This window comes from Kryptolebias marmoratus, linkage group LG8 (genome assembly GCF_001649575.2).
Source record: "Kryptolebias marmoratus isolate JLee-2015 linkage group LG8, ASM164957v2, whole genome shotgun sequence".
Taxonomy (NCBI): Eukaryota; Metazoa; Chordata; class Actinopteri; order Cyprinodontiformes; family Rivulidae; genus Kryptolebias; species Kryptolebias marmoratus.
In genome coordinates this window covers 16,829,357-16,972,368 of record NC_051437.1, presented here as the reverse complement: position 1 = coordinate 16,972,368, position 143,012 = coordinate 16,829,357, and the positions used below count along the sequence as shown (strand labels likewise).

At 38.8% G+C, this 143,012-nt stretch overlaps 7 protein-coding genes across 16 annotated transcripts; 2 read left to right on the top strand and 5 right to left on the bottom strand.

Moving 5' to 3' along the window:
• Positions 1–35,100: 35,100 nt before the first annotated feature.
• On the bottom strand, positions 35,101–39,746 carry cbx5 (chromobox homolog 5 (HP1 alpha homolog, Drosophila)). Its single transcript, XM_017414983.3, has 5 exons — positions 39,601–39,746; positions 38,903–39,086; positions 38,583–38,820; positions 37,690–37,790; positions 35,101–36,590 (listed from the first exon to the last, which is right to left on the bottom strand). The coding sequence occupies exons 2-5, from the start codon at positions 39,028–39,030 to the stop codon at positions 36,449–36,451; spliced, it is 609 nt and encodes a 202-aa protein (XP_017270472.1). The 5' UTR covers positions 39,031–39,086; positions 39,601–39,746; the 3' UTR covers positions 35,101–36,448.
• A 701-nt stretch (positions 39,747–40,447) lies between these two features.
• On the top strand, positions 40,448–44,107 carry hnrnpa1b (heterogeneous nuclear ribonucleoprotein A1b). 5 transcript variants are annotated; one of them, XR_005233495.1, is made up of 11 exons: positions 40,579–40,590; positions 41,137–41,253; positions 41,346–41,492; positions 41,608–41,818; positions 41,915–42,061; positions 42,145–42,198; positions 42,272–42,400; positions 42,493–42,627; positions 42,705–42,766; positions 42,934–43,922; positions 43,999–44,107. XR_005233495.1 is itself a non-coding variant. In XM_017415186.3 (10 exons), the coding sequence occupies exons 1-9, from the start codon at positions 40,579–40,581 to the stop codon at positions 42,761–42,763; spliced, it is 1,011 nt and encodes a 336-aa protein (XP_017270675.1). In that variant the 5' UTR covers positions 40,448–40,578; the 3' UTR covers positions 42,764–42,766; positions 42,934–43,255. The 5 variants fall into 5 exon arrangements, 3 of the variants coding, with proteins under 3 accessions (XP_017270675.1, XP_017270676.1, XP_037832895.1); XR_003039113.2 differs by having other exon boundaries at positions 43,863–43,922; positions 43,999–44,101; XM_017415186.3 differs by lacking the exon at positions 43,999–44,107 and having other exon boundaries at positions 40,448–40,590; positions 42,934–43,255.
• nfe2 (nuclear factor, erythroid 2) lies at positions 43,108–49,908 on the bottom strand. 3 transcript variants are annotated; one of them, XM_025005718.2, is made up of 5 exons: positions 49,708–49,908; positions 49,068–49,516; positions 47,425–47,501; positions 47,189–47,326; positions 43,108–45,495 (listed from the first exon to the last, which is right to left on the bottom strand). In XM_025005718.2, exons 3-5 carry the CDS (start codon positions 47,470–47,472, stop codon positions 44,242–44,244), a joined length of 1,440 nt encoding a protein of 479 aa, XP_024861486.1. In that variant the 5' UTR covers positions 47,473–47,501; positions 49,068–49,516; positions 49,708–49,908; the 3' UTR covers positions 43,108–44,241. The 3 variants fall into 3 exon arrangements, with proteins under 3 accessions (XP_024861486.1, XP_024861487.1, XP_017270674.1); XM_025005719.2 differs by having other exon boundaries at positions 49,068–49,908; XM_017415185.3 differs by lacking the exons at positions 49,068–49,516; positions 49,708–49,908 and adding an exon at positions 47,593–47,673.
• A 4,352-nt stretch (positions 49,909–54,260) lies between these two features.
• Positions 54,261–59,343, top strand: copz1 (COPI coat complex subunit zeta 1). 2 transcript variants are annotated; one of them, XM_017414981.2, is made up of 9 exons: positions 54,261–54,375; positions 54,830–54,898; positions 55,934–56,015; positions 56,127–56,218; positions 56,924–56,979; positions 57,077–57,154; positions 57,291–57,342; positions 57,432–57,470; positions 58,842–59,343. In XM_017414981.2, exons 1-9 carry the CDS (start codon positions 54,358–54,360, stop codon positions 58,887–58,889), a joined length of 534 nt encoding a protein of 177 aa, XP_017270470.1. In that variant the 5' UTR covers positions 54,261–54,357; the 3' UTR covers positions 58,890–59,343. The 2 variants fall into 2 exon arrangements, with proteins under 2 accessions (XP_017270470.1, XP_017270469.1); XM_017414980.2 differs by lacking the exon at positions 54,261–54,375 and having other exon boundaries at positions 54,788–54,898.
• Positions 59,344–70,171: 10,828 nt separating this feature from the next.
• znf740b (zinc finger protein 740b) lies at positions 70,172–76,026 on the bottom strand. 3 transcript variants are annotated; one of them, XM_017414966.3, is made up of 7 exons: positions 75,893–76,020; positions 74,343–74,497; positions 73,945–74,175; positions 73,551–73,679; positions 73,258–73,384; positions 72,527–72,645; positions 70,172–72,383 (listed from the first exon to the last, which is right to left on the bottom strand). In XM_017414966.3, the coding sequence occupies exons 2-7, from the start codon at positions 74,385–74,387 to the stop codon at positions 72,240–72,242; spliced, it is 795 nt and encodes a 264-aa protein (XP_017270455.1). In that variant the 5' UTR covers positions 74,388–74,497; positions 75,893–76,020; the 3' UTR covers positions 70,172–72,239. The 3 variants fall into 3 exon arrangements, with proteins under 3 accessions (XP_017270455.1, XP_017270457.1, XP_017270456.1); XM_017414968.3 differs by lacking the exon at positions 74,343–74,497 and having other exon boundaries at positions 75,893–76,026; XM_017414967.3 differs by lacking the exon at positions 75,893–76,020 and having other exon boundaries at positions 74,343–74,756.
• Positions 76,027–76,403: 377 nt separating this feature from the next.
• csad (cysteine sulfinic acid decarboxylase) lies at positions 76,404–84,536 on the bottom strand. Its single transcript, XM_017414994.3, has 15 exons — positions 84,277–84,536; positions 81,466–81,546; positions 81,254–81,396; positions 81,049–81,175; positions 80,866–80,956; positions 79,542–79,764; positions 79,313–79,392; positions 79,041–79,095; positions 78,817–78,933; positions 78,646–78,710; positions 78,420–78,501; positions 77,859–78,058; positions 77,332–77,383; positions 77,167–77,256; positions 76,404–77,002 (listed from the first exon to the last, which is right to left on the bottom strand). The coding sequence occupies exons 2-15, from the start codon at positions 81,488–81,490 to the stop codon at positions 76,829–76,831; spliced, it is 1,524 nt and encodes a 507-aa protein (XP_017270483.1). The 5' UTR covers positions 81,491–81,546; positions 84,277–84,536; the 3' UTR covers positions 76,404–76,828.
• Positions 81,559–84,268, bottom strand: zgc:174906 (uncharacterized protein LOC571548 homolog). Its single transcript, XM_037976773.1, has 4 exons — positions 83,669–84,268; positions 83,192–83,503; positions 83,000–83,086; positions 81,559–82,919 (listed from the first exon to the last, which is right to left on the bottom strand). The coding sequence occupies exons 2-4, from the start codon at positions 83,499–83,501 to the stop codon at positions 82,639–82,641; spliced, it is 678 nt and encodes a 225-aa protein (XP_037832701.1). The 5' UTR covers positions 83,502–83,503; positions 83,669–84,268; the 3' UTR covers positions 81,559–82,638.
• Positions 84,537–143,012: the final 58,476 nt, after the last annotated feature.

Sequence of the window (143,012 nt, the reverse complement as noted above, 5' to 3'; positions counted from 1 at the left end):
AACTCGTGAACAGACAATAAAAAATAGATGTCTGTGATGTTTTGCAGATCGTCCAATAAACTGCGTGGCCCCTTCAGTTCCAGCAGCTGCATATATCCTCCTCCCTGATTCACATCTCATTTCAGATAAAGTAAATGATTGTAAACACGCTTCTTAAACACTGTTATGTTCCCCGATATAACAATGTGTTTCTTTCATGTTAATGTCCTTTATAATCCCAAGCTAAGGGCCATCATCCACCTTAGGTTTTTTTTTTCAAGGCCATATTTTTGATTAGCTTTCAGTTACATTCAGTGTTTTTTCTTCTAAACTCAAAAATGATTCACAACAGACCCATCAAATAATTTGAAAAAAACTAGAGTAAAAGTAAATACAAAAAGGTGTGGGTTTAAGTCTTCAGCAAGCACCCCTGGTAGAATTTAAGGTGCAAATGAGGAGATTCTGATGATACTTGGACAGATTCAGCTCTGCAGGGCAAAAGAGTGGACAAGGCCAAGCTAATATATGCAGTTACACCAGAGTTCAACTCTCACCTCCTGACCCTTGTCTTGCCTCGGGACAACGATGACCCGGTCAGTGGTTTCACAGAGAAAGATGCTCCATTGATTCAGGCGACCTCCAAGTCTGAGATTTTTCTTTCATTCATTTTCTCTCTCTTTTTTTTTTCAACAAGCAACTCCCAGCCCTTTTGTTCTGGTGTGCTGCTCTCCCTGTCCACACAACAATATTTCATCCAGCTGAATAGCACAAAGACTGGGCCATACGATAATTGTTCATATTATAATTCCATACCAGGGCAGAGAAAGAGTTTTTTTGTTCCTGCACCCAGAATTAGGTTATTTTTTGACATAGCTCTTATTTTATTAAGCCCAAAAAAATGTGGTTCACTTTATAAACTGGATAAAATAGTCTTTTTATGCAGCAGGTTTTTGAATATAAAACTGGGCTATTTTTAAAAACAAAGTTAAAAAAAAAAACTTGAATTCTAAATATAATTTAATGTCAGAGGCTGCAGAAATGAACAATTCACAGCAGCTATGCTTTCAGCTTTTGTGTTTAACTCATGTTCGCCTGAAAAATGTAATGAACAAACTTTAATCTTCTAAAAATGTTTCGGCAGTAATAAGTAAGAATGAGACAAGAACAACCTAAAGGAAAGGACATAAAACAAATCTTTAATTAATTGGAACGACATGCAAGGAAAGTTTCACTTAATTTATATCCAATTTGCATTTAAGTAAAACACATACTATTAAGACTGACTTTTCTAAGCAAAACAGGACTAAGTGGAATTTTTAACAAATCCAACTAAATTGTCCGTCTTTTAGTTGTTAAGGTCACAAGGAGTACAGCGATGGTGAAGATGACATTAGTAATTTAATGCTAATAATAATAAATTAGTTTCTTAATATGTCCACTGTTTTTACTGAGAAGTATGTGAGGTCCTTATTAGACACACTTTCATTTAAATTCAAACTTACTTTATCATAGTTTTAATTGATTACCTCAGAAATATACAAACATGAAACCTATAAAAACAAGTTATTTCATGAGGTGAGAGGAGACGTTGCTCCACAAAGTGAGAGTGAAAAGATAAGTTGATTTATTTTGGGTGAATTATCACTCTCATTTTGTTTCCCTGGCAGCTTCAACATTTGCGTCTCAGTTGACGAGAGCAGATTGGCATTGTGTGCGCCAACTTGACATTTAGTTCAAAAGCACGAGTCTGATGAATTTCTGATGCCCTCCCAAAGATGTGCGAGACTGACGGCTGTGCTGAACGTAGACTTAGACACACACACACACAAAAAGCACTCAAAAAGTAAAAGTAAAGATCAGAAAAAAATCAGATCAAAAGCAAAGTGGGTAGAAACAAGTTTTTACATTAATAACTTAATTATTCCTCTTTCCCTTTCTTTAAAGCCATACTTTCCAGGGATGAAATCTACTCCAGAAATCTATTTGTTCACCTCATTCTTTTTAATCAACAAGAAGCACATGAATAATTAAATGATTATCATTACTTATAAAAAATAAAGCGGCTGCTGCTTCATCTTGTTTTGATAAAACTCTCCTGAACACTCAACTGAGACATCAAAGTATAGCCGGTGATGTATTAGTGCGTGATGAATGAGTCTATTGACAGCCTCCATTTCTTTCTGTATCTTGTTGCAAGTTAGCTGATGTGGGCAGCTGGTATAATTCTCCAGAGGAGAGCTGTGTGGCATGAGCAATGAGCCAACATATGTGCCTTACAGAATATCCTGCAGTACATTTTAAATGAACACATATAAGTTTCTGAGCTCATTTTAATTAATGCTAAGTTGACCTAAAATTAACTTAATGCATAATATGCATGTAATCTCCTCACCGGAGCTCAGGGGAGTAAAATCAATTGATCACTTGAAGCCGTTTCTAACTTAATATGAAACACTTACAGATCGCTCGGTTGTTGTTCGAACCATAGATCATTTGAATACTCTCCTTTTTTTAGTTTCTCTGCTTGTCTGATTTTACTGTTTTTCTTCATTTGCAAGGACTTTCATGCACTATTAGTCTTTTTGATCGGTCTCTTGCACGTATTTGACTAGCAAACAATTTGTACATCAAGAAAGTTGAAATGAAGTGCACCTGTCTGTGTGAGTGGATGCTCTGTGTACAATTACACAAATATGTGTTTTGTTTCCAAGGTGCTGCTAATAAAGCACTCAAAAGGGATACAAAGCACCTATTTGAATAATTGTGCACACACATGCACATGCACACGTGCGTGCAAGCACACACACAAAGCCCATACATAACACGTTCTGGCAGAGCTGCGTTCAACAACATGCACACCAGTCCGGTCTTTGCCTCCCCTCCAGCTCCACTCCAGGGAGCAGATGTTTGGGGACAGCTTACAGCCTCAGCGAATTTCTGTGTACACAGCAAACAGCAGCACTCAGCACTTCTGGCTGCAAAGGGAAATTTGCTCTCGTGGGGGCGTGTGTGTGTGCGGGGATGTTGGGGTGGGGCTTTTGAGTCAGAGGAAGGTATCATGAGGATGGGAGGAGAGGGAGGGGAAACAGAGTGAGAAGGAGGGTGCACACAGAGGTGAAATTGTGTCAAGGTTGTAAGTGCCTTGTGTTGGGAGGAAATCTGCATTTCCTGAGAGCTCGGTTGCTGTGTGTCGGAATGGCACAGCAGAGCATCATGTGCAGCACATATGGTGTGACATTATGAAGCTTCAGGAAGCTCAAAGGTGGCCCTGCTACATATCTGTGTCTACATGACCTCTGCTGTGTAGCTTTGTCTTCTGACTAGTTGGGATTGACCTTTGAAATGTTGCACACAAGCATAATTTGGATGGAGGAAAAAAAAAGGTGAAACAATGCAACAAGCCCCTTTCTGAGTTTGCTGATATTGCAGCTGAGACAACAGATATAAGACCAAAACTGGGCAAGACCTTAATAGCATTGGCCTTACTGTGCTGCCTGGACCCTCTTTAATTGTGCACACTGTACCGAAAGAAAAATGCATTCACTGTGTATAAAATCGTCCATCTTTTCTCTCCCAGTTAGTTCACAGTGCAGCTTTTGCACATTTGCTCAATAGGATGCCTCACACAGAGTTATGTAAATAGGCTGAAACATACACATACGGTCTTATTTCCAACATGTGTGCAAGAACACACATTTTGACCCCTCGTCAGTGTATTATGAGCCCTAAACAAACCGTCATAAATGAGCCCTGCGATGCTTATTTGTCTGAAAGAAGGCAACCCCCTACTCCTCTGCCCCTGGGGTGAGGTTGCCATAGTGACAGATTCACAGACATATGGAGGGAAAAGGAGAAGGGGAGCTGCTCGGAAGGGGTGGGGCTGAAGGGGTGAGCTGGGGGAGGGAGGTGCAGAGGAGAAGGGTACCGGTATGAAGGCGCGAGTGGTGTATTTTTCAGATGTAACTTTTTGTTTCATCTGTCAATCTACCCATGACAATCAGTGAGGTAACAGTTTATAAACTTTTCTCAGTGACAGGGCACCATCTTGGCTCCATTTCATGAGAAAGAAAATAGACTTTTTAACAGGCTTCACAGCTCAAAAAAATCACACGTCTGCTATATGAATTATTGAGTTACTGTAATTAATAAAGCTGTATAAATATTTTATGGGTTCGTTGTATACACTAATGGTTGATCAGGATTAAGACAACAAGTACCTGGATGTTTTTCTAACTAACTCATTAGATTCACTTATCAACTTGTCAGCCAAACTGAGACAAAACATGCAAAATTGTGAGGAGAAAATAGGCAAAGCAAAACAAAAATAAAAAAATAAAATGAAAGAGGTGAGTTGGATTTACGCAGTTATCAAGGCTGGCCATGTTGTTATAAAACTACTTTTTCCCCGTCAGCCTTTATATGCAAAGACCAGGTGCTCAATCAAACCTCATACCTACTGTTTTATTTTTCATCTTCACCCCTCCCATTGCTTCTCTGCTCAAACCCTCTTGAGCCACCCTTCTCCTCCTTTTCCTCTCTCCCTGTGTCATCAGTCTTCCCCTCTGCCTCTCCGCCTGCTCTCCAACTGATATGAGAATGTGACCCCTGGGCGCGCAGGGGTCAAGTGATACAAGGTCATTGGCGGGTCATCACTGCTGACTGGCCGACCTCAAAAAAGGACTTCTGGAAGTGGCCAATCAGTTCTTGCTTGCCCCCCCACCCTAAGGCGGATCCCCCCTCTCCCCAGTTCATCAGCAGCCTGTGTCACATGACCAGGGTGAGGCGTCAGAGGGAGGATGATTAATGATGCTTTTAGTACCTGTTTAGAATGAAGCTGTCCACACCACACTGTAATTACCCGCTCCCAGGCGGCAGCTGCCCAACGTAATTGCTTTTTGTTTGTTGACCTGGTTTATTGAGGAGAAGATGGCTTTGGTTGGCTAAGGCAGAGCCATGTACAGTATACAGAGGTGAGGCTATACATACATGTCAGGAATTTAGGTGGCAGAGTGGGGTGAAGATTTATAGAACTTACACAAGACATACACTCAAGCGCACTTAAGTGACACAAGAAACCAAGAAAATTCTGACTTTATACTGCAATAGAAAGTGTTGTCAGATCTGATGCAACCCTTCTGCAAAAGGTCAAAGACAGCCACAGATCTCTTGTGCAGGTTGTGCATTATATTAAAGTACACAAGTGTTTGACATGCACAGTCAAAGGCAATATTTTCTGTCATGCACATATGTCAGCACCATGAATGCAGGAGCTCTGTGTTGCTATGAAAATTCAAAACAAAGTTCAGAAGGTCAGCACCTGATATTGCCCCCTCCCTCTCTCCCCTCTTTGGCTACATGCCTAAAGCAAATATGAAAATTTCAGTACCTGTGGCTCAGCGCCACGAGGACAGTGACAATGAAACTCAGATAAACAGCCTCTTGTTTGACCTATGGAGAGCATAAATTTGCTGCCCATAAATTCTTGAGTGTTTCAGCTCTGTTTGGCGCATTCGTCGTGCCTCTCTCCCAAGACTGAGAGGGGCGAGTGTCGGATATCAGTGCTTCTGTATGAGCAGCTTTCATCCTGCTCCTGGTTCTCACATAACTCAGTCCTGCAGCCTTTATCACCGCCTCATAAATAACTAGGCTATCGCCTGATAATGTCCGCTTAATGCTTAGTCAATAAAGCCCACAGTAAGAGAGGCCTTTTTTTAGCCTCTCTCCTGTACATAAATATAAACATTGGAATAGATTGATGTGATGGGCAGCCTCTTTTCACATTGGGACAAAAAGAGCAGCGTGTGGGCCCAGGAGCTGAGGTGGGCTGCAAGGCTGCAGGTGTTTAGACGAGATAGTGGGCCGTAATGACGGGGTTGTGAGAGAAAGCCTGAGTGGATAGCCTTGACTGATCACCTGTGAAAGACACATGCACTCGTATACACACAAATGATAGCACACAGACGCACACGGGCATAATCATTCACACACCAACACACACACTAATGTCATCATTAGTTAACCCATTGGTGTCGATGTCTGGTGCACAAAAGCTCATCCTCCCTATTTGAAGGGCATTAGATCCATGAGATGAAGAGCAAGTGATCTGCTTTTGTATCTTGTTACATATGCAAAACCAGCCGTGTGCTGCTACCACAAAATTAAAAACAGGGTTGTGAGTTTCATTGTCTTTGCAGGGGACAGTTATCGACGATTCGCAGCAGTCATCAGCCCATTCGATTCCTGTGCAGCACTGAGGGGCAGCTGTAGTCACTGTGATGGGATCAGACTGAGCCTGGAGAGACAGAGGAGACTGACAGGGATGTTCCTGGGCTGAACAAGGGGGCTGATTGTGATCCATGGGTTAGTCAGTGGAGATGCACCTGGGTTTTGAGAACAGCTGGGAGAGACAGGCAGCAACACTGAAGGGGTTCAAACTAAGAAGGATGATATCATCAGTTCAGATTGACATGCATGGTGGGATGATGTTGGCAGTTTGGTTGTTACGTGCTGAAACACATTTCTGTTGAGCAAGGCTAGGACACAGTATAAACAAACAAAAGGAAAAACAAATCTAATAATCTACATTATTTTAGCTAATTTTTGAAATTCGGGCTTGTCGTTTAAAAATTTATCTGGTATTTAATAATTGAAAAACTTGTAAAATCATTTTCAAACTTGAAAGTCAAAAAGCACTTTACATTTCCTCTGAATTAACTTTGAAACAGTGACGCCTAACTAAAGTCCAAGATGTCATGAAAGAGGTATAACAACAGCAATTTTGTCTATGTGCACTGAATATGAAATAAATAAATTGCAGGACTGTTTCTATCTTAGAGGTAATCAAATTCACATAAGGTGCTAGGAGTGAATGACAGTTACTTTATACTGTTACTTCAGAGACACAACCTGCACTGTTAGTGTTAGGAAAACACAATTGTTTGCCTTTTTAAAGATCTTTTCACAAAAAGACCTAAGCATTTCTTTAATTCAAGGCCTAGTGTTGTTTGTTTCCATGTCAGAGTTTTAAAGTAATAATATCATATCTTTAAAAAGAGTTTAAGTTTGAGTTTTTTTGGTCAAATCACAAAAAAAAACATGTGCAATTCACAGGAGAAATAATGACAATCCAATTTTAAAGTGATATGTTTGGATCAAAACTTTAGTTATCGAAAAGGTGTTTTTTACAGAAGCAAATGCAAAAAAAACCTAGAAAACAACAATATTAACAGAATTTTAACCCCAAAACTATTATATACATTATTAATACATGACATGTTAGTCTATATAATACAAATAAATGACAGACCAGTCAACCTTGATGCTTCTAGAAGGACACTTACCTAACTATTGAAATGCTGCTTGTTTTTGTTGCTCGTCCTCCTTTAATATGCTTGGGAGTTTCCACCAGCGCAACAGCTATTTTTCAAGAGAATACAAAGAGATGGGATTATTACAAATGAGCTTGCCTGACTCTGAGTAAGTAATACAATAAACTTATTTGATAAAAACGTTGGCTGTACTTAAATGCATTAAAGCCAGTGTGTCTGCAAAAGCATTCTTGTCATCTAGTGCTCATACCGGACCCCATTTATCAATATTTGCTGCACCGCTTAGCACTACAAGTCTTTGTAACAGCAGAACAAGATATCAAATGTGATGTGCAACATTTGTACTCTCAGAAAGTGTTACATATTTATTGTCTGGAGTATAAATATATAAAAGCTTATAGATGCTAATTTAACAGATTGCAAACTATACATCCAAATAGATATGATTAAATGAAACTACACATACTAACTAGTCATCTAATCACTTAAGATTGTTGCATCTGTAATATAAGGGTGGGAATCTTTAGGCAACACAATTCAGTTTGATTATGATTCAGTGGGCTGCAATGCGATCATAAAACAATTACTGATGCACCTCAAGGCATTCATAATCACCATTCAAACTAAATCCAGAGCATAAAATCTTGCAGACCTAAAGAAATAAAATATTTTGCAAAACACTGCAGTATAAAACAGTTTGTTGGTTTTTGTCTGTTGGAAAGTAGTTGGCAACTCAAAATTGTGACAGAATAGGTGAATTTCTTTTTGCACTCTGACGGAATTCCGAGTTGTTGCGACCAAGTGACCAGTGAGCCACACGGACACACAAAATGTTGGCCTTTTTTTGCATTCACAGTTTAAAATTTTAAGCTGTGCACATTATTTGGTTGCCCACCTCTGCTCACATCATACCATGCTGCAACCATTTCATTACATTCTGGAGACTCCCTCAAAAATGCAATTCACCAACTAGTCTACAACAGTTGCAGGCCAGTAGGACGCTACCTTTAGTATCTCACTACCTTTAGAAGTGGCAGCAACAAGTTTTTCTTCTTGTCTGGGTGGAAATGTGCACACAACTTGCATATTGTGTGACTCTTGTCAATGTAAGTTTTCCCTTTAATTACATAAAAACCAAAATACTTCCAAACACGGGCTTTCAATGCAAAAGGTGCCGTTTTGTATGTAACATCTCTGTTGTGTTGATGCCATTAATGTTGAAGACGCTACGCTTCAGAGTTCTGCCTTCTTCGGGGTGTTGCAGGAAGTTAATACCGCTAACTAATTTTTAATATTTATAAATTGATTCACAGTTATTCAGGTCTGCATTGAGATGCATCAAAAAATTAGATTAAACCTCCACCCTTGTTGTAATGTGAGATTTCTGCCAGGTGCCACAGTTGCTATAGGAGATGGCTGGCCCCATGAGGAGGTGAATGGGCCAGATTTTTGAGGAATGTGAACTAGGAAGTGTCCAAAATTCTGGGGAAAGCATTGCTCTGAACACTGTGGCAAATGTATCTCCTGGGTAATGGAGACAGACCTATTGCAAAATTAGGGGAGACATTAACTGGGGTATCAATAAATAAACCTCTAATTAGGAAAAAAGAAGCAGAGCGGAGCAGCAACAGCACAGGGGGAGAATATCAATGGCACACTCACATCTGTATGCACGCAAGGCTCTCTGGCAAGCGGCTGAGTCTCACATGGGGCTTCACCAATGGCACCCGCTCACCCACCCATCCCTGACTCACCCTTGCAACGAGCGTGCCCACTCTTTGACTGTGCAGTGAACCCAGCGCATCCCTCCCTCCCTCCCTCTAAGAGCAGCTCTCGGTTATTTCCACGTTCCTTCTTCTCCTCTCTCTAACCAGCTTATCTGCACAGTGCCCTGAGTGTGCCGCTGTGTACAGTGCCTTCACCGTGATTGATTGTGGTGGGGGTCCTCCACTCCCTCGGTGAGACAGAAAATGGAGGAGGGAAAACAGGGGAGAGTGAGGGGATAATGGGCAAAGCTGAGAAGCCTGGAGAGAGTCTGTGATGGGGAAAGTGAAACGCGTCTGCTCACATATGTACGTGCTTCCCGTGATATCTGCATAACACGTGTAAAAGACGCGCTTATGTTGGCGAATGGTGTCAACATGCAGGCAACTTAGAAGGTGTAACGTATGTATGTAGGTGTGGATGACTGGCAGAGAGATGTGGAGATGCAACCTCAGAGCTGGTGGTGGCAGCTGGAGGGGGGGTGTGGGTGGGGGGTACATGGTGCTGACCGCTCCCTGTCTCTACCCCTCTGTTCCCTGGAGGGTAATAAAGACTGATGACACTGATGCTGTGCCATCCGGCTCCACGGTCTCCACTGCACAACCATTTGCGCCATCATTTATCGCACCTCCCCCCCCTTCCCCTTCTCCCCCTCTCCACCCCACCTCCTCCCCGCTCTAATTCTGCTTTAATAACCGCTAGCTCCATTCATCAGTATATTGACGGGCATGACAGGCGGTGCAGCACACACTAACTCCCTGCCCTTTACTCGCTCACAGCTGGGGTCATCGCGAGGTCACACAGTCAATAATCACAACACACCTCACTGTCACCTTGGAGCGACTGCATGCCCGGCATATCTATTCGCACACAAGCTTCTCATCTACTTTGCAGCTCGGTGCAAAGCATGGTGAGCATTTGTTGCAGCACTAAAAGCTAAATGAGCAGCCGTAAACACTCGGGATTGTAAATGGTCCAGTCCACAAAATTCAGCACATTGCCCTTTAAGATAATTTTTCAGCACTGCCTGTCAGACAGAACATCATAGTTGCTCTCACCAACTTCTGTCTTTTGGGGGGAATGGACTTTTCTTTCCTTTTTTGGGGGTGGGGTGGGGTGGGGTGTGAGTGTACGTGACAGTGGGCACTCATTTGTTACAGGTGCAGAGCCTCCCTCTCTTTCTCCTTGGGCATTCACCTCTTCATATGCAAAGCATGTCCTGCTGTCCTCCAACTCCAGCACAGTTTGCTGGTGTGACACATTTTTTCTTCATTTCAGCTTGACAGTGACATTTATGTTCATTTGCTCCATGCAATTGTGAAGCATCTGGAGAGGCCGTTTTCCTTTTTTTTCTCCCCCATCCTCTCTCAACTCTTTTTATTTTTTTTTCTAACCTGACAAAAATATTAATGCACATTTGCATGCTACGATGACTAAGCCCTTGATGAAGATTTGAATTTTTAGAAACACAGAGAGGAAAAAAAAACACCCTGACAATTACACATTGCACTGAGGAGTGGAATGAAGTGTACTGTTTTTAGACAGATTATACCAGTTTAGGAACTAGCCAGGATCTGTTGCACTGCGAAGCGACCAGTCCATGAATCTCATGATGCTGCTTAGCGTGGTGTTGCTGGGAGCTGTGGCACACAGGGGACACTAAGATGTGGCGTGTGGTGTTCACCCAGGAGCTACTCACCATTCTTCCTCCTTGGTGATGTTAATAATTTCTGTGCTCTCACACAAACTTTGCAGTCCCTTTTCTAACCTCTTCTCCCCAGAGATACACAAAAGACAGACTAACAAGAGATCATGAGCAGATGCAAATAAATTAACAAAATAATTTTTTTTATTTGTAGCATTTGTATTAATCTGAAATAAAAAGTGCACACATCTCTCCACTTCTGGTCCCTCTTCACCTTTTCTGGACCGTCAACGGCAGCAGCAGTTAGGGGTGCGGGTGCTGAGGACTCTAATCTGCAGTGCAGGTCCCACTGGCAAGGATCATTGAGCTAATTAATAATGTGGCACAGAGAGGGATGGCAGTCATTACGGAGCCACAGTAGTGTGTGCTGAGATGCTGTGGGCTTGTGTGTGCGTGTGTGTGTCTGTGTCTGTGTGTCTGTGTATAGGGAGGGGGCACTGCAGACACCGGCATGCAACCTTTTGATTCATAGTTCACAGAGGCTAAGCAAGCAGGAAGACGTAACAAGCACACAGAAATCTACACTACACATGCAGCACCATTGTAAATACCAAAACCCAACATTGACACACATGATATCCTGTGTCTAATTTCCCAACTTTTAAAAAGACTGGAATTTCTTTTATTGTGAGCCAGAATCCAGACTTACAGGGTTTCTTCTTCTCTTCAGTATCCGAGAAGCCAACTCGGCAAGTTAATCCACACTATGAGAAAGACAAAACTAAAGCTGGGGCTCTGCATGAAACATTCTACTGCACCAGCAGAGTGTATCATTTTCAGCCTAGTGCCATATGTTTGGAGTTACTGTATACATTGCCAATATTTACTATAGACAAGGGGACCAGGAGGCTAAGAGCACTTAGCTGTGTGCCGCAGCCCAATAGCTCAGGCTGGGCTAATGAAAGGAAACAACAGGAGCAATTAGCAGTGTAAACAAACTGCTCACTGAGGCCCCAGTCTCCAGCTCCCCACCCCACCCACCCCACCCTGACAGCAAAGGGACTGGCAGCCTGGAGTAGGAGGTAATTGGGGGAGCCAGGAGCCGAGACAAAATCAATGACAAAGCACGCACAGACTGAGCATGATTACTCACCACCCTGCATCTCAACTCCTGGGACAAGATGCTGCAGCAAGTTTGTCCCCGACACGGTACCTGGTAATGCTAAACCTAAGTGGTGTCTCCATGACATTTACAGGTGCAAACAGCTAAACACACACACACAGGAACATACACTGACAGCTGACACAACACAGCATACAAGCGTTGCACTCTGACCACTGGCCATACAGGAGCCTAACAACCTTCCCCTCAGTCTAATTGATCTCATCTTGGTGCCGTTTATGTGTCTGCCTGTACACTAATGTCTCCTACTCACTCACTCACTGGAAAGTATCTGCGTCTACAGTGCGACCATGTGGCAGCAGCCAGCAGACAGTTATGAAGAAGCCATGGCCATCCATGTCTCCTCCCTTTCCCAGAGTGGAGCCACAGGGCAGAGGAGCATCTCTAATGCAGTTGGCTGGCTGGGATTTCAGCTCTGTAGGGCGCATCCTGCAACGAGCTTGGAGCTTCTGCTGTCTGAGTGCTGCCCAAGACAATAATCAGCAAGGCAGACTTTCCTGCAGAGTCTCACAAAAGTTCACATCTATCATGGAATGAGAAGTCCAAGTTTAATCTGAACCAGGACTAGCTGTGATGCTAAAGTTAGCAAACATACTTTCTGGGAAAAATACATAAATAGAAATCTGGTTATAGTATGTAAATGTATTGTGTCAATGTTTTCAGACAGAACTGTTCTTAGTTTATGAAATCAATAAAACAAGATGGGTAAGAACAATAAACTCTGAGCACTCTGCTTAGTTTTACTTTGTTTTGCAGTTAGATTATAAATTAGACTTGAAGTTTGTTAACAGTGAAAAGGCTAATCATATCACTTTTCTGATTAGGAAAGCAGACTCTTAAAATTTATTTAAAAAAATATGTTACTGTGCAAAAGTCTTCTGTCATCTCATATTTCTTTAATTTTTGCTTCCAAGCAGATATACTTTCTTGTAAACTTTTAAAATGGTCTTGATTAATAGTTCTTCAGACTTTCTGAAAGCCATAAGTTCTTTAGATTTGGCTGCTTTTTCACTTATTTTCTGACGAGTATTTGGTCATTTCCGAATATTGTTTTAATGTGTATCAAGGTTGTGTTATGTTGACAGTGATTTATATTTTATATGATGAGATTTGCTGTTTTTTCTTTGGCTTTTTTTATTTTTATTTTTTTTTGTTGGTTTTTGTTTGCATATTTTTTGATAATATTTAAAACAATAAATGCTCTTTGCATTCATACATACACTGGTAATATCTAGTACTGGCTTGTACAAGTCACGATTGTTCTGATACTGCCCTTAATTTTCAGTTAATTAAGCCAAATACAGGTATGTAGCTGTTTCTATGTGGGTTTAACAAGGTTTTGAAAGCAACCAATTGAGTTCTGTTCCACCATTTGTTCTTTTCTTATTATAATCTCAAATATGTCTTGAATATAGTAGTATTTACAACATAAACTACAGTGCATTGTTTGAATGAATGCATATCACTTGCACCCCAAAGTTTTAAAAAAAGATGTCATGTGATCTGTTAGTACTCAGAGTATATGTTGTTGAAGTCTTTCAGCCAGTACCTCCACAAATTTTAGCTCTATATTAATGCTAGAAAGGTATTTCTGATCAGAACTAATCTCTCTTCTTAAAACTGAAGTTGTTCTAAGAGCTGGCTACAACAGATAAGTTTGGTATTTGTCTAGATTCATTCCACATAGACCTACTTCAAACTGTTCTTTCAAACTTTTTGTACAAGTTATCAATTGTCATAATCCTCTTGAGCTTTCTTGATCAAATGTGCAAGCAGAAGCCAAGTAACTTTTTACTAGCTTTTAAATTTTCAGTATAAATTAAGTGTACTTAAGTACAATTTTACAACCCAATATTTAAAAAAAATGGAATTTTGTGTAAAATGTAAATTAAAATAAAATGCAATGATTAGCTAATCCTATAAACCCACATTTTAATCAGATAAGTACACCAAATGTTTAGACCATTTAAATAAAATAAAAATAATAGGATCATTTTAAATTTTATGGCAGCAAACAGTAGACTGGAGGCAGGCCAGTTGGGATATTCAAAGTCATCCCAATTGTCCATTGTGGAATATTATTTTGAAATTGTTCCACTATTTTTATATGCAGTTTTTTGCAGACTAGTGAACCTCCCATCTTTGCTTGTGAAAAATTCAACTTCTCTGAAATGGTTCTTTTATACCTAGTCATCTTTCAATTAACCTAATTAGCTGCAAAATGCTCCTCCAACTGACTTTGTTGCCTTGTCCCAACTTTTTTGAGATGCCATACCATCATATTAAAAGTTCTTGCTTTTTTTTTAGTTCAAACATTTGACATCTTCCATTGTGAATAAAATATGGATTTCTAAAAATTTGCATCCCCCTGCATTCTGTTTTTATTTACGTTTTGCACAATGTCACAGCTTTATCAGATTTTGGGGTTGTTTTACTATATTTTGAAATTTTAAAAGAAAAACAAAATAATGCCCAGATTTTTTAAATGTTCTGATAGCACACTAAATGTTAATATTTCTTTCTGGCTACACTGTATTTATTATTGGTGTTTAATTCTGTCATAATGTTTTCATGTTTTCTCTTGTCTTTTACTGTGAAAATTTAAAAAAAAACTTCTGATATGCCTAGATTTTTATTTCTATTATTTTTATCAGTAATAGTAAGAGGCAGCAGCATCCCACAAATGTGAGAAAAACTGACAGATTTAGGACTCTTTCATGAGGGATTCCACATGGGCATACATTTGAGCTCACATTGAAGCTCAGTCTGGATCGAAGAGACTTGTTTCATCATTTATGATTCCGAAAATTGGAGGGGAACCCTATAGTCATTACCTACTTCAGCCACATTTCTGATTTAGTGGTCAAATGGATGGATATTGGCTCTATTAGTCCTCATTATCACTGTAAATTCGGCAATACTGCCAGGTTGGCTCAGCAGGGATTATAGACCATTATTATGGCAGGGTGGAGACAGAGACAAAGATACCCTCTCTCCAGAGGAGACGGGTAAGAAGTAGAGGGGCAGGAAAGAGGAATGTGATCAGACTCCGCATAATGATAATACAGGAGACAGAGATCTGATTGGGATGCAAAACAGTCCCATTCAGCAACACTTAACAACATCTTCCACAAGAAGAGCTTGTGGTTCAGGCACCTAGATGTCGGGACACCGTATAGTGAACACACACACTTATATACACACTGCCTGCCTTCTGAATACCAGTGCATTACTGCCCTGGCGCTCATTGACAGATCTGCCACTCACCACCAAGATGGATGCTCCTCCTGGGATGATTGCAAACCTTGTTTGTTAACTCATTAATTTTGCTGATCTAACTACTTTTAAAAAACAAAAGTGAGATGAAAGGTCTTAACTAGATGGATTGTCAGTATTTTTGTACTTTGTGTCTAACCAAGAACACAGTTGCAACTTTGTTTCAGCTGTCATGTGATTGTCAAAACATCCTCTAGGGAGGCTGTTTAGCTTTGATAAGTAGAAAGTCTGGGAATAATAATGCTCCTTTCCTACTTGTCGTCCAACTGAACTGTGAGTCATGGTTCCTGCTTGAAACTGTACAGCAGTATAACCTGTTGCTCATTAATGCATGATTACAAGTTCTTTGATTAAAACCATGTAGTTGACTGGATCCCAGCATCTCACTTGAACCCAAAAGGGACTTTAAATTTTGCATTTTCATTTAATTTGGGGAGACTCAAAGATTTTCCAATCCACTGTGCCACTTTCATCCCCTGTCAGTTTTCCAATTGAAGTTTGTGGACTGCACAGATCTCACAGACAGAGAGGCGCATCCATCACACACCCCCAGACTTGTCAATAGCGGCCTCATAATGAATCTGAACAGTTGCACACCTATAGCAAAGTCATTTACTTTATCATTCCGATAAAAGGAAGTGATAAGATAGTGGCTCGCCACTGTAAGACTATCAGCCTCCTATTCATCTCACTGAGATCTGCAAATGGCAAAGCTCATTCCTCACAGCAGCCACACGGAGCCTTTATCTGTAGATTACTTTAAAAATAGCTAAAATCTCATAAGCATGTGCGCTTATGAAAGCCACTGTTTTCATATTGTTATCAACCTGTTCATCTGTCTGTATGCAAAGAGGCTCCTCCAGCCTCTCTGCAACTACTCTGCTACTGGTTCAGAAGCTGCTGGAAAAATACAGGTGCTAATATGATTTGGGCCTATTCCTCTTATGAAGTTGACCCCCTGTAATTGACACAGACATTCTGGGAATTTGATTAGCTCTTCCTGCTGCTTGAGGGCATTTGACCATGGCAACTTTACTGTCTGTTTCATGTATGTAGCTCCACCTACTGATGAAATTAGGGAATAACGAAAAGAGCAAAAAATAAACTTCCCTGACTCAGACTGTGTTTGGAATTAAACCACCAGGCCAAGTAAAACATCTGCAACATCTGAACCACACACTTTATTGGTATAAAAGGAGGATGGATAGATAAAATAACAAAAACTATAAACATAATAATTTAAATGTTTTCCCATTTTTGTTCTAAATTACTAAAAAGTACACATTTATGAATCTTGTTGATTGTTTTTTTGTAATTTTTCAACTGAAAGCATGCACACATGCACATTTAATCATATCTAGGTGCAAACAAACGTGTGCGTGTGACCTACCGTGTGCGTGTCCATGCGTGTTTGTGAGGTTTGCGTGTGTGATTAAGAGTACTTCATCCTGCTATTACAAAGAAAACTGATAAGAGCCTCTTGAAGCACTTGAGATAAACGTGCTGGCTTAAGTGCACTGACACTGTCACCAACCCATACAAGGCGTGGGAATGCAAGTCTTGAAGAATGAGGAAAAACCCACACATACACTCAAACAGAGCATTTATTCAAAGCACTGAACAAGAACAAGCCCAATAGCAAAACAGTGTGACACATGAAGTGAAAATTACTGTACATCGATTCATCAGGAGACGTCGTTAAAGCTGTCAAACATCAAAGGCTCTCAGATCACAGCTCATTCTGCAGAGTGACACCAATAGCCTCATTTATCAGATTTGTTTGAGTAAGAAGAAGGAATAGGATGGAAAAAAAGGAACACGAGAGACCTGAAAGAGCCCTGGAAGAAAAGGATTGGAAAAATAGTCAAGAAAATTGGAGTTTAAAGGATTTAACATTAAAAAAAAAAAACAGAAGCAGTGAGACAAGATTAAAAAAAATATTAACAGACAAAGAAAGAGCATGAATATGTAAAAATAGTTATGTCAAATGAGAATATTTCAAACACAACCAGCATGGGAGACATGTAACACTTTTGTTTGTAGTTGGACTCCCCACCTGGACCAGGCCCCGGCCCCTGAGGCTTTGCGAGCTCTACATGCTGGCTCAGAGCTCCACACACCTGCATGGAGGAAAAATAAAAAGAAATGTGCCCAAAATGCTATCTTCCCTTCCATCAGTATCATTTTTATTATCTGCATATCTCACCTTTGTTTGACCTCGCGAGGCGTTAAACACATCCTTCACTTCGGCCCAGATTTATTATCGTTTATCATTTTATTAACACGGGAAACATTTTGGGGGGAGATTTTATTGCTAATTTCTATCCAAATACTCCTTGTAAGAGGACATCTTTAAAGTTTATGCAGCTCATGATCAAATGCTTTTTATATATCCCCAGGCTCTTGTATTCTCCAAATTGCTCCAATAAATAACTTGTAAGTCTAATTATGCAGCAATTAATTGCAGCCAACATGGAATGCCCATCAATCTTGCATCGTGAAAAAGTGGTTTCCAGCACAACCTGGCAGTCCAAATAAGAAATTTGATTAGATTTTGCAAGCACGTGTGAGATTGTGCTTGTGTGCCAGTTTGTCATTATATGTGCACATGAGTGTGACTGTGTGTGTGTGTGTGTGTGTGTGTGTGTGTGTGTGTGTGTGTGTGTGTGTGAGAACATGTGCATGTGCCCGTGGAGGTTAGGGCCAGATCACAGAGGAGAGAGCTCCATCCCAGCAGCTCTGTGCAGTCTCGTCCAGTTGCTATGGCAGCAGCAGGGAAGGCTGTATCCATGGCCAAAGGAGGAAGCTGGCATCCCCCAGTAACAGACCTCCCACCCCTCCTCTTTTCCTAGTTCTCCACCACCACCACCACCACCACCACCTCCCCCCCCTCTTTGCCTGGCTCCTGACCCGCTGGTGAACCTGCCCGGGGGTCGGGGGTCAATGGCTCAGAGCTGCAGAGTGACAGTGAGGGATGATGAGGGAGAGAATGAGAAAGAGAGGAGTTACACCACACAGATGGGGAGGAGAGATGAGAAAATGAAAAGATGAGACCAAATTTGATTACTATCAAGAGGCGGGGGTGTGCGGGTGGTGGCGATTCTGCATTTCAGAAAATGGCTGCGATTTTGCAGAGAGTCTTTAAAATGGAGGTGGATTCCGCTGACTTCTCTGCGGCTCGTTTTGTTTGTCTTGTGTTTTCTTGTTTGTGTCTGAGGTGAAGGAGTTTTTAGGGAACAGGGGTCAAGGGAAGGAGAGAAAGGAAGGTGTGGACTCTCACTCACTCATTTTTTTTGTTTACTGATTGTGCGGGTGTTCGGGGGGGGGGGTCCTAGGAGAAAGTGTTCCTCTCCTTGAGTGTGTATAACCTGTCTGGAGAAAGTAAAGGTATGTGTGGGGAGAGTTTTCTGTGTAGTAGTAGTCACAGGGGTTGTGTAGTCTTTTTGAGGGGGTCAAGTAAGTTAACCCCTGACCTCCTTGTCCGAGAGGTCAGACGGCCTTAGGTTTGCTCAGACCACAACTTCCTTTACCTTCATTCAGCTTCAGAATGTGTGAGATTTCAAATCTGTGGATTTGGGACCATTTACAGCTTTCTTACACAGCTGACACGATTTTCCATTTTTCCATTCAGCTAAGAATTTTAACTGAGTTTTTAAGTTGAAAAACAAATATTTTAGGATGTTTTTCTAGTTCAGCCTGAAAACATAACATTGTACAAAACATGAACAACAAAAACATAATTTTATTAAAGACGTTTTAATGAGATGTGTTTAGTAGAATGTTTATGTTTATTTGGTTTTAATGCCATATTTTAAAAATTGCTGTTGCCAATTCTGTTTGTTTTTTGTTTGTTGTTTTTTTTTAAAAATGATTTCAGAGCAATTGTGTGAAATGTTTTTAGTTTGTTATTGTTGTTGGTAATTTTTTCAGTATTGTGTAGCATTTATTTGATTAAATACAATAATATGTATTTACTCATTTTTTCCTATTAGGTTTTAATATAAATTGCACATTTTGGGGTTTGTTGTTGTTGTTGTTTTATTTGTCCAATGTTGGAAACTGTGTTTTATTCTTTGGGTTTAAAAATATTGTTTTTATTTTCTAATTGCTGTGGAATTCGAAGAAACACTTTTAGCATTATCTTTGAATATTTGCTGATGTAGTTTTTGCTTAAACTTTGTTCTATAAAATGGTTTTCTGTTCAGCTGTTGTGCATTTTGGTTTACCATTTTGTTGCATTTTCCATTATTAAGGTGTAATAATAGATTTTTGTGTTTATGAAATATTTTGGTTATGGTATAATTTGTGAAATACTGCTCTTTTCAAATTTCTTTCTTTTGTGTGTGTGTGTGTGTGTGTGTGTGTTTTGTTTTAATTGTATTTTGCTCCTCAGCGCCACAGCTTCTACTTGTCGAATCAAAGATGCAATAAAGACTGACCCCGCACCCCACACCACCCACTCAAATGCACCATACCAACAAAACTGCAGTGTTACAGCCTATAATAACACATTATGACCAATATACAGGCAGAAATCACCACCACTGTCTGAGTAAAATCTCAGACTTTGACGAGGTAGCTTTGAAGACTGTGAGGCTAACATTACCCCCTAGTGGTAAATGTTTTCTACTGCACTCTGAAACTCATGGGTGAATGTCATCAGTGAGCAGTACAATCAATCTCCATCTGTAACACTCAAAGGTCCAAAGAGCATCTTTAGAAGAGAGTCTCTTAAACTCTGCATTATTCCTTTTGATGCATGCAAAATGTCAGCAATATCAGCTGTGTCGCTTTTATTCATTATTATTGTATTTTTGGACCGAAGTGGAGTTATAGAATACCACAGTACCACAGCTCTGATACTGTCAACCAGAAACCTGCACAGTAGCTGAGCGGGCAGAGCAGAGTGTGTATGTTGCCTTTCCACACAAATGCTGAAGGTGCTATGCAGACACAGTCTGGTTCTCTGCTGCATTCTTTTTCTTCTGCATGTTCTCCAGATGTCGTGTCCTCTTCGTCACCCCGTTCCTCCGCTCCGCTCCGCTCGGTTCCCTGCCTGGAGACTTGTCACAGCCCCTAACCGCATCAGGAGCACTGCTAGATTGGATATACATGATCTGTCCATCCATCAGTGGGAAGAATGGGGGAGAGAGAAATGGCAGTGTATCTGTGAGGAGTGAGATAGAGACACGAAGAGGAGAAAAATTGGGATGGATCGTCGCTTGAAAGCATGAAACACACATGCCATAGAATAAAACAAATGAAAGGACAGACACAAATGGAAGCATATTAAAAACCTGTCTTATATACCACATGCACTGAGCTTATGTGTTGAGAGCCACATTGGAATAAATAGTACTTTCTATGAAGTGTTTCTTGGAGACATAGTTGTATTATGATTATTCATTGTGTAATTGTATACAGAACATGACAGCTTGGCATATATGTATAGTCAACAAAAAATATATGTGATATTCAATAAAAAAAAGTGTAAGACAGTTTCAGAAATCATCTGTGTGAGTTTGTCCCTCAGCATCTGTGTCTTGGATGCAGATTTGGATGCTGATGCTGAATCACCTCTGTGTGCTCTGAATGAGCCGGAGCACATGCGTTATGGCTCCTGCAGAATGTCTTACAATGTGGGCAGACACAGTGGAAGCCTCTGGGAGCTGAGCAAACACTTGTTTATATCTGCAGGTGTTACAGTGCTATTCCCTGTTGCAGACCTAAATCAAGCACAGTAAGATCCTGCATCCACCAAAGGATGAGCTGATACTGTATGATGCTCTTCTCAGAATTTATCATACTGGTTACAAATATCTTTCACAATATGGTTTAATTAAGCTGTGACATACTGTAAGAGATTTTAGATTTCTATGGCTAAAAAAAAAACAAGAGTGTAAATATCCTAGTCTTTAAAAATGTTATTTTTATATTTTATTAATATCATATAAATATATAATATCATATAATCATATACCATATAAATGAAATGACTGGCAAAACAAAGTATTTGACTAAAGTAAAAACAAAGCACCTTTTCTTTTTAACATGTTTGATTGTTTCCCAAACCTTCATACATGTGCTACCATGTTTGTGCTTGATGTTAAATATTCAGTATATTGAGGGTTCAGACTGAGGTTGCCCCACCACTCCATCGTTCTAAGCTGTGATATCCATCTCATGTCTGCAGCTCTATCTTTTCCATACATTTCCAGATGATCTGGTATCACAGCACATCTGTTCATCTCCTCCCTTTTCCCCTCTGTCTCCATCTCACTTTCCTCATTCTCTCAGTCTCCTTCTCTCTCCTTTTCCTCGCACCTTTACCTCTGTCCTCTCCTATCTTTGCTTCCATTTTCATACTGTCACCCCTCCCACCTACCCACCACATATCTCCTTCCATCCCTTTTTTTTCTCTCTGTCCCCAATCCTCTCTTTCTCTTTCTCTTTCTCTCTCTCTCGCTCTCTCTCTCTCTCTCTCGCTCTCTCTCTCCACTGCGTCCTGATGAATTGCCTTCCCCTCCTGGTGAACTCGACCGATAATCCTGGGGAAGCAGTAAAAGACCATCGATCAGCCCTGCAGACAGGCCCACAAGCCACAGCACTGGAACAACACACTAACAACAAGCTCCTGCACTTGGCTCACAGTTTATGTATATATGTACATGTATGCATGAGTGAGATTTCGCATACATGCATGCATGTACATACAAGTAGAAAATGTATGAAAAAAGCAGCCAATGTGTCAGGTGTCCCCTTCAGTGCAGCATTTTTCTTATCATTTGAGTAGGCTGTTTCTTCACATGTGTAAGCCACATGTATCAATGAGCTGAATAAAGTCCTCTATCATCACTGGTTGTGTTTCATGTGCCCTGTGTAGCTGCATGTGTCATCAGCATGCTCAGCGTACGCTGAAGAGCTCCCTCTGTGCTCATCCTCTGTGCGTCCTCACGTGATCAACCCCCTGCTGTGACTCATCCTTTTGGAATGTCTGGATGCATGTGCTACGTGTGCATCTGTGCGTATTCTGCAGGGTGTTTGTGTGTTTTGTGCACTGCATCCGTATCTGTGCATTTGCTTCCTAAATGTTCATGTTTGCCTGCGTGCTCGTGTGTGAGTATAGTATATTTATAAATGCATGCAGCACACGCAGAGACCATAAATCATCCGGTGTTCTCCTGGCCCATCCTGAAGGAGAAGAGTAGAGAATGCACATGATCCTTAGCAAAGCTTGATGGCTATGAAATTGACCAACTGATTGATTGAAACCATTAATTTGCATCATGCTTTTATGGCTGAGGAGCCAAGTGATCATTAGTTTGCAACAAGCAAGTAAAGACAGCTGTATTGTTTTATAATTTCCACTGATGCATATCTAACAAAGGACGAGATTCTGCTTCGAGCTTTGGATAATATACAAGCTACAGGCTATTGCAATAACTTATATGATGTGATATGATGGTCTGGACTGTGCAAAGCCATGTTTGATGTCTAATCATCTTCATCCACCATGTTGCTCAAAAAAAAAAACATACAAAAAAATAAAAATAAATAAGCCAACCTGAGTGATTCAAACAGAAAGCAGTCAGTGGTCATTATTCTATCCACTTAAACATGATAAATGAATGACTACATCTATTGAATCCCATTCTTTACCATGCCATATTACTACACTCTGTTGTCGCCTGTATGGAGAAGCTTGACCATAAAAGCTTGTTCCTTGGGTAATAAGTCTCTACTTTGACATATGGTGTGCTGCTTTTCATTGAGGAGACTCACCATTCATACTTTATCTCACTTTTTATTTTGGAACTGTTTGTGAGTTGTCCTTCAGTGCCTTTCTTTTTGCTGCCTTTGTTCCTAATGTACTGGCAAGGCTGACTTCATTAAGCTCTGTATGCAGCAGACACATTTATGTCCTATTTTCTTTCCTATTTTTTTTTTTCCTATTTCATTTTGCTGTGATACACCATAGCACTGCCACCAAAGCGGAAAATAAAGCCACCGCAGAGCTTGAAGCCACCAGCTCTTTGTGGATTAGGTGACACCATGTGGTCAAAATAGAGAACTGCAGCAAAGAGTTTAAAATCTTAACAAATAGGACACAGCCTCTGTATGCAGCTGGTTCCCACCAGAGAACTAGCCTGCAGTTATCAGACATTTTTTAACTAAGCGAACGATGCCCGTGCAGAACAAAAACAGGGCACGCACAGACACCTGCAACAAGTATCTGAAGCATTTCCCAAAAACAAGAAGGCGTTCCTGGCCCCAATTCTTCTAATGCTTGTGAAATGAGTTAATGTGAGGGTGTGCATGAAGGTACGTGTGTGCTTTCCTAAGAGTGAAACGCCACCACAGACATTGACAAATCACAGGAGAATGTTCAATTGCAGGTTGTTGCGTCCTGCTGTCATTGGGCCCATCTGTCACAGGCCAAGGCTAGCTGGGAGGCAGGAGGAGGCAGGGAGCGAGGGGCGTCACTCCTCCAGTGGATGATGATCACACCGGAGCTCCTGCCAAGCAGACTGCTGGCCCTGTCTTGCTCCTGTGGTCCCTTTGAATTCTTCTACTTCACAGTCAGCTCAAGAGCAATAATATTACAGTTTTGATAGAATGCACTGCAGACAGCAGAGAGGGATTTTCCCACTTGAATACACTACAGTTCTGTATCCCTATCTTTCCATCTTTTGGCCATCGTGCAGTGCTGACTGCTCCAAATCTTTGCTGAGATTAATTTGGCCGCTTGGGGGGTTATTTTGGCTCAATGTCAAGAAATTTATTGCTACAAATGCCACACACAGATGCTCTGTTTCTGAGATGAGTCAATGCAGAGCCCTGCAGCGACATAACTGATCAGACATGCTGGTGGAGAGCGAGAAGGAACTGCAATAACCTTTCATGCATCTACCTTAACATTACTTCCTCATCCGTTCTTTCTCCTGCGTCAACTTTTCCTGTACGAAAGAAAAATCTCTTGTCATGCTGGCAGAGGGTTTCACATGTGCACCCTCTACAGTCAAGGCCAAGAAGTGCCCTTGTTGTTACATGAAAAAAGATACAAACAAGAATGCCAATAACGGCCTGGCAGTCATCTATCTGTCAAGCATCTGACAGGAACATAGCAAACCCAAATATATGACTGCCCCATAAATCACATCATCTCACTCTAACTATCCTGTCTTGTGTGAGTAATTAGTACTATCATGCAAAAGCATTTTGGCGTCCCGAAATACCATTAGATCATTTTACTTTTGATTTTCCATCACTTTTCTCCAAAACCGACACAGTCAAATAGCCAAATGTTCCTGAATATTATAAGCATAAAACTGATTTAGGAGGCACTCAGCAAATCGATCATGCAACAGAATCGTTTAATGTTTAAGGAAGGGCCTCGTGATTTGTGGATGTTGAAACAGAGTTCATATTCTGCATTTGAAGATTAGAAAAAGGACCTTGTATTTTCACAGTCAGTTCTAACCACCTCGTACCCCCCTTGCAGCAGTTCCTCCCTGAGAGCTCCATTGCTATTGCAGATGCTTTATGATGGGCAATTTAGCTTCAGCTGCTATCTGAGCCATCTCAGGAATGGACGCGCTTAGAATCAAGTGCAATAAAGCAGAGAGAGAAGCACAGGGAGGGAAGAAAAAAAAGACAGAGAAGAGGGAAAATAAAGAGACGACAAGCTTGTCTGGACATCCCCTCTGGACAAAAGGTTTGGGGGGTAGGGTGTCCTGTAGAAACACAAACACAAACAGTGGTTTGACGGTTTGACAAGGAGCAGTCGAATCTGTCTGTTTTCACAGGAGCTTCCAAACAAACCCATGATGAAAACGCTCACATGATGGCTTTTTCTGCATAGGATTGAAATGTTATCTGTGTGTATAAGAAGCCCGTTGTGGTAGTCACTTGTGACTTGGCCCTTATTTTTGAAAGCTCTTTCAAAGGCTTTTCAAAAACTAAGTTAAACTGCTCAGGTTAGGTAAATCAGGATTAAGGTATAGTTTCGAGTTAGGCTTGTGGTTGTGAACGCCAACATGACACAGAATATAATGTCAAGAGAAACATCACGAAGATTAAAGCACAAAAGTGACTGTGTGTATTTGTGTGTAACATTTGGTCCTCCCCACTGGCCAGGCTTTGTTGAGTCTACAGAGCCCCAGGAAATCTCCTGAGACTGGGAGACAGATTTACGCCCCTGAGAGGGCTTTAAAGCCTGAGACCCAGGCAGAGCAAGCAAGGGCCAAGAGCGGCAAGTGAAGAGCAGCGCGATGAGACAGAGAGAGGGAGACAAGAGGAAAAGAAGGGAAATATAAAGGAAGAGAGGATGGATGAAATATGGCAGAGACTGGGATTCTGTTATCAATGGAATGCAACATGGCCGCCACTCTGCTCACTGCCCTTCACCTCTACTCACATTCCCTCTCTGTCTTGTACCTCGTGTCTTCTGCTCTCGACTTATCCCTGCTGCTCCCTTGCACACACACACAAAAGCTAAGGCCATAAATCTGCCAAAGAGCGCTGCTGGGATAGAGACACCTAAAGACAGAGCCTATGCTGTGTTTGGAGAGAATGCAGATGTACCTGCCTCCAGCGCATCATCGTCTGTCCCCTTTCCCTCCCTCTCCTCCTCCTCCTCCTCCTCTGCACTCCTTCTTTTTATCCTCTTGATCTCTCTCTGGAGTTCTCTTGTCTCATGCTCTTAACCCCTTTCAACCTTAACTTGTCTCATATCTCCTCCACTGTTGCCTCAAAACCTCCCTTTTCCCTTTGGTCTTGCTTTAAGAGGTGATGCTCTCCCACTTAGACGGGATAAAATGCCCCAGCCATGTCCCATGCCATTATCTTGCTTTAAAAGAAAGGCCGAGGCAAAGGACAGATAATACAAGAAAGAAAAGCAGATACGTGGTTCACACTGTGAGGGGTGTCTTGTTGGGGGGCAATGGTAACAAAGACCTGGTCTACGCAACCTGTGTGCTGCAGGTCTTTTGTCTGAATGCCAGTATACATCATCCTGTGACAAGTCTAACTACCTGCAGAGTGATAATTAGTAGTAGCTAGATTCACAGCTATCCACCTATACATGATACGTGTAGTACAAAGACAGACAGGGACGCCACCAAAGAAACAGAAGAGGTTTGGGTTGGTTTCATGTTTGCTCATAAAGCAAAACGGTGATGGCAGGTGTAGGTGTTGAGGGGATCTATAAAAGGGATCTTTGTTATTTAGACAGCATAATAACGAAAGATAGTGTTTCGTCCCATCTGTACCGCAGCAGCCATGACGGCCTCCAGACAAATCAAATGTACAAACACATGCACAACAAAGCATTAACACTTATGTCTTGACATTATCACAGTCAGGCCTTGCGTTGTCTTCCAGCCAAAACAAAAACCCAGACACAGGCACACAAGAGTAAACACACACCGTCCAAACAGATGTGGCCCGTATGACCTGATTTACAGCGAAGTAAACGATTTAAGCCGCACATCTCACTCCAACACCTAAACACCTGACAGGGCTCTCATAAATAAGGCTGGCCAGAGACTCCCACATAATTTACACTTTGGTTATCTCCTAAGCTAACATGTAACAGGTCTCTACTCCATATTTCACCACCCACATCTCAGCGTGCACTAGAAAAGACTGAAGTGCAAAAGTACGTCCAGAGAAAAGAGGAGGAGGCAAGAGAACTTCAAAAGCTTCAGTAAAAAGGATTTCATTTTGGGATGTGATGTGGATCTCGGGTTAATGTGGTTGGGTGTGTGTGTGTGTGTACATGAATGACCCCAGCCCAGGGCATAGCCTAGACCAGACTAGCCACAGACCAGCTCAGATCAAGGCCCACAGCCAGGAGTTCCACTTGGTCGTCTCTCATAAATCCTATAGCTTTTGTCTGTTCCCTCTTTCTCCAGCTGAAACTTATCCTCTTCCATTAAGAGTGATGGATCAGCAGCTCTAAGAGCGTGAGAGACCCGGAGGTTACAGGCCCTAGCAAATATTGTACTTTACACTGAAGATGTGACAGAAATACATGTAAAAGCAGCCACATATTTTAAAATCTAATCAAATCCCAGATGTCTTAAAATATAGTAATAGTATCATTTGTCATAGAGATTGTAATTATCCAGGTAAAGCAATTGTGGGTTTTCTTTCAATATTTCAGTTGCAGCATGGCATGTTTTTATTTTTAACCAAGCTCTTTTCAATTTGACAGCATCTGTGCTCCCTCTGCTGGATGTTTCCTGCAATAATCACACAATATGTTCACCTGGCCACATTGTCTTGTACAAATGGTGTCTTAACAAATTTAACTTCTACACTGAACATTTACAATATCATTTTTGCAATTAAAACCACATAAAAGCGGATAATTTGTGTCTATTATTTTCCAAATTGAAGTAAAATCAAGGGCAGAAGTAAAAATAATACATCAACACACACAAATCAAGTTTTTCTTTACGAGAATGAACTAGCTGTAGGCATGTGAGTGCTTTCCCCACAGCATGAGAATAACAAAAGTTTGGCAAGTAATATTACAAAACTTCTCCACCTGTTGGAACAGCGACCTCACATCAGCAGCTGCGCAACGCATCTATGGGTGGGTCTGTTTACTTTACAACTGTGTAGTAATAACACGTAAAATGTGTTTTCCTGTGTTTGTGGGCTAGGTGGAAAGATTAAGTGCTTATATATCATTCCACAATTTTGAACAATGTCAAAATCAATCATAAAAATTGCACTATTCTGGCATCAAAACAAAGCAGACCAGAAGGAAAAAAATGGAATCTCTTTTGTTGCAACAAAGCTCCAATAACCTCAAAATTTAAATGCTGCAATCCTCAGATCACAGATTATTTCTATAAACAAGATAATACATATTCCAACACATGATACTGTTTAATGAATGTGAGCTGCTGCATCAGGCTGCAGCTTCGGGCCAGTTGAGGGATGTTGCCCTCAGGTGGTAAATGTGAAACACAGCAGCAGTGAATGTGAAGTCCATCAGATGGCTGAAAGATTCACTACTAAGGCTTTCATCCGCTCGCTTGTTTAGCACCCTATTTATGTTCAAATGAATTGCATTTTTTGATTTAGATTGTGTTTGTGTGTGTGTGTGTGGTGGTGGTGGTGGGGGAGTGTTTGTGTGTGGTGCCTTGTGTTGGGAGAGTCTGTGTGATGCTCATGCGCAGTCCTCGGGTGAGAGCTGGCCTTTGTTTGGGAATGCTGCTCTCGTGCGCCTGCGCGTTCCTTTGCTGGACAGAGGAGGCACATAAAGCCTGGTAAATTGCACCAGGGCAATAAAATGGCAATAAAATGACAACAACAGTGCATTAATCCATCACCAGAGAGCGCTGGAGGTACTGTAAAGACCTCCGGCTGGAGTATAGGATGATTTCTAGGTTTATCAGCTAAGAGATGCAGCACCCACTCAGTTTGTCAGGGGGCAGTGAGGAGCCCGAGTGGGCTCTCATTCCCTGTGGATCAGACAAATATTAATAACTAGCAGCAAGTAAACAGCAATAAAATGATTCCTCAACTTTATATTGAATGGTTAGGTTTATTTTAATTAGAGGACAGAAATAATAAAATGGCACTTTGAACTAGCAGGGGACTGAGAGAGATTCTCAGCTCTCTACCTTTGTATGCAGCAGTATATGTTTTTATACACACGCTCACATAAAGGAAGAGCTTCTCTGTTTTGGTGCAGCCCCCCTGTAGCATGTCGCCTTCCCTCCCGGCTCCATGTGGCTGCTGCAGAAAGAGAGCTTTATTTAGGAGCACCTGGATTTATGTGCAGGAACCAGAAGCAGCAGGTGATGGAAACTGCTGGCGCAGTAGGTTGGCTGTGGCCAGGGGGGTTCTGGCAAGGTTGTAAGTGGACCCAGTGGGTCACACAGTCATTTCCTGTTTCCCTACATCTTAGCTCTCTTTTTTACAGTTGTTCTATTCCAGCCTGCCTTCATCTACTGCTCCTGCTTTCCTGCCAGCATTACTTCCTCCAATAGGAAACAGATGAGCAGCTCAGAGTCTGAGGTGGCCGTGATTTGCCCTTCCCATCATCAAGGCAACACATCTGACATAGATTTTCACATAGTTGGGTCTAAAACATCCCTTTAAAGATGTCATTTTGAAATGATGCAGCCTTGATTAACAAACGTTGTTTTTCTTTACCTTTTAAAATCTACAAAATGTGTTTTTTTTACAACATAGTTAATGTTTAAGTGCCATGGTGCTGATGTACTCATTAGGCTGCTGATTTTGCACTAACTGCAACATAATTGCATCTTTCCATTGACGTCAGGACGAATTTCTGACAGAATGTGCAAACTAATTTTGGAGAAAGACGCTGCAGAGTAAAGCAATTGCGATGAAACCAACAACCGTCAGCTGTTTGACACAAACAGGATCCTAAACTGAGCCAGGTGTGTACATGCCAGAGCAAAAAGGTCAAAAGTGGAAACACATGATCCACTCTTTCTTTTTCTTCCTGCTCTTCTCCCTCTAATGGTTTTGACTTGGTCAAAAGAATAAAAACTTTCTGTTGAAATGGACCAATAAACATTCCAGTAATGCTTATGTAACCTGCAGTTGGGTGCATGGCAAACAGATTTCAAACCAGGCAACACAAGTGTGGTGAAATTCAAAGGCAGAGAATGGCATGGGTACCTGAAGGGAAAAAAGAAGAAGAAAAAAAAAAACAGTTAAGCAAAATGTTGGACAAACCAGGAAAAAAACAGGAGATAAAGTAGAGCGGTAAAGAGGTGTCTGTGTTGTGGAGAGACATGTGTTTGGTCTGCTCAGATTCCTTTACATCTACTGTACCCCCTCTCTCCTCCATCACACTGCTGCGTCTGGGTTTATTCCCGGCCAGTGGGTGAAATGAATGGCTCAGTGTTTAGACGTGAGCTGTTTGGATAAATTGGGCCACATGTGTCACAGATCCCCTGAGTAAAAGCGCCCTCAGAAGTACAACATCTAAGGCACATTATATTTCACCAAGACTCACTCGTGAATTAGCGTGCAGACCATCCACCTAAGTTTTATTATGAATGTGTTTACTGCTAATCAGTGTAATGGACTAGACTAATAGAGCTTGAATGTGTGTTTAACTTATATATTCTGTGGGCCTTGAGAAATGACAGTGCTCTTACAAGGATGGGGGTAGTAATATTGAATTATAAAACCTATTCAAGAACCTGCCAGGAGCCCCCTTATCATGTGCAGTGTAACATCTATGCCTTTTTTATGTGTTAGATTTGTTATGCAGCATGGCTTTATAAAGTATTTATCACAGCTTTATAAGACACTAAAATCCTAATCAGGAGCCTGCTCTATCAGCAGAGCAGCTCATATCGTATTATTAAGATTTTTTTTTCTTTTTCTGAGGCCTGGGTATAAGCCTAGCAGCATTTCAAGTTCTGCCAGAACTCGCTCTTGCGGATCAGTTGATACGAACCTCAACATCTCCTCTTGAAATAAATACCACAACAGAAAATCAGAGGGATTTCATGGCCTCTCTGAACTCTAATCCTGGATAGAAATAGAAACGACTGAAACTTAATGTCCATTTGGCATTATGTAACTGCAGAGTTCCTCAGCACACAGATGTGATTTTTCACAGCTGGACTTTACTTACTTGGTTTTAAGTCTTGCATATACTACCTCGTACATATAATACTTCACGTTAATATACAGTGTAACATTAGATAGTTTACAGCCCGTCTCTGTGTCAAGGTTGGCTGGGGCTAGGGGCACATGCAGGCGGGGAGAATGTGGTGGTCAGCTTTGGGTCAAAAAGACAGTCGAAGCTCAGGGCTGGCAGGAAGCCAGCATCTGTACGTGTCTGCTCTGAATGTTAATGGATTAACGCTTGCCACACATACAGCCAGGCTGGGGGAAACTCAAGATGACTTTTAACGGTAAAGGCCGCCAATAAGTCGCCATCATAAATTCAGGGACACATGCTGTCTGTACCAGCACGGCAGCCGGGTGTGTTTCCTCCAGGCTAAGGGGCTATGTGATGGGGGGAGCAGGTGGGCTGACCTTGCCTCCCCCCAGCCTCTCAAGATATGATCAGAGTATGCTGGCTGCTATGGCCTTGCTGAATAAGAGAGCAGGGTTATGCATGCAGTTTCCCTTTTCTAGTCTTGCTGATTTTGTTTGTACACAGTGTTTAAACCTAGACCCTGCAGATTTAGCATTGTCTAACACAAGAGAAGGCCATTTTCTGACAAAATGTTTCTCTTAATAGCTTTAAGCAACCAACTTAAGCTTGTCTAATGTGAGTTTCCACATGGCAAAGTGAGCTGTCAGAGTAATACTTAGACACTGTGCAGCGACAGCCCCAATTGCTATGTGTAATTTAACAGCAGGGGGACAATGAGCTAATCTTGCAGGAGAACTTATACTACCAATTTAAAATCAATAAAGATGCATTGTTTTTTTAAGGACTTCCACTTGAGCCGTGCTGTAAATAAGAGCTTGGTTTGAAGCACATTTCATTGGGGGTCATTTTAAACCCATTGATAGATTCTACTGCAAAGTTTCACATACATTTTGACACTAATGTACCCAATTTTTCTTAATCATTTTGTTGTTGCACTGCGGGCAATTAGGTATATTCATGTCAATGGATGATTTCTAGCCATGTATTGATGAAGTGAACTGCAAGAAATCATTAGCTGCGTGTTTTGAAATAGTTGAAAGCAAAACAAGTGACACAGGCCTGGGAAAAAAAGTTATGGTGTTGGAATTTGTAATCCAATTATCTTATTCTAGTAAATAAAACACTGTGCTGTGTTTTCCTATGATTTTCTGTCTCTATCCACCACAGACTTTGCTTAATGTCTTCAATCTTTTTTTGCTCTCTCTTCTGTGCAAATTAATTTATGGTCTAATTACAAGACAAGCCTGCAGATATGAAGGAACACAAATCACTGGTCCTTACCAGATGGCAGAAAAACGGCACAGGATAATTGAAAATCTAGAAGTGGATCAATATTTAGAAGCCCAAGGTTACACGAAGTGTGACACTACTATTAACATGGAAATATGATGCATTACATCCACAGGCAAATTGGCTGCTGTTTTTTGATGTTAAATGAGTGAAAAGCATCTTGTCCTGGTTTCCCAATAATGGTAATTTTAAGCAGGCACTTTTCTTCCTCTCACAGCCCCAATCAACCAGAAACGTACTGGCTTTGTTTCATGTGCATACCTGCAGCCACGTTCACACTCGCTCGCTCTGCTGGTCAGTAGTAGGTCTCGGGGTCTCCTTTATAACACAATGTACCGTGAAAGCTGGAAGCCACACCGTGTCACAGACCATCTCTGGCCCACCCAACCCCTCTCTACAGCATTTACCTCTGGCCTGTTAAAAATGATATCAGTGCATGGAGGGCAAGCATTAGCATTTGCATTTTATTGGAAGCACAGAGATTTAGAGCAGAGGATATATCAGCTCTGAGCAGACAGAATTAGTTAACAATGCATTACCTGCCTTTTATGGCAGCTATAACTCTTACCCCCTGGTGGGGAGAGGAGATGAAGGGAGGAGTGTGGAGGAGGAGGAGGAAGAGGGGCGATGGTGAAGGGGAAACACAGCCAGCAGAAGGTTGGTGGTTAGAGCTGTGGCGCAGAAGAAAAGAGGGGGGCATTTAGAACGTAAAGGTTTTGTCTATGGTGCTTCGCTGCACATTAAGTGTGATGGCCACGCAAATTAGAGCATCACTTTGCAATCACCTTCATACAGCTCAACACTCAGTGCAGAGGGAAGATAAGCCAGTTGTCATACATTTTTATCTAAATGCAACAAGGAAAAGGAGACACAGCTGTTGGGCAGCTGTGCTCACATGATCCCAGAAAAAAAAAAAAATCCCACTTCATGTTGTCAATCTTCAGTTTCTTTATGTTTTTTTGTTGTTGTTGTTGTTTTTCTCAGTCCACTGTGTCATGAGTTGGGGTCATCACTATGAAAGCACATTTATATGTTTGTTGTTTTAGTGGTATCCTTGAGCAAACTGTAACTTTGATTAGACCCACTGCGTCAGTCCCTTTCCCTCACCACAGCTGCACAGTAGCTCCTACGGCACTCATTTATTGTAATGTGCTGCAAGACGACCCACCTCTGCTGTGGGCTATACCCCGTGGAACTCATTTGCACCAGAAGTTAGTGGCGGAGGGAGTGTGTTTGAAGTGCAAAAAGCCTGTTGCGAATAAATAAAAGAATTTACAGCAACACATAATCGCCACCGAGACATGAAATACAACACTTCGCAAGACACGGACGGACAAAAAAAAATAAATAAAACAACATGCTGGATTTCCAGACATGTGTTAAGAATATCAAGAGGTAGAGAAGAGCAATGTCCAAAACTGATGAAATGTCTCCTGACATGCCAAAACCTCTCAGTTAAGCACACACAGCTTTCAGTTCTTCCTCACGTAAACACATTCATTTGCAGCACAAGATCCGATTTTTCTATTACCTTCATTGATGTTTTATTTTGTTCTCTCCTGTAGCTTGCACGCTACGGGGTTTCTACATCTATGTTTACCATGCATGTCAGTGGCAGGAATCCAGTGAGCACCACAGAGGTTTCCCCCACCAAACCTATTGGCCCGGGTTTGTCAGCAGACAGCTCCAGGCTCCATAAAACAGCCTGCTGCTCTCTGCCTTTGCCCAGCTTAATGGTCCCAGGGGCTGGATATTTACTAGTGACCTTTGCATTCCATTTGGAGAGTAAAAGCCTTTTTTGCGAGAAAAATTCCATCACTTTCGACATAGTCACTGAGTCGATGTGCCTGCGTGTGCATATCAGAGAAAGATGCCATAAAAGAAAGAAAAAAAGAATAAATAAATAAAAAATAGTCACTATCTGCCATTCTCTGTGATATTGTATTTGGTTCTCATTGCAAAGGCATAAATGACATTTGATGTTTAAAAAATGAATTTGGATGTAACTATCTGCTCTGTGTTGGCATGGTAAATCCATTTGGGGTGTATATATCACAGAGTCTAGGTTCTGAAAAATATGAATATAATGAAAAATAAATTAACTTTTGCATTTCTTTTCTTAGATGAGAAAACACTTTAATCACCATATTACAGATTTACATGCTTTTAACGCACTGAGTTTTTTAATAAAGCTGTGTTGCTTTCACTCACAGGTATTTTTGCAGCGTTTCATTATTGCCTCACTGCTCTGGAACTGATCATGCACGAACCAAAACAACCCACTGGTTCACATCCAACCTTAGCTGTGAGTCTCACCATTTTTATCCACTTAGATTTGAGCATTAAGGGCAACTCAAATAAATAAATAATCTTAACGTTTTCCATGTGAGTTCTGAAGTCAGACTGTTAAAAGTTTAATCTAATCTGTGTCGGTTTTAACACTGAGCTTGTGAAGCTCCACATGACTTCAGTAGATGTTAATCAGAGCGTAAGATGAATCTTTGGCCTTTGAAAAAAAGAAAAGAAAAATCCTATCACACAAACAACAAACCGAGTTGGTTTAGAGATAAACTTTAGGCGTTTGAACCTAAACTAGGCCTATAGGTTTTTACAAAAAATAGGTTTTACGGCGATATTAATCAACAGCGCCATCTGCTGGGTAATGACAACTAGCGCTCTTCAAAACTATTTGGTTAAAATATCTTAAAAGGCTACAAATACACTTTGCTTCAGTACTTGTGGCTTTATAGGTTTTAATTTGTTCAGAAAACTATTATCAGTTATCAGCATTAATGTAATACTTTTGATCCATTTTCTTTCTTTCATCTCATACTTTATGTATATATATATATATATATGAATATATATATATATATATATAAATAAATAAAATATAAATAAACAAACACACACACACTTCCTTATTCATATGAGCTACTGAAAGAACAGAAACCAGACAGGAACATAAACATTGAAAATGTTTATTAAAAGGGTGCTACAGTACATGTAACATTTCTTTGACGCAAGAAAACAACTTTTAAAAAAATTCGGCTGGAGTTCAGCAGAAGGTTTTCACTACAGAAAGGAAACACAAAAAATGCCAACTAAGCAATACCGAGGAACTCGACATGTGGGTTAGACGCATCAACTGGGAAATGAATGTTTGTTCAGAAAGCCACAAAAAGAAAGTCAGTCTGTTTTTACTAAATGTTTGTCCAAAAATGGTACGCTTGAGCACACAAGACTTTTTTTTTCTAAAATGGAAAACACTTTTTTTCTTCATAAAAACTAAAGATACTGACTGAGCCATTAAAAAAACAAATTAAAATATTTAGGTCTGTAGTTACAGTTGGTCACAAAGTCGAGATGATTTTATTTCTTTAACCACAAGGTGGCAAAGACCAGTCGTATCTGTGAATATTGGTTTGGTTTCTTGTGGACGGTGACGATTGTCTAACCAGGTAAATTTATAGAACCAAAAATAACACTTTGCTCAATGAAAAATGCACAGAGCTGAGTAAAATGTTTTATTGTTTTCCTTTAACCGGTGATACTGTAAAGAAATTAAAAAATAATCACATTCATATAAAGAAAAAACCTGGGACGTAAGAAAAAAACAAAGTATATATATATTTATATAAAAAAAATGTAATGATACTAAGAAAAGACAAGATTTTAAATGTAGTAGTTATATTCTAGTAGAAATAATGGAAGTGGGGAAAAAAAAAAAATCTACAAGACAGTAGTTTAAAAAAAAAAAAAGAAAAGAAGGAACGATTACACAGACAGGAAAGTGTTGTGATGATTGCTTCCTGGACTTCAATACTACAGTTTTAACTTTTTTGTTGCATTTTTATAAAAACATGATGTCTTAAAATCAACATTGGAACAAATTCCAGGCATTAAAAAAAAAAGTTTGTACCATGAATCCTATGTTAACACTTTCCTTACTGAGATAATCATATCCCTTGAGCACTAAAACATGTCAAAATATATATTTAAAAAAAAAAAAAAAAAAAAAAAAAAAAAAAGTCACAAATACAAGACAATACAGTAGCAACTTTCCCCAGTAGCATATCACCCTCATCCACTACAGCTTCTACTCCTACGTGATGGATCCCTCTCAGCAGCCTGGGCCATTATGTTCCAGTGGGACATGGATGGAGGAAAATGCACAATAACCGTGTCTGCCGCCTTTGTGTCGTCATCGAACATGGTATAAAAGGCGAGGGATGGGAGTTTCAGGTGTGGGAAAAAAAATATCTGACTTAAGGTAGTCCCTGCAGTGGAGGTTTCTTCCGGAGGTGATACACTCACGCACTGACGGCATCCTTCTCCTTCTTGTCACTGTCTTCGTGCCAGGTGAGGCGCTCCTCGTAGAAGGCTATGACAATCTGCGGGCACTTATGATTGGCCTCCTTGGCAAGCACGAGATCCGCCTCGTCAGAGTCTTTCCTGCAAGACACGGTGTAAAGCGTTGGTGCTGCACAACATCGTTACGCGCCATGTCACGGGCCCGAATAATAAATTTGACCAATTTAAGGACAAGAAAGAATACACATATCGTAGAGGATCGTGTTAGTGTTCAAGTTATTAGCTTTACATTTTTCTTTTTAAAGTTGGAAGAAATAAAAACGTGTCACCTAACATTTTTCACTTTTACATTCCTACTGAATTTACCACACATTATGTTAAAATATTTATGAAACCTGAGCCGTGTTACAACCATCACCTCAGCAATGGACTTTAAACAGGCACAAGTGATGATGTACTACATGTATAAATTTAGATAATATGAAATTACATAAAGTTTTATGATGTGGCTCACTGTTTATATGGCTGGACAGCTATTAGTGCTGCTAATAAGTAATTTGCCAGCAGAAATGACACAGTAAAGTGCCATTTTTAAGAGTCATGGCATCCCATCTCAAACGCAGTCAGAGAACAGATTCCAAAGGGTAACACTGCAAAAATGGAGAAGGCAACAGTGACACACCAGAAAAACAATGCGTAACACCTTACTCAAAACATGTAAGAGCCAGCAACTATTATTATTATTATCATCATCATCGACATCTTAGACTCCATCCCTTTCTTTTACAAACAGTAGCAGTCCTCTAGCCATCAAAGTGGCAAACAACACTACTCCTCAATCTTCAAAAGACAGGGGGCGCTATATTCCTGCAAACTGTAACATTTGGCCAAGAGGGGGAATTGGATCTTAGATTTATCTAAACAACTAACTTTTCTTGGGAATGTCCAAAAATAGAAAAGCTGCAGTCCAAATGACATTTATGGTGCAGTAAACTAAAAGTCGGATACAAATTAATTCCAGTGCCGTCTCACATAAACAATACGTCAAAAAGAGGCCGTGTCCTCATGTAAACACAAGCGTCTCAGACGAATCTTTTTTTTTTGTGAAAAAAAAAGAGTTTAAATATGATTATAATGTCATTAAGTGCATTCATTCAGAGATTAATAGGGTTTAAAAGGTTTCATTTAAAAACAGGTGGTAATAACTACCACAGTCACAATTGTCATAAACAAAACTTACCACTTCATGAGGAACATTAGGTCCCCACATGAGTCAGTCGCTCCAATAATCTTCTCTGGCTCAAGGCCCCTCTCAAAGCCACGTGCAACTAGAATTTCATCCTGAAATAGACAAAAATGCTGAACTTAGTAAAACGAGAGAGGGAAAAAAAATTGCACACATATTTAAAGTAGCGATGCAGACTGTCTTGTTTTAGTTAAATGTTTGTTCACATGCTGACCTCAGAGGTATTCAGACTGCTGATTTAGGTTGTTGCTGCTGGGTGAACATGGATTTTATTTTGTTTTTTAAAGAGTTTTTAAACATTCACAAGATTCCCCACAACAGGCTTTTCAGCTTTAGTCCTCTTTAAGGCAGCAACAATCCAGATTTACAGACAACTGAAGGGTTGTTGGCTGGATCAAATCAACTTAAATCCAGTTACCAGAACTGAAAGGGCAAAACAAATATCCAGCACATCCAACTATCAAGCCTCATCTTCAGAAGCGCAGATGAGCAACACTTTATAATCATCTACGCAATATTAGTATAGAAAAGAAGCGATTAGACTGCAATAAATCGTAGTCCGTCTATATTTCAAGTACAATGAATTCATGTTCTTTCTGCTGATAATATAGCTGGTCAGTCCAACAGAATTGCTGGCCTTGATGTCCACACTTGGTTTAGATAATAGTGTTGACATAAGAGAAAGTAAAAAAATGCAATATTAACCGATAATGACGTTCATCGCAAGTTTCTCCTAATATCGCACAGCCCTAATTTAAACTCAGTCCTTGATTTAAGAAATGGGACACAGTTTTGCCTTTCCAGAGTGAAACATACAAAAACTCCCACGCAGGCGATCAGTGCCATTTTAAGTTTGAACTATAAACACAGCCGCTATGTGTTTTTACCTCCTTCTTCTTCTTGGGCTTACTAGCACCCTCCTCATCTTCCTCCTCCTCCTCCTCCGAACCTTTCTTCTTTGAGATGCTGGAATCTTTGGAGCGTCCAGAGGAGCCTGTGCTTGGTTTGCTGCCCCCACTGCTCGGCGTGGCACTCCCACCGCTGCCTTTCTTGTAGGTCTTCATGAACTCTGAAATAAGCTCGGGGCAGTCCAGGTTCTTCTCTGGCTCCCACGTGTTGTGCTTGCTGGGGAGGATCACAGGACAGGTTGGTACAGTAAATAAACAAACGTTCACCGTCAGACCAAACGGTGCGGCTTTTGACTTACTCGGAGTATCCTTTCCACTTGAGGAAGAACTCAACCCTGCCCTTTACCACCCTCCTGTCCAGCACCTTCTCCACGACATATTCCTCCTCGTCAGATGAGGACTCCTCGTCGCGAGACTTTTTGCCCATTGCAAAGTTTGGTGCTTAACAAAGAGCTGTTACAGTAACAGGCCGATGGCACTTCCCTGTTCGAGTAACATATACACAGGCATATGTTAACAACACTGGACCCACAATTCTCACGAATATCCATTAAACACAACATATACGGCCACGTATTTCTTCTAAACAGATCTGCATTCGAAGCAGGCACTAGCTGCATTCCTGTGTGTCTAAAGGTTAACTTTAACAACGTGGTTAGACGTGTATCAGTAAAGGCAATCGCTGCATCGTCTTCAATTTAGTCTGCAGCAGGCTCAACATAGCATGGCAAATGTCAATTAAGAATAAAAGCTCCGTGCTCGTTTGCCGTCATTTGTCGAAGCTGGCAAAACGGTGCACCGTCAAACTGCTTCGACATAAAGTGCACAAAACGAACACTGAAACGACGAATATGATGTCGTCCTGAGCTAACCCTGACTTGCTAACGCAGGTAGCCGAGAAGCTAATGCGTGACTGACCGTGCCGCCGTCAAATATCAAACTACAAGTCGATACTCGCGAAACCATAAATCACAATCATAGGCGAACTGTTACTTACCCCGTGGACGTACAAACCAGAGAGTTTAAAGCGCTAACCGCTGCGACGTGCCTCGTCTGTCGTGGATCAGCGGCGAGGCCGAGGCTGGGTTAGCATGTAGCCTGTAACAGATAAAGGGGCTGTGCGCAAAAAGCGCGCGTTAAAAGGCGCACAATGAACGTGCCCGCCCCCCGAGAGCTGAGACCGACCGTGTTTGTTTAGAAAACACAAGCTGTGGTTTCAATTTGTCTGCAAGGTTTTAAAGCAAGATTTGTGTTCCCACTGAGCGTAATCTGTATGTATATGAATCATAAATTAAACATGGAGAAGTTAGGATCTTAAAAGACAGACCCTAAGAACCAATTGCCAAACAGCACAAAAAAGCAGAAATCCTGCAAATACAGTATGTGGACATTTTTTATATTTAATTGTTTAATTTGCGTTTTCTACTTAAATATATATTTGTCTACATTTACAGTTTCATCTCTTGTGGTCAAACCTTTGTTCGTTTTTACCATTAAAAAATAAAATCAGGTTTTTGAGTGTCTGGTATGTTTTTCTGCACACGAGTCAAAAGGCATTAAGGAAAAATAAAGCAATTGTTTGCAAGTGTTACAATCAACATTTTGTCAAGCGTTTTTTTTTTTTGTTTGTATGTTTGTTTGTTTTTGTAACTCCTTGGTATTAAACCCGTATTATGTCCACTATTCTGATTTTTTCCTTTTCCTACATACATATTATGAGCCTTTTTTGTAACACGACAAAGCGTACCTGCCGCCTTGTGATTGGTCGATCCTAGTGACGGACAGGAGTTTCAACCAATCAAAGTGCAATAAACGCTGACGACAGAGCGCAGCGCGAACTGTTGACCAATTGCTCGGTGGAAAAGGCGTATCGTTTCCTACTTATTGTAGCGCTAAGTGCCACACTGATCTCGTCTGGCGCAGAAAGTAGCTCTGCGAACGGTGTGCAAGGATTCTTCAAGAATAAAGCGTCAACATGTCAAAAGACGTACGTATTGTATACACTTATGAGTGTTTCGCGGCATCAGTGCAATATTTCGATGCTTTTAGAGGCTTGCGTTTTAAGTCTGCGTTTCACTCGTTCTTTACGGACCGCGTGTTTCTGCTGCAGCAGCTTTCCGACATTGTATAGCCGCCATTTTAAGAAGCTAGGCCTTGTGGCCTTTTGTTCATCCGGCCAGCATTTTACGGCGCTTATGAGTTTCCCTAAAGGCTTGCTATCAATTATTACCAACTAAATGTGCTGACAAACATGGACGTGTGGCTATCGTGTGTCGGCGTTGGTGGTAATTTGTGGTATTTGGCAGAATCCAGAATCCGTCCGTCACGTTAATGGCGGCGATGTCTGCCTCCTCCTCCACCCATTACTGTGTTTATATGTATACGTATTATTGTTGTGCGACGCAAAGTGGAATTAGTTAGCCGCGGTCCTTACTAAGGAATAATAGCTCGGACTGTGGTTAACATCACGTTATTGCTGCAAATGGGTCTTTTGCAGACGCGTAAATGTACATGTCTTTTGTTTATTGTGCAGGTCCCACGTGAGCCGGAGCAGCTCCGTAAGCTGTTCATCGGAGGCCTGAGCTTCGAGACGACAGACGAAAGCCTGCGGGCTCATTTTGAACAATGGGGCTCTCTAACAGATTGCGTGGTACGTGTCATGTGTTTTGATGTAAATGTGAGTTTTGTCACGATTTTAGATTTTGCCTTGAATCGGTTTAAAATCTACATTTCTGGTTTCAGGTGATGAGGGACCCCAACAGCAAGAGATCCAGGGGCTTTGGCTTTGTAACATATTCATCAGTACAGGAAGTTGATGCTGCCATGTCTGCCCGTCCTCATAAGGTAGATGGAAGAGTGGTCGAGCCCAAACGAGCAGTTTCCAGAGAGGTATGTCATTGTTGTTTAATACTTATTACATACGAGTGCTAATGGCAGACCTGGTTCTGTTGTATCAGTTCGTGATATACATTCAGTCACTGTCTTTTTTTTTTTTAAATCTCAGGATTCAAACCGCCCAGGTGCTCACATAACTGTGAAGAAGATCTTTGTTGGAGGCATTAAAGAAGACACAGAAGAATCCCATTTGAGGGATTATTTCCAGCAGTTTGGTAAAATCGAGGTCATTGATATCATGACCGACCGCAACACTGGAAAGAAGAGGGGCTTTGCTTTTGTCACCTTTGATGACCATGACGCCGTTGATAGGATTGTCAGTGAGTATAGGTGTATTTTCCCTGTTGCAGGTTTGCTAAACGGTATGTAAATGCTGTGCTCACTTTAACGTGCTACTCCCTCCCCCGCTTTTATAGTCCAGAAGTACCACACAATCAACTCTCACAACTGTGAAGTGAGAAAGGCCCTTACCAAACAGGAAATGCAGAGTGTAGGAATGGGAATGAGAGGAGGCCGGAGCAGCGGGGGAAGGCCGTATGATTACGACAGAGGCTTTAATCAAGGTAAGACGTTTTGATTAACTCTGTAAATAAATTGATTAAAGTGTGTAAAGAGTCGTCTTTGATTGCATGATTCTTGTTTGTAGGTGGCAGAGGAAGATATGGAGATGGTCCCTACAATTGCAATGGTGGTGATGGTGGTAAGTAGTTTTTTAGCTTCTTTGGTTATCCTTTATGTAGTTGGACTGTTCTAAGACTGTTTTTATATTACAGGTTATGGGGGTGGTCCCGGTGGTCCTGGAGGCTACAACCAAGGCGGCAACCGTGGTTATAACCAGGGTTACAACCAGGGTGGTGGAGGTGGCGGCTATGGAGGAAACGGTTACGACAGCAATGGTTACGGTAAGGATTCTAGAAAATGTCCAAGTGTGACAAGTTTGTTTTGTTGACACAAAGTATGGTGAATATTTCCTTAATTTTCTTTTTCTTTTAAGGCAACTGCGGCGGAGGTGGTGGTAACAACTACAACAATATGGGCCATTATGACCCCCAGGCTTCTAACTTCGGTCCAATGAAGAATAACTTTGGTGGCGGCGGCGGCGGCGGCAGCAGTGGTGGCAGGAACTTTGGTAAGTAGACGGACGGCGCAATTATGTTAACTAGCTGTTTGTTTGATCAGAGGAGACTGATTTATTGCTTCCTTTAGGTGGCTACGGAGGAGGCTCAAACAATCCTGGTGGCTATGGCCGTCCAGGACGTTTTTAAATGGTAAGCATGAATAAGTGTCCCTCTGCTGACATTTTAGTGTTGTAAAGCCAGAGTTTGTCATTTTAGGGAATCACTGAGTACGGATAACTTTCAACAAAATCACTCTGGATGTCAGGTCTTACAAAGTCAGTGCACAGTTAACAATGTTGTTCCATATTGTTCAACAGGACTGAGTACTTAGGAGAGGAGAGCAAGGAGAGGAGAGCAAGCGAAGTGACAGGGCAGCTGCAGGTTTACCTCCTAAATCTGCTCAGCCAAACAGTTGTGGCAGGTTACAGCTGCTACGAGAAGAGATGTACAGTAGATAAATCATGGAGGGCCTTCATTTAAATTGTCTTTTGTTTTTTGTTTTTTTTTTTTCTTTGATCAAATGTGTTTCTGGAACGCAAGCATTCCAATGGAGGGTTTTATGTTTATCTTTGAGTCTGGTTTTTATTTGTAACTGCATCAAATCAATCTGAAATAAACCACCTTTCAGTTTTTTAAAAACCTTGTTAGACTCTGTAGTGATTTGGGTAAGGGAGGGTTCATTGTTAGATTCTTACCTGTTTAAAACAAAGAAGGAAAAGGAGGGGAAAAACGTATTTCCCAAAGACTACAATACTTGAGGAGAGCGAAGTGGTGCGCAAATGCTATCATCATAAAGAACCCGTCACTTGGTTCAGACGCTACAAAGATCTTCTGGAGGATGCTAGCTTACACGCAAAGTCTGAGGCTAGCCATGGAAGCAAGCTGAGGGAGAGAAGTAGCAAAACCATCGCCAGGATCATTGAAGCAGGGGAGAGTGAGAACAGAGGCCTGAGGCTAGCAAACAGCAGCTACCAAAAGGCTAAAATGCTGTCTGTAGGTAAGACCAGACTTCTCAACTACTGATAGTAAATCTTACTTTTGTGTTGTAGCTGGTAGTGAGTTGTTAAGCCAGTAATGATGTAAATGTAAAAGAAAACAAACAGCAGTTTGTACTTGCACTTGTGTTGGTGATTTAAAAAAATGGCCTCTAATTGTGCAAGGAGGTCAAACTTGTGTTGCATGCAGTGAATACATATTCCTACTATTGACGAGTGCTTTGTAGTTATGTTGTGCTTCTGCTTTCCAGGTAACTTGACTCCATGTGAGGTCCCAAATCTGACTTCATTTCAGAGACGATGGCTGTCAGGTACAAAAGAAGAATCTACTTTCACATTTTCACCTTGTTTTATTGAACCTAATACCCCCCCCCCTCTTCCCCACAGGTTAACAGGACTTTTATATATGCTGAAGCATATTGTTTTTTTACACAATTGCTGCTGTGCAGTGATTTTTTTTTTTTTTACTTTTTTAAATAAAGTATTTTAAATAAAATGGGTGGTGTGAATTAATTGTAAGAGCATGTTGTATGGCAAGTTTAAACAAGGGGTAAGCCATAACCACATTACCTGAACTTTTAAAACAACAAAACATTGGCACAACAAAGGTGTACACTTTCTGAAGTACTCTCATTGATCTCGCTTTTCCATTGAGTGGGGTACCAAATAAATACTTCCATCGGGTGTCTGTTGTAGAGAATATTCATCTATCGAGTAAGGCTGTCCGTCTTCATCTCTTAAGTGAGAAAATACTTCCTTGTAAAGGTCTGTGAGTCGGCATTTAATAAAAGCCAAGTTGCACTGAAACTCCAGCCGTTCCTGTACCAGGTGGTCTCTTTGGACCTGCAGGTGGTTCAGTTCTCTTTCAAGGTGAGTTATGCTCTCCAGCTTCCTCTTCCTGCAGTTCTGAGCAGCCACCTTGTTCTTCCCTCTCCGTCTGATATCTCGAACCAGCGCAAGTTGATTGTCCGTCAAAGTGTACTGCGTCAGCAGCTCGTTGAAGTCGTCCACGGGTAGATTGATGATCTTCTCCATGGGGAAGGGGATCTTCAAAGCCATGGCCCTCCGCTCGTCCCTGCTCAGTGGCGCCCGAGCAGAAATGCTTGCTTGTGGTTTGGAGAACATGTTGCGCTGTGAGCTCCCTCTGCTTGTCATATCGTTGTATAAGGGGGTAACTGCAAGACCTGGCTGTTTGGCTGACCTCGGGGTCATACCACAAGGTTGTGAGAGCGATAAACTTGACTGAGGTGAATAATAAGATGAATGTCCACCTGAGTGTAAATATGAGTGAGCCTGGCTCTGATAGTCCATCGGGTAATTGACGTGGGCTCTTCTGGTGTGCTCAGACATGCTGTCTGGTTCACAATCGCCATACGGTGTGCCTACGTCTAAGTTGTGGTAACCTGGCGCACCTCCGACTGGGTTGTCAGGGGAAGCCAAAGGTGGACTGGATCCCAGTGAGAGACCGGAGTCCGACTCGAGATCATCAGCTGAGCGAACGGGAGCACTCTGTCCGAGCGTAGTCCACGGCATGTGGCGGCCTAGACCCCGAGAGAGGCAGGCGTTGGGCCTCCGGTGCCCCAGGTTGGTGCTTGACATGTTTATGAGGGACGACTGAGTGTGAGGGGAGATGGGGAACATTCTTTGACCCAGCTGAGGCTCAGAGCTTCCGTACGTCGCTTCTGCGTTGCTGCCCAAACGATGGCAGGCAGGCATCTCTTCAGAGTAACATCCCTCATAAGTGTTAGCAGCACTCAGTTCACAGGCAGCGTGGACAGGTTCGTGATGAGGCTGAACCATCCCATACTCTCCAGCAGGGGCCATCGGCTGCATGTTTTGGTACTGAGCTGATTCATAGGAGCCATCACTTGGGACGCCAAACTCCTGTAACAAAATAACTCAATGACTGACAGGCAGATTTGTGTTCATACTAATAGGTGAGAAATAATAAAATGGATCTGCTTTAACTCAGAGTTAATCTAGAAACCTTTTTTTTTTTTCAATCTTTGTCCTTACTTGGGTTTCATTTTGCAACAGATGATAAATGTATTCTTTAAGCAAATACATTTTTTTCTGCAAGCATTATAAACACTGCCAATTTTAAAAAAGAAAAATATCCTTAAAACACCTAATAATCCTTTAATTTCCCTACCTTCGTTTGATTTTATTTCAGCAGCAGCCTCGGTTTGTGAATTCTCTTTCGCATTTTTTTTTTTCCTACAATAACTGTTATTTTCACTGACGCTGTCAGCCAAACAACCTCAAAACATAACATTTCCACCCAAACTGTAAATTACTGTCTTGGTCATCAATGCTGCTCTAACTCTAAACATACTTTGTGTGACTGTGGCCTAAAAAGTCACTTTTACTTCATCTGTCACTAGAAACAGTTTGAAACACCCCTGGCTTCACAACTTGATGCTTTTCATGCTTCAAACTAAGATTTGTAAGAGTGTTTGAGGTCATGGTTTTCTGCCTGATAACATTTCATATTTAAATTTTTTTTAGTGTTTTTAAAAACTTAATAAACTGTAAAATAAGCCACTTCTGTAAATGATGCAGCTTCTCCACAATGACATGGCCGTTTTACTCAGAAGACATCAGTTCATCAGAATCTTTATGTAATTGGAGGCTTTTTCCTGTGAAGTTTATGACATCTGTAACCGCTTGTCTGCTTTTTCAAGTAAGCATTTCTTTAAAAATAAATACATTGTAAATTAAAACACCTAACCGTTTTTTATTTGTTATCATTCTTAATTACACATATACATGTATACATACTTATTTACAGTGTAATATAAAAGTTACTTTAGACAAATTTGTCAATAAAATTGCCCATAGTGGAAACTAAATTGTTGGTGTTCTGTTTATTTATTTATTCATTTATATATTTTACATAGCTTGTTGCCCTTCATGACACCTAAGCGCTGTCTTTTCAGGTTTTGAACAGGAGCTGGAAACTTAATTTCTAATGTGGTGTTTTCAAGGTTCATAATCTGCTTTTAACTATAACAGTAATAATTTTTGTGACCAAAAATTGCTAACCTATTTCTTCTTGTGAATGTATTATTTAATGAGGATAAATGATAATATTTTTTCTTAATTTGTTGAAGACCAATAAGCCAGTTTTACTTTACTGATTTAAAATTTCTTGTGTTTTGCAAAAACTAAAGTGTTTAAAAGGCTTTTAAGTTTGAATTTGCAACAAAAAAAAGTTTTTTCTCTGTTTAGCTTTCAGTGATTTGAATCCTTTTCTTTTAACTTTAAAATGGCAAAACTACTTAAATGTTTGCATGCGACGGTGTGACATGGACCACCGAGAAAAACGCAAAAAAAATAATAATAATTGTAAAATGCCTGTGCCTAAAACCATAAAATATCCATCTCCACATAAATGCACAATTGGTGACACTGAAATGCGCATTTTGCAAAAGTAATGTAACATTTTAGTTTCTGATTTTATGAATAATTTTCATATTAATTGTAATTTAACTGTAGAATAAACCCACGACATCTTCTAAGTATAGCCCTTCGCCTAAGAGAGATGAATAAATCTTAAAAATGTTTATTCGGTTACTTGCAGCTCGGTGATGGCCATCAGCTCCTGCCACGCCGCGTCCATCTCTGTGTCCTGCGGAGCTCCATGAGGCCTGACTCCAGGAAAGTTACCTTGGACGGACACTCCTCCACACAGCCTGCCAGGAGTTGCCACTACCTTGTAGTGGGAAAAACAACAACAACAAAGAATTTCAAACCTAAAATCAGAGAAACATATAAATTATAGACTTCTGTTTTCCCTCCTCGTGGACCTACCTCACAGGTTCTCCTCAAAGGGAGAACACAGTTGGCTGTTGAACACATTCAGGAGCTGTTTGCTTCAGAAAGTCAACCTGGTGGAGACACAGAAGGACCTGTTACTTTAACACGCCGTGTTCCAACATGCAGCACACTCACTTGTGCTTGGGCAAAGTGTTGGAATACCTTCACACGCATCTCTACAAGATGACATATCTTTTGAGTGGCTGGTGCTAAATAAGTGACTGTTTGGGTGTTGCAAAGGTTCTTTTGGAACTAAGAAAAAGGTCCACTTCGGTTGAGCTGACTCCTCCCATCAGCTGTTCCAGGGTGCAGCCATGCCAAGCCCTGATAAGACAATCTGCGGGAAAACAGCGTGCTCTAAAAGACACACTGAGGACACATGACTGTTTGGGAAATTTGTATCCAATAATTGCTTCTTTCCTTCTTCCTTTTCTTTTTTTTACTCAGCCAGGTTTCATCCTATTTAGCTTGTTCTTCACCCTCTTTTTTGTATTAGTTCAGTTGTTGGAAATGTATACCCACTGAAGCATGCAGAAAAAACACTCTGTATCATTTGTGCTGCTGAATTTAAAACTCTAAACTGTTTTACAGCTACACTTACATACACCTGTTTCACTCCTCCTGTTGTGGTCATTTTTTATTCATTAAACTATTTATAGAAGAAAGAAATAGCCTGACTGTTCTTGTGTGAATTCAGTATTTATTAAACCTGACCTGAATGTACAGGCAACACCTCCAAGGAAACAGTCAAACATGTGCTCTATTTATGTATTTATAAGCAGCACCTGGAATTGTTGGACACTTCTGGTTGAGATATTTTAAAATTAAAAGGTTACAGGTGGTTTTCTTCTTGGCTTTCAGGATGAGAGACAGGTTAAATTTTCAGAGTGATACCTTTTGAGGAGGCCTGGGCTTAGTGTAGAATAAAAATGTGAAAATCTGATTTTATTTTCTATTTTATTTTATTATTATATATTTTTTAAATTTGGTTTATTGCTTAACAGGACATCTGCTTTGTCCGCTAATCCTTTAAAACTGGGCAGTTTAGCTTTATATGACTATGCTTATTTCTGATCAAATGTGTAACTTTTAGTATTTTTTTAAAGAGTTTAATGATTTGTGGCTTAATTTGCCAAATTACTTTAACCTACTAGCCTCTAAAGAGATAAACAGAAGTTAAAACTCGGCCCTGAGTTGACTGCACGTCACCATCAATCATCAATTAATCTAATGAAATTTAAAAAAACTACAAACAAGCATTTAGTTTTGAAACACAAAAAAATGTTGGATTATGGTTCATCACTTCCATGGGACCGGTCACAATGGGGCCATTTACCAGGATTAGATCCTACTTATTTTTGATTTTGTTGATTCCCTAAAACAGAAGATATTTAAATTAATTGATTTTTAAAGATTAGCAGCCAATGTTTTGTTTGAAGTATTTTCCATACGCCTTATAAAAGTTTTAAGTCAAATCTCATTGTTAATCAGTATATGTTTTATTTAGAGTTGTTAAACCACTTCTTTTAGTAAAAATTACTACAATGAAGTTTTCAAGAAGAAACCTCACAATGTAACTTTTAATTAAAGCGCAAGATATCATAAAACAGTTGAAAAATATTTGTTAAAAAACCTACCTGAGTAACATATTCATCATCTTCAAGAGGTGGTGAGGAAAAGCAAAAAAATGAATTAAAAAAAAATAGATGTGAAGCACAGTCCTGGAAGTGAGCAAAACAATAAAAAATACTCAAAGCTGTTCACAGATCACAAGAGGTGTAACACATGAAGCCTCCTGATGTGTCTCTTATTCAGCTGCAGGTCTCTCACTGTAAGACACAACATTCAGCCACCAGAATAAATGGGATGGCTCTGTGCAGACAAACGTAACCTTCCTGTAAAGCACCCACACCAACTTTTTTTTTTGTTTGTTTCTTCTTTGCACTCTTGTATCCTTAATAGCAAACTTGCACCCCCAACCTCCAAATTTCCCTTTTGCCCTCACGACAAACCACAAACCAACAGTCTGGCATAAACCACAGCAATCATCCTGTCAGTCCATGGTAAAGGTCGATGTGTACAGATCCTTAAAAAAAAAGAAAAAGGCAATTTTGACTCTTGATTCTGAAACATACATCTAAAAAACAACAAACAAACAAAGAACAACAACAAAATAAATGTCTAAACCAGCAGCCACATGGTCAGGTTTTTCCAAGCCAAACATTGTCCTTTCAAATCGTCCAAACAAAAAGGTATGAGGAGTGTGATGTGGAGCACCTGGAGTCAGAGCCAGCTTTGCAGTGAGGGCCCTGCTGGAGGCTTTGGAGGCAGGATTGAGACGTGGTTTAGCAGAGTTGGAATGTACACCCTCCAACAGGTAAGAAAGACTACATTGTTCCTGTATCTGGCAGAGCAACCACCAAAGTGAGATAGAGGAGCAGGGGGAAGAATGAAGGGGAGCGTGTCTTACATAGCAAGTGACCATTAAAATCCCCCACATAAAAATCCCCCTCGTTGCCTCAAACTGAAACACTGTGAAAAGTTACCTCCCAAAGGCTGTGTGATTTGTTAAACTGGTTTGCTGTGCCATAAATGTCTAAAAAAAGACTATGGTTATTAATTACTTTATAAAATACATAATGTATTTTTGATTTGCAGAATGAAAGATATTAGCGACAGCTTCTCTTGCGGCAATAATGAGATTTTTGGAACACCATTTAGAGCAAATTAAACATTTAACACCTTTGAACCCACAATGCATATATTGTAAAATACAAAAAAAGTTTGCTTTTAAAGAAATTGTTTATTATAATAAATGGCATGGCTTAGAAAGATGCATTTCCTATTCAGCTTCTGCAGCTCCAATAGCTGAAACATTGTATTAAGTTAGTTCACTGCATTGCAACTTTTCATCCCAGTGTTATTTATGTAAAATTACGTAGTTTTTTTTTTTTTTTTGTAAGGGCAGTTAGCTAGCTGTAATACGTCTGGTGTAGCTTGTAGCACTTCTGGTAGACACATCATGATATTTCTGCCAAAATAGTCATGCAATGTGAAACTAATGGTAATGTGAACATTTATAAAATAGTATTTTCATGAATCTTTACAAGTTGTTTTAGGACAACTACAAAATACTTTGGTCTTAGCACCCCTCAGACTAACTATTAGCTCATCAGTCTGGTCTATTTCTTCTCACTGGGGTCATTCAAAGAGCTATCTAAAACAGGTTAGATATTAATTGTTCACAACCTTCCCACTGAACCCCACTTTAAAAGATCTGAGCGATCCTTTTAATTTCAGGTATTTGTGGATGCTTACATTGGCATGTAAGAGATTCATAAACACAGAAAGTGTAAAGATAAAGACATGTTTTGTGTTAAATATTAACCAGATTGAAATAAAAATCTAGTACAGTTGTTACTTTCAGGAAGGCATGGTAGATTTAAAGTAATCAAAACGGTACAGTAATATAACGGAGACACAAATCACAATGCTTTTACTGTCATTGTTTTCACATGGAAAAAGTAGGTGGCTGACTATGTCAAGAAAGGTGAACGTCTACCAGGAATCAAAAAAGGGACTTCCCGACTTGAGTTCCTAGCACCCAGCCCCTGACTCAACCAATGCCACAACATGCCAAAGAGCACCCTGTTATTACTGCAACCACAGTGGTTTCAAATCTGGACACAGTTCCCAGGTCAACGCCCACATTCCCAGTTTGTGTTTGTTTGCTTCAATTAGTCTTTAACATCTCCGCTTTTCCAGCCTGCCTGAAGCTCACAGGCCTGCCAGAGTTTACTTCTCGTGCACCTCAGGGCTACAAACTGCCTTACATCAAAAACTGAGCAAACATGTTGGTCAGTAACTGCCCACAGTTGACTCACTCAGGCTTAAATTCTCCTAATGACCCCATACTTTCATACAAGTTAGTGTTAAATCTGATTGCTAAAACAATGCTTTTCTACGTCATGTGTGATGGGACACTAATATGTTCTTTAAAGATTGACAGATTGTGGTAAATTAGGTTTTAGTATTCAGAATTTTTTTTTTTTTTTTATCAGACACGAGTGAAAAAAACCTTCCACTACCAAACAGAATGAGCCTGTTCAGAGGGTTGTGGTGTCATAAAGGGATTTTTTTTAATTTTATTTTGGAGTCTGCTTCTTGGAAGGGAATAAAAAGGATAGCTAATTTTTAATCAAATAGCAGCCATATCTGAATTTGAAATAAAAAAGGTAAAGACTCAGTTGACTCAGTTTTGCAATCAGAATATTGATCACATGAAAACATTTCAAAAACAGAATAGAAATAAAAATAATAAGATATTCGGCAGCTATTGTTTTACACCAACTTTATGAATGTAAGATCACAGATGATCAAGCAGAGACTTAAATTTAATTCATGAATTGTATTTCCATTGTTTCTTCAAACACCACACAGAGTCTGTCATGATGGTCACACGTTACATTGACCTGGAGGTAAGAAAATGAGGAACCTGAACATGCAGCATCATTCTAACGAATGTCTCAATAGGACCTGCGCTTATCTCAAGATGTTCAGATTATGATAAAGTTTTGCAACTGTAGATTGCATAGCTGGATTATGTTTTGATGTCTTACATTTGGCCATTCGGGTTTCGCTTTTATAACAGACATTGAAATAATGAACATTGCATTCGGAGGAAAGCTTTCATGTTATAATGACGCATAAACACAATAGTGTTTTTTTTGTTATCTGAGAATGTTTGGCGGTGGTGTGTGTACATACTGTATGTGTGGCCCATGTGCTCATGGCGCACGAAGGCTGCTTGGTAATACAGACACAGAGAGGGAAGGTAAGGAAAGGAGGATGTTGGTTGGCGGAAGCTCTGCTTAATGCTGATAAAAAGAGCTCTTGGTTCTAAGGAAGGGAACTGGTAACTGTTGTGGTTGCTGCTGCCATAAGCTGCGGACAGGGGAACAGCTCATATTTTGACACTTAACTTCAGTTAAGGTTGTTAATTAAAATATGTAGTACATGTTAAATGAATGCAAACAAGAGCACTATAAAAAAACGTTTCACATTTTAACAACTTGAACAGTTTTCTCACATCCCGCTTTGAAAATCTGAAGTTTTTGAATTGGGCGAGTGTACTGTAAAACCTCGTTACATAAATATCATCCTAAATGACCGTGTCTTTGTATGATTATAATTTTTCATGCAGCATCCAGCAAAGTAAATCATCATTAATGTTTGTTGATTCATTGTTAAACTCATCATCCACTCCATGAGTCATCGTTATCCCTGTAACTCAAATTTATATTTGGAAGATGAGATGATATGACATCTGAGGATGTTTTAAACTTGAGCGAGTTTAGGGCAACATGCCGTTTCCTCCCCTGAAAAGGCAATTTTGAAATCGTAGCGGCTGAATTGTGTAAACATAGAGTACTATTGCAACATTTCATGGTTCTACTGCACTCCGGTTTTAAATGTGTGTTGAATAGGTTTGTGTCTCCTCGTTATACTTCCTCTACAGATAAATAATTTTAGTATTTTCCTTCCAGCATTATTTGAAACTCAAGACCAAAAGTATCTAACGGTAAGGCCCAGCAGTGAAGTAATTCGTGGACTGAGATAGAGGGAAATCCCCACCAGTCTGCTTTTCCAAATGTTTCCCAGAAGTGGGAAGTAAGATAATTGGAGGTGGTTAAATGTGGGAGGATCCTGAAAAAAAGATTCTGATGAGCACGACCAAAACGGCCTGTAAATGGAGTGATTTCTGGTTTGATGTCCTCAAAACATTGTGTGTCACAGAACTTTAACTAACAAGCTGAAGAAATTTACATTTAAGTTTTTCATTTGCCCATGTTCTTAAAGATATTTAAAGGCATTGATAAAGGGGAGTTATGATTGAATTTTTAAAAAATGAAAAAGGAGTGCCCTGCCTGGGAATAAGTTTGTGTTAACAGTCGACATCCCACAACGACAGTTTGTGGAGAACATTTTAACTATTGAAAAGGACAATTTCAAAAATCAAATTTGATATCTGAAATGTTAAATTCTTTGTAAATAGTGCAGCACATAAATCTTGCAATCTTCCATGATGCCATAACCTTCTTATGTTTTTAATTGCATGTTTTACATTCTAATTTAGGCATAAAACACAGGAAAAAAGCATATATGTTTGGTTTACAACTGAGCAACAATACAGCATTTAGAATAACACACAAAAAAGTAAAAATGAGAAAATATAAGCAATTATTCTCTAAAGAAACTGTTATTCAGTTGAGTTTGTAGTGTTACTTTGGTTAGGGACTTTTTAACGTATAATTTTGCTGAGACAGGGATAGTTTAAAAAATACATTTGTGTATGAAAGAAAATTCTCCAGAACATGCAAAACTCTCAATTGAAGGCCAACTCTTACAATGTTAATTTTTACAGAAATTGAATAGTTGTTACCATAAAACCTCCCTAAAAAACACTGTTGACAATAAAAGCAAAGATGTTCCAGTGTTTCAGAGTTAGAATCACATATGGTAAAAGTACTGCAGTCAGAGTTACATCTTTTTGTCACTGGAGGGGTAGATTTTATTTAGAGATTTTAGAATTAACACTTAGGGGAAAATGGAGGTTAGAGATATTCAGTTGTTACTTTTCTGAATAAATAACAAGTTGGTTTATTCCTCAGACAAACCTATTGAAATTAGAGGCATATAAACTCATACATTTAAACTTATTTCAACTCTTTCAACAAGAACAATACCAGCCATTTACGCTATTTCATACGCCTTTCAAACACCAAACGCTTTGCTCCTGAACGACCTGCGTGAGGTGGTCTTTGCTCTTTACGTATGACGTCAGGCGCTGCGTCAGCCAATTGGAAAGAGTCTCATTGACTGTAGGCTGGTGTTAGCCGGGTAGCTGGTTTGCGAACGAGCTAGAAGATGGATTCTCCTATTCTGGTAATACTATCCTAATTATCTATTCGTGACAGTATAACGTCGCTAAAGGGGAGTTATTCTAATTATATCTCAAGATTTACTTGAACAAACCCAGCGAAATATGGTTATTTTTCTTCGCTGTCGGGGTAGCTGAAGCTAACTAGGTGCTGGCTAACAAGTTAGCATCGGTGAAGTCTCCGCGTCTGTGTTTGCTGCTGATGTGGAAGTGTCATGACTTCCTTACTACCTGACGAAAGTTTTCACATTCGCTTTCCAGTTTTTTGTTCTTTTGTTATAACCGGGATTGGAGCAGGTTTTTTCGCCCTCATTCACTCATCTCAGGGCCTACAACACTCCCTGCCTGTCAAGAGTTTAATTTTATTAGCTCACAAGTTTTTTTCTTGTTTCGACATATCTTTATGACTTATTAAATTGATTGTTACATATAATGCACATACTATTGTTGTCTGTACAGGAACCCTCCTTATACACTGTCAAAGCTGTTCTGATTTTGGACAACGATGGAGACAGGCTTTATGCTAAGGTAAGAGTTTTATACATATGTTATATATAATCAGCCATAACCTCCATTCAAAATCCTGAAAAATAAATAACAGATCCTCTTCATTAAATACTAACTAGATTTAGATGTTATTTATGGTAATCATAATATATTATCTTGGTAAAAGCATGCAAATAATTATCAAACTAAAATTAATGAGCTGATACCACCATAAACACAGACTTACCTTAAACACTGGTTAACTTGTTCCTTTAATACCAAATATATGGGCTTTAAAGTTACAATTTTCAATGTCTTATTGACATTATTACATCTTGGCAGCAAAATACATTATAACAAATACCAATGTTTTCTTTTTGTATAATTTAATAGGTTTAAATACACTATTATTGATGATAGGCATTTTTCAAATTAGTGTTTTATGTTCAAAATTGAGGATTAGATAAAAATAGCATGGATTTGTCTTTAGTAACACATGCAAACTTCTTTAATATGATTCTGGAATAAAAAATAAATGAGTCTGCAGAAAGCACCCAGAACATCTACAGGTTTTTGCGGTGAGCTGATTTAAAAAAAAAAATGTTTTATGATGTTGAAAAGGAAAAGCACAATGTTTTTTTTTTTTAATGTGCCATGTTAACATTAAAATACATTAATTAGATTTGAAAGGTAATCAGCCTTAAGTACATTTGTTACAAAGTGCAAATTTAGTAATTACTAAAATGTGCTATTTGTATTTAATGACTAACTAGTGTTCAGCGTAAATTGACCATTCCTTTTGACTAAATGTTATAGTTTTAAACAGTCATATTTAAAAAAAGAAGTCTTACTAATTAATGAAATTCCTTTTACATCCAGTTTGAAATAGACTTACAGTCAGAACAAATTGACTTCATGCCGCAGGACTGCTGGGGAAGTCAGAACGTAGTAAGACAGTGACTTAACTCTGTCTCCTGTTTTCAAGAAAATTAGACATCTCTTTATCTTTTTCCTTGGCTAAAATTCACATTTATAGTTTTAGATTTCAGAATGTCAACTGTTTTAATGCATCAACAGTATTACGACGAAACGTACCCCACAGTGAAGGAGCAGAAGGCGTTTGAGAAGAATATATTCAACAAAACGCACAGGACAGACAGTAAGCAATGATCAACATATTAATCTGGCTCAGTTTATATAAAACCAATTGTCTAACCAAAGTGGGTTTTGTTTTGGCTTGTTTCTTTCTGTTTTTGGAACATCATTTTAGGCGAGATAGCATTACTGGAAGGCCTGACAGTCGTCTACAAGAGCAATATAGATCTCTTCTTTTATGTGATTGGAAGTTCGCATGAAAATGAGGTAAGTGACTGAAAGGCCATTTTAAGATTCTGCAGTGAACCATTAAGAAGTAAAAGTTGAAACAGAAGTGGTTAAAGATGAGCAGAGTCTCTCAAACAGAAAGTGCAGAATCATACATCAACGGGGTCTGCAGTTCTCCGTTCTAGAGGAACAGGTGTGACAGTTTGAAGTGTAGCAGAGAAAACGGCTAATTCTGAGCATGAATATTTTCTGCTTTTTATTCTGAAATGGTGAAAACTTAGTTCCATTTGTGTCCCTTAAGTCTTACATTGTTAGTTCTTTAGCTCCTGCAGTCTACTGTTTATTGGTTCACTTATTAATTCATTGCTTGTCATCATAATGGTTTCATAATAATAATATCAGAATTCTCAAGATTTAGTTTAGGATTTGGCCTCATAGTCAAGCAAATACTAGGATACAGTAATTTTGTAATTTGTTGCTGTTGTAACAGTTTGGCACACCCACACCTCAGAGGTCATATCAGCTTCACAAACTGAAGTTTTCCTTTTAAGGTGTAACAAAGGATGAATAATCTACTAATTCTGTCCTTTATAAAAATACAGACCACAACAATTGTCATTTTAAACTCAGATTAGACTAATTTTTAAAAACAGAAACAAAGCCGAGTCTCAAGTTCTGAAGAAAATGTTGGATATTAGTGATTTTAAAGAATGTTTGTTGTGTTGTTTTTTTTTTGTTTCACAGCTTATGCTTATGGCTGTTCTGAACTGCCTTTTTGATTCCCTCAGTCAGATGTTGAGGTATGTTTGGGCAGCCAAAAAATAAAATAAAATCCTGACATTTACAAGAGTGTTTTTGAGATTGTAGTTGGCATTTTTTTGTATTTTGCTTTTGCAGGAAAAATGTTGAGAGGAGAGCCTTGTTGGAGAACATGGAGGGACTCTTCCTGGCTGTGGATGAGATTGTGGACGGAGGGTAAGTCGGAGTTGTCAGCACCAGGAGCCTTCTCACGCTGACTTATCTCTTGCTAAAAATGCCAGAATGTTATGGCAGCTTTTTTTTTTTTCTCCTATTTGCTAATTGTCTACGGGACCTTTTGTGCCGCCAACAGGGTGATCTTGGAGAGTGACCCTCAGCAAGTCGTGCATCGAGTGGCACTCAGAGTAAGCTCCTGTCATCTGTCCTCTCACAAAGATTCCTAAAGTCTGATAATGATCGTGTGAGCTGTGAATATGACTTTTTTTTTTTGTAGGGTGATGATGTACCTTTGACAGAGCAGACAGTCACCCAGGTGAGTAAAGCATCTCCATCTTGATCATCTGTCGACTATAAAGTGTAAAACATCCATTAGTTTATTGACTGTAAAAAAAAAATTCTTTAGCACCCAAAAATACTATGGCACTGTTATTGCGTCATTTTCCTCTTCTACTTTGTCACTCGCCTCGGGGCTGTCAAATTTTGGGCTCTTTTATATGCACGATGATGTGCGTGATTACTAATTACTTGGTGGTGAGGGCGTAGGTAGCCAAAAGTGGTCTCTGTCTTTCAGTTTCTACAAAGGTCTGTGTGTGTGTGTGTGAGAGAGAGAGAGCTCCTCGTGATTAATGTTGTCATTTAAGAGGTCTGAAAGTGCCTAACGCCATTCCTTCCATGGCCATGATTAATGTGTCCAGTGTTCATGCTTTATGGTTATGATTTGGCTTTCACTCAGCGAATTAAGATGATTAATTAGGCCTCACATATTTATCTTCCTTAATATGACTTGGTCTTTTTTTTTTGGTTGAGAATTTGAGGAACTAATTGTAACTTTTGTAATTTCTACTTTAAGTCTTGTGTCACTTGCTTTTTGAGTGAGCTCAGTATGAGGCACAGTACTGTTAAAAAAAAAAAAGTTAAACAGACCTAGTATTGTTGTACTTTGCTTCCAAGGATCCAGCTTTCATGTGATGATCAATACTGCTCCAATCTTTCTGAAAGTCTTCCAATATTCTGTCTCATCATCCACCGTCATCATTCTGTGACAGAATATTGCACAGTGTGGGTTTACAGTGAGGAAAGTGGACAAGTGGAGGAGAAAAGAAGACGTATCGGGTTTAAAAATGATGCCGACAGCATACAAACAGTATCATGTCTTTAAGAAGCAGGTCCTGACTCAGAACCTGAGCGATGCTACAGTTGATCATTGAAAGTTTTCAGCTTCTAGCGCTTGTTGGTGATAAACATTAGTTTTTGTAAAGCTATCCTTGGTATTTTTATATATATTTTATTAAGAAACAGGGAAAATTATGTCTTTGACAGGCTGTTAGTAACAAAGTGCCAAAGGAGCCCATTTAAATTGGGTTATTTGCCAAATTGTCTGGTATGTGTCAACACAGCACTGGTTCATCATTTGAGTTTAAAAAAGAAATCTGGAAATGGTCTGAAAATGAAGGGAAAAGCAGCCGAAGTTAAACAAAAAAAACCTGAACTATTGATCCAAGACCGCTTTAAAAATATCAAGAAACTATGACTCCTTAAAGGTATAGAAATGAAGGATGACTCCAGAGTTTTATGCAGTACTGATTATTCTCGTTGGGGTTTAACTTCACCTGCAGGCGTGATTTAAGTGTAATAAAACAGTTTCTACAGTGATCTGCCTGAACAAAGCGGTTTCTTTTCACAGGTTCTTCAGTCTGCCAAAGAACAGATCAAGTGGTCGCTTCTTCGATAGTCATCCCCGCGCCAGCTTACCAGTGAGCCACTGTTCAGACCAGACCACACGGCACTGACCCTAAAACTCCTCCTCCTCCTCCAGCTTCCACTTCTGTCGATGCTGTGCGAAGAACCAATGACTGATCCAGTCACAGTTCAGGACTTCTACTTTACAAACTTTAATTTTTCCGTATATATTTTTTTTATCTGCTCAGTCTTGCATTGTGTGATCAAAATGAGGATAAAATACGTACATTCCACCAATGGATTGCCTTGTTTTGTTTTGATGATTTTTTTTTTTCTTTTAAGAAGCTGGATTTGTGTTCAAACTGAGCATATATAGATGTGTAACACCACCACAACCTCGCATCATTCCATGTATCTCCAGTAACAAGAAGTATAATCTTTTGAACAGCATGCTGTCGTCTTCTCCTGATTACTGTAAAATAAATAAAAGCCACTTTGAATTTTCATGCAGTATTACAGTAATTGAGGAATGTTTAAGCATGTTTGCTAAAACCTGACCTCTAGTATTTGAGCATCTGTGATGTCATTTCCATTCTTTAACATTTTGCTATATATTTTTTTTCAGTAATCTTAATATAGGGAAATAATCCTGGAAAAATTGCAGTCTTGTATGATAGCAGCATGTTTTTTTTTAATTCTTTTTAAACTAACTAGCTTTTAAAACGTTTAGACATTTTAAATCTGGCTCGTTTGCCCTCTGAGCCCAAAGACCTCATCGAGGCTGACACTCAAGTGCAAGGTCTCCACCTCCTGGTGAGATCGAGGAAGTGCAACACTGATTCTTTTCTCTCCAGAGGGGAGGAGATTATACATGGTTTATGTAGCTATAGTCCAAACCTGATAGATACGGACCTGTGTGGCATAAAAGTAGGTTTTAACGAGAAACACTCCATTTATGTGTTTCAAATGAGGACCTCTGTGAGCATCATGGATCTCATGCTTCATGTGTCCCAACTGTCACACAGCTGCTTCGCACACATTAGAATATAAATGAAGGATATCCTTCAGAGAAGAATAGATTCAGGAATAGGCACTACATCCCACTGATGCTTGATGTATGTGACAATATAATAAATGCCCTATCTTCTCTTTGTCAGCTGTCATACGCTCCCATTCTGATCACTTGAATTCATTTTTTTTTTTCTTACCAGAGATTTATGTTGGCTCTGCAAAAACCAGATTTAACCACACGCTGTACCGGTCCGCACATCCTCTTTGCTTGCTTTTGCAGTATACATTTTCTTTTATTTGTGCCTAATGAAATTAATAAAAGTACATATAAACAAATTTGTTTAAAAGATACAACTTACCTCAAAATATAGACATCTTTTAAATGAAGAATTTGGGATGGAAATATCAAAATATATTGAAATATACTGAAATTTAAATAACCCCATCATTTAAAAAACCTGTATGAAAGGAGAGTTAAACAACCAGCATGTTAGATACAAATATATGATCCTGAAAGATGCATGTGAATTTAAACAGACTTCTCATTTTATTGTCTGTTTTTTTTTGTTTTGCTTTTTAATTACTTTGGATTACCATTTTTGAATTCCTTAATAAGCAATTACTCTTTCTGTCATGTTCAGACATGACCTGAGTTAAAAGGAGTTATGCTACTTGTAACCTCCTCTCAGATTGTAATATCTGAGGCTTGGCGTCCCCCCCCCACCCCCTCCCCTCTCCCCTCACTGTCTGATCTCTATATCCAGATAATTTGGCTCAAGACATCAAAATGACAAAAAAAAAAAAAAAAGATAAAGTGAATCATTTTGATGCAGAGAGACGTCTGTAGCCTGGGGGAGTTTGCCGAGAGAATCACCCACATTATGGTGTGGTGCTGGAAAGCAGAGAGCAAATTAGAGCGTTTCACCCCTCATTTGCTCCATTTAATATATTATACCCCATCTCCAGGCAAATAATGTGTTAAAATTGTGAGAAATTTGTGCTGAAAATGTGATCTGCGGTTCTGATGCTCTCTGACATGTGGCCTTTAATCAGTTACGTGTGTATAACTGTGTAAGAAATGTAAATTGAAGCTGCTGCAGTTACGTGGGAGAATAAATGCATTCCTTAGCTGATAGGAAGGCTGCTTAAAACACTCTGTCAGTGTCAGCAGTTATTACAGAACAGTGCATGTGTTTCTGCTTGGCTGCATGAATAAATACGGGTTGATATTTTCATATAATACAGAAAAGTATGGTCAGTGACACTGTTATTTATCTTGACTTTAAGTCCTTGACTCTTTAGCTCTTTCTGTCTGCACATAGCCTGAGTGAAGGCTCAGATGCTGCTGCTTGTGTTTCTCTGGACAAAAAGTAATAAGAAAGAGGAACTAATTATTATAAATGGACTCCATTACTTCACCCGTTTACTGTTCTTGCACCAGTTTTCTGGCATAATGAGGATAGCTTATGTCTCGGTGTGTGGTTTTAGTCAACGTGGATGGGGGATGAAGGTTAAAAGGGACAGGGCTATGGCTGAAAAGCAGTAAATGTAATTAGATGAAATCGCAGCGAGGGCACAGCGGGGAGGAGAGCGGGTTAAAACCGAATCCCACCCAAGATGCCTGTCTGGACACTCACTTTTCATCGAGACAGCCCTGCAGCACAATCGGCAGCTCGGTGACTTGCTGTCATCATGTAATTACTGTTGCACCATCATAAAAAGCAGCCAGGTAATTTATATTAATTATACAGGAATGTGTGTGATAGTTAGAAACGCCACGGCTTGACATACTGTACATAACATGCAGTAAAATTGTCAGAGACGGGTGCGTTAGAGCGCTGTAATTGATCAATACATACAGAGTTGCTCTCTCTCCAGTGTGTGTGTTTGTGTGTGTGTGTGTGTGTGTGTGTGTGTGTGTGTGTGTGTGTGTGTGTGAGAGAGAGAGAGAGAGAGAGAGAGACAGAGAGGAGACTTTGTGAATTAGTCAATAAATTCTCATCACCTGTATGCTTACAGAGTCTTTATGTCGCAGTCACTGGGCTTCAGTACCCATTCAATAGCTTGTCCAGCTAAACAGACACAACAGAAGGGAAACACAATGACAGCACATTTTTAGGCCACAGCAGCAGTGCCCATTGGATAAAAAAAACAAGGCCCACATGACTATTAACGACATGTATTCATGAGAACGAGACAACTAAACCTGCATTTTAATTCAGCATTTGATGCAAAGTTTACTAATGTAAAATGTTCATTTGATGATCTTGAAAGACAGAGCCTTTAAGTTGTAATGTGGTGTAGGTTGTGCTTTGCAAAATAAAACAAGCCACCACCATGTCTTTACTATAACAGTGATTTACATTCACATTTGTCAAAGTCTTATCCAGGTTGGGATTTTCTTCCCAGCGGGGGTGTAGCTGTTTTCCTCACATCTTTATACGGCCTAAATGTGGTCACTGAAATGTAATATCTTACCAAGTCGGCCACTATAGGCTAATGGCAGCTAAAGTTCAAAAACTTGGTGTTTACATGCCGCAGTATTCTGTTTCCTGTCAGAGAGCTCATAGTCAGCCCGAGTTCAGACTGAATCCAGTTTACTGAAAGCGGAGTAAGATGTTTACATGTGCAACACGTTAACGCTGACACTCCCAAGAACAACCCAACAATAACCAGGAGGCGGCTGCAGATGTAAACATTTGGAAGTAGGTCATCAAAAGCCGCTGGAGGCACGCACGCGCGTCGTCGCGGATGTGTGCACGAAAAAACATGAGGAGAAATGGGCCCGGGCCTGCTCCCTTTTTTTCCCCCAACTGTGGCAGCCTGACGTGGTTTATGGCTCCAGTTGCCCTCTCTGGGTTTGTTTATGGATTCCCATAGAAAAAAGAATCATGGCCACTCTAAGGAAAGCCAGCCAAAAACAACACCTCCACCATTGCACTCTTGCCTGCCTTTGCCATAACTCAGTCCAGTATTTATGGCTCGCAGAAAAAAAAAAAAGAAAAAAGAAAAAAAGTTTTCATAGTAATGACATAACATGACTGTAAATTCTGATGATAATGTTTAATTTTTTGTGTTGTTGTGAAATAAAAACGTCACCACGTGTATGTGGTTTATTGGACGTCGTTACAAGTAGTGGGGGGGGGGGAGTAGGATTTGCTCTGCTTTCACAGAACCAGTTATTTCTTGATACCCGTTAAGATTTATCACATGAAAACGCTCAACTTTGATAGGATAATGAAAGTGCACCGCCAAGGGACTTGTTAGTCGAAGAAATATTCCACCTGCTGTGTCTCTTCTGTGCTTCACCCTTACAATTTTCATGCACAAAACTCTTTTTCTGAAAACACTTTTCCAAAGGATGATAAAAGAAGGCCTTTGGAAATAAAAACACTTTGTGCCGGCTATTCTTAAAGGGATAGTTCAGATGTTTTAAAGCGTGGTTCTTGCAAATAACCACAGAATTCCATGTAAATAACTGTGCCATGGTGGTGGTGTGAAAGTTTCTTTTGAACTGCTGTGAAGTTTTTTGATACTGGAGTTGTTTTAAATGGCAGCAATCTATTTGGGTCTTGGCCCCACTTAGACTGTCAATTTCTCTAAACTGAAGTTGATCAAGAAGCTATCTACAACCATTGAGAATAATGTGAATGCTACTGTTTTCCTGTTTTTTGTTCAGTTTTCGCACTTTGTACAACTGTAATTTCTTTTGCATAGCTTATGCTCTTTTATCCATATCAAACTGTTCAGGTCATTTAGGAGATTGGCGATTATGATGTTTGTTCTTTGAAACGTCATACTTTTCAAAAGATTTAACTTTATTTTAAAATATTTTCCCCACAGAAATAGGAAAGGTTTCCTCATTGTTCTCTTTGAAATCCGCTTTGGTCTATTTTTGTCTTCTTGTGCTATCTTTAGTTTTTATTTACTGTTCTGCCTTTAGTTGCTTTTAGCTACCATCTGCTACTTTTAGCCTTTAGTTAACCTTTTGTTACTTTTAGCTCTTGATACTGTATTTGATACCTTCAGCTAGCATTTGTTACGTTTAGCTACCCTTTGCTACATTTCGCTAACTAACATTTAGCTGTTTTTAGCTACTGTTGAGCTCAGCTTTTAGCCAGCCTCTTGCTACTTTTAGCTTTAGTGATCCTCTTGCTACTTTTAGCCGTGTTTTCACAAAAAAAGGCTGTTTCTCTAGTTCCTGACGTCTCAACAGAACTCCGCTATATAAGATCTGAACCATGGCTGCAAGATGATGCTGTCATTGTCTTGTGGATTAAATTTGCTTTAATAACATTCCCACACATTTAAGAACATTTTCGGTTTGCCGAGCTGCAGGGGCAGTCACGTAGTCCTCTGATTTGGCACAGCTGGGGGGGAACATCTGGTTGGATGTCCTCAACTGGACTGTGGTTCACTCCTCCTCCAGTTTCAGATGTTTACAGGCAGGCTGTAATCCTGGGGGCACGCTACTGATGGAGCTGTGTCAGGAGGTTGCTGCTGTTATCAAACAGTCAGGACTAAATTTTGGTGTGTAGCAATCATGCAAAAAGAGCACTAAAGCAGGGCCATCAGTCAGCTTTTATAACATACAGTCAAGATCAGACACTGACATGTTGGCTGTAAACCTTGATGGGTGTTTCTGCTGCTGCTGTGCAGCTTCCGCTCAAGGAAGCGCGCTTGGAACACGTGGACGCCTGTGCGACCCCATTGGTGTTTTTATACACATATTTTAGTTTTGCTCTTATTTTTTTGGAAATCTTCTTTTGCTCTTTTAGAGTGGAAAAGAAACGCCTTCTCCGTGCATTCCTCCACCTCGTGCACTATTTCTCACTGTCTCCCCCTCCTCCTCCTCCTCCGTGGATTCCCCAACCGCGCCGTTAACAGAGCGGCCCAGACAGATTTACAGCCGTCGTGTTTCCATTGGCCGCCACCGTGACAGCGGAGATTTAACGCTGCCCTCCCATTGGCCGAGGCGGGACAGGTTAATTTATGGCTGCGCTGTGATTTGATGCCTCCCGCCTTTGAAGTGAGTTACTGCTCTGTCGCTTATAGGACACAGAAACGGTGTCAGGTTGCAATCGTAAAATCTTATCCCTGAAGGGAGGTGGCACTGGAGTACAATAGTCCTTATATCACCGCAGCTTCTTGCAAGCACAGCCAGAAAGAAGTGTCCAACTACCATTGTTCTTTTGAAAACGCTTTGAATAAAACATCATATTCATACTTGATTATGCAGCAATAAGGAGGGAAAAGTGTTCCAGCACACATTCCAGTCTCTGTTTTGAGGGTATTTTATTTTCATTTTTTACCCTCATGTGGTATTTTCCGCTCATTCCACATTGTTTTTTTATGATCAGCAGGTTTTTTGTTTTTTTTTTTGGTTCACGCTAAGGTCAGGAGATCTTTTGCTAAATCACTTTATCAGAAACCTGATCTGCATCAGCAAATTGCCAAAAGTCACTTTCTATCTGACTGCTATATCTGCTCTCTGAAGCTTCCGTGTTTGTGCAATGCTCGTCATCTATCTGCAGCCTATCTCTCCATCAGCCTGACAGTCCATCTTGACAAAAGCAAGATGAGGCAGAAAGCGGCCCTGGAACGGCCTTGACTCGGAGAAATCTCTAAGGGTAAATAGCATGGGTGCCCCTGCCCTGTCTATCAACCCCCCGGCTGAATTCATGCACCGTCTCCCCTGGATATCAAACCCCTCCTTTCTAACTTTCGCTCCTCGCACTTGAGGCTGTCTGCTCAAGTGGAAAATTGTTGGAAAATAAAGTGGCTGAGGAAAGCCCTGGAGTTGCCTTGTCAAGTTGGATTGCATAATTTCTCGAGAGACCTTGTGTTGAACTTGATAACTTGGGGTTACACGACTTGCCCCCGTGACAATGTGCCATGCGAGAGAGAGAAAACAGGTTTTACATCTTAAGGAGACATGATCCCTCTGAACTCGAAGGGTGATGAATGGCTTGGCGGTGTGTTAAAAGAGGTCGAGACAAATATGCCTGTTTAGAGCTAATGGTTTCTTTTTTTTTTCTTGTAGAATCATGTTATTTTCAAATGTTTGCCTTGGGTTCTTTTGTTGTGACCAGCCAGATTAAATATCAAGACTTTGTGTAACTCCATACTTTAAGGTAATGAGGTAAAACAAACAAACAAACAAAAAAAAAGCTGAAAGTAGACATTTTAAACAACTTATAGGGGGTTTATGTACACTCATCATGAGCATGAATGTCATTAATTTTAGGCATTAAATCAGTGATATGAACCATTCTTTTCCCAGAGTGCAATGATTATACAACAAACAACTTTAATGATTTTTAAAAACAAGAACTGGGTGCACAAATTTTAATTTATTGTGGATTTTCTCTAACCCACACAAGGTCATAATTATGTGTTCAGTTTGATATGCCTACACCCCCAGTTAAGATTTGGCTAAACATATTATACCAGAAGCAAGCTTCTGGCTGGACATTTGATCATTCTTCTTGGCAGAATTTATTTGTGGGTTCATTTAAATGGTTTGGTTTCCTGCACAGATGGGTTTTTAATTTACAACAAGGTCAGGGTTTCGGGAAGGCTGTTTCGATGTTTGTGATTATTTTCCAGTTGGAACGCCAAATTGTGTCCAAGCTTTAGTTGTCTATCTAATGATCTGAGGCCAAGTTGAAGAGTTTGGAAGTAGTCCTCCTTTTTCATTATTTCATCCACTTCGTGCAACACACCAGTACCACAGCATGATGCAACCACCACCATGCTAGACAAATTGAAAGGTGTTTCTAGAGTTTAAAGCCCACTGTGACAACTGCAGTCATGCTTCTTGTCATTGTAGCCCAATAGCTCAGGCTTTGTCTCGTCTGACCATAAACTTTTTTATTTTTCAGAAGGCATCTGACTCGTCCATGTAGTCAGCTGCAGATTTCAGTCCAGCTTGAAGGTGTTGTCTTTGGAACAGGGTATTTATTTATTTATTTTTTGGACAACACTCTCTCGGTCCATGGCGATTTCTACTCCTTCTTAGATATTCACTGAGTTCCTCTGACTTCCCCCATTGTTGTGAGTATTGATGTGAATGCTGTCAAGCTTTATGCAGGCAAAGAGAAACTATCAGCTGCAGTTGGCTGTGCACGAGGAAAAATCTTTAGGATCTGTCTTTGAGGAAGCCTGGATGTGGTAAATGTCATGCTATTTTATTTTGCCTGCACAAATAAGGTACTGTAGACCAACATTACCGTGACCTGACACATTTACTGACCCAGAGCAAGAATCATAATGAAATGTATTCAACAAAATAATACAGGATGTATTGGTAACAATACAGAGCAGAACTAATTCACACTAAAGATATGAACTAAAAGCTCAATTCAAATGGGAGACATTAAGAAAAGAACAAACACCAAATCAAAACTAAACCCACACAAACCAGTTCAACTGGACTGAATATGGTAAAACGGCTGCTAAACGCCCTCCATTTGTCTTCTTGTTAAGAAGAATTGAATGTTCTTGGCATTAAAAAACACTAAATTAATGATCATGTTTTTACTGCTGTTCTTATTTATTATAAAAGCAACCAAACTGAATAATCTTAATAAAAAAAACAAAAAAAAAAATAGAGACTAGTTACCCTTTTTAGATGTTTTCATATTGCAGAATTTCCCATTTGTGTTTCAGTTTGTGCAGCCGAACCGAAAGCCAAATAATCTGCTTTTAAAAGCTCAGCATGTAGGTTCTGACTTCACTGAAGATTCATCTTCATGCGTATGAATATTTATGATCTCGGTTTATCAAAATGCAAGTAGGCCGATTTGAAACTTGTCCCAAGTTGCCTGTCAGATGGGTGATAGCTTTCGCTCCTCTTCTCCTCTGCGTTATATTTTGAGTCCTGGGAGTGATACGCGGAGCCAAATTAATCTTGTTGAGTTACACTAATTAGAAAAGCAGTGGCACGCACATTCGGATCTGGGACAGTTTCAGGCACGAAATGACAGAATGTTCCCATCAGAGACATTTTGCAAAAACCTGGCAGATATCCCCTTGGTGTATTTCCGAAATGTTTGCTTGATTTTGGTAAAAGTAACTGTGATAGTTTGGCACCAACTTTGTGGGGACTTTGGAAGCTTTTTTTTTTGTCTACTTTCAAATTAGCATCAAATGGCTGCTTATAGGTAAGATGCTCTTCCTTTGACCCAGCTTTTCTTCAGTTTGCACTTCTGAAAATCCTCATTTTGGCTGCACAATACCTCTTGGGTATAACAGGCCAGGATTCAGCTACATAAATAATTTATTTCTGAATAATAGCCTTAGGTGTAAGAGAACACCGCAGTATTTGGTAATCATTAATATGTCATGCATTCACATTTTCTCCGGTCCTTGTTTCAAGAGAACTTTGGGGGTTTATGGCGAATTCTTTCATGTAATATCAAATAATTATTGAGGAGGAGCGATGAATCAAATGAATGTTTCACATTTCCCCTGACAAAGTTGGTTTAAATGCACGAAAAAGAAAGAGTGTACCTATGTTCACAGACATTTCCTTTATTTCTATACTTTCATTGTAGCCATTTTATTCTCTTTAGATTTCTGAAAAACTTGGTTTGTGCTTCCCTGTGCGCGTTAAAGGACACGTTCTCCGGAGTGTTAAGGAAAACGAGAGTAACCTGGACAGAGGAACTGAAATTTTAATGAAGAGCGGCACCACTGCCACGCTGACGGCCATGCAACAACTCAGACAGCTTAAATATCACTGCTAATTAACACAGAGAGGTGGGCTGTCACAGGCGTGATGGATGCTCAGAGGGGGCAGATTGCTGCCTTCAACCAACCAGCGATTCCTTTATTAATCAAAGCCGGGGATGAAAAGGCTCTCTCACACCTCAGGGAGAGGGAGATAGCAGGAGCTATTGTTGGGAGGGTTTCAATCATTTGAGGTGAGCCTGTGACGTGTTTGATCAGGGCCACAACCAAACATTTGTTGGCGACAGAACAATTCAGCTGTTTCTGAAACCTCTGTAGCACCCGTATGTTTGAGGAGCCCCCGTGTGCACGGGCAGCTGAGCCTGACTGATTGTCAGGGACAAATCAGTTTGGAGGATGCACTTTTTATTTTTTTGGTATCCGTGTGACAGGAGAGGTGAGCACGCAGAGGTCTGACTATCAGTCAAGCGGCCTCCTCCATGATGGAGGGAGCTCGTCTGAGGACAAAGCAGCACTCCCACTCTTTACCTCTGGACTGACTCCATGATCAGTCTGTCTCACCGAGATGATTTCAAACCTAGGTGATTTCAGCACTTTGTGCGCGAAGATGGAGTGTTATCTCATCCGCTCTGAGCTCCTCTCCATCTGCCTCACTTAAGAAGTTCCATTGTTAAGTGCTGGGGGTCTGGGGGTGCTGTAAATCAGGCTGCAGAGGGAGAGGATGTCTCCCATGGGGAAGAGCGCACACTCCCAGCAGCCTTCAGGCTGATGTCATCCCACCTATCCTAATGCTGTAATTAAAGAACTAGTCAACAGCGCAGAGGAAGGTGCTAAAGGGTATGATCTCCACTTCCAACTGTACAACCAGCGTGCCAACAACGACACAGGGAGACGTCTTCTCCCTCACTTCCCCCAAAAAAGTGCTTTACCTATCACCACACAAACAGTTCTGCCTGTTCCATTGCTCACTTTAAAAATAACATTTCTAAACAGAAACATTTGAAACAAACGCATTTCATGACTTGGTAATATATCACTCAAAAACAAGTCTCCCCTAAAACTGAATGACCGAGCTCCTAAAATGTAGCAGCTCTTTGTTTTTAGTGAAATGCTAACATTTCTTCAGAGTTTCTGAAGAAGCAGAAACCACAATGAGTGCGTCTCCAACCAACTCTTCTCAGCTTTAGTCATTAAAAAAGCCTCAAAATACCATGTTTCCAAGTAATGTAATAGGTTATGAAAAGAAACAAATTTTGTTTGCAACAGTCTTCTCATATTCAGGCGTTAAACTATTACATAAAAAAATATTATATTGTGTGCATTAATTGTAAGAAAACTCTGCTATAAAAAAAGATGCAACAAACTTTAATATTTACATCTCTGTTCACACAAGAGCTTGACCAATTCAGGTTAAATAGTTCCTGTTTTCTCCTCTTCATGAGCTGGAAAGAAAACAGGGTCATGGCTGCCATCTGCTGGATTAACTGGTGCATTACATATTTCTTTAAAGACAACTATGAGTGTATTTCATGTTAACTTCTTCCAAAGATTAATGTTTTTCAATTTAAAATGAACCGTATTAACACAAAGGAACTTTGAAAATCCTTCTCGCAGAATAAACAAACAGCATTCCAGGTTTAAAAAAATAAAAACAAAAACAAACCTTTATTGTGACCCCGTTCAGTACAAAGCGACAGTCAAATCTTGACTTCACTCCAGTCCTGACATGACAAAATACCAAAGGCCTTCATTAAAGAAAAACAAACCTTTACAAGCTCATTTGATAATTACATGCAATTAAAAAAAAACACATAGAACTATTCTAAGTAATGGTTATTACTGAAATAATACAACTGGCAAATTAAATCTTTTCTAAATAAACCCAACAGTGACTTGTAACGGCCTTTTCAGCACAAGAAATCATGAGACTAGTGATTTTAATCTTGTAAAAACTTTGATTTGCTTTTGGAGTTGAGGTCCCAGACACACTAATTTCTACACCTAAGACATTTTAAATATTTATATGAAGTTCATAAGCCGTAAAAAGTAAGTGACGGGCCCCAAACTCTCATCACTTCATCTACAAGCGTGACGACAACAGAGCTACCTGACTACAATAAAACATTTTAGTCTATAACTGTTAAAACACGTTCCTTTACAACTGAACTGCTTTAGTTCAGTGATTACAGTCTGCTTCGACTGTAGGCAGGCCCAAACTCATTCCCTGTCAACAAAAGGACAATTATTCATCTTCACTGAAGATGCTTAAAGGTAAACGGGACAGGAAATGATATGGCACTGTAATCGGGTAACATTCAGTCAGAAAGAGGTCAGAACTTTAAATCTGCTAATGAGATGAATTTATGGTTTTTAACTAATTAAGTTGATCTGGGCTGGCATTATCAGGACTTCATGACACCCAGAAAAATAACCTCAGTGATTAATATGGAAACAATCTCACTCATGTTTATCAAATGATGTCAGGTAACATGATGAATACATTAAAAAAAAGAAAGTATTATAAAGAAGGTAAATCTACAACTATTAAAGAGAGAAATGGAAAAAAAGAGAAAGAAATGTTTTTTTTGTAGGGAAAAGTTAACACCAAGAATGTCTTTTGGTGGTCATTTTGGGAAAACGTTTCAGAAAAAAAATCATTTATAGAACAAAGTTTTTTTTTTGTCTTTTTTGTTTTTATGTTTTACTTCCAGTTACTACTGACTGGCACTAATCATAGGCTTCAAATGATCCAGGCTCCTATTAAAGCCACATAACCACTACAGCTAACAGTGTACGATTTTAAAAAAAAGGGACCTTTAAGACGAAGTCAAATTGTGAATATGAATGCCAAGAGTCACTAATAAAAAACAAAACTAATACAGATAAAGAACAATAGGTTAACCTTTAGTGTTTTTCACTTGACCTTTCACACTATTCTGAAGGTGGAGTTATTCTAGTTTTTTTTAAAATTTTATTTAGATAAATTATTAGCAGGTAAGAATTTAGCTTAGATCCATTTTTGTATTGAGCAAGAAAAAGACTATCTTCTACATACAGAATAAAGAAATACCTATTTGAAATTTTACACTGTAATAAAATATTTAGATCAGTGTACATTAAATTGATCTACAGTATTTGATTTGTGGGTGATTACTCCTTTAAGAAAAAAACAAAACAAAACAGAATAAACCTGTCGTGATCTTTCTGCTTGTCAGTAGTAGCAGGTTTATGACTGGTAGCATAAAGAACATAAGACAAAGGATTTTACACTACAATAGTACGTGTCCCTTGGTGAAATGTCTATGTATAACAAAAATATATGGTAACAGGCAGATGTAGAGTTGACTACAGGTCAAAATAATGTCAAAGAAGTACTGCGCTGCTTTCTGACCACGGATGGAGGCAGACATTTCTGAGCAGTAACTCAAAAAAAAAACAAAACAAAAAAAAAAAAACTCAAACCACCCTTTTCAGCTATTGTTGTAATAACCTATAGTCCACGCCTGTCCATCCCTTCTGCTTGTGTTATGAATGTAACAGTAAGTAGAAAGTACAAATATCCAGTACTGAGCTCCACGAATGAGCTGGCGAGAGCAAACTAAAGTTGTTTTAAGCTCGGGGTTGTTTTCAAACCAAAACTCCAGTGAGAGGCGGCACTACGCTGCAGCGTGACGTTCGGGAGCTCCTGCTCAGACAGTCAGAGACGGTTGTTGGAGGGCTGGAGGGGACTCCACGAAGCCGTGTGGGGAGTCGCGTCCTGGGAGTACTGGTTTTCTTCTTTGCTCACTCCAACTGTACACAGCCGTCGGTGTCTCAGCAGCCTGTCTGTCCGTGAAAAGTTCTGCAGTGAGGCAAAAACAAACAAAAAGAAAGTTTGCTTCATGTACGGCAACAGACAGCAGCATGTCCAGGGTTTTGACTTGCAGCATAAAGATGCAGTGCAGGTGAAGTCCATCAGCTGTACAGAACACATCACAGACTGACCTGATGGCATCGATCACATTGGTACGGCTTCTCTCCGCTGTGCACCCTCTTGTGTCTGTCCAGGTGGTAACGCTGAATGAACCGCATGTCACACGCATCGCAAGCGTATGGTTTTTCCCCTATAGCAACCACAAGTATCAGTATTTATCATAACTCTCCGCATCTCTGACTCTTGCTTAACTAAGATAAACAAATGTCATAAGCACAATGTCACACCTTACACGTTTCTGTTCTAAACTGAGTAAATAAAGCTTAAAGAAAACTGAAGCAGTTTGTGTCTCTTTGGTCAGCAGAGGCAAGCTGACGTCAACCTTTTGTAACATTACAGATAAGCTTTCATTTAAATTTTTGCTAAAAAAAAATCTGCAGGAAATGTGCTAATAATAGCTTAATTCAGGTCCTTGAATGAGTTTGTCATTCACAGAAGTACCAGCTGATGTCCTCTTTGTTGTTCAGATGACAGTTTGATGTAAGCTATGTGTTTTTTGTTTCTTTTGCATTTAGGATGAACAACTCAAACCTCATCCCAAGTGGTCAGGAGGCAAGCCGAGACGTCTTATAAAACCACGTGTGAACAGTTGTACAAAGAACTGTCTAAATGTGATTGGATCCCCTGGGACACATGATTACTCCAGGTGTGTTTGAGGCCACATTGGTTAAGAAATTCTTGCAGGATTCTTCTGGCTCAACTACAGCCACGCTGAGCTGTATAATAGACTTCAGGTTCTCACCTGTATGTGTGAGGATGTGTCGCTTTAGGTGGTAGCTGCTCCGGAAACCCCCATAGCAGTGATCACAGATAAAGTTCTTCTGAACTTTAAAGGAGTTGTCATCGTCCATATCGAAGTGTGGCAATAACTGATACAAACATTGATACAATAAGCAGAAACTGAGTTTGGTTGCAACTTTTATATATATATATATATATATATATATATATATATATATATATATATATATATATATATATATATATATATATATATATATATATATGTATATTTTAATTAAGTAGAGTTCTCACCTCCACCTTCTCTTTCACTTTGTGGGAAGATTTTTTGTGTTTCTTCTTGCGGTGCAGATTCTGGTTTGACTGGGAATCCTTACTCTCAATAATTCTCGATGTGTGATAGTCTCCATCTTTTCGAATCAGCTTTAAAAAAGGAAGAAAACACATGCATCATTAGATAAAATGCACAGACACTGTGTTACTTGCTTAAGCAGAAGAAAGCAACAAACACATAATCACACTGATGATAAGCCACTACTTGAAACCTCACTAAGAAGCATTTAGGACGTCACAAATGCAAAATCTATGAGTCAGATCATGCTAAAGTTGGTTTATGCAAAGTAAAGAAATGACAACATTTTCATCCCACAGAGTAAACAAACGGAGCAGTTGCTCTCATCTCTCTCACCAGGGGTGGAAGGCTGCCGCCTGAGGGGTGTCCCATATGGCTGTGGTGGGCCTGTCCATGGTGAACCTGGTGTCCATGGTGGTTGTGGCTGTGCTGTGAGTGTGTCTGGTGGCTCCCAGGGTTGGACCTGTGCCCCTGACTCATTGAGGACATTTTCTTCTGGCTTGGCATATTGTTGGCCTGCATCAAGGCCATGCTAGACAAGACCGCTTCACAGCCCAGCAACCCAGCCTGGCAACACAAACCGCCACATGTCAGAGAGTACAGAGGGAGGTCACAGGACTCCCGAACAGAGACAAGGAGTCAGAGGAACTTGGAGGCGGGCCTGCGAGTAATGGGAAGTGACAAGTTAATGCAACCATGATGGTGATTCTGGAGATGAAGAGACTTCCACTGACCCATTTCATATGGTCTCGAACTGAATTGTTGGAATGGTGGGTCATCGCCTTGGTTTGAATGCGTGTGTGTTTGAGGGGACAGAAGGGGGACTTCACTCGGGATGAGGGGTGACAGAAGAGATCACACACAAACCCAAATCATCGGGGGCCAAAGTCTGAAAATAGAGGCAGATGGATACGTGACCAGAGATTCTGGTCGAACATTAATGCGCTCTGTTCATCGGGAAAGAGAGCCAGAGAGGTCTGACGCACACTTTGGCTTTGGACGGATGTCAGAAAACACTTATAGATTTAAAAATAAATAAATAAAGACAGCTTATGAAATAAAAATTCGAATAGTCTTTCTTTTAATTGGCAATGAAATGCTTCAGACGTTAGGCAATACAAAAGTTACAGAAACTATTTATAAGCCGCAGTAAAAGTGAACTTATATCTTCTTTTAAGTTTAAAGGCATTACATTAATGATTATATATATATATATATATACGACTAAGTAAAATGATGTTTTACAATTCACATATATTAGTCTAATAAATTGCATGTCCATCCCCCTTCTACCCTTACCATATTTTGCTAAGGAACTATTGAGAGCATCCTGACAAGCTGCAACACATCTTGGTCCAACAAATTCAGTGTAACTGACAGGAAAACTCTGCAAAGTGTGGTGGGAATGACTTGGACAGTCATCAGGCCTGCTCTCCACCCTGATTGGAGACAATGAACCAGAAGATGGAATCTCTGCCACGCATCCCATGAGCTGTTTAACCTTCTTCCACTGTTCTCCATCCAATCAAAAACAACCGAAATGTACAAAACCTTCATCCCACACACTGACAGGCTGCTTCATTCCCTGCAACACTCAGCTGAACTCAACACAACATTTTTCAGGGACAAATAATGGTGTTAGTTGGATGGATGTTAATTTTCACAGGTTTAACGGATTTTGACCGCTTTAATTTTATTAAAAATTACTGAAAGTAGAGGTTTTAGCCAGTATATTTTTTTGAGAGTTTAAAAAGAGTGGAAATGATCTGTTGGCGCACAATTCATGAATTCAAAGTACAGCGTTTGCCTCCTTCAGACTAGATATTTGTTCAGTGAATCGTGGGGTTGCGTCAACCTGCAAAAACATACACATGTAGCCACAAATCCTACTAAACTGTGCAAGTGATTTAAAAAATAAAATAAAATTTTAGGAGAGCACCAGAGAGGAAAAAAACAAACACCGGGGCCACATCGCAGTGGTCCTGAAAGCCATTCTGCTCGGGTGTTCACACGGAAGCTGGGAGCCTCTGCAACACCAGTCCGAGCACGAAACCCAGCTAACTAGCCGACACACGGGTTTCGGGGACAGCTCTTGTGGAGTCAAACCGGACCCCCACCCCTCATCGCCAGACCCAGACAAGACAACGGGCAGGCAGGCAGGGCAGGCAGGGCGTGCGGACTCAGCGCCTCCCTCTTCGGCTAGGCTGCCAGAAACACGGCGGCAGACCGCGATAAAACGCTCACAAGGCCGCGGAGGACGAGTGCTGCAGATTCGGACGCTTACCTTTCGACTACGAGGGGGCTGAAGAGCATTAATTCTTGTCGCACTTCCAATTTTTTTTCCTCAGTTTACAAACACTGACAGGAAGTACTATCACCGGAAGTACTCCCCCGGGAGCGTTCTGATTGGCCACTCACTCGTCACGTGACTCGAGCGCTTTGACCCACATTTTACGACAAAGAGACGTAAAAATGGAGAGAAGCACGTTTGTGTTTATATTATTTTACGTACGAAAATTGAGTTTCCAAATTCGCAAGTTTGTCCAGTTCGCTGCTACTGAAAGGTGCAGCTTAAAAATTAAAGGTTCGAATGAATACAATACATATCGGGGCTTCATACATTTGTCTTTGTAATATTTATATGAAAAAAGTATGTAACCAAAAAGAAACAAGTTATTTGAATTGACTCATTGAAGCCTTTAAGTTAGCCTTATACCTACTAATAACAATAATAGTAATAAAAATAAAGAGTGAAGTACTTAGTTTTTAGAAAGAACTTGCAAATTTTTGTCAGAATCAAATTTATTGTCATTTTATATAACAACGAAATTACAGGTATCTCTGATGCAAAAATCTTCCAAGAATAAGGTATTAATGGGTTAAGATGGATACAATTAATAAATATAGTATGAAAGACAATTAAACATTCATAAGACCATTTTAAGACTACACTAACAGACAAGTTGTGCTGAAGACATGTTTGAATTGTATTAAATATCAAAAATGCTGAAAGATTTCTCAACTATTAGTTTAGGGATCAAAATAGACATTTACCTCTTAGGGCACTTGCATAAAGAACTTTATTTATGATATGTTGTGATCTCTGTGAATTAGCTAGACTATAGGAGAAAAGTTTGTTATCTACAGTATCCACAATGTCACTTGCAAATATGCAGTTTTTGCACAAAATCCTAAATTAAAAAAGACCACGATAAATCGATCACAGATCGCTCCCAAGTCGTTCGATTTCATCAAGGAAGAAGTCCATGTCTTTGTGTGAAACAAGGTGGGAGAAGACAGTCACACGGAAAAAGTTGACCTTGTCTCCAAGAGGCTGGTAGCCCACCATCAAAGTGCCTCGTTTCATCATACGCTCCTTGATCGTTGGCGCTACCTGATCATCAAAACACACATATGTAATATTCAGATCTGTAATATTCTTCTAACAAGCAAGCTGTCTCTCATTACATCTATGTAGGCATATGTGTAATATTAAAAAAGAAACTCTGATGCTTCAGTGTTCAATCAAAACTTGACTTATGTAATACAGAAACTTACTTTGGCCAGTTTGTTCTGGTAATCTGCATTTCCTTCCTTCCCTCTCAGACTCGGTGGTATGAACCAGAAGCACACATTCACAAACTCCGGCTGTCCACAGAGGCAGAATTTAAACATATAGTAACAATGTTTTAATATTGTTTTCAGCTTCATATATCAACTTACCTCACTTAAAAGATGGAATCCATCTCTTTTCTTCATCTGATCCACTAAATACCTGCAAGAATACATTTTATTTATAATAATCAATATAGTGGGTAATATTATTATTTTACAATTTGGATTATATCTTCATTATTCTTCCTATTCTTATTGTTGAAGGTTGAGTAGTCAAGGTAGTTTTTCCTGAATGTAAAAAAATATATGTCAAACATTCTTTTTTATATAAATTATATTATTAATGTTTTATATGTAATTTAAAGGCACATCTGAAAACGAGCATTGCAAATTATCTTACGCTACAAATCCTACAGTGAGTGTTTTGATTTTTGTCATAAATGAAAAATCTTTTTGGCCCACGACAACCATGAGACAAACCTTTAATTAGTAATCTCACTGCACATTAGACTGCATTCAGAATATGTATCTGTTAAGTGAGCTAAAGTGAGTCATTGAGTCGATGCGCCACCCAAAGACTTCACCGCAGCCACAAGCCTCAGAAAACAGAGAGGGTTTTACAGTCTTTAATTTACCTCACAAGGAGGAAAGCTTTGTCGACACGCTGTTCCAAACCACTGGAGCCGACTGCTTTCCACATCAACCACAACTTCAGACAATCCACCTTGCGGCCGCACTGCACGGACTTATCCCCAATGTCCAGATTCACGTCATAAAACTTATCTTGTTGGAAAAGATACGAAGCATTCGAGCTGTGGCACCGCTTCAGCAAGTCCTGAAGAACACAAAACAGTTGTAAAATTAAAAAAAATAAATAAAGCATAAATATCCTCCTGACTTCCATGAAAAAAATATTGTCTAATCATTATTTTTTTTTAAATCCCCCCAATCTTTGTAAGGTACCAAAGCCCCACCCCTTCACACTTGGTATCATTGAAAAGCCCTAAATGTCCTCTGTAGACAACAAAAAGAGTTAATTCAGTAGCATGCAGTGGGTAAGAGATAATCAGGTTTACAAATGTCCTCCACAGAGGACAAATTGAACTACTGGTAGTCAGGAGGATATGAATAAAAAGTACAACTCTGCTTAACCAAAACTATCATAAGTTATTAATGCCTAATGAGTGAAATCAAACCGTGGTGTCTTTGAGCAACAAGGCAGAACACTGCAGGCCAGCTGCCAGCATCTTGTGGAGGTTCCAGGCTACTGAATTCGCTCTTGTGACATAAAAAAAGGCACACACACAGACACACCTTGTAAATAATGACAGCAGCTCCAGAACCTCGTAGCTTTTCTCATGCAAACTAAAAACGATCTTCATCACAAAGGAAAACCCATCTTTTGACAAAGTCAGTTCATACCTGTCAACACCCTTCATCAGGTGTCTGTGCTGCTTGGAAAAGAGCACACTTCCTCCCCAGGCAGCCTGAAACAAGTGACAAAACTCACGAACGTCTGAATATTCTGAAATTTCAACAAAGCTTCTCACAATTAAAACGGACTAATTTGAGACAGCCTCATGGAGAACTCACGTCAACGTGCAGCCACAGCTTGTGCTTGTCACAAACATCCGCTATCCCATCCAGCGGGTCAAACGCACCCTGCACTGTTGTGCCTGCTGTGCAGCTCACGAGAAATGGTACCGCACCCTGACAGGGGGAAACTGAAAGTGAGTCTGATTTCTATCACCTAGAAGTTTGATGCACACAAATGTGTCTTTTTGTATGCTGAGCTTACTGACCATAAATTTATTTACCTGAGATTTTGAAAGCTCTATCTTTTCATCCAGGTCCTCTGGAATCATATGGCCTCTGTATCAAATAGGAAAATATTCATAAAGGATAACAAAGAGTTTTGTTGTGATTTGTGAGACTAATGAAGCATAAGTATTAAACCAATGAGTGTTTCTTTTGAATAATTCTCAATGTCAGAAAACTGATGTAAAATAGGTTCAAGTGACATTTCTCTTAATATTATTTGTCTAAACATATTATTTCCTGACTTGTAAATGATAAAAATCAACATTACCTTTCATCTACTTTCACCAAGATGACATTATCGGTTCCAAACCCCAGAAATGCCGCCCCTTTCCTCACAGAATAATGGCTCTAAAAACACGAGACACATTCTTCTGTCACATGGCTTAAAAAAACCCAACAACAAATAAAACAGCAATCCTAAAACTTGATTTTCATCAAACACCTCTGACGTGCTTTACTGCTTAATCAAACAAGGTGAGCGGAACAGCTGTCCTGACCTCTGGAGACGTGAAGATGGCCAGGCGTGGGAGAGCCCACAGGCCCTGACTTTTGACCTCTGGGAAGAGTCTGTAGCGTGCGAGGTTCATGGCGTACACGGTGGAGGTGGAGCCCCCAGGGCAGAAAATGCCATCGCCCTCTGTCCAGCCCACCAGCTGCCGAAGGCTTCTTAGAACCTCAGTTTCCATCAGCACAAAGACTGGCGCCACTTCATAGGTGAAGCTGCAGGCAACATTCAGTGTCTGATCATTTAAAGGTGGGAGCTCTCTTTGCAGATTCTGACTTCTTTTTTTATTATTAAACACCAATCTAAAGGTGGTATCTTACTAAGCTAAGTGTTTTAGGACACAAGTTGGTGAAAAAAAAATCCCTGAAAATTGTGAGAATATTTGTGAATTTTCTATGGCAGTCTCACCTAACTGAGCGTTAGCAAGCCAGTGACCAGCGAGCTGCGTGGTGTGTTGTAAGTGGCCAGTTTTTTGAAAATCATGATTTGTTTTGGTGTGCACATCTCGCAAAACTGCATTCTTGGCCACGCGCATTATTTTGTTGCCCACCTCAGCTCAGTTTGCTCCCACATGTACGGGCAAATCTGCTGGAGTGCACTTTTGAAATAAAGATAAACAGATTTGGTTTTACAATAATTATTATTTATCATCAGCGTGTCTTTTAGACCTCAGATGTTTTCTGTCGAAGCAGGAGCTCTACTTTGACAGAAAACATGCTTCTTTTCTTGTTTAAAACTATAACCTTATCTCAAAATGTCAAAAAAGATTAAATACAATTGTAATTGATTAAATAGAACATTTTGTTCATGTTTTATACAATGGCAGAAAACTCTTTTGAATTGTTTTAACAAATGTAAGTAAGTGTTCTACATTCTGTAAAAGACTGAGCACCTAAATAAGTTATTTTAAAGTATGTTGCATTACAAAATTCATGTCATTGAATTTTGTGTATTTACATTTTCTTGTGCTGCACATAGTAAAAAGTAATGGATTTTGAGAACTCAGAGTAATCTGTGTACAGACGTGACTGAGTTGCAGACACATATCGAACGCTCACGATTTTAGTATTAAAACTCATGAGCATTAAAGACGAACGCAAATCTCAAAACATCAATGATCCCCGTGATTATGATTCAGTCTGGTAACATCTCTAAAGACAAAAAAGATCAAAATCTTGGTGGTAATCAAGATAATATTTGCTTCAATTTCTACTTTAGTAAAAGATCTATATTTCTCTCGACATAGTCACACTTCTAGTCACCTTTACCCTCCAGAATTTATCTCTTTTACTGTTTTATATCGTTTTTTGTCTTACAGATTTGTGTTGAGAGCCTCAGTGAGGAAACGTCCAGCCAAAGAATGATAGTCCACTCCGGCAAACTGCTGATTAAAGAAACGTGGATGACCTGAAATTAGCAGGAAAAAAACCCAAAAGAAAGTCTTGATGTCAACAAGAATCCATCTGTGTAACAGTTGTGGTTGTTTCTGACAGGCTCACTTGTTTTAACGCTGTATTTGGCCACGTCTCTGACTCTCTGCAGGAGCCGGTCCTGCTGCTCCCCGGCGTCTCTCAGCTCCAGATCCAGCAGCCGGGCCAGCTCGTCGGGCTCTCTCCACTCACACACCTGCATCGGGAGTAGATGGATTATGGTTGTTCTGTTGGAATATGAACTGGTTGGTATTTGAAGTAAATTCTCGGAGACCTTCTGTTGGACGTCCGTGCCCTTGCAGAGCACCTCCTCCACAATAATTTTGAAGGCTTCGTTCAAGAAGAGCTGGCCCTCAGCGTGGTTAATTAGAGGATCTTTCAGGTCACAAAGAGCCGGTTCCATTTTCTGTCCTTCTGCTGTGGTTACAAAAAATGTTTGAACACAAAGTAAAGAATAAGCCCATAATATAAAGATCCTGTACTTACATGAGAGTGGTGACATGAAGGCCATATTCACACTTCTAACCAGCTGTCAGACATCTGCAGACGATGTTGCTGACTGTAAGGCTGCAGAAAAAAGGCCATAAAGCAAAGATAAGTAGGATAGAAATGGGAGGGATTTAACCTTTGTCCTAGAGTGAAAGTTAATTAATGTTGTCTGAGAAAGTTATGAAAGAGGGAGAATGACATCAGGTCACTCTTGTAAAACAGATCTTGATCTCAATGGGTTTATATCTGGTTTAATAAAAGCAATGATGAGTAATTTCGTATTTATTATTCAGGTAATCCCTTAAACTACAATGTAGTTAAATTAGCTCAAAGATTTAGAGCAGCAAGCTGGAAAAGACCCCATTAAAGCAATAACAGTAATTGGAAAACATCACATAAACTATTAAAACACCTACAGTGAACATTTCCTGCGAACCAAATGCTGCAAGAACATTTCACTGATGGCTAATTTTCAATTATGAATAAACACAAAATGACACGTGAGGAGTTTTACCTGGAAGTGTTTTAAAGTGGTATTAATACTTATAGATCAGCAAAGGATCTGAATATTTGCACCGTCGGTAATGAAGGGACACAGCTCATTTGTTTGCTCATAAAACACCATGTCAGAGGCATCTAATCTTAAAAAAAGAAAAAGAACACAGACCCTGTTATTTCTAATTATCTGAACCTGCCGAGAGTTAAAGTTTCTACCATAAACAGAAAACATACAAAATGTTCAGACAGTGAAAACATTACAGCAAACTATAAATAGAGAAATATTTAATTGTACACTTTCAATTTCTTTTTGTTTTTACATACAAAAAAAACAATTCAGCTTTTTTTATAAAAAATATTTCTCACTGATGGAAAAAGAAACTAAAATGTACAAAACAGACACTATCAGCAAATGTGACAAACATGTAAAACACCCTTTTAAAAGGCATTTAAAAACAAACTTTTTTATAATGACAGCTGCACTGTTATATAAAAATATACATTGAATCAAAGAACTCATGTTATCATATTAAATTTCACTGCGGGTCCTTTGGTAAACTGGTAAAATCTTAGTGTTATACATCTCCTGTTCTTTTTTATGATCAGTAACTCACTGATCCCCAGTCCAAGCAGTTCCTCTTGAAGGTTTTTTAGTCTCAAACGACGAAGGCCTCAGTCAGTCTCCAGCAGGAAGTCGATGCTTTCAGCAGGCAGAGCCTCATCTCCCTGACTTAGGAGGGAGTGCAGGTGAGCAGCAGTGGCTTTCTCCCTCTGGACTTTCCTCCAGTAACGCAGCATGGCAAAGACTCGCTCCACGTGAAGAGAGTTATCCTCTTCGATCTGCTCCAGCTTCACAGATGGGATGTCCAGAGTCTGTCTGCCGATCGCCCTCCAAGATTTGCCAAAAGCACGAGCCACAGCCATCAGCTGCTTCTCTGTGACTAAACCACGGCCTGTGACACAACGGGGCAAGCTGCAGGTGACACTGCTACTGTGAAATTAAAAATTCAAGTTTAATTGGAGCCTGACTCACCACTGCTGCAGATCTTTTTGGTTGGGATTATATCTGCCACTTCAGAAACTTCATTTCGTTTTGCTGCTGAGTTTTTTTTATTTGTACCTAAAAGAACATACCTACATTTAGCCTCCCATGTATTGACTTGTGATATTGCTGCAAATTCAGTAAAACACAGCTAAAAAAAATAAATAAATCATTAATGTGTACCTGATGACACTGTGTTGATATGCAGCTCCTTCACAAAATTTTCCAGCGATGGAAAGGTCTCCTGTAAGTCTGGTTCCCTCAGCAGGTCCAGCAATCCTTGTGCTGCTTCTGGACCTCTCTGGATGATGTGATCCAAAAGCTCGGTCACCTTTTTAATCGGAGTGTGACAATGCTTCACCTCCTGGTAGCCGCGTTCAGAAAGCAGACGTCGAGAATGCGCGTGCTGCAGAACAAACTCTGCATCCGCTTTAAGAATCTCGATCAGCGTTACTTTATGTTGTCGGACTGCCGCTGCAGGGTTCTCAGCCATGACTGAAGGAAATGAAATGGATTTATGGGTGATGTATTAGAAAAGTTGAAAAGCTATGTTAGAAAGTGCAATCAAGACAGACTAAAACAGTTAGATGCTTAGAAATGTTCTTAATAAATGTTGAGCCATAGATGAGGGAGGTCTTAACAATGCTGACACATACATACCTGCTGATATTATTGATTCACAGGTGTTCCCACTTACTTCATAGTTTTTAAAATTTCTTTAGTTATACCAACACTTTGTCATAAAAGTATGTAACTAACTACCCTCAGAAAATGCTCTTTCAGCGGTTTCATTTGGGGGAATCCAGATATGACAAAAAACTAGTTTACTTAACATCTTAACATTTTGACTTAGTAAACTAAGTCTAATAATAGACATAGTAACATATGTCCTCTCTAAGGGATTAAACAAAAGTAGAAAAATAGAGAAATATATAGATGTTTACAGGTGGTGCTAAGTTTTTCACCTGGTTGAGTGACAGGAATAAACTCATAAACCGTAGAAATAAAGTTACAGTGAGATAAAGAAAAACATCCATAAACATGGTCAGAAAAAGCAAATAATAAATCTAAGGCCATAATGTTTAACTGATCTAATTCTATGTCATATCTGTGATGTCCTCCATCCTCACAAAATAAAACAGAAGGAGCTTCAGTCTTCCTTCCTGATAATGCGTTCACTGTCTCTTATCGTTTCCAAATACGCTAAACAAGCTCACTTTCCTTCTTACTGCTCTAAACAAGTAAAATGTGTCTGTATGCCCTCTTACCGAGCACTTTTACAACGACCGAGCGATTAAACAGAAGCAGCTGGTCGCCTGTTCGTGTTGACTTTCCCACTTCTTTCCTGCTGCTGCTTTTTCTTCTGCAGCGGGAAGTCAATAAATACTTGTTCCCCCGAACGCCACTTCACTCTTTGTCTCCACCTAGTGGATGGGGGCTGCAACTGCAGCAAACAGAGGGCGGTTTGGTGACATCTGGTGGAGCTGCTCCCACATTGCATCCTCGAGCGTCTTTAAATTCCCCTGAAGTGCAAAATAAAATAAAATAAAATAAAATAAAATAAAATAAAATAAAATTTTAGACAGCACACCATTTCACTAAAAATAAATCAATATAAGTCAAATAAATCTTTATTTATTTTTTTTTACAAAATAAAAAAAATGCAATAATGATAACATGTTATTGTTTTGTCTTTCTGAAACTTTCATCAGAATCCATTGAGTGGTTCATGACATATTTTGCTAACAGTATGAACAAACAAACACACACACACAGAGTCAGAGGCAAATAAAAAACAACAGTACTCCTCTGTCAGGTATAATTAAAGGTGATTGAAGAATTATTGCACAGTATGCAAACAAATCTAACTTGTGATGTTTGACTGTTTTTACTGTTATATTCTTTATCCTATAAAGCTCCTTGAGTTACACATAAACATACTGAATACAAATGCGATAAATAAAGCTGTAGCAACAATTTCTAATAATTGCTTCTGTATTACAGCATCAGGAAAGAAAGCAGGGGAGAAGAGAACACTTGTCTGTGTATTTACGTTTCTCTGAAATGAGCTCAAACCCCTCTTCCAGGAAGCAAACGCTCCCCGCTGCTTTTATTCATTATCAATGTTAAGCTGTAAACTAAGCAGCGCTTCCACTCAGCTGGGCCTCCTCAGAACAAGGAGCTTAAACAATAAAGTGACACAGAAAAACATGTTGTTGTTCTTACGGTGGAAATAAGACGCTGTAAATGCGGAAATTAATATTTTAAAGTTATTAAACGAGAGGAAAAGACTCTGCATGAATGCCAAGTCGGAGATGTGTGCGTGTTTTTATTTCATACGTGTGTGTTGAGCGGTGCAGGAACCCCTCTGTACATCTCAGGCAAAGGGCTACAATTATTAAAACCCAACACGCACATGTCTGCGTAGTCTATTTACTAAGCTTCAGCTGTGAGAAATGACAAATCAATATCTTATTCCAGAACAGGTATTTGCTTTGTGTGAGGGGAAAAAAAAACCCAACAAAAAACACTGGAGCCCATTTCACCCAGACAAAGTATACACTCTGAGTCACTGTGTGAATAAGCTGTCTGATTAAATGCAGTTTTCTCTCTGCCTGCAGTGGGTGGAAAGAACAGCGCGAATCATCATTTATTCCTGTTGTTTATTCTTGCCACCCAGATGAAAGTGCTGTACAAAAAAAGAATGCACAATCTATCCACCTTTAAGCTACTTTAACGACTTCATTATGAGATAAATCTGAAAGCTATTCGGCGTTGATCTCGAGAAGATGCACAACTCAAGAATTACACAAAGCTAACGCACGTTAATAAAATGATCCAAGCAAACATGCTCATATGCGGGCAAGCTTTCAATTCCACATGCTGCACTTTTGAAATCAGTTCGCATTAAATTAGTGCAACGCAAATAGAGCATATTCTGCAGCGAATGTGAGAATGAACTTAGTTCGCCACTGATCAAGCACAATCCCACTCCCACCCCTTTGCTGTTCAGGCCCCATCACACTCTCTGTCAAGTGGTAAACTCCACTTGTATGTGTGGATGGTGTAATAGCTCACACACTCAACATTGCTGATGGAGAATAATGCACTTTCTGTATGAGCTGCTCTGACTCTATTCCACAGACCTCTGCACCTGGAAAATTGGGATTTTTTTCTTCTTCAATAAATGTATGTGTGTGTGTTTATTAATGCGTGTATACAACTCTGAAGTGCACCAGCGCAGCAACTTATCCTCTTTTTGCTGTAACAGAAGAATTAGATTTACATGGAAAGTCAGTGATGAGGGAAATCGCTCTCTCTAACTCACTGTCTTTAACACTAAAAACCACAAGGGATGCTTTATATGGATCAAAAACTGCTCTGCACAGTGTGACAGAACACAAATAGGGACTTTTATATTCATACAAGGACACAAACATTAAAAAGAAAACTAAATAAAAAAAGATATAACAGACTTTTCTTGCCTGAATGGGTTTGTACTTCACAAATATCTCTAGACACCAGTTTTCTTTTTGTCATGAACCTATACACAGTAAAAACTGCTGGGCTATTTTGATAACTCAATTGCTGGGTTAAAGTTGTTTGGCCATAAGTTGGGTTGGTTTGTTAGGAAGTTTGGGTTGGAAATGAGCCGGGTCATTCTTCATAGTCCACCATTTTGAGCCAGAAGTTGACAAAATTGGACCTGATTGGACCTTAACTTTACAGCATATAAAGTAAAGATATGATGGTACAAATAACTTGTAAGAAGCTATTTAACCTGTTTGGTTTTGTTAAGAAAGTCAGTTTGCACTAAACAGGGAGTTTTGGTTCCTAAAACAACATTAGGTGCCTTGGATTGTTTCAAACCAGGCAGTTTTTCGTGTGTAACTGTAACATCACTGCACCAAATGTCGCTCTCCATTTACGTAAATATAGACTCTAATAAAGCACTTAAATCGATTTTATTCCCCATTTCGCAAAATGTACACCGTATGTCTGATGCAGCTGTCTGGAGCTCAGCTGTGCTGCAGGCAGGCCTGAAGGACTGAAGGTGTTGCCCGGGGACAACCGTGCGTCTGAGTGACTCTGACATGTCTGTTTGTTCAACATGCATTCTATATGAAAGACCAGAGCACGGGGAGGTAAGGGCACAGGAGCAGGTCAGCCAAACAAGGTGGGAGAAGGACAGCGAGGCAGAGAAGAACTCTGGGAAAAGAGTGAGGGCTAAAGAAAGCTGCTCTACACGTCATGGTGAATTCTTTGGGTTGAGAGCTCCAGCTGACTGCACAGAGAGGCTACATTTAACATCATGAAGGCTAAACTGATAAGCCTGATAATCACCCACTGAATCAAAGCAGGTGTGTTGGAGCAGAGAAACAAGTAAAACATGCAGGATAGTGGCCTTCGAGGACCAGGATTAGCCACCCCTGGTTTAAAGCAATTAATGAGATCTTTTGAAGTGGGGTTTTGTGGAAAGATAATAAATGATTAATATCTTATTTGATTCTTATTAAGGTTTATATAATAGCATTTGCATGAACTGCTCTGAAATTTTTGAGATTAAGGTTGTCTTAATTAACTTTGGCTTGGCCCTTTTTGAACCAGTCATTGGGTGCTCAGTTGAGTCAGAACTAAACCCTATTTCTCCAAACTGAAGTCATTCAAAGCGCTAGCTCCAACGAGTAAGATATTAGTCTTTCCACAGAACTTCCCTTTAAAAGAGCTGAACTATCTCTTTAATGTTATTTTTACCTTCAGAGAAAATGAGGGTGAAATATCATTTCACTTAAAGGTTCTCAGTTCAATTATACATGGAGCTATTGTTCATTACGAGAGGAGGACCGTTTGCAAACAACTTATAGACTGAGCCTATACTGTAATGGATGGGTCCATTAATGCTGATAGAAGTGTAAATAATTTATGTGTGTGTGTGTGTGTGTGTGTTCCGCTTTCACTTTGAGAAACATGACAAACAGAAAGGCATTTTCCTTCCCTTAATATAATGAATGGAAAATCCAATGTGTCTGACTGACAGAAGAGATACTTCCTCACACTGCATTAAAGCAACAAAGGAGCTGCTGGAGGAAACGGATGAGTGCAGGAGAGAAAGAGCCGCTGCGTGTGAGTAAAAGTGCATGTGAGTTAGCCTGATGCATACATGACACTGAAAGACAAGAGCTTTTGGAGGCGAAGGTCAAAGGAGAGATAAAAAAGGGATGAAGAGGGAGTTAAACAGTTCATTATGAAATTAGTCCTGTTGCATGAGATCCTCAGAGCTGAAGACACCAGAATAGGCAGGTGATGCTGCTCTGCTTTGTAACTTGACATAGTTTGATAAAAAATCACCAGTCATTGTTCCGCTGTGCATATTTCAGTAACATTTCTGTAAAAACAGAAAGGTCTCGGGATGATGCGTGAGTTGAACACTAGAGGGAGCTCTTCTCATTCTAAAGTGTGTGATCACTTCTGGCTCTTGCTTTCAGCTTTTCACACCTTTGCGTGGCTCCACACATTGAGTTCCAGCTTTCTTCAAGCCAACACGATTCTTCTTTCTTTTTTAGATTATGGAATACAACATAGTCTGTTTGACGGAAGAGGGGAAGCCAGGCCAAGCTGCTGCTTTAGAGTTTGGTTCAGACTGTCCGAAACTCAGTGGTTCCTGCAAAAAACTGAGGTTTGACGTTTAAACTATAAGGTTTTCAGAGGATACTGCACCTGACTGAAGTTGATCTGTCAATGCATTTAGGATCATGTTTTCACAGCAATCGAAACAAGTCTGCCTGAACTTCTTTGAGCTCGGAGGCCAGAACATTTTGTAGTTGTTTGTCTGCTCCCCTCTGCAGCATGCAAACTCACACGAGAGATTGTTTTTATGCAGGATTCGCCTTCCTGACACAACCTGGGCTCAAACCTGCAGCCTCAGGACCACCGAGCTACAGCAGCCCAGGAGGACAGAGCATGCACTCCAGCTGTTTTAATTAAAGGCCTTTCATTCCTTGAAGGAACACATATCCCACACCATCTTTCATGTCAGAGTTTTAAACTAAAATCAACCTATGTTGAGAAATGACAGAGTTGTAGTTGTTTTGGTCAAACCAAGAAATTAACCAAATTCTCAATCTTATGTAGTATTGTGAGATTTTACCCCCAGGGTTGTGAATGAGTCTCAGCTACTACCTCATCAAATGTTAGCTCAATATCTGTAAAACTGACTGAATTACAGACATTTTTGTGTTTTCTAAAGCCAGTTAGCTGTAGTGGCCATCTTGAATTGGACTGACTCCAAACATTAACCAATGTAGAGGTCCATCCAATCCTGAAAGTTTCATTAAAATCCATCCAAGGATTCATGAGATATTTTGCTGACACACAGACACAGTTGACTCCAGCAGTTAATATCATAAATTAGCACTCATAGCATTAGCTGGGGATCCCTCTCATCTCACCAAATGTTAGCTCAATATCTGTAAAACTAAAAGAGTTATGGCCATTTTTAGGTTTGACAAAGACTGCTTTGCAATGGCGGCCATCTTGAATTGAGTTGAATTCAAACGCTAATCAGTTGTTGATGTCTGAGGATGACTTTCTGAAAGTTTTATTAAAACCTGTTCAGTGATTCCTGAGATTTATTTGTTAATGGTACAAATAAACAACCCCCTCCCCCCCAACCACCACACACACACACACACACACACACACACACACACACACACACACACACACACACACACACATACACACACACCCACACTGTATAACTACTGTAGGAACCAGGTTGCAACTTTTCCCTGCAGAAGCCGTTTGAGTCTTTGGGTTTCTCAGCACGTTCACTTTAAACATAAAGACAACCATAAAGGCATTACACTTTGTTCAGTAACAATAAAAACCCCCGTCTCTTTACGTATTGCGTTGTTCTGAGGTGATGATGTTTTTGGGACTCCAATGAAAACAATAACAGAACTTATTAAACTGTTGCAGCTCTGTTTCATCAAGACCAGCAGTCTTGGAGGCTTTAAAGATCCTCGTTGCTGTTCAGTGATCGGATCGATACAAAACAACAGCACTGATTGGCACAAAATTAAATCCCACACTGTTTTTTTCCCCTTCTTTGCTATCATAAGTATTATATAACCAAGCAAATTGTCTTTCTCTTATTCTTTCCTGTTAGCCCTCAGCCACCACGCTTCTCTGCAGAAACACATTTCTGTTGCCGTCAACACATTCTAATAATCCCATTAGTGCCGAGAAAACAGCTGAATCTATGACAGAGTTGAAAAGTCTACCGGATATACGTTTGCTGCATCCACTGCTTCATATTTTATTTTATTTTTTCTAAAAATGTAATTAAAATAGAGACAGACGGATGTCTTTGAGTGATTTGTTTGTGTGTGTCATAGTGATGCGAGGTTTTGAAATCTATGAAGTGCTTGTGACACCGTCGGTCTCGTCAGCTGTCTTATTGTTTGTATTTGTGTCTGGGTGCGTAAATGTACAATAATTGGTGTTTTTACTGATATGTCAGTGATTCTCAGTTCAGCGAGGACGTATTTTTCACCGATTCGTTTCAGAAATGAAGACATTCGTGAAGTCGAAAAATAAAATGTTCAGTGGTTCACATTAATATAGAGTCCTTTAAAGCTTGTCTAATTTCACCAAAAGCTAGTTTTTCCACTCAATTTTACAAATATTTAGCTAAAAGTTGGTGTGGGGATTCAGCTCAGATTCTGAGCACGAACAGATCTCACAAGATCTCGTAATATTTCATGAGATCCTGCATCTCATTTCCAAGCTTTTATCCAAACGGCTTAACTCAATGCTTTCATCATAAAATGATCTTAGATTAACACTCTGGCATTAAAGGTGGTGGGCATTATGCTGTCCTTCAAGGAATGCTACATGTTTACTTGTTATATATTCTTTAAATTCTTTTTGATGATTGACTCAAATGGGTTTTATTAAAAATGTTAAAATAGCCTAGAGTAAAAAAGTTGTAGTTTTACATAATGAGTTCCCAGAACGAGGATTTGATATGTTTTGGCTACTGGCTAGTTCATCATATCACTTTTTGAAGATGTATTTTATTAGCAGGAGCGGTTTTGAGGTTGGCATGATACAGGAAAATCAAGTTTTCTTGCATAGATAGATCTACAGAATCCCACATTTCTGTCAGTAGAGAATGATCAGGTTGTGTCTCCAGATGCATAAGGAAGAAAAAACTAAATCTCAATCAATTTGTAATTATCATAGTGATTTTTATTTGGGAAGATACTAAGCTCAGGTTGCATTCACTGTGTCTTATTAAAATATATAATAGTCCAGCTTGTTTTGGTGAAAGGGATGAATAAACATGTAATGATGTTTTTATATGGTCTGTAATTTTTACAGTCATTCAGTGAAAAAGACGGGGAGTATTGTCTTACCAGGCAAGACCAAATCTACATCAAAACATGCCATTTTCAGTGTTTCAAGTTGCAGCATGTTTGCCATAACGAAGGGGATTTTGAACACCCTAACGCACAGCAAGCAGAAGGATTCTGTTGGCAGAGAGCAGCCAACTGGCAGGCTTAAACCAGCTGTCGACATCCAGAGAGAGGGAAACAATACGCCTCAGGTTTGTGGCTGAAATTAAAATACGAATCTTGTTGTTGTGCTGCCATATCACCACTATCAAGGCGAAAAGAAAAATGAAATTACACTGGGCCTTTCTGAGTTTGCTAATTATCCACACAGACTCAGGTTTCCTACATTCACCCATTCTTTTTAAACCTCTTACATGCTTGGATACATCACACAAGCTCAACTCTGTCAGACAAACTGTAGCCATAGAAAGATAAATTTGGATTGTATTAATATTATTATTTTTAAGAAAGAACAATATTAGGAGAATGGAAATGACTGTTTCTGTGCACAGCTTTTGCAGTTTTTCCAGAGTAAGTGGACGCTTTAGGCTCTAACAACAGCCTCAGAGTTTCCCTTTCTTGCAGAAAAATCTGTACAGGTTCTGTCCCCGTAGACCTCAATGCTAGAACCAGACAATCACTTAGCATCTGGCTGTGGCCTGCAACCCAGGAATGGAGCGTTATGCAACAATGTGCCTACCTCAGGTCATTAAGATGCCCTCACTCAGCAAAACTGGCACATCTGCGTGTGCTGATCAGCCCAGCCCTGTGGTTGCTGGAGGGATGATAACTGCACGCTAATTAAAAAGCCATTCATCGGAGTGAAAGGCCAATTAAAGGCCTAATATTTGATAAGGCTCTCGGTTCACTCAGCAGCAAGCCCACCTGGGAAGTATTTATTAAATGTTAATGGAGACTGTAATTAATATCTGGGGCAGATTAACGCGCAAATGAAAATCATTCTCGTGCATGAACAGAGAGAGAGAGAGAGAGAGAGCTGGTGCAGGAGAGAGGTGAAGAGAACAAGTAAAAATGAGAGACAGATATGTAACTCAGCATTTTGCTCTGGTTCTGTAATATGCCGCAAGCACAAGAGGCTTTAACACAGACAGATGTTTTATTTTCTTTTCAGATATTTTATTATTTCAGAGCACTGCTGTTGGATGACATGGTTAGCTCCTACTTTTTACAGACTGCAAAATTACTGCAGTTTAAACTTCTTGTTCCAATTTCTGAACATAGCAGCCGGTTAAATCTTATAAGTGGGTAACTGTGTTTCTTTGTAATGACGGGCTTAAGTCTGTGACACAATGTGTGTGACTGTAGATGCAGGTGACACTGTGAAACCTTTTAATATACATTATTCATGGTAAGCATACAAAAGAAGGCAAGAACAGTGGAATGTAATGTGTTTAAATGAGTTTAGTATCTATCCATTCATCCAAACATTTATCTCCACTTGATTAATCCCGTTTAGGATCACAAGAAACTTTTGCCCATCTCCAGCTGGCAGGGGGTGAGAGGTGGGGTACATCCTGAACAGGTCGCCAGTCCATCACAGGGCCAACACAGAGACAGAACCATGCACACACACAGATAGAGTCACTGTGTGTACATGCATGTCCTTGGTCAGTGACAGGACCAAGGAAACTGGAATACCTGGAAAAACCTCACACATGCACAGAACATGGCAGAAAAGCCCCAGCTCAGGTTTAAATCTTCTTGGCTTGAGACTTTCTTGCTGCAGAGCAAAGTCACGACCAAAATGCTTACTTTGCCCACTTTTGTCTCAATTAGGCAACTTTACAAAATCTCAGCCACAACTATTTTTTTATAAAACCGGACCCCACTCCCAAATCATAATGTACAGTTCTGTGTATAAGTTTTAGGCAGGTAAAAAAAACAGCCGTGAAGTAAGTGTTAACATACTCTATGTGCTCTCAACATTGAGTTACAAATCTTTGTTTTGCTGTGCTTTAAAGAACATTAACAGTGCTGTAAAAGGACACTAACAACAGCCAATAAGAGCCACTGTTTGACATTTGATGTGTATACATTAATAAAGAGAGCTGAGTCTCAGGGAAGCACATCAGAGTTTCAGTTGCAATACAACTGATGTCTCACAAAGAAGTAAAAAGAACAACTCTGCTAACAGGAAAAATGTTTTTACAAATGTAAATTTTAGTGACTTATTATTTAAGCTAACTTAAAAAATGCAATGTGAGCCAACAGGGGGACATAAAAAATCATATTAATATTTGGTATAACCACCCTCTGCAGTAAAAAAACACTATCAATCCTTGTAGATATACTTGCAAAAAGTAGATTTATTTTTAGAATTATAGTCAGGTGCTTAATCAACCAGTTACACCAAACTGGTGCTAATGATCATAATTTTATCAGAAAGGTCAAAACATAGTAATAACAAAAACATTGTGTGTCAAAACTGGGTGAGGAATAGCCAAACTGTGTTACCAGAGTGAGGTTGTGGAAGAGTTTCATGTCACAGATCAGACTGAGCACAGCAATACAACACAAGGTATTTAAACAACATCAGCAAGGTCTCTCCCAGGCAAAGGTTTCAAAACAGTCTGGAGTTTCAATATGGGCTTTTAAAGCTCATTTGAATAAGCATAAAGAAACCGGCAAGGTTGAGGACTGAAAAAACTAAGTGTTGCAGATGAAAGAGACATCATGACTCCTTCCTTTCACAATGTTCAGCAGTGCCATCAGCTTAGAACCAACAAAATCCTGTGGGATCCAGTTATATCCATCAACTGTCTGACCAGACCAGTCTTCATGAAAAAACTTTAGCCAAGAAGCCAAACCTCTGACATGGATACAAGGACAAGCAACTCAGCTATGCACAAAAACATAAGAACAGAAAAATGTGCTCTAGACTTTTGAGACAAAGTATAAAATATCTGTCAGTAACAGGAAGCAGCTTGTTTGCTGAACGGCTCGAGAGCAACATGATAATGAGAGTCTGCAGGAAAGAATGAAGCACAGTGGAGGTTCTTTTTAAGTTTGGAGCTGCAATTCTGCAAATAAAGTTGGAGATTTGAATAAGATTAGTGGTGTCCTCAATGCTGAGAGATACAAACAGATAGTTCTCTATCATGCAGGCCCATCAGGGAGGCGTCTGATTGGCCCAAAATTTATTCTGCCTATCCACTGAAGATTTGTGGTTTGTTCTCTAAGATATCTGAAGCAACCTCCCTGTAGATTTCTTCAAAAACTGCAAGTTAGTGTATTTAGAAGAATTTGTATGTTAAATGCGAGCAGAGGTCACACCAAACACTGATAACCTTCTGTTAGCTTACTTTGAACTGATAATTGATGCAAAATTAATGATTTGCAAAAACATTTTTACTCTATAACATATTGTCCACATCTATCTTAAACTTATGCACACTATTGGATTTTTCATTGTGCACAGTGTTATGTAAAGAATCAGACATCGGCCTGCGTTTGGCTCTTTCCACTTGGTCGCTGCCTGTTGGGTCTGTTGCGTTTTGTTGGAGTGACTGTCCTTGTTTCTGTTTCTCACAGGCTGGCCTCTATTTAGAGGCAGAAGTTTTTGAAAACCGTCTTCCTGTTCTTCCCAGGGGTGTTGGAGAAAGCATAAGAGACACAACATAGAACAGACCAAGTTGAACTGTAGATAACGCACATGCCATAATGATTTCCCTCCGGAACAGGCCTCATATTCCTCTTTTCTTCTAACAAATAGCTTCGTCTGTTGCTGCCATTGTGAACTAAGTTAGTGTGTGGACACGGTGGTGCTTTTCTTTGATTTGCCTCTCTTAGTGATGAGACGTTTTGGTGTTATGTTTGACCTTGTTTACATCCTTTCCACAAGCAGTTAGGACCTACTTTATGTTGTGTGTCTTCATTACTGATGGCTGCTCCATTAACCAACACCAATAGACTTGTTCACAGAGGACGAGGCATGCCAAGAGCTTTAAAAATGCTAAAGTAAATGGTCTATGGGATTGGTGTCAGGATTAAGGTTATGGCTAAAGGTTGAGGTCAGAATTATACGTTGATAAATTTGACTACGGCCAGTGTCAGCTGTTGACCACTGGGAAAAAGGGTAAGCTGATGAAGCAGTAAGCACACAAAAACTGTACGGGTAATATTTTTTAATCTGGTTGTTAATCTATGAGCAGACATGTAGACATGTGACTGCATTTGTAAGTGTGGATGCCAAAAATTGTGCTATTTAAAGGGTCCATTATTGAAGAAGAGACACTGATCATGAGCTTTACACCAGTGCATTTGTTATGCATATCAGTCAGGCATAAGGTGTGAGATTTTTATATTGCATGTGTTTGAAAAAATTGTTATTGAATCGTGATTGAGACTGGGAACATTAATGGAAACATTAAAACAGACACCGTCTTGATTAAATGAAATAATTTTAGGATAGATCTTTGGAACATAAGTTTTATGGAAAGGCTACAAACTTATAATATCTTACCAGTTGTAGATCGCTCTCTGAACAACATCAGTTTGGAGAAATTTGGAGTTTAATTTTGACCAGATTGACAAGCCAATGGTGGGCCCAGGTTGTTTTAGGAGGAATGCTGTCCTCTTAAAACAACTCCAGTTTAAAAAAATACACGGCTGTTCTTATAAACCTTTACAATGCTGTCAGTTTGGCATTACAGTTTTTTTTAATAATGTGTGCCTGTGATCAGTTGTCTATCTAGCAAAATATCTCATGAACCAGTGGACTGATTTTAGTAAAACTCCTAGAATTTATTCATTGGATGCACATCTACAAATGATTAAACACTGGAGTCGCCTCAATTCAAGATGGCCTTAGACAACACCAAAAAGGCTCATCCAGTTTTTCATATGCTGAGCAAAGATTTGGTGTGGTAGTAGCTGAATCATTCCCAACAAATACTCTGAGCAATACCAGATCAGGAAACACCTTCGTTTAAAACTTTTTAATTAACATAGACTTCCATGGTTATTTGCAAGTGCCAACAGCAGCAACAGCAGCTAGCAATAGCATTTCCAGTGCAGCCTGGTGAACTTATCATATTTCCGTTGCGTAATGTGAAACTGATGTCACTGTAAAGGTCACATAAGCCTCTATAATCTTTTTAAGAGTAGAGTTGCTTCAAGACTTTGGTCTTTCACTTCGGTCTTGTCCCAGTAACTTTTAGCTCATCACTCTGGTCAGAGTTAAACTCTGTTTCTTTAAACCAAGGTCCTTCAAAGAGCTATCAACAACTGAAAAGATGTTATTTGTTTATAGTCTTTACAGAGAACCCCACTTCAGTATATCCAAACTATCACTTAACTAAATATAGAGACACTTAAGTGACATTCTTTTTTCTTTAAGCGTGAAAAATCGCACACTCTGCTAGAAAACAGTGATAGTATTGCAGGCGTTCATGTCAGGATGGTCAGAGAACTCTGTGGTAAATAGTGAAAGTTTCAATAATAGATGTGTGTGAGTGACTGCATAGTGAACAAACAGCAGGAATGAAGTGGGTGTGTGACTGTCTGGTCTTTATTGGTCAATAAAATACAAAGGCGTGCGCTTGAGTGTAAATTTATGGTTTTTGTGGTCAGTTAGTTGTATATGTGCGTGAGTGTCCGAAGCAGTATTAAGACCACAATATCCAGTAAATCAGTCAGACATAGCAGACAAAGCACTATGTTAACAAGTCACTGCAGAGAGGCTAGCGAGCCGTGATAGATGGGAGGGGGTGGAGGGCACTATTAAAGGATATAAAGTACGAAAGGGAAGGAGGGGAATCAGCAGGAAACGGCTGTTGAACGGCTCCCAGATCAATACTAATAACCACACACAGAGAATGACTTCCTCTCATCCTTTATAACTCACACAGAGGAGAGAGGAGATGGAGCAACACACGGCAAAGAGAGAAATTAGGACTAAAGGCTGTTAGAGGAGAGACAGAGGAAGAAAAAATGCGAGTGAGGTTCAAATTTGTCTGTTTGCAATTTCTTTCTTCTCCATTCTCTCTTTTTATTGTTTAATTAGAGGGCAGGCCCACGCTAGAAGAGTTACTTTATCACTGTGGAAAAGCAGTTTAGCCCATTTCCACCTGCCAGAGACCTCACTGAACTCACAGAGTCATATTCGAACGACCACAGAAGTGTGTGTGTGTGAGAAAGTGTCTATGTGAGTGAGTATATGGAATGTTGGAAAGCCATGCAATTTGTGGGGAATTAGATTGTTCTAAAAGCATCTCTCAATAAAAGGCTGCTGAATGCGTTTGCCCTAATGGCCTGCCATTTTATATTTCTTTAATGAAGTTACGGAAGAGGAGAAAATGGTCAACCCGGCCATGCTCCTCTCCGCATGCACAGGGCTCTCCGTTTTCCTCAGAAACCGAGGTGCCGACATTGACCTCATCTAATTCTGTCTGCCAGAGAGAAACTAAAGCCACATATTGTTTATCTTCTCACACTTCAGCACACAGAGAAATTCAGTTCTCCTTCTCTCTCTCTCTCTCTTTGTGTGCGTTTGGGTTTATTTTTCTGTGCGTCTCTGTATGTGTGGGCATATCTGTTTACATGATTATGTCAGCCAAACTTACCATTGCTGTATCAAAGCATAATAATGCGATTCCAGCTTATTTTAGAGTGACAATCCCATTTCACCCAGGCTCCACAGTTTAGGCTTCACACCTTGCTCAAACTCAAATGTATTCATGCTCCGTCGAGTGGAAACCTCCCCATGAGAGTTTGTGTTTGCGTCTGAGAGAGCGAGACAGTGGGGCAGAATAAAGTAAGGTCTTATCTGATGTCAGATGAGAAAACTAAGCACACATGCAGATATTTCCATGTGGCACGTTGCCCGACAAGTGGAACAATGAATGCCAATTCATCCCTTTGGTGCCGAATACAAGAACCAAAGGTAATAGATTTCTCCAAAGCACACACCTTTCCCAGTGTATTTATATGGATGTTTGAAGAACCTTTTCAGATCATTTCCAGTGACTGCTTGTTTTGGAAATGATCTGATCTGTGCGGACTTGTAGTGATACCCATAGGGGAGCCAACTTGATGTCTACTGCTGCATTCGAGGAGGCAAATTTGAGGACAGATCTTTTATAAACTGCTCATTATGTTGGGACTCAAGAACAGATGGTCTCCTATAAGTCATATTCCCACAACAACCACCAGAACATATTGTCTATAATATTTTTCATGAGTTATTTTACTAATTTATAACCCTTGGGTTTGAAAAACAGATATGTTCATATTTAAAAAGTAATGTGTCACAATAAACTGAAGCAGTGTCTAAATCACAAATAAAAGTGCTTCAAAAAGCCCTTTTACTCATCAAAAATGCCTGAAAGAAAAGTTATCATGAGAACTACAAAAAGAAGAAGAAAAACACAGAAAAAGAGGCTTTATTCATAATAAAAAGTCAAATTTTAAAATTAATTTTACAAGGCACAACCACTGAAATGATGGGATTTAAAGCATAAAGACAAAATCTCAGGCAGAGATGCCAGCTGTGTCTTAATTCTCAAGGATTGAAAAAGAATCAAAAACATTTCTGAACTATAGAAAAACAAGTTTCTGACGAATTATGATTTTGACCAAACTGAAGGGGGCCATGTGACAATTCTCTTCTGAGTTATTTGGATGAGGGACATTATTCTGAACACCTGACTGACACACATTTAGTTGTCATGAAGTTCGTTGTCTAAGACTGATTTGTTGATCAATGGTTTACCATTACCTGTGAATTTCCTCTAAGGCTGTTTTAAGATGGTGCTATAACTACCAACGATGTTCACCATCGACCCATCCTAATCCATTATTTAGTCTGAAGCTCTAGACCTTATCTGCATATTTTACCGACCTTAATGACCATATCTATCTACCCCCTGTCTTTTCCATTCACTTATCCGCCTCTCATAATGACTTCGCTGGAACTAAGGTAAGCTGCTACCAATGAGAACAAAATCTGACAGAAGTTATTTCAATCTGGACAATGTTTTAAAAGTACAAAAATGACCTAATGATCAAATATATCTTCTGACAAGGAAATCTTCACCTTTCAGAAGGAAAGTTTTAAGCCAGTCGAACTGAGTTGTTTAGGTAGACTACAAGTGTATGCATAGTACATAAAGCTAATTCTCACAATAAATTGTTTATTGGATGCACTTTAAGGGGTAAGAGTTAAGTTTGATGAAAGTTGGCAGTAAAAGTAATCTTCTGTAGTACTTGTTTCATGTTAAAACACACTCATCAACTAAAATATAGCCTATGACTTAGATAAATTACTTGTAAATGTTTCTGAAAATTTTCTAATTTATATGCAAATGGAACACAACCAGTTTTAATCGTGAAATCCTCAAGAAAAAAAAAAGAGAAGAAAAGCAGAGAGGACATTTGACTTTCTGGTAAGTTAGTGCCAGATGAACAGGTAAAAATTGCATGAGCATTTAAGATAAATGGACTTTTGTGATTATGCTGCTTTCATTAATTTTTTATGCTACTTTATAGCATGACACTAGCTTGCTGTTTTACACTTGTGATGGGTATTGGGCAGTAGTAAAATCGTGTCAAAAGTAATACCTTTCAGCCGTGTAAAGATTTAAAGCATTGGCTCCAGCTAAAACAGAGTAAGACGTGAAAAGTGCTACTGTCATGGATCAACTTGCGAGTGCCATGAACTGTGGTGAGTGGATCCAATTCTAAAACTATGTAAGTAATTATAGTATATGTAATTTAACATCAAACATATTTGTAACCTACTAAATGCATAAATTTCTTTATTCACAAGGCGTGATTGAATTAGTCCTATTCGGAAATGGTTAATTGGTGATTCAACATAAAAAAGACAATCAAACAAAACAAGCAAAAACAAAGACATTAAGGAAGTGGCCTCAGGTCCCAGCTTTCTAGCATACATCAACAGTGCAGCCTTTACTCTTCTCCCCAGGCACTTTCACAACCATTCACACCTTGAAACATGTGATCACAACAACTCACATGTTGGCCTCGTTAGGAAGCATCCAACAAGTGACAACGACCCCAATGACTCACAGGATCCAGGGGTGAGTCAGTGACTTATGTGACCTTAATGACTCTATTAATGTCATTGTTATAACAAAAACTTATTAGCTTGGAACCCTAACCCTACGATCAGAACTGAAGAAGCCTGATTTGAGGTGGAAACATCTTCAAGAAATAAGAGAACTCCAGCTGCATTCAACCTTTCTGAAAGACCTGTGACACAGTTATATAACAACATAACTGAGTCATTGTAATAAAGAAACTGTGGACAGTAAAAAATGTTACGGTGCAAAAAAAACCCAAGATGCATTCTTTTAACATGAATACAGCCATGTGCTCATGTTCATGTTTGTTGGACATATTATTCCAAAAAAGCAATATTTCAATATTTACTTGATTTAGGTGATTTTGAACAAAAACAGACTTTATCAAAAAACACTGTTTGTTGCTTAGGGCTATGAAGGTTGTTCTTCTGCACAAAAACATCAACAGGGAATAGAAAAAAGGCAGAAAAGAAAAAAAGAAACAGTTGCAAAAAAAGAGACTTGAGAGTTGAGTCAATTTATTCATCTAATATGAGTGACAAAGAGCCTCCTGCTAGACTACTATGTGAAATTAGTCTGAAAACGAAGGCCTTCCTGCTTGTGCAGGTTTCCTCAGTCTTCTCTGCCTGTATACTCATGGTGATGGTGGACTTGTCCCCTTCCTGCATGTCTTCTTAGAGAGACATTTTACCCGAGTAGTTGGATTGCTGCAGCTCTCTCCCACCATGGTTTGATAGGACATTGAGAAGGGATACAGTGCTATGTGTCTCCACCGTCCTTCTGACTTAGTTGATTCCAACGCATCTTAAAGAACAGCAAAGGAATACTGGGTGCAAGCTAGAAGTTTATATCTCTTTTTTATGAGACAATTCATTAAGTATCTTGATGATGTATGATCTCGGGGCAATACACTGTTTACAAAATGCTTTGGTGCATTTCAGTTTAATGTCATTCAATGCAGGGTTTCTGTTTATTTGTATAATAATCATATATTTGTGACACTCTGAATGAAAACAAACATGAGATTGTTTGGCTATCCCAAATACAGTAGATATATTTCATAAAAAGCCATGGTCTTTTTTTACAAATAATTTTTTGCACATTTAAAATTTTAATTTGATAGCCCAGTTCTTTATTCTGCAGAATATTTCTGACACACATTTGTTGGTAAGAGTTCTGTTTAGTTTGTTTCTTTTAGCATGGCTTCTCTGTGAAAGGTCAAAACATAAGCAAAAAAAAAGCGAAGGAACAATCTTATAACCACACTGTCAGACTGTAGATTAGTTTAAACAAATCAGGTAACAAACTTAAACCAAGTTCAAATTGAAGGTTGAACAAAAAAAATCTATTTAATTTGTTTTTGTTTTGTGTAATGTCTCAGCCTTGTTATGTGTACTTGTGGGATATTTGTTGGTTAGATTAGTCAACAATAAATCATGCCACAAAAGCAGGTCTCCAAAATTAGGTTCAAAACTAACATTGTCATTATATGCAGTATGTATTTCACTTCACCTGTGCTTTACTGCTGAGTCAAATCAAAAATGTCCAGCTTTATTAATGCCTTAGTTGATGTTTTAAATTTGCTTAAATGCTGTTAATAAAAGCTTTGCTTAAGTTAGGTTTCTCTCATTTTCAAGATAGTTTTGTTGTGCCAAGAGTGAATGTTATTTGGATTCATCTTATTTTATAATGGTCAGAACAAATACATTATAGACTTGGTTTCTTTGGGTTAGTGTATTTCTTGATTTTCTGTGCTTGTGTGTGCGTGAATTTGCTCACACTTATCTGTGTGAAGTAGGTGTGGACCTAGAACCTAATGGTGACTTATTAACGTCATAATTCAGCCAGGCAGGACAACTAATCACTGAGACCTCAGATAGACCAGCCACAAGGCATGATGGATGAAGCGTCTGTGTGTGTGTTTGTTCATGATGATGTGTGTGTGTGTGTGTACATTTATGAATGTGCTCGTGTGTGAGTGAGTGAATTAGTGTGTTGGTGATAGATGGCTTGTGTGGGGTTCCTTTCACTCTGAGCTGTCTTCTAATCGGTCTTAATGATTTGACTCTATTGATGAGTTGCATTGATGAGAATGGGGGCTGTAGGGGCTGGGTGTCACAACAAAACTCTGAAACAGAAAACACACCTAAATAAAATCTGGTCCATTTTTGAATTTGATGAAATTATAAGACTAAACAACAAATAATGACGCCTCTGCCTGCCTCTGTGTGTCTGCATATGTGCTGCTTGTTAGTTGGCTTGTATGTTTGTTCCTGTATGTGTTGGGTCTCTTTAGCTCACAGATGGCTTGGCTGAAGTCATTTGTAACAAGAAGCCTTATAAAGGACTATGTAGAAGTCCCTTCTGTCTTATCCTCTGCTGTCTGTATGTCTATCTATCTCTCGACCTCCTCCCTATGCATTACCACTCATCCGTCTTTGGCCCAGTCAGGGCTCTTTACACTCATTTAGCTCCAACTGAGGTGGAACAGTCTGAACTTTGAGATATTTATAGACAAAGAACAAATAAGAGAGTAAACAGGATGCAATTGAAAGAAAAAAAAACTGGTCCAAGATCAGCCGATTAGCAAGAATGAGATTGCCATCACGGCTCCTGCTCTTTTAGCTTGCAGTTATTGTAACTAATGCCAGCAATGAAATTACTTGGCTGAGATAATTTAGCACATGTCTGATATGAGTTATTCATAATATGGACATTTCCCCACCCTTCCTCTTTTTTTCTAACTCCATCCCTTAGCAGGCGGCGAGGGCCAGCGGAAGAAAGGAAGAGACAAACTGAATTAGTGTTCTTTTCATCATCCGTGACCAGCGAGCCGTCTGATAACCCTGATCTCATTACGAACGCTAATTGTTAAGTTTCCTCTCCTCTCATCCTCTCTCCCTCACCGTACACACAAGTGAGGACTAAAGGCTCATCTCCTCACCGAGAAGAAGCTTCTCTTTCATTCTATCATTTCGTGTCTGAGTATTTACTTCCTGCCTGTTAATGGTTCCGACTTTAGTTCCAATATCCACTTCTAGCTTAATCATTTCTGAGCAGCAACATAAGAGATTTATAATCTGCTGAATGCAGGCTGGCAAATCTTTCAGCTTTCACATTTTAGCTCTTTAGCTGACTGTTTTGCATGGACATCCTGCCCCTTTTCCTCTTCACACACTCTCACATTGCATATCTATAGTATGCCATGCCTCCTCAAACAAACACTCTTCAAATGGACTGATTCTTTCTTTGCAATGTTTTCTTTAAAACACAAACATTCTGAGCATTCCCTCTTCAGCCCGATGATGTCCTGAACGCAGGACAAAGAAGCATCAGTGATGTTTTGATTATTGGTTTTCTCCATGCTTGTGCTATGAGTAATGACCACAACTTTTAATGGGGGTCTTACCAGTGTCCTGCTATTAATTAAAGCTTGATTGGAAGAATAAATTAATCTAGCTGTGGTTTGCCCGATCAATAACCCATATGAGGGCTCCATTAAGCACCAAGGGCCGAGCATTCTCTGTGTGAAATGTGTGTACTGAAGGCGTTGGGGGAGTCAAATGGCTGCCTCAGATTGCAGGTGATTTTCTCCCCTATTAATCATAACAAGCTTGTCAAGGCATGGGAGGTGTGTGTCTGCAGCCATCTGTTCAGGATTTTGTGTGTGTGTGTCTTGTACTTTTACATTTTTAACCAAACATTGAATTGATTTTTGAGTTGTTTATGTGATTTGTGAACAGAATGTTTTTGTTTTTTTGCATTTATACACGAATCTGGGATTTTGTTCCTGGATGAGCGTACCCATATGCTATGTTAAATAACATTTTTACACATTTTCAGATTCACTCAAACAATATTCTACAAAAAAAAAAAAAAAAAAAAAGGTTTGCCTCGAACTGGGTTTTAGTTTTTAGTGTTTATGTTTGTATTTTCTTTAGTTTAGTTAAAAAAAAAAAAAAAAAAAACAGTTCATTTTAATTACAGACCCACTTTCAACAAAAATACGCAACTGACAAACTTCTCGACGGTGAAAAATATTGACAGATGGTGAAACAAGCAAGAACAGTCTCATTTCGTTATTTATAGATTTGAGTTATATAAGTGCCTCTCAGACTGAAAGTCATAAAACCTTGTGTACAAAACTGTTCCTGTCTGAATTATATTTAAAAGGTTCACATTTGATTCAAAATTAATGAGCTTGAGTGTGAACACAAAATAAATATTGTAATGTGTGATTGCACTAGAGCAAACAGAAAGACTTATTCTAAGTCAAAGTGTGTTTTTCATGTAATTACACTGTTAGTGCTTCACTTTTGACAACTGAGAATAAGTGTGAACAACCTTTTACCATTTGCCTCCATAAAGTTCATTGGATTTTAATGGCATAATTTTAAGTGGCACAGTTAGCTTGTTGTTGTATTTAAAAGAGGTTTTGTCACATGGCGCAGTGCTTAAAAAATAAAGAAATATTTTTGGAGTGAACAGCAAATCATAAGGTTTTGTGCTTTGAAAATGCCAGCTTTTAAACACAAAGGGATTATATGGAAACTTTTAGGCCATAGTTTAGGACTTTATCAAACAAAGAGTGGGGGAGAAATGTTCAAATCTGGTATAGTTTAATGCAAATGCAATAAAATGAAATTTGCTTGTTTGCATATGAAATCATCCAACATCTTTTTTTAGCAGAATTTTATTTTAGCTCTTCAAAGTAAAATAGTAACATAAACTAAATTATACAGAGCATGAACCAAATTCCAAAGGAACTATGAACATGAACCAATGAATTGGACTTTGAATTAATTCTTGTGAAGTGTGAATTCACACAACACAGTGTTTGGATATAAAAAGATAAATATGAGTTTCCCAGAATGCAACATGTGCTTGGGATTTTGCCAAGTGGAATTTTCATGCTTGTTTGATTCTTGTTAAGTTGTTTTGCTTTTGATTCATTTGCTAAAGTAAAAGTTTTTCTCGCAGGCTGGTAAAAGTGAAAACCATAATCCCTTATTTAATTTCATTAAAGCCCTTTCTTGATACCATTCCATTTGAGAATGAGAAAACCAATAAATGCGAGTTTATCTTACATCATCCATGAGCAAATATCTTACGAAAAGGATGATAAAAACTATTCTGCGGAACTGTTTCACATTTTACTCCCCACTTTACCCCATCTTGTAGTGTGTACGCAGAATGTGTCTGTGTGTACATTTATGTGACTCTCCACAGTTAATGGAAAACTTTGCTTGGTTTCCCTCGCCTCATTATTTGATAGACCAGATAAGAAATAGATTTATTATTCTGATTAATAACATTAGCTAGAGTTCATTGTTTCCGCCAGTCAGCCATACAACTTCATATCACACCAACTAATGCCTCTGAAACACCAATCCTGTGTGTTTAATAATATTGCTGTTAGAAAAGCCATTTGTTCTCATTTTAGCTACAAGTCTCATTTGGTTGAATGCAGCAGCTCTCCACCTCACCAATCCTGCTGACACAATGGGGAATTCCAAGCAAATGAATGTTAGAAATGGCAATATTTCAACAATTGCATTGAGGAGAGCTCTAGAAATTTGTGTTGCAATAAATATAAATATAAGATATCGAGAAAATACTGAAGACGTTTTGGGAAGCAACATCCTGCTGTCAGTGTCCACAAAAGACAGGCTGTCCTTTACAGAAGAAAACATTCTTATTCTCTTACAATCTATAAATAATTAAGTAATAAAATATTGCATTCAAGGAGAACAAATTACACTCAAAGCCTGATTCACAAAATAAATAAATAAAATAAATAAATAAAACTGCTTTTGAGCTGGCTTTATATGAACAAACCAGAGATTGCAAAATTTCATTCACAAAAAATCTGCTGCTATTATGAATTACTTTTGTGGCAAAAGGTGCACTATTTTCATGATTTGCAACAATCAGTTGGTGTGAAATATTTACTGTCTCCTCAGAGTTGGTGTAATCTCAAAAAAAGTTTCTTTCTTAAAAACCACAGCAATTAGTCTCTCATTTGCAGAATTACTTATACAGTACAACAGTAGTTGGCCCAAAGTTTTTGCTGCTGAGGTCACCTGTGGGGAGAGTTTGGGCCCCGTCGCAGCTGTGAACAGGGGGGTACTCTAACAATAAATGAATGTGGCAGCAAAGAAGCTAATCGGCCAAACAGTGCTGGTCACAATGGGGTACCAGCAACCCTTAATCATCAAGCTGCAGCAAATTAATTACCAGAATCATCTACCTACAGCAAATTAATTAATACAATCAATCTATACTGGACCTTAAAAAAGCCTATAGTCAACTGGCAACCAGCATCTCTGGCCTACAGATTTCAATGTACGGAGCAAATGTGTCAAAATAGATTAGCATTCATAAACAGCATTCAGTGCATTTTAAATACATGTTACAAAATAAGCGCAGGCACATACTGACACGCCTACAGCAGAAGTGAGTAGGACTGTTTTGTCTTGTTACAATGCAATGCTTTTTTGGGAAAATGCTGCAGCCTGGCATTCACAAAGATGTAATTTTGAAACCTTAAATTAAAAAGGAATGTTTCAATACCAATCTAAGCAACATTCCCCAACAATAGCAACCTCTTCCAGCCCTCACACCCCCACAAATGACAGAAGTTGACCCTGCCAGAAGAAAACCCAATCAACAGATTTCTTACTCCACAATCCATAAGGACCAAAGGATCTCAGGCTAACTTTCCAGCACCAGACAGAACAGCATGGCTGTAGATGTGGTTTATCCTTACCTTGACTGGTCTTGATTTAAAAAAAATTTTTTTTTAGAGGCAATAAAGTAATAGACTTAACAATAGGTGGACCATAATGTTAAGCATAAGGGTTAAAATTTCAAGCAACAATCAAAGGTTGGGAATAAAGATGTGACAAGTTTTTAAACTGAAAATAAATGATATTTTTTATTTATTTGAATAAAATTAGTAACTTTTTCTGTGAACACTATGAGGTGAAACATATGTCACCGGGAGGCTTCATCTAGCTGTAAGTAGTGTTTGTGTCAGACATAAATTTGATGGAAACAGTTTCATTTGTATACCTGTGAAGTTATGATAGGCATCTAGTTTTTTTATGTTCAACCAGAAGAACAAGAAAAGAAAAGCATTCTTGTTAGGGAACTTTGTGGTTAATTTAAGTATTAAATATCAATATAATACATTTCCTTAAATTAATAAAATTGTTTTAAGACTATTTGAAAAGACCTTGACATTGATTTTTGAGGTCTTAATGAAATGTGTCTGGCATGGTTTGGTCAAAATACCTTTGAGATATATTACAATAGCTCCACTTTTTCCATAGAAAAAGTACCCCTCTGTATATTGCATCTGGTTTTAGAGAGTGAATTTTCATTTTTATGGGGTATGTGTCTCTCAAGATTATCTTAACAGCTTTGCTCTTTTATAAAAATGTAAATTTGGACAAAAGAAAACTCTGACTAATCCTTGAAGCACTTTATGACCAGAAGTATACAGTGTGGAACCAGACTTTACACCGGACACATCAAACAAACAGAAAAATGATTTTATTTCTAAATACTTTTCTCTGATCTGCCGTTTGACCATGAACAGTCGGTGCCAAATCCTCTTTAAGTGATGAGCTTGTCACAAGTTGCGTGTTGAGGAAAAACACTCTCCCACAAATATTCAAACAACTGCCATTCATTCATGTAGTTCATTTGAGTTTTGCTTAAATTTTTAAATGCCGACCTGTTGTTTTCAATGACAACCGAAAACTTATAATTTTTGACTAAGAAACAAGACAAACAAAATAAAGTTAAATTTTCTTGCCGTGATTAAAAGCATCACACACTGTACGAGTAGAGCCTTGTTCGTTCATTTCTTAAAAACAAAAATCAGTTAAATTATTTAACTGTTTCAAAGAACTTTCTGAAATTGACCGAAGAAAAACAAGAGTTTTGAGATCATGTTGTGAGTATTTTACTTTATCATGAAACAAAGGACTCAAAGATTGACAGCTGGGAGATTCATTTGAACAATCAGATTGCAGTTTCACATGGATCAGACAGTCTTATAATCTGGAGCTCTCTTTGAGAGTTATAACAATGAAACTTATATATCTTAGTAATCTCTAAAGCAGTAATCAGACACAGTTAACACAATAATGTACAGAGACATTGTCTTCACAGACAAGCATGTTAATGTAATGTACAACATTGCTGGACATTCTGATTTCAAGCAGGTTTCTCTGGAGCACTGAAGCATTAACTAACCAAAACACTGATGAAACTTCACTTTCATTTGTATTTTTTGGTCTTTCCAATCCCACTTCCATAATAGTGTGACTGCAGCATGATTTCAAATTGAAATTGGATGGAGATATTTTAGAAAGACTAGATATTTTTTCTCTTGAGACATTAGCAAGAATCAAACGGCAGTAATTAGTGTTTTTCTCGGCATGCCGTTAAGATGTCTTGTTTTATTGTGTTACTTTACTGAAATAATTTTCTAATGTGCAGTTTTAGAAGCCGGTGAACCGCGGAACCACACAAACAAGTAAATAGCAGCAAGCAGTCTCAATTTAGGATTCTTTTACTGACGGCTCATGCTGGTATGTTATATAAGCAATTTAGTCATGCAGGTTGACCACACTCCTGAAGTGCTGCTGCAGCTGGTTCAAAAATAAATGTAATTGAAATTTAATATTTTGTTCATGGTAGGAATGAAGAGAGGCCATCTAAATTCTGGTCAAACCTTCTGCCGCTGACATTTCACATCAATATACTTCTCCCCCTCAAGCAAACTAAGGAAAGGTACAGAAAATCAGAAAAGAAACAAAAGTTTACACTTGTCAGTGATTTATTCTTTGCCATACATCCAAACTTTATTAAAAAAATAAATCCAAGTTTGTCAGTCCCTTTCTTTGTTAAACTTAAGCTTTTCTTTGGTTTGATGATTATTTTTTTGGTTTTGTTACAGGATTCATACAGAAAATAGTTAATAGTTGTTTTTTTTTGGAGATATGGTTAGGAACTGACTGAAGTTTGTGTCTGTGTGTCAATACTATCTTTAAACATGTTTGTACACCAGGGCTGGATCAATCATACAAAAAATAGCGTACTTATTATAATCATACAACCGATTGAGCATCTGATTTGTTTATTATATTTAGATTTGCTACTCTTAAAGTTGCACTGTATTAAAAAATAAGGCAAATAAATTATCTTGACTGTTCGAATAATATAGTTTTTGTCCTTCAGGTATGTGTTCTCATTTACACAACATCTTTTTTTTTCACTTCATCCTGTCTTGTCAGCTGCCCAGCTCCTCGTCTGTTCCCCCTCTCTCTCCTGCCTCTATGTTTTTTAACGTCCCTGCTAGTGTCTGTCCCTCTTTCTCGGTCTGTGTCACTCACTTTCTGTCCCTGTCATTCTCTCCAAGCCTGTCACTGTGCCTGTAACTCCTGCTTCTTTTTTTTTTCATCTCTGCTGCCTTCGCTGATCTCTTGGAAACGAAGCAGACACTCTTCAGTTCCCGTGCAAACTGGGCTTAGCCATATTATGTGACATCTCAACGGCGCCAACAGGCAGCTTTGCACACCAACAAAGGAGCTCTTCTCTGCATTTTTAGTTACATGCATTCAAATTTGAAAAAAAAAAGTGTAGAATATAAGAGCAATGTTATGAGTAAGTTTACTCGTCTGACATATTTTTTTACATTAAGTATGCATTTCAGTGTACTTTATGTTTGTGCAAATGTGTGTTTGAGTGCTCAGGATTAAAGGGAGCACTTGACTGTGTGTGCTGTGTGTGGGGTGGGGGGTGGGGGGGGTCCCTTGATGGCCTTTAGCCCTCATCTAGGCATGCTCCACAGTCCACAGTCTGATTGGTCTCAAACTGTCCTGACAGGAAATCCATCTGTGTGCGTGTGTGTGTGTGTGTGGAGCGATGGATGCATCAGGATGACAGCTAAATTGAATGCCAGGCCAACAAGGCCACAGGATCACAATGAGAGAGATGAGGACGACACCGCGCAGTAAGAGACTGAGGAAGAGATGCTGGCGCTGAGCCCGGAGATGACATGGAAGGACAGTGGATGGGGTTGGTGTGTTTTTATATGTGTATGTGTGTGTGTGTGTATAATTGAGTTTTAATATGGTCCCTGATGAGGAGTCACTGACATCAAGGGGAGAAGAAAAGAAGAAGGCAGGAGAGCAGGAAATGGGAAAACAATGTCTTCTTCAAAGCAAGATAAAAGGGATCATGACCACTCTGCACATTGATTCTTTTTTATCTTTTGTTTTAATAGTAGTTTTACAGATACATCAACCTGTCAAAGTTTTGATTAAAAAATGCAGAAGTACACAGATGATTTTTTTTTTAACTTTTTGTCTCATTCTTTTGATTTCTGATCTATTATGACCTTCCAGTTCCAGCTTTGATTTAATTTTAATTCCTGTAAGAACACCTTTTTGTAGTTTTTCGATTAATAAATCTCTTTTTCACACTCAGATAAGATAAGAGATAACACCAGAATCTCTTTTTTGGTTTTGTGTACTCGTCTCACTGAGCTGCACATGGAAAACGTGTTATTTGTGCAGCTTTAAGGATGTCTCTGTCAGCTACATGGCAAATTGAGGCAAAATATAAAAAGAAGTAAAGTCTGTTTCTTGTGTCCCTTCCTGAGTCTGGCTCTGCAGAAGGTGTCATCCTCTGCAAAGGGAATTTAACCTCCTCGCCACACTGCCTGCCACCCTGTGAATGCGAAAGACAAGTGATCCAAGTGAAATAAATATTCTTTGCAATTCTTTGGCTTTCTTAGGTAAAGATAAAAAACTCTTTTCAGTTTTGAAAATTGGTCTTTTGTTGAATCAAATTTTTTTTATCCTGCCATTATTAAATTGGATTACAATTAGGTTAAAGTATAATATTTGTAGCTTGATTGAAACTGGAACATGACTGAATTGGATTGAATTATATTTGGACTGAACAGAACTGTATTAAAATGAATTGAAAAATGAATAGAATTTGAGTTGGACAAGTTTATCTTCTCTGTGAAATGCCCTGAAACGATTTGTGGTGATGGGATTATAAACCAACTAACCATCCGACCAGCCATTACAACTTTTGTTCAACTAAATACTCTGATATTAAGCTTGACTTTAGTCATTAAATTGCTTCATAGTATGCCTCTCTGACAAACCGCACATCAATAGTTGACGAGTTTATGATGCATGTCATGTAAGACATTTGCAAATTGATTTAGAGTTGTTTTCGCAAGTTTAATTTCACATGTGAACCATAAAACATGTCTTTTTACAAGTAGAGCTTCATCAAAGTATATCTAAAAAGCACAAATAAACTACCTAATTCCTAATGCATGTTATTTGCATTGCCATACACTTTGTCTGTCTTACTCTTCTTTTCCTCTTCCTCATCTGTTTCTCTGTTTTTGTTCTCCCTTCATTTCTTCAGGCTTGTAAGCGAGCGCCAAGGTCAACCATTCCACTGTTGAGCTGAGCCTTAGAGCTGACACAGCCCTTTGATGTTCAGAAAGACGAGAGCAAAAAAGAAACATGTAAGGTTAGAAGGAAAAAAAAAGAGAGAGAGCTAGAGGAATATCTTGGGAATCATAGAAGAGATGAAAAAAGAGAGAGAAAGTCAGAAAAACAAAAAAGGACAAGAAAGAGAAAGACAATTCCTTACTGATAAAGGTGAAAAAAACCCTCAGATGTTATAAAGCATAAAGGACACATTTTGCTGCTGTTTTAAATGCTGAAACCAACAGGAATGTCTGAATTAATGCTGTAGATACAAAGAAAAGGTAAAAACATCACTGACTTAACATGACTACCAAAAACAGTTTTAGATACAAAATCCTGCAGAAAAACATTGATGCCAAAATAAAAAAAATGTTTTTGTTTCAGTCTGTGATTAATCAAACTTATTTAAGGGACAGGTTTTTAATTAAGGATAGGCAGTGATATTTGATTATTCAAATAATCATGAAAGTAAACAATTGTGAAAACTTCATTTTGTTTTGATAAGTGACTGTATTTTTTCTGTTACAACCTTGATGTAACAGGCTGCTTTAACTATTAACCACCACAGTGGTTTCCAGTAAGGTACTTTTTTTTTGTCTTTTTCAGCCCAATGTATGTCAGAAAAACTTGAAATGACTCCGTGTCTGTACCTCCGTCATTGTAGTTTTTTTTTCATTTAGAAAGGATCACAATTTGGAAACTACAAGTGACCTACACCTTTATTGCCAAAAGAAGGGGCCCGCTCCACCACACTGGTCAGCTGGTGAAACATGAAGGAACTCAAATATCTAGTAGAATTTGTAAAATCATACCTGTTAAATCAGAAAAAAAGTGTTGTTTTTTTAAATTATGGTGAATAGATTATACTCACTACAAGCTTTCATTGCAACAATATTGACAGTATTATATTATATTTTAAATCAAAACTACAAAAGGGGCAATAATCTTAAAATGACTGCTTACATTAGCCCTGGTAAAGATGAACATGATAAATGAACATTCATGTCAAAGTTGCTTTTTCTCACACATTGTGAGAATTTCTCTGTGTTTAGAAAGGATTTTATTTAAATTCTCTTGGCTGCTCCCTTCTTCAGGGGTTGCCACAACCTGGGCTTGAACCTGCAGCACTGACCACCAAGCCACCACAGCCCTCTCAGAAAGCATTTTACAAAGGCTTAATTTAGCTCAGCACATATTTTTTTAGTGACATAAGATACAGTTTGCTGTTGTGCTGACACTTTCTACCCATCCATTTTCTTTACCCGCTTCTCCTTTCTGGGTCGTGAGGAGCTGATGCCTGTCTTCAGCAGTCACTTTGCGAGAGGTGAGGTATATCCAGGACAAGTTGCAAGTCCATCACAGGGACACATAGAGACAAACAACCATTCACACTCTCACTCACACCTAGAGCCAATTTAGAATTATCAATTAACCTAACATGCATATTTTTGGTCTGTGGGAGGAAACCGGAGTACCCGGAGTAAACCCACGTGTGCACAGGGATAATATGCAAACTACAACCAGAAAGGCCCCAGGATAGATAACGATCCGGCAAGCTGCACTGCACCGCTGTTCCACCCTGACAGTTTCTAGTCTTTTTTAGTTAGCACTGTATGAGAAAAGGTGAAACCAACATGGATTGTGAAATGCATGAATGGCTGTAACCTTCTCTCTATGCATGTGTGTGCTCTGTTTGTGTGTGCATGTGGGGGTGGGGCTAATATTATTTGAATAATAATCAAATTTTTACCAGCAATTTCAAATGATTTCTTTGGTTGAAATGCACAGGCTTTGTTCAAATAATAAAAGTCTATTTAAAGTGTATGAAAGCCACTTTAATGAGAAAACAACCCTTGTGATGAGTCTCCACCTCACGTCCACCAATCCTTCATCCACTGTAGTTTACAATTACACACTACAATGGAGATGGCACTGCCATGAGTGATAGCAGGACAGCAAGTGGGTGAAAAAGGGAGCAACTGAGAATGAACTGTAGCAGTAGAGATAAGAAGTGAGTTTGCTGAATAAATGGCGACAACAACTGAAGCAAAAATAAGAGGAAGGATGGCCAACACAAAGGGATGAAAAAAATATGTGAAAAATTCAAGAAGGAATAGTAAGAATATTCCACAAAAAAACCTAAATGATGGAACCCACTGTGAGTAAGGAAGAGAGACAGATCATATGCTATATCCATGGATAGCTATTAAAGTTTATTTGCCTGTGGCTGATGTATGGAGAGTTGTCAGGGATATGAGGTTTAGATAGGCCACAGTCTGGGCTTGATAGAGTTTGTGTAATGGAATCCAGTCCCATATCACACCCTGTGGGGCAGAGAATGTGGGGCTAATTCAATTGCCCCTTCCTACACCTCAAAGAATGGTCTGAGGGTTGAGAATAAAGGATGGACTCTTTCACAGGTGAGTGCATGAAGCAAATCCATCAGTCGATTTAAATGGTGTTATCGTTCTGATAATGTGTGGTTCAGTACTGTGTAATCAGCATCTTCAAAGACACAGCAACCATAATTCAAGACCCTCAGACAAATCCTGACTAATTTAGTTGTGAATAACTTGTGATTACTACCTTATACGGATATATTTTGTTTATTTGTAAAACATCAATTCACAAAATGTCATGTGTAGACACCGTAAAAAGTCTTGTTAAATCTAATTACATTGAAAATCATTTCATTGTACATTGTGTCCATACATTTCACTGTACTTTACATCGTACAGTCCAATTATAATCCCATTCAACACATTTAGCTCAGATATTTATTATTGGAAAATGCTAATTTATTAAAAAGACGTCTGGCTAAGCTGCATTGCTTCAAATCTCCCTTTCTGGCCATGCATAGGGTGGCGGTGAACACAGGAGAGGAGAATTTTCTTTTGACAGGAAGAGACTTTCAGCAGAACCCAATTCAGCAACAGTGTTTTTCTGCCTCTGCAGAAACAGACACACACACACACAAAACACCAGACCTAGGACACCAGCAGTGGCAAGAAAAGTAGTTTAAAACCACAAAGTTGATGAAAGCTCTAATAGCACAAACATGGAGCGAAAAAAGGGTAAAGATGGGAAAAAAAGAGAGGTGATCAGTACATCTTGGGACATGAGTAACTGCAACAAATCTGAAAGAATAGCTCAAGGTTAATAAAACAAGGCTTTACATGAAAGGTTTTAAGTCTTTAAAGGAATCCTTCAGAATTTTTAGAAATGATCAGAGCGATCTCAGTTTGAAGAATCAGGGAGAAGTTCTTACAGAGGAGTCAAGCTAAACGCTAATCAGAATAAGGCTCATTTAAGAGCTAATATCTACCATCTTAAACAACTCAAAACTTAGCAGTTAAATTAAAAATAATTTTAGATATTTTTACACCTTATCACATTTTCATAAGGCAGTCCATGTTGGCAGTTTATGTTGTTCTTGTCCTTCTTTTTCTTTTTCTTTTGTCTGTTCCCTTTTCAGGAGTTGCCACAACAAGTCACATCACTCCTTCATCCTCTGTGTCCTCTTTCCTCACTCCAACTACCTCCATGTCCTTTCTAACTGTACCCATATATCTCCTCTTTGACCTTCCTCTTTGTCTTTTTCCTGGCAGCTGCATCTCTAACATCCTTCTACCAATATACCCACTGTCCCTCCTCTGCACATGTCCAACCCATCTCAGTCTGGCCTCTCTAACTCTTGCTGTACCTCTGATGACATCATTCCTAGTCCTATCCATCCTTGTCCCTCCCAAGGAGAACCTCAACATCTTCATCTTTGTCTTATAAACCATTCCTTTGACCTTTGATGCCACCCTTTTGTCACAAATCACTCCAAATCACTTTTTCCATCCACTCCATCCTGCCTGGATTCTCTTCTTCACCTCTTTATCACACTCCCAATTTTCCTAGACAGTTGACCCTAAGTACTTGAAGTCCTGCACCTTTGTGAGCTCTGCTCCTTGTAGCCTCACTGTTTCACCTGTCCTCCTCTCTGTCACACATGTAGGCAGTTTATATTGTTCAAGCCTTTCTGATCAACTGTCTGACTGCAAATTTAAGCTTGATTGGCAACATTTTTCAAGAAAATGTTCAAATAAAAAGAAGATTGGATTTAGGTCTATAAGTGACTAAGATTCTTGGAACAAGAATATGTCGCTTAAGTAAAGTTTAAGCAAAAAAATCTCAGATCCACTATTGAGGCAGTAATAATGAAAGAAAAAAAACACTTGTGATAGGCTGGAATAATAGTTTAAAAAACAAGTTTTTGGTTTAGATTAAAGCTTACTTTTACATGTTTTTTCCAGTTTATGAATTTCTTTCTGTCATTTGATTGTAATGTGATTTAGCACAAAAAAAGGCTTTCCCAAAAATCAGAAGCTGCTTCAGTCAAGGCCTGTAGGAACTATAACTTTAAAACATTTAAAGAGAACAAGTTTTTTTGCTAAGTTGATTTTGTGGATGCACAACATGCAAACAGTTTTCTGAAAACTGCTTGTGTATTTTCTAGAAGCTGCAGGGCAAAGGGTAAAAGCAAAGAGTCAGACCTCGTGGAAAAACTGCTGATTATATTACTGCAACAGACAGCATTAAAAGTGATGTATTGGATCCGGAAACAGACAGACTTCACCTTTCATCTCACAATAGAAAGCTTGTTACATTGAAATATGCGATTATATTTGTGTAGAATGTAGAGTTTGAAATATATGTACAATATTTAAGATCAAGAATTCTGTATGTAATGTATTTTTATCATATGCTTTCAAACTCTATTGACACGAAGATACCATGCTGTTTTTCCCTTATTGTCACATTGATGACTAAAACTGCTCACTGTCCCATAAATTTTCCCCAAACAAATTTCTCTCCTGTCTTTGCCTTTCGCTCCGATGTTTATCCTTTTACAACTCCTCTTCTTAGTTCTCCACAATATTTTCCTATTCCATTCCCATTATCTATTTTTCCTCCTCCAACCTTTTCCCAGCTGAGTGAAGAAGAAATTTGTTTACGATGTGGGCTGGGAGACTATTTGGTTCCACAATAACTAGGCTTTATTGCAACCCCATAAAACTGAAGAAAAATGGAGTGAGAATAATATATAGTGCTATCTGGTATCCAGCTAAGTCTGCATTTTTCCAGGCTTTTATGCTTGTACATGTTCATGTATGTATGTGTGCATGCAAAAAGTGTTAAAATAAAGCAGTTGCTATTTATGTTACAGAATAACAAAGGCCTTGATGACACTACCCTGGGTATTTTTAAAGGGACATGTTTTTCTCAATAAAAAATATATTTATACACAGTGTATCTCTGTTCAGACAAGAAAAATTGATTTTTTAACTTCATAATTAACAATATCTCAAGATAGTTAGACAGAGATTTTTTTCGGTTTGTTTTTACAAGCCCATTTATGGCATCATGTAACTGGCAGTCTGAGCTCTATTTTTCAGACTAACATCATAATCCTTATATTTCTCTAGTTATCTGCAAGACCTCAACAACAAAAGGGAAAAAAGCTGAAATACCTTTGCCTGGCTAGTATGTGGTAAACTACATGAATGGAGAGTAACAGCAGTACTCTGAAGACAAAGCTATCCAGATATAAAATAAATAAATAAAAAGACAAAAATTGCTGTAGTTGTTATGATTACTACAATAAGAGCCTTGTGTGAAGCATGCTGTGATTTCAATTTTTGCCCTCAAATTTTCTTTTGTCAAGTAGACATAAATACACCAAAAAACTTTTTTTTTTTAAATCTTCACTTTGAAAAGTGTTTGTAAAAATCTGTGGCTGACAGGTGCAAACAACAGAAAGTTTCATTTTCCAAAGTATCTGTGTTAGTGTGGACAGAATTTAAGACAGAACAGACAAGCAGGAATGCAAAAAAGAAAAAAAAAAGAAGACAAAGGTGAGTGAGATTTAGATCCAAAGGTAGCTGATTAGGAACCAAAGAGCCATTAAATACTAATCCTTAATGGCCAAAATTCCCCTGTAGCCATCTATTTTAGTTCGTAATTATTCTCTTCCCCTTGCTGATCAGTGACACTCCGAGGGATCATTGGATTCTTAATGGAGCTGCAGATTCAGGCCTTAATACCTTATTAGATCACCTCGTTATAGGAAAACACACATAAACAAACAGTTTAGATACAAGTTCTTTCAATGTCCTCTGCCTTTAGTGGCTAAGAAGTGTGCGGTCACCGAGCTTTCCTACAACATTAAAGATGCTTGGCAGAACCCCTTTGATGGTCAAAGAGCACTGAAAAGAGATCCATTCACATTGAGAGAACTGTCTGGTGGGTGCTCTCCAGTGTATTGTGTAGTTATTCAAGAGAAAGGGCAGCCTGAGATCATAGGCAGATCTTACAGTGGGTGGTGTGTCTGGGTGCATGAGAAAAAGGGAACGACAGACAGACAGAGAAAATAGGAAGATAAATGAGAGACGGAGTGAGCAAGCACGCCATTGCGTCCGCCGCCTGTTTTTTAAAATACAATCTGACAGAATGTCCACTTGAGCTTCATTTTCCTCTACAGGAGAAGACTGAACATGCTCAAAGAGGTGTGCCTTTAGCAGACAGCTAGTCCCACTGGATCACATCCATCAGCTCATCAACTTCAAAGAGGGTGATAAATATACCATGGCTACTGTGAGATCATCTAGTACCAAGCACACTCCTTACCAGAGAAGAACAGGTCAAAGCTGCTGAGTTACCACAGGGAGCTGAGTTGGTAATCTGATTGGATGCAGAGCAGAGAAACGCTAACTGGATTAGACAGCAAGGTTGCAAATATGGAAATATGCTGTAAGCTCTGAGCCTCAATAGAATCCATTTATTCACTATGAGTATGCAAGTGTGTGTCCATTACATGGACATAATTGAATAACTGTGCAATACAGCTGGCAAGACTCTGCAGAAATACAGTGCCTTCAGTACTCTGTTTCGACACAACTATTGTAATTAGTTTTAAACCAAGAGACAAGTGCATTTAAAAAGTTCAGACAGTATCAAAACCTGCTGAGGCTTTGAATTATCATTTAAGATCTACAAAGTTCATTAGTGATTTTTCAAATGATTAAAATATGCATTTTTGGGGCCCGTGTGGATGTGGTGAGTATGTTTGGTTTTTGCAATACAAAGCCCTGAAGAGACATCAGTTTTTTGGGGACTTCCAGTAAATACAAGACTACAATTGATGTCCCCATATAAAAGGATTTTAAGAGGTTTTTTTTAGAATTAGAAGTAGGTTTAAGTAAGAGAAAAGGAAACAGATTGTGTCCATAGACCATCCCAATGTGGATGGAAGTATGTGTGTGTGAAAGTGTGTGAGTTGGTTACTTATGATAGAAGTGACACCCCCTGAAGAGAGTGACCTAGTAATTGACTTATAGGCCATTTATACCCCATCGCTGTCAGAAGCCATTGGAACAATTGTCTTATAATCAGCAAGGGCTGTGAGTATATCAGAGGAGTGTATTCTGTGTTATAGTGGGTCACTGCTATGGAGTGTTATAGCCTGAGGAGGTCATACAAACACACACACATGCATAGATGAACATCTGTTGTGTAAAAAATGAGATGACCGGACAGGACAGGGCACTGTATAAATGTAAAAGAGCCAGGATTATAGATCTTCTTATCCAGCTGTACCAAATGTGCTGATTTTAAGTACCTTAACACGTATTATCTCTGGCTTGTTTCTGCCATCATGATATTATGGATTAAACATCATATAAAGACTTCTATTTGGCAGTTTGACTAATATTAGATTAGTCCAAATGGTTCAAATCTCATCATCTCCAGTGTAATCACTATTATCATCAGCTCTTCAGCAGCTGTTGATCGTTTCACTAATGTAGTACGGTGGGGAGGGAGAATAAGCTTTCAGATAAGAAAGACTGTTTGAAATGTCATGGAGGATTATAATCAGAACAGACATGTGGACGTTATGAAAAATAAAAAAAAAAATAGTAGAAAGAAGCAAATATTAATATTTGTTTTGTATATGTTTTAATTGTGGTCATTTTAATCACTTTCACAATAAACATCTTTAAGTTTACGTATTTCTTGGTGTAACAGAGACGGGATTTGTGAGGTGCAGCAAAAACAGGCCTCTCTTCTCGTCGGAGTGCACATTCTAACACAAACTGATCTGAGCGCACTCATGTGAACGTGTCTTCTGATTTCTCACTTTATGTCACAATGTAATTTTTGCAGTCACTCGTAATATATGTTCTCACTTTCCATCGAAGAGTTAATGTTTTCCCACAAATATTTATTACGAATTTAATCTTGTTGATTTGACATAAAACCACACTGAAAAGGCATGATGCGAGGCAGGCAGTACATCTGCCTCTCTGAAGGGCGCGTGAGCCCACAGCCTTATTCTTCTTCTGCTGTCATTCTTCAGGGCCCAAACACTGGTTAACTTTTTTTTTAAAAAGTAAAGTGCACTTCAGTCAAAACTCCTAAAATAGAAAAGCCTATATCCAAGTCATTTTTCTCTTAAAACTGGCCATTCAATCAAAACGTGAGCTGATGAGGTTTGCTTCAAACTATGGGGCAGAATTCAGGTCATTCAAACAAGTACACCCAAACTTTAGGTGATCCCACAGCTGAGCTCCAACATGTCCGTCCCTGTGATCAGTAGCTCTCACATGCCTCAAGGCAAAGGATTTGACTTAATTCTTTTCACTTATTTGTTTTTGAGAGGATAAATGTAGAATACAGGGTATCGTGATTGTAGGTCTTTGTTAATCTGCAACGAGAGAATGGTTACATTTTTGAAAAGTTCACTCCAGCAGTTATTAATTTGCCAAAATTCCATCTAAGCCTCTTAAAAGTTTTTTGGGTAGGACTCACTTTTTCACTTTATTAATAGGTGCAAATCAGAGGGGGAAAGGTTATAATGAATTATAAATAGTTGTTACGGAATCATACAGTATATTTAGTTTTTAGTTGGCAAAAAAAAACTAACTGTTTAGGAGTCAATTTTGCTCATAATTATCACAAAGCATTTAAAAAACATCCAATGAACATGATCACATGATTAAAGGTGTTTTTTTTATGAGAAAGGGACTTGAAATGTTTTACTCTGTCAGTAAAAATCCTTCATTTGTACAATTTTACAAATGCTTTTAGTTTATTTCTTTATTTTTAGCTTAATTGTGTTTTCAAAATGACTTTTGTTTTTAATTCAAAATGAAATTTGTCATTCAATTGATCCTGAAAGTTTGCAAAGTAAACAACTCTTTAATGCGATCCAAAGTACCGTATGCCTTAAGCAAGGATTTGGTTGCAAACTCCAGCCAGCTTCACTATCTGAGATTGCTGAGAAGGGCCAGGGGTGAAACGGAGATATATGTGCTCAAGACAGTCGCTTACAGATAAACTAAACATACAACCGCATGTTAATCTGCTTCATCAGAACACCTTGTTTATGTTCTAAAGCTCATCAAGGAAGATAGCATGTGCTCAAAGAAGTTTATCTTTTTTGGTTTTTATTCTAGCAGTCAATTACGCCAATCGGTGAGCCGTGTGTTTATGTGTTCAGGTTAAAATCATGGATGAGTGAAGAAGTGTCAGACTTCATTGTTGCTTCACTTACCTTGAATTTGGCTGCGCCCAAGGTTAAGGTAGCCTTGTTTCTACCGAGTCATTATACACAAAATGAAATCATTTGTCTGGATCTGGTATTTGCACTACAACCACTGTGACATTGGCAGCTGCAATTTTCATGATGGACAGAAACAGGGAAAAAACAGAGTCAAGGTTTTGGAAATTCCAAAAAATACCTAAAATGTAGGAGGTAATAAAAACAAAATCTGACTTTTTAGCATCTCTTACTGTAAATAAGTTCTATTAATCTCAAGACCTTTATAATATTTCTCCTTTTAAAATAAAACTTTGTTTGGTTTGGCAGTTGTGTATACTGAACATTTATATTTATATGGTTATATATGTATATACTGAATATTATTTTTAAACCAAAGAGTTTATAAATAATACAGCTAAGATGGAATAAATAATAATGTGTTAAGTTGACTTGGGTTAACTGGTTGACACACTCATGTGAGTTGTCTTAAAAATTTGTTTTGATGTACTGAATGTGATTTTCATTTCAATTTCTGCTACAAACTCATCATGAGTCCAGTAAATTGCTGCTTGGATAAACACTGTTGTTCCACTGGAGTATCTGCTCCTGTGTTGTTTATGTGTCATGCTGTTGTTGTTATTTAGGTGATTTATGTTTAAAGTTAGTTGTCAAGTTTGAAAACTACTTTCCTCAAAAAATACTCCTCTTTTCCTCTTGGCAGTGCTATTACAGTGCCATAAATACTCTAATGCATGACTGTTCATTGTCAGAGGAAGTAGATAATCATCTCTTTGTGATAGTTTTTTAGAATTTCCAGGAATTTTGGATTGCTGTGTCACATGATGGCCTGAATGCTTGAATGACTGGATTTTTGTTGTGCTTCAGATAGCTCTTCATGACTCTGCCTGCATGTTTAGCATAGCCACTGAGCTACTTTATTCTTGATATCCACAAAACTCATGTTTAGTCTGTCAATTATCCACAAGTTAATATCGAGGGAGACTTTCTTGGAGTTTGAGAATCACTTTTCTCCTCCAATAGGTTTAGCAATGCTGATAAGGCCATCTGATCAATAGAACTGTGAGGCAGATGCTTAAACATTCATTAATACTCTCACTTTAACATTGATTTTTTTCCCCCTTCAGAGCAGAAAATGCCCCCAGCCGCAGACTTGGAGTCACTACATAGTACCTCAGCCGCAGAGAGATGATTATTTAACAATGAAATATCACTGTTTAGGCTTGGACTTATTATCTGAGTTACACCTCGAAGTCAAACAGGTGTCACAGTCTGATTTGCGAGATACTTCGCACAGTTGTGATAAGAAGATTTATTGCAAACATAAACTGCTGCAGATGATTACAGTACAGGAGATGATTTATGCCTCCTTCATTGAGGCAATCAGCATAATTTCCCTTGGTATGACAGACTATCAGGGAGATGAATACACAAACAAACAGCCTGCATGCCTAAACGCATGTGCATAAGTGCAGACACAGCATGCACACAGAGCAGCTGCTATGATGATGTGTCGTGGGAGCTAAGATCATATCTCATCTTATATCAATACCTCCTCCTGTGGAGGGCTTTTTGAAGACATACACACATGCGCAAACTCACTGACACAAAAAGCTAATGAATGTCGTAATTTGTACTTCTGATACTTTAGCAAGTTTGAACAAAATTGTGTAAGGACCATTTCAGAAAAAAAAAGTTTGTTGCACAGATTAATTTGAGTTTTGTTTTATTGATTGGGAGGGCTGTTTGTTTGTTTCTTACACATTCCTGAAATATGTTTTGACCTACTTCTTTTGTTTGATAGTTGTGCTGTTTCAGACAAATCTTTAAAAAACCCCAACAATGTATTGAGTGATTTCAGGTGATATTGAGAGCTTTTGTGCAATTTGTTTGCACATCTCCTAGTATCACTTGAGATATCAAATCAAATTTTAGCTCAACAGCTACAAAACTGATTGAGTTATATCCATTTCTTGTGCTTGCATGTCATCTAACTGTGGCGGACATCTTAAATTGGGTTGATTATATAAGTTAATCAGTTGTAGATGTAATTAGACTTTTAATAAATATGTTCAATGGTTCATGAGATATTTTGTTAACAGAATGAGAAGATTTCTTACAAAAGTACAGAAATTTAAACACATTACATATGTACTGTAATTACTGTGTTAGCTCCCAATTCAATTTGAAAAAACATTTAAAATCCTCTTAATAGTGTATAAAGCACCTAATGGTCTGCCTTCCCAAGTATATCTCTAAATTACTGTCTATAATCTAATCAGGTCTCTCAGGTCATTAGATGTGGGACTTTAGCTGTTCCCAGAATTAGATCCAAGTCTGCTGAGGGTCCTTACAGCGACTATAGTCCTCCTCTCTGGAACAAGCTACCTGCTAATCTGAGGTCAATTACAACTGTGTCTAAATTAAAAACTAACAAGCAAACAAACAAAGCCTTGCTATTCTCACTGGTCTTTCATTAACAACTATATGTGTGAGCTCGTTCAGAATTTTATGTGTTATGTGGGCTATTATCGATGTTAAACATGTTAGACTGTTTTCACTAATGTTAAGTTGATGCTTGTACTCTTCTGTGTGTGTTGTCATATATGTATTTAAACGGTCCATGCTTGTCTTTGTTTATGCATGAGTGTAATTTATAGCTCTTGGTTTTTATGTTTTTTGTTAATTTGGGGCACTCTCACATTTTCGTTGTTGTCATTTTCTCCATGAAGTAAAACATTTAAAATTCTCTTTATATGTCTTTTTTTCCTTACTATTGACATGGATAGGCATGCAATAGTATGCAAAAATTACATCACACATCGTACTCAATTATTTTGCTCACTTGTGTTGTTTCATTTATGTGGCCTTGAGGGGCAAAAGAAACCTCTCCAGCTAAGTGCTTAAGCCAGCACTATTGGTGGGGAAGATGGTCTCCTTTCCACAGCTTTGAATGATGCTCTTAATGAGATACTGCTTTGGTTAAATCGTCAAAGCCTTTATTTCCCGGGTGTATTGTTGAGCTTGTTTGTACATAGCTGCAGTATTTCATGGTTTTATGTGGGAAAACTACATTGGTATTTCACTGAAACTATTCATCCTGGCTATCAATCATCCCATCATGCAGGTACATGTACACACTCACAGGCACACACACACCATAAGTCATCTTACCATGTTTATGTAAGCACTTGGATCAATAAGCAGCCAGCCTCTGGCCATCAGGAATCGATATCATAGCAGAAAGTGAGGACACAAGGTAAAAACAAAGCTGCCCTGTGGGTACAAAGACTCACACACAGTCCAGCTGCATAAAATGCAAACACACACACATAGAAACCATCATGACCACTGGGAAGTTGCTGTATGCAGGGTGGATGTGTAATAAAGAATCTGTTTGGAGATAACCACAACCCTGGCCTGAAGAATTTTAGAGAAGAGACATAAAGAAGCAAGAACTGCAGTTCAGTTGTGTATTTTGTAAAAAAAAAAAAACAAACGCCAGAATAAATTAGGTTGACTAATTATATTTCAATAAAATATTCAGTTACTAAGAGTTTCTGTATTTAGCTCTGATAGAGTTCATATGTAAAAACAGCTTTAGATCACGAACAGTCTCACACCTTCACCTTCAAAATAATTACATATTCATGTGATAATGGAATTTTTTCCTCTCAAAATAAACCCAAGCTGCTGTGTTAGTCCACTATGAATTCAAGTTGAAGAAACTGAGATCTCTCCAAGTTGACTGTACTCCCTGACTCACAAACCTCACCAAAATGTTTCCCTGACCCAAAATGACTCAGTATGTTTTATGAAAACGATGAGTGCTGTTTCAAAGAAATAGAAAGGATGGCTAGATATAAGAAGGAGAGTTGGAAATACTATGTACTTGCAGAAAAGAAAAGGACTCGGGCTGTCTGTCTCCCAACGTAGATACGCATGATCACACACAGACATGGACACACAAAATCGCACAAGCACGCAAACACATGTCAGTCTATGTGAGTTTCTGTGACAGAAGGAGCAGTCTGCACTCCATAGGCTATAACCTTTCAAAAACCTTCACAAAAGGTTTTAATTAAAATGTCTTCCACAATTACAGCACATCCTGATGCTTTGACCTTCATACAACTCATGAATATTGTGTCATGCAATGTCTTTCTTAGTCACTCTCTCTTTTTTCACTCTATGCCCCCCCCACACACATACACAACTCACAAACACATTGTACAGTATATGTCTTTTGTCACAACTCGAGGGTTTCTGTCCAAAGAGCGAGACCAAGACCAGACACGGAGACGAGGATTAAAGGTAAGTGCGTTTATTTACAGGTGTGACTATGTACAAGGATCGTTTCCTGAAGGAGTCTGCAAGAGAAGGAGAACTGGGTGAGTCTCGGGTACAGTTCTGATTTCCAAGATGGTTGCGAAGGTTACAATGTCTCTTTGTTTGCTTACAGGTCCTAGCGGGAGATTGCGGCGTCGAGGAGAAGCGAGGCGGTTCCAGTGGTTTCCAAAGAGGAGCCAGGTAGCAGCGAGGTAGGTATCCGTGAATATCCAGGTAAGTGGTTCTTCCGACCCGTAGTCGTGGCGTGGCAAAACCTGAATCGTAGGCACAAACAGAGAACGTGAGAAACTTAAGAGCATCAGTAGGTTAGACACTGTGGCGGAGAATCTAACCCAGAAGGTTTGATGCTCCAGCGAAGATCTGATCCCAGCCTGCTGCTTAAGTACCAGCTGATCTCATCAGTGGAAACTGGAACACCTGTGGAGGAATGATTAGTGGCACTGCCCAGAAGGCGGAGCCAACCCCAGATCCTCACATCTTTAGACCATTTTGACTTTCCATAAAATTTTCCACAAAAGATCTTGAATTTGGACTAAAACACTGGATGCAACCATCATTTTAACTTTTTGATTATGATAACAAGTAGCACTTGATGATTCAGTAAACATATGCTTCTGTAAATGGCAAACAAGTACAGAAACAACTATGTAGGTTTAAATATAAACAGAATATTTGTACTATAATGGTAAGGCCTCAGATTTTCTGAGAGAAACAAGCTGCCTACAGGCTTTTCAGTTTTAGTGATTTTCTTTCAGAAAATTTAGTTTGTTATACATAAATTGCACAATAATCGTACCTTCTAAAACACTGTCTGTGACGCATTTTCCTTCAATAGTTTCTCACATACCATTTTTTGAGGCAGCCACGATAATAAATAGAGTTAATTTAGTTTTAAGCATTTTGGTTTGTTTTTCTTTGTAATCTGTACTTTACTTAACATACTTTGTCACAGTGGCATCAGCATGACATTGTTCAGTGGTAATTGTAGATGTTGAAGCAGTTGCTCTCAGTGTTTGAGATTGCCAGAAATATGATCGATTTTTTAAGAGAATGTTGTCTTTTGTGTCAAACTGCACCATGCTTCAGCCAGAAGTAAAGGCAGCGGTGTTGCCAGCTCACTACAACTTTATGAACCTGAAACCATATGTTGTGTTACTAGCAAATGGACATCTACTGTTTAAAAGTTGCATCCCATAAGCATCTGGAGCACTGAAAATCAACTGACAGGACAAATTCAGCAAAGTGCCTTTGCAGAAAAGTAAACTTCCTCCATGACTGTACTTCTCTGGTTTGTCATTATAAACAATAAGCACCTCGATCTAACACATTAAAGTTACATGAGCAGTAAAAACTAAAACGACCCAATACAATTCAGTCCTCAATCACAATACAGTGTGATTCATTGTAAGGGTTGATTTAACTCAAATGAATGATCCTATGCAACTGAATGAGACTATTTATTACCTTAATAAAAAATGACCTTTCTTCAGAAACAGGTCTTGTCACACAACTCCAGTGCCCCTTCATAACTCCTGGCTCACAATTAACCAAAGGGAAAAAGGAGTCAGAGTGCAATATTTGAAAAACTGCCAGAAAGTAGATGTGCAAAGCACTATGTCAATAATTCAGCAAGACATATTTTCTATAAGTAATCTTTCATAAAATGATTGTCAGGACTGCTGAAAAATGAGAATCAAGTAAAGTGCACAGTTTCTATCTGCTTTACCTTGAAGCAGATGCCTGTAGAAACAAACATGCTTGCAGCTTCTGGCCTGGGGCCTTTCAGGGTGAAGTTTGCATGTGAGATGTGGAAAAATGGTGATTTCAATCTAATATCAGTGTTACATCTTTTTAAAGCAGCTCTCCTGGTGCACTTGTGTCGTATACCCCCAACTTCTACACAATGGTAGTTGTTTCTCCCACACAAACTCTTGTGGCCACACAAATATCGAAGAAGAAAATTACACTCAAGCAAACACATAAAAGTTCTGTACCCGGCTGTGGAGGACTACAAAATACCTTCTGTACTGTTATGTTATTTAAAGTTCTGAACTTGTTTTATTATAACTTTCAAAATGAACAGAGTACAAGATATATCATTTTCTGTCACTGAAGAAAACTCTGTAGATTAAATTGCATTCTTAGATAGACCGTTTTTTTTTTCTATCCCCTGAGTTTGAGCATAAGAGTACAGCTAAGAGTGCTTCAGGGCATTTGATTTAAATAGCAGTTGCAATATCCAGCGCAGTTGCAAACTCAAGTTGAACAATCTGATACTGTGTTTTGCCTATTCAGCTCTTCTCTCTGGTGAAGGAAGAGAGCTTTAAAAACAAACCACTGTCACATCAGAAATCTCACATATATGGATATCTAAAATAGACAGATTGCTATGAGAGTGCAGCTATAGGCACAAATGACTATAAGAAGGAAATATACACAGACGAAACCCCTCCACCCCATACACCCACACACACACACACACACAAGGATGCTTGAAACTTGCTGTGGGGTAAAAGATGGACACGATGTGCTGGGGCTTATCTGAAATGGCAAATAATGATGCTGGCCAAGGCTCATGATTGGTTATCCCATTTAGACCAAAGCCTGTGATTGGTTGTCTTATTGGACTAGCTCCCATCATGCATCATATAGATTCATCTTTTCCTCCGGGTCCACTCAAGTAGGACCAATCCATCTCTCCCTTCATTTGGCCTTTCTCTGGCCCACACATTACTTATTTGTCCTTTTCCTTCTATCTTTTCCCTCATCCCATTGCCTCCTCTCTATCTCTTCTCCTCTCTGGCTTTATGCATCCATCTCATCACCATGCCTTCAGCTGGTTGCACTTATCCCTTGTTCATGTGCTTCTTCTTCTCCGCCATCTCTTTCTCCAGTTCTGCACAGCTAATTATTCTATATGATGATGAACTATGTTTGATTTTATTTCTAGCGAATGCGCTAGCATCAGAGAGCCCAACAGAGATAAAAAGGGTAGAAATACAAGTCAAATATAGATAGGAAATGAAGGTTGAGAAAATTGGATGAGTGTAGGTGGAGTGGAGGTGGTGGGAAAAAAGAGTGAAGTGTGGTTGGGGCTCTTTATTCCTTCTTATCTGCTTTATGTGCATGATTCGGTATGTGTTTTTTCATTGTTAAAAAATGAAATGATTGTAGAAATACTGAGCTTCTTGTGCTCTGGGAGTTGTAGCGTCTGTGCTGTCTCACCACAAACTGTTTGCGTGTCAGTTTTCGGTGTTCTACCTTTCATAACAAATGAGCCGCAAAGATCTTGAAAGTTTACAAGTTTCCAAACTGAAGAAATCTCTCAGGAAATAAGTGTTTATGTTTCTTGATCATCAGACTCAAACTTTGAATGTGTCCCGGAGAGTTAAATATGGTAACAGTGATTAGCTGTGGCAGTAGGAGAATATGGAGGCTGGTCTTTATGGCCGAATTGATCAGAATTGGCAGCAGCTGGAGTCTGACACTCACACTTTGAACATGTTTTCTTTAATTAAGCAGCGGCAAGGGAGAGGGGAATAGCTGCCGGGGGAGGCTGGGAACAGAGATGGAGACAAAATGTGCAGCTGACCTATAGTGAAGGATTGTACACAGTGCTAAAGCACACATTAATCCAAATCACTCAGCAAATTTTATCTTTTGTAGTCAACCTTAAACTCTTGCACAATTTGCAGTATCGAAGGTTCAGGGGGTTTCCTCCTTCCCTTTGGTCAGAATTACTCTTTAAGTAAGACACATGTCTGCTACTGCTAAACAAGCCACATGATTATTATTAAAAAATATCTGTTCTGAATATGTTAGATGTGACAATGATTATTTCAGGAAATCTAAAAAAAACATGGTAAAAACTGAATCCCTAAAAGTGATGGGTCCATATACAGAAATGTTCCACACAGAAAGGAAGAAGATAAAGCAATATTATCCTTCTGAATTGTTTTTATTTGCTTTCTTGTTTTTGGGTGGGCGGTGTCATGTTTTCTTGGCTTGTGAAGGTAATCACTTGTGATACAAGTGATTGTATTATATTTAAAAGAAGGGTGAATAAAAGAACCATTTACATCAATCAGTAACAAAACTGCAATGCACCATTTGCTGTAAATATTTTTATCTCAGCAAGTAAAACTAAATAGAAAACTTAATGAAGACTGAAATTGGCACAGCTGTGTTCATTGCCTGATCCACTGTCCAGTTCCCTCCTTTTTGCCTGGGTGCGTGCCCATCAGTCTTTAAGTCATTCAAGTAGCTTTAGTTTATAACTCATTCTCTCTCTTTTTTAGTTCTTCTCTTCAGTTCTTCTTTCATCTCGTTGCATTCCTGTTTTTCTCATTCCAGTGTTAGTTTACAGCCGCACCTTTGTGGCAAACTCTGCATTTTTTTCCACTCTGGAGGTCCCACTTTTTCAAACAAAAGTTCTATACTTATTTCTCCCCCTTCCGCTCTTTCTTTTCCTTGTTTCTCTCACTATCCCTCCCACTTTTTTTTGTCTCTGTGTCTCTTGGGAGTGTCATTATCAAAAGAAATAGCTCAGTAGCTGTAAATAATAAGCTCCATCTTTTGAAGTCTGATGCCTGTTTGACATCTCTGTGGTGTTTCATGCAGATATACCTTCCATTTGAGATGGGGATAAACAAAAGATTAAACCTATTTTAGGGTCAGTCACAAAGTGCATGTGTGTATGTGTGTTTGGATTTGTGGCAAGTCAACCCTCAAGGGTCCACAGAGCCCCCCCCTGTCACCTTGCCAGTCATATCAGTTAGTTGTATTCTGATAATCTTATCTTTGCCTGAGCCCTGCAAAGCCACAGGGCTGCCCCGACAACATGCATGCAACGCACACACACTCACGCACACATGCGCACGTGCACACACACACACACACACACACTGTACACATGGCAAATGAAAGAAGCAAGAGAACAGATAGGGATCGATGCTGGTAAATCAAGGACATGCACTATGCTGCTTCTCTCTGTCTGTCCGTGCCTCTTATCTATAATGGAAAAGCCATACATTTACAGCTCCCTGCCTACCTTATGCTCACCCTCAATCACAACATAAAATACTGTTCTAAAGTGTTAGTGCAACAACAACAACAAAAACCTGCTGAGAAATAACATTTTTTTCAGTGTTACTGTCCACGTGTGAAAGAGGGAACATGACAAACAAAGAGAAGTACCTGAAGAACAGTATAGTGATCAGAGCTGGTCAACACCCCATTCAGCATTTTAAGGTTTTAAAGTTTTGCAGGCTGCAGGGAGTTTAGGATCCTGTGGGTCATGATATAACTACTGTAAGAACATACTGTATAGTAAAAAAGGATTATTCTGTATTTGGAAATATTTTGTTTGATCATATGTTGCCTGAACAAATTAGAAACAAATATATTATTCACTGTTTTATTAGAAAAAAAGTGATTACTAATTATTAAAATAATTTTTTAACTTGTTTTTGTTTTATAAATATTGAACTACCAGATAAGTTTAATTTTCTACCTCTTCTGCTGCCTTAAGAAGGGTTTTTTAATGTGATTAAAATTAATGAAATAACTCATTGGCAATTATGTCTACTAAATTATTTCAGCTTGCCATGACCACTGGTAGTTATTGGGGCTCCAAAAATCTCCTACTTCTTTTTTCTGTCACCCACTCATCTCAGCTGCTATCCTTTCAGTTCCTTGCTCACTTCCTCTGATCTTTTCTGCTGACACTGGGTAATCCTGCCAACCAGCTATGCTCAGATAAAATGGGCAGAGTGATGTTTTCAGTGGTATTTTTGATTGAGCTCTTGGCTGTATGTATTTGGGAAAAAATGCCTGACACATGAAATGATTTTGTAATCACAAATGCAAAGAATTATGCCACATCAAACCACAGGAATGTAACCCCCCAAAAAAAAAAAAACAAAAAACAAAAACCAGCTGAGTTTATGAGCTATTTTGCTAAGAAACAGGGTTAATTTCAAAGTTTTATGCAAAAAACACGTATTTGAAATGACACCAGAATTTAGCCCACTATCTGTAAAACTGGTTGAGTTATCACCACTCTTCAATTTTCTGAGTTGGCTGTGGTGGTGATCTTAAAATGAGTTGAGTTGAAAAGCTAATCAGTCATAAATTAGCAGCCATTGATTGCTGTCTGAAAGTTTCAATAAAATCCTTCCAGTAGTTCATGAGATAATTTGCTAGCAAACAGGGTTGATTTCAATAGTTAATGGCAAACTTTTAAACACAGATCCTGTGCAATTAGTTAGTGCTCAAAGGGTAAGTTGTGCATGACTCTCAGCTACTACCACACCAAATTTTAGCTCAATAACTGTCATTTTAATGTTTGATAAAATCACTGTACTGTGGCAGCCATTTTTAGTCATGTTAAATCCAAACATTAATCATTTATAAATCGCAATCCAATGAGTAATTATTTATTTTTCTGAAAGTTATATTTAAAAAAAATCGGTTCAGTGTTTTATGAGACATGTTACTAACAGCAAAATGTTAGCACACATGCAAAAACATTATCGCTCCGCCCTTGCTTTTAGTGGCTCTAATGGTTAAGAGAAAAATGTGCAGTTTGCTTTTTCAGTGTGTTGACTAATGTAAGAAGTTCAAACTTCACATTTTCACTCAATGTCTCCTAGACATAATGCAATGGTATATTTACTTTTGTGCAAGTTTTAACTACTAGTCACCTCTCCTCACTGCACCATATACTATATCTGGTTAAGGCATATTGAAGAAGAAACCAACCACCCCTCAAAGACTGTTTTGGAATATCTGTGATGCTTTTCAGAGGGTCAACATTTGTTAATTTTATCATAAAATACTATTTTAAGCTTATAAGTTTAAGCATCTATGGCTCTATTGTTTAGCATCACTGGACAGACATTTTTCAATTGCTTTTTGTCTACTTCAAAAAAGTTTTTTACTGACAGGTTTAGAGAGAAGACAATCAACAGCCCAACATTTTGTCAAGTTATGATAAGGAATACGTAAGTGTATTGTTCTCCAGCTTCATCTGACACTATGCATTTTGTGTCTATTCTTTTTTTATTAAGATGGTTTTCAGTCAATGCAGGCATAACATGAGAAACTACTACACACTGTTCTTTGCAATTAACAATAGAAACCATTGAGAGCTTCAGGATACTGTGTTCTCATTATCTACTGACTTTTCTTCTTTTTTTCTGCAATACTAGCTATTTTTTTAATGCAGCAAAAATATTATTTTACTAGCATTACATTGGTAGAACAGCAGACGAAAGGCATGAAAATTATGAAAGGATCACTCCTTTGCTTTATTTGTAGTTTAGCATGCATCAGTAACTTACCAAGAAGTGCTGCAATGTTCACAAATAGGTAAGACACAAGTTGGAATATATAATTTTTTTCCTTCCTGATGCAAACAACTCCAGACACGTACCACACATTCCAGAAAACACATCTTTTAGACCTCAAAGATACAGCAATTGCACTTTAGTGATGTGGTGGAGGTATGCAGGATGTAGCCTTTCATTTGTCCATGAGATAAATTTCTATAATTGAAATGCCACAACCCTTGGCAAATTGTCTGCAGCTTAAAAATAAATCAATATAAGGGACCTCTTAATGACTTTTCCATCCCAGGTATATCTGTCTCTCCTGATAAGTCAGACTTGCATAAATTAAAGATGACCTCTCACTTAAAAGCTCTAATGGCAGCCCGTGATCTTTTCATGAAGTGGTAGGATTACCCAATTTATAAAATCTTCATGTGTACGAATCTATGGTGATGTGCTCACATGCTTTATGTTTTTATTTGAAACAAGTTTTCAATCCTAAAAGAACATATTGTTTCTCTGTCCTATTTACAAAAGCACAAGACAAGAATTAGATTTTACTCACCATTCTCTGGTCATCTATATTATAACTTATTCAGTTTTTTATTCTTATTTTTTTACACTACAACAGAAACAACTACATGTTATTGTCATCTCTTTCAGGAAAATTTTACATCCTTTTGTGTTTGACAAACTACCTGTAACTGTCAATCAAACACAGACCAACACAGATGCCCAACAAGCTGACATGAAATGTCCAATTTTTGATCATTATCTCTAAAAGCTAATAATACAATTAAATACCTGCTGAAATAATCCTTGATGCTGTCACTTCAGTTTAGACTGCAGGGAGAAAGTGGCTCGGAGGCCATGGCATGCCTTTGATATGACCCAGGGGGAAATCCAAACACAGAAATATTGTGACACAATAATGAAGCAGTTATCAAATCTGAAGCCAAAGTAAGCTGTTTTTTCCAAATATTTTTTCTACTTTCTTATTGCCTCTCTTATTTCTGTGATATTGTGAGCAAATATTATAAATACAAATCAAAACTAATTTGCAGATTAACAAAATCACAGCTTTTATTGGCCCTTTACCTCCCCCTTTCTCCTTTTCTGAAATTTGTCATTTATTCCGTGTCTGGTAATGAAGCAAACATGAACCTTAATGGCATTTATTATGTTATTGATGTGCAAAGAGCTTACTTAAACGTGGTTTGGAATGGAAAGGAGGCAGATGAAGAATGTGGGTGGTTTCTGAGTCTAGCTTAACAACCATGGAGCATCTCACAGCTTTACTCATTGGACGGCAGAGATCAGACGGAATGGTAGATTGCAGGTTTCACGCTCAGCTCTTAAGATTACTCTGCTCTCGCTCATTGCTTACACACTTCCCTTTTTCCTCTTTACGGTATTTCTTCTCATACCATCATTGCCTTTCGCTCAGTCCCTACCTTTTGCTCTCAGTGTTCCACTAACGCATACTCTCACGAACAACCCGTTTAGTTTCCTCCCTTTCTGTGCACCCTCTCTTTTCCACCCAGTGGAAAGTGGGTGCTTCAGCAGTGTTTTGCCTCTGCTGCAGACTGTCCTAATATGACCTCATCATATTTGACAAGATGGGTAGGAGGTGGTGGAATTCAACAAGAATTCATCTTCCCCCAGGTCTGTCTCATGACTCTTTCTTTCTATCCTTATTACACATATTGTTTTTTGTGTAAGAGAGATTGAATAGATTCAAATGTGTATCTGAAGCTATGATAAGCAATCAGATATTTGTACACTCTGAGTATAACCATTTCCATTATCTGATTATTTTTAAACTATCTGGAACATATCTTAGAGATCTGATCTTGCAGATGTGCTATTCCTTAGTATTTTGGAACAATCTTGATGGGACACCCACTACTGGAAAGACTGGTAGCTGTTCTTATAGTTTTCCACTTTTTTTTTTCATTGTTACATGACAGACTGCAAATAGTTTGAAAATGACCTTTAACCCCTCCTTGACTGCGTTAACCGACCTGAATGCTCCGGAGCAGCAAACTGCTAGTATGACCCCCTTTTATAGAGGGGGTCATACTAGTGATGATCAGTTTATAAAGTGCATTTGATTAGGAGCACCTGACTGCCACTTTCTCTACTTGATCTTGTGGAAGCAACAAGTTAGCAACTCAGTTTTTTTACTCATAGTCTTTTCATTTTGGCCTAATTTTTTGTTGATTAAATAACAACATTGTGGAATCTCTTGTGTGTTTTTGTACACATAAAGCTTCAGTCATATTAAAACATGGGATAAAACATAAGATTGTTTTTATTATTATACAAACATGAAATAATGAATATTTTGTACTTTTGTCCAGTTTTAAGGTCATGTCTGCCAACTCTGCTATTGGTATAGATGGCAATAAATGACATTCAGTTCACCAGTTCTCGTGAAACACAAATCAAATTTTACACTAATTATTCTGGAGCAAAACTATTAGCAGAACAGACCTTCTGCATATGAAATAGAAAGATAGAAACATATTGATCCCGGAAAGAAATTCAAAGAGCAGAGCTCCACAATGTTTTACATATAAACATCAGCGTCATCGTGACAAAGACAGGGAGCTGAGTAACAAATATTTATAGGTTTGTGTCTCACTGTTTTCAAACGCAGAAAACAAATAATAATTTCGTAATGAATATAATACAGATTATGTCAACTTTTTTTTGACAATAACATCATGGAAAAATAAATCGATACTCAGCCTAATTCAACTTTCTGTTCAACTGATAAAATAAAAAATATATAAAGATATTGATAGGTAAAAGCTATGATCTCACTCTAAAAGCTCAAATGTATAAACCCAAGTTTGTCTGATATTTTCTAATAATTTTAAACTGAATCTGTTTCACCTAAAGCTGGACATTTTTTGGGTGGTAGAGCTCCTAATGACTAGCTTAATTTCATTTTAAATTGGATAAAAAACGGTTGGCTTACTGCTAGTTGTTTTGGACCACTGACCTTGTCTAGAAATCTGATTGTCAAACTTTGAGTTTAAAGTTTGAAAACCCCTGATCTACTATTGCTCAAAATCCTCAATGCAAACTGTAGTAGTGCTACAAAAGCATATTGCTACTAAAGCTTTACTGCAGACAGTTGAAAAAGAGTGTGTATTAGTTTTGTACATTTGCTGCACAGCCAGAATGAGTGTGTTGGATAGATTCCCTCTTTTCCCCCTTTTCAAAGAATTTTCTCCAAAGGCAGCACAACTAATTAGCTGTCAGAGCAGGACAAAGAGATACAGAAACACACTATAAAGTAATTACATACATTTGCACATGCTCTTACAGACACACTCACTGTTGACTAAAAGGGCTGTGCGTTCCTGGTGACACTTGACAAGTCAATAAGCCAATGGTTTAGGCTTATCTCCTATCCTTCGCTTTCCACTCCACACTTTATTGATTGCTCCCATTATTATCCACTTTATCTAAAGCTGGAATTAGCTAACGCATGGCTGCCAACTCGAGAACACTGTCTCAATACATTTACATGCTTGTACTCCTAGAAAATGACAGGCAGACGTATTGTGTGAGAAAAGGAAGAGGAGCTTGGGGATAACACTGAGAGCTGCATTTAGATGGTTTCTTCTCTTACCTTTAAATATATTTTGTATTGTTGGCAAAGGTGCGGATAAACAAAAAAGTGGGAAAATAAAAGTTAGCACAAAGCGGCTCACTCTCTGGAGGATTCACGTGAACACGGTCTGTGAAATGTGTGAGTGTGTGTGGACTGTATAGTATTTAAAGGGGTAAATTTAGGATGTTCAAGATATTTTCTAATCCTAAAAGCCGCAGAGCCAATCAGGTAGGTCAACAACCGAGTTGAGCAAACAGCGCGCAGACAAACAAGCTAACGACCAAAAGCTCTGCAAACGTGACAAACACTAAAACAGCCTAACATCAAATGCAATGTTTACTTTTAATTTGTGGAGAAAAGTCCAAATTCCGTATTCGCGCTTCTCACTCTCAGTTATCATAGTTGAAAGGGAAATGTCTAGATGCAAAGAGTTTCCCTCAAATACACGGGAGGGACTCTAAAAGAAACATTTTTTTGATTTGTAGATCACTGAATGTAGCACCATTGCTTGTTTGAAATCAAATTTGCATAGTTTGCCAAGTATCTTATGTGTGAGAGCTGATATCCAACAGTTCCCTGTTTGAAGGAGATATATTTGACCCTAGTTGATCAAATATCAATCCTTCTGTGTTTGAGTCTCTTTTCTGTCCTCTCAAACCCCAGCTGGTCAAGGCACAAGGCCGCTCATCCTGAGCCTGGTGCAGGTTTCTTCTTGGTAAAAGGGAGTCGTTCCTTTCCACTGTCGCCAACTTGCTGCTCAAGATGGGAGATCGCGATGAAGCGAAGATTCGACACAAGCTGCTGGCTTCTTTAGAGAGAAACCTTTTACAAAATGGCATTTTATAACATGTGAATGTTTTTGTACAGTGCTCTGAGAAGACGTTTGTTGTGAATTGGTGCTATATAAATAAACTGGATTGAAACTGAATAGAAAAATATTGACTTTTCCCCCACATATAGATATTTTACTAAAGTAACCTAAAACTAAAGTAATAAACGTCATATGTAGTTATTTAACAAATGAATGAAATGTTATGATCCAAAATTTAGTTCTTACTTCTGATTTGTTTTCTAGTTTCCTGGAGCTTTGTTTCTGTTAACGTCAGCTTTGTGTTCAGATTGTATTTTTTCCTATTTACTGTTTTATTTTGTTTTTTCTGAAAGTTGTGGAACTCCGTGTTTTCTATGTGTATTTATTTTTCAGTCTGTATTGCACACTCAGCTGTTCATTACTTGTCACCCTTGTCAGATTGTGTTGATTTTTTTTCTTTTCTGCAACAGTTTTTTTTTATTGTCCTTTTTTCCTGTTCCCAGTTTTAGTTTCTTCAGGCCTTAAACTCATACAGCGCTTTTTTAATTTTTTAATTTTTTTGTTAAACAAAAGTTTATTTTTCTCTTCACCAACCAGGCCACTGTTTCTCAGTCTTACATTCCAGTCCTTCTCCTCATCTTTTTAATATTGATTACAGCATAAAATATTTTAAAATGCATATTGTTGCACAAATAACTTGTATTTATCACCCACAGATTCAACATTTTTACTATGGACAAAAAAAAAGAGTGTGATTTTAGTCCCATCCCTTTATTTTCAGGCTCAGTTGCTTCTTTTTAAATGTGTTCTTAAACTTAAATGTAAAAAAACATATTTGGAGTTTTTATTTTCTGCTCTGTGAGGATATTAAACATTTAGGGTGGCAGTTATTACTAAACAGTACACCAAATACTTCAAAATATGCATTTTACACATGTGTGTGTTTTCTTACACGTGCTGCACCATGTTATGGCACCTTTTCCCATAAAATCAGGGCTTAAATAGTCTGAAACCAGTTTTAACCACTCAATGACCTCTATCAATTTCACTTACTTGTTTAATTAGTAACTGATGCTTTAAAGTGTGTTCACATCCTGTCTCTTTGTTCAGTCAGTCTGAAACTAAGCAAGTAACCTACGGAATTATGTTTATGCTCTTAATGTGGTCAAGCAGTGTAAATAACAAAAAACTATTAGATATAAACTTTGTGTTTGTGATTGTTTTTTTTTTTATTTCTTGTACCTTGCAAATGATGAATCAAACCTGCCAATATATATTTCTGTTATTGATACTCATGACTAACATTTTCTTCCAGAGAAGAACTGGTCTTTTTTCAAAAGTGGCAAGAAATATGAATAATAAAAGCCAGCTTAAAACAGAAAGGCACACATGCATGGTATCATGTTTCCATAACAGAATACTGCAATGTAATTTCTAATAAGTGTCTAAAGCAGCTTTAAGAATGTCAACCGGAAACCTTTTACCACTTTATTTTCCAAGTTTCTCTCAATGTACTCAGTCATTTTTCCTTTCTTCTGCATTTCACATCAGGACATTCCTTCTTTGCTCTTTGCTTTTTACCACCCATCCATCTTTTTGACTGCTCTCTGCTCTGTTCCTCTTAACAAAAACCAAAGCAAAAAATGTAGTCCCACATCTTAACCATCCTCCTTTCACCAGGACTGTTATATCAATGTACTATTTTGGAATCAGGTGTGCCTCTGTTCTTTTAATTTTTATAGAAAAATGTTCATTTTACAATTTATATGACTATTTTGAGAGATTAATTCCTCCCATTAGTGCTTGAAAAACCATTTTATTTCACTTTCACTTACTCAAATATTTCTATCATTGTAACTGAAGGAAAAGATGATTGCAAAGGGAGATGACCTGGGGGTCACAAACCTTACACTCTGTGTTCATAGTTCACTGAAACTTGGAAATAAATCTTTAAAAATTAGACTGTGCATACCTCTTACAAACTTCAGTTTTCTTACAGTGTTGTTTGTTTAATAATTCTGTTAAGCTTAGGGTGAATCTCATTACACCCATTGCTCCTACCACTCAGCCCTACTCTTATGTTTTATTCCTTAATGCCAAGGAGCAGGGGACTCCCAGTTCTTTTGTGATGATGGACAAGGTGGCACTGGACTACGTGAACTCTTTCAGGGGCACACAATATTAGAATTGTTTTTGTCAAAATAAACATTATAGTCACGACAACATTACAAAGTCTAGTTTGATGTTATTTTGATATGTTATGTTTGGTATTAGAATTCATTTTTTTAACAAGCCTAAAAAATGACTATACTAATGTCTATAGAAAGCTGAAACATGACACATTGGAACTCCAGCAAAAAACAATTTGTGTTCATGCAAATAAAAGCAGTATATAGCCTTACTTCACCTTGTTGTCTATTTGTACTGAGAAATTAGAAATATTGCTATGAGGATTAAGAAGGAATATTCTTAGACCCGCTCATACATGGGTCAGTGGTCCCACCAAGCTGCTGTCGTATCATCATGACTTGAACCTTGTGGGATTTCTTTCTTGACATCACACCTGCTTGACTTCAGGGGTTTGCAGTTAACGTTGTTTTCTTTTCTGTGGGGTTATTCTGCCTATGCTCAACAGCAATCCAAAATCATCTTCTTACTGCTGATTATGTTCATTAACAATAAATAAGGGGACACTGCAACCTCCCTCGTGCTTTCTGCATTCATTTCAACATAAAATAAGACCCCACATCAATTCTTTAAATTGAGTAGTAGTCAATTAGGGTTGTAATGTTGTCAGTAAAGAACTCTGGCAATATCCAACCTTTTTAAAATAGATACAGAGCCCCTAAAATTGCTTAGGGTAGTCATGGTTGTTGTCTTTACAAGCTGGTATGAAATTGTGAAAAAATAAGCAAAATAAAATAAAACCTTTGTGTGTGTACCCATGACCCAGATAAACTCTGAAAATGAGTGGATGATAAATACATATAAGGACATAGTGTATCAAGAAAAGAATGGTGTATGGGGCAAAATAAGAGAAGGCAAAAGATAAGGAAAAGCCAGAGGACAGGAGGTGTGTTAAGAAGCTTCTCCTCCTCTCTTTGCCCTTTCAAAGAGATGAAAAGGAAAGCAGAGCCGGATGGTGAAAGGATAGCAGAAGTGGACAAATGATGTTGGAGTGTTTGTGAACCGAGTTGAGTAGATGGAAAGAAGTGCAGAGAAAAATGAAACAGACAGAGAAATTAGAGAAAGGGGAAACAAAAAGCGATTTGGATTAAAAGCGGGGTGTAGAGCGAGAAGTGGGAAGGTGACATTTGGTGACCAGAGGCTATTTGTGCTGACATTTTCACACCTCTGCTCATCTCTAATGCCAGGACAACGTGCTCTGGCTCGTTTATCACCTGCCTTCCTAACAAGCCTGTTCCCAATTCTGCAGCTGCTTCTAATGTTAGTTGTGTGCATGGAAAGTTAGTATTTTTTCTGCTTTTTTCATGAATTTTATTCATATGAGATAAGATACTGTACCTGTATAAGTGAGGGGGAAACTCGACGTTTTGTAGAATATGCTCATCCTCAGGTTTTAGCTCAACCTCAGTAAGACAAGTTGTAACTATAGCACTTAAGATTACTAATTGCAAAAAAAAAATAACTGAACCAAAGGATAACAAGCTCAAAAAATGACATTTTAGCTTCCTCTCTTACTCACACTGGGAATAACTTTTTTTTTAAACAACTAATTAGAGTACCACAGAGAATAAAATCATGCTTCAAGTGTATAAATGTAATATGTTTCCTGTATCTTTTAAATTGTTATTTGTTTCAATTTTTTTTCTCTCTCTTTCCTGTCAGTTACAGTTCCTCACACCTGTGTCTACTTATTTCCTTCCTTTGTGTAATTTTTGAGTGGGCGTCCTTTCTCTTTTCCCAGCTTGTCTTTGCTTTCTGATCCAGTTTCTAGTGGTGTTCGATCTTTTTTTGATTTTGGACCATGGACTTTTGTTTTGGACTTTGGACTCTTGCGATTTGGATACCTCTGGCAGGTTTTCTGTGTTCTAACAAAGTCTGAATAAATCACTGGCATTTGAACTTGTTTTTCCTGAGTCTTAGATTTGATTCCTGATTTCCTGGTTTTCAATCTATCTCAATATTCTGTTAGATTTTTCTGCCTGTCGGAGGAAGAACATATTCTTTAGGGCACACCAGCTTACTCTATGATGCCCTATTGCTTTATCTATAACACACCTGTGCAGACATATAATCAGTGACAGATTGATTGAAACCCATTTCTGAGCGGGCTATAAGATAGTCTTTTCACTCAGACAACCAAGGTTATAAGGTAACTCATTTTTACAAAAGCTTACTGGCACATCTATTAAACAAAGTAAAAATAATAAATATATAAAGCAAATAAGGAAATGTGTATCACCTGCCATCTTTCATGCCAGAGTATTAAGGTTAAAAATATATAATTATAGTCATTTTGGTCAAACCTTGAAAATAGTGTTATGCATAGTTTTGCACAATATTGCACAGTTTGTTAGGACTTGGAGTATGTTTGTAATTGTGAATGATTCTCAACTACTATCACATCAAATTTAGGCTCAGTGTCTTTAAAACTGATTGTGTTATAGTCATTTTTGTGTTAGCTAAGGCTGATTAGCTGGGGTGGCCATTTTGAATGGGTTTGGCTCCAAACGTTAATCAGATGTAAATGTACATCCAATAATGAACTTTCTTAGAATTGCATTAAAATCTGTCCAGTCGTTCATGAGATACTTTGCTAACAGACAAACAGTGTTGACACTAACAATTTTTGCCAAAATTCTGAGCAAAAATGTTAGCTCAGTGTGTCAAGATTATGTGTTTGGAATGATTCTCAGCTAAGTTCAATCAGTTCTTGTGGCCATCTTGATTGGGTTGACTTAAAAAATGATGTGCATTAAATGATTACTTTCCAAGAGTTTCATAAAAACCCACTGGTTCATGAGATGTTTTACTGACATATAGACAAACACATATACACAAACACAAACAGATCATCGCCTGCCTTATGCCCTTTGACAGTGGGCAATAAAAAACACTGATTGGTACACCCCAAAAAAAAGTGTTTGTTTTTTTTTTGTTTTTTTTACATGTTTAGTTCCATGTTCGTGTTTATGCACCATTAAACATAAAAACTATTTGTACAAATCAATGTACTGTTTGGTTAAAAATACTACTAAATATTACCTTTTTTAGCAGGTGTTGGCAGATAGGCAGCTGCTAAATTAAACTTT

What these genes read in the sequence shown, in the direction of transcription:
- hnrnpa1b (XM_017415187.3), top strand. An exon ending in AACGAGCAGTTTCCAGAGAG is followed by an intron (nt 41,493 to 41,607) that starts GTATGTCATTGT and finishes TTTAAATCTCAG; the next exon opens with GATTCAAACCGCCCAGGTGC. An exon ending in TTACGACAGCAATGGTTACG is followed by an intron (nt 42,401 to 42,492) that starts GTAAGGATTCTA and finishes TTTTCTTTTAAG; the next exon opens with GCAACTGCGGCGGAGGTGGT.
- csad (XM_017414994.3), bottom strand. Translation starts at nt 81,490, where the DNA reads ATGGCCTTCATGTCACCACTCTCAT. An exon ending in GAGGCTCTCAACACAAATCT is followed by an intron (nt 79,765 to 80,865) that starts GTAAGACAAAAA and finishes TGTTGCCTGCAG; the next exon opens with CTTCACCTATGAAGTGGCGC. An exon ending in GATTCCATCTTTTAAGTGAG is followed by an intron (nt 77,257 to 77,331) that starts GTAAGTTGATAT and finishes CTCTGTGGACAG; the next exon opens with CCGGAGTTTGTGAATGTGTG.
- cbx5 (XM_017414983.3), bottom strand. Translation starts at nt 39,030, where the DNA reads ATGGGCAAAAAGTCTCGCGACGAGGAGTCCTCATCTGACGAGGAGGAA. An exon ending in AAGTGGAAAGGATACTCCGA is followed by an intron (nt 38,821 to 38,902) that starts GTAAGTCAAAAG and finishes GATCCTCCCCAG; the next exon opens with CAAGCACAACACGTGGGAGC. An exon ending in CTAATGTTCCTCATGAAGTG is followed by an intron (nt 36,591 to 37,689) that starts GTAAGTTTTGTT and finishes CGTGTCTTGCAG; the next exon opens with GAAAGACTCTGACGAGGCGG.
- zgc:174906 (XM_037976773.1), bottom strand. Translation starts at nt 83,501, where the DNA reads ATGGCTGAGAACCCTGCAGCGGCAGTCCGACAACATAAAGTAACGCTG. An exon ending in TATCAACACAGTGTCATCAG is followed by an intron (nt 83,087 to 83,191) that starts GTACACATTAAT and finishes ATGTTCTTTTAG; the next exon opens with GTACAAATAAAAAAAACTCA. An exon ending in CAAAAAGATCTGCAGCAGTG is followed by an intron (nt 82,920 to 82,999) that starts GTGAGTCAGGCT and finishes GTTGTGTCACAG; the next exon opens with GCCGTGGTTTAGTCACAGAG.
- nfe2 (XM_025005719.2), bottom strand. Translation starts at nt 47,472, where the DNA reads ATGTGTTCAACAGCCAACTGTGTTCTCCCTTTGAGGAGAACCTGTGAG. An exon ending in CTTTGAGGAGAACCTGTGAG is followed by an intron (nt 47,327 to 47,424) that starts GTAGGTCCACGA and finishes TCCCACTACAAG; the next exon opens with GTAGTGGCAACTCCTGGCAG. An exon ending in TGGCCATCACCGAGCTGCAA is followed by an intron (nt 45,496 to 47,188) that starts GTAACCGAATAA and finishes ATTTTGTTACAG; the next exon opens with GAGTTTGGCGTCCCAAGTGA.
- copz1 (XM_017414980.2), top strand. Translation starts at nt 54,803, where the DNA reads ATGCACATACTATTGTTGTCTGTACAGGAACCCTCCTTATACACTGTC. An exon ending in GAGACAGGCTTTATGCTAAG is followed by an intron (nt 54,899 to 55,933) that starts GTAAGAGTTTTA and finishes ATGCATCAACAG; the next exon opens with TATTACGACGAAACGTACCC. An exon ending in GATGAGATTGTGGACGGAGG is followed by an intron (nt 57,155 to 57,290) that starts GTAAGTCGGAGT and finishes TGCCGCCAACAG; the next exon opens with GGTGATCTTGGAGAGTGACC.
- znf740b (XM_017414966.3), bottom strand. Translation starts at nt 74,387, where the DNA reads ATGACCCACCATTCCAACAATTCAGTTCGAGACCATATGAAATGG. An exon ending in TTCGAGACCATATGAAATGG is followed by an intron (nt 74,176 to 74,342) that starts GTCAGTGGAAGT and finishes TTGTGTTGCCAG; the next exon opens with GCTGGGTTGCTGGGCTGTGA. An exon ending in GCGGCAGCCTTCCACCCCTG is followed by an intron (nt 73,680 to 73,944) that starts GTGAGAGAGATG and finishes CCTTTTTTAAAG; the next exon opens with CTGATTCGAAAAGATGGAGA.